Genomic DNA, 121896 nt, shown 5'->3' on the forward strand with positions numbered 1-121896 from the left:
AGATGATCCAGGACCTTGGAAAAAGAATGGAGACAAAGATTGAGAAGATGTAAGAAATGTTTAACAAAGACCTAGTAGAATTAAAGAACAAACACCTAGAAGAATTAAAGAACAAACAAACAGAGATGAACAATACAATAACTGAAATGAAAAATACACTAGAAGGAATCAATAGCAGAGTAACTGAAGCAAAAGAACGGATAAGTGACCTGGAAGACAGAATGGTGGAATTCACTGCTGCAGAACAGAATAAAGAAAAAAGAATGAAAAGAAATGAAGACAGCCTAAGAGACCTCTGGGACAACATTAAATGCAACAACATTCTCATTATTGGGATCCCAGAAGGAGAAGAGAGAGAGAAAGGACCTGAGAAAATATGTGAAGAGATTAGAGTTGAAAACGTCCCTAACATGGGAAAGGAAATAGCCACCCAAGTCCAGAAAGTGCAGAGTCCCAGGTAGGATAAACCCAATGAGAAATATGCCAAGACTCATAGTAATCAAATTGGCAAAAATTAAAGACAAAGAAAAATTATTGAAAGCAACAAGGGAAAAGTGACAAATAACATACAAGGGAACTCCCATAGGGTTAACAGCTGACTTTTCAGCAGAAACTCTAAAAGCCAAAAAGGAGTGGCATGATATATTTAAAGTGATGAAAGGGAAGAACCTACAACCAAGATTACTCTACCCAACTAGTATCTCATTCAGATTCGACAGAGAAACCAAAAGCTTTACAGACAAACAAAAGCTAAGAGAATTCAGCACCACCAAACCAGCTCTGCAACAAATGCTAAAGGAACTTCTCTAAGCAGCAAACACAAGAGAAGAAAAGGACTTACAAAAACAAACCCATTACAATAAAGAAAATGGTAATAGGAATATACATATCGATAATTACCTTAAGTATGGATGGGTTAAATGCTCCAACCAAAAGACACAGACTCACTGAATGGATACAAAAACAAGACCCATATATATGCTGTCTACAACAGACCCACTTCACACCTAGGGACACATACAGACTGAAAGTGAGGGTATGGAAAAAGATATTCCATGCAAATGGAAATCAAAAGAAAGCTGGAATAGCAATACTGATATCAGATAAAATAGACTTTAAAATAAAGACTGTTACAAGAGACAAAGAGGACACTACATAATGTTCAAGGGATCAATCCAAGAAGAAGATATAACAATTATAATTATATATGCACCCAACATAGGAGCACCTCAATACATAAGGCAACTGCTAACAGATATAAAAGAGGAAATCAACAGTAACACAATTATAGTAGGGGACTTTAACACCTCACTTACACCCATGGACAGATTATCCAGAGAGAAAATTAAATAGGAAACATAAGCTTTAAATGACACAATAGAGCAGATAAATTTAATTCATATTTATAGGACATTCCATCCAAAAACAACAGATTACACTTTCTTCTCAAGGGCGCATGGAACACTTTGCAGGACAGATCACATCTTGGGTCACAAATCAAGCCGCAGTAAATTTAAGAAAATTGAAATAATATCAAGCATCTTTTGTGACCACAATGCTATGAAATTAGAAATCAATTACAGGGGGAAAAAAGTAAAAAAAAAAAAAAAAAACACATGGAGGCTAAACAATATGTTACTAAATAACTAAGAGATCACTGAAGAAATCAAAGAGGAAATCAAAAAATACCTAGAGACAAATGACAATGAAAACATGATGATACAAAACCTATGGGATGCAGCAAAAGCAGTTCTAAGAGAGAAGTTTATAGCAATACAAACTTACCTCAAGGAACAACAAACATCTCAAATAACCAATCTAACCTTACACTTAAAGGAACTAGAGAAAGAAGAACAAACAAAGCCCAAAGTTAGCAGAAGGAATGAAATCATAAAGATCAGAGCAGAAATAAATGAAATAGAAACAAAGAAAACAATAGCAAAGATCAAGAAACTAAAAGCTGGTTCTTTGAGAAGATAAACAAAATTGACAAACCATTAGCCAGACTCATGAAGAAAAAGAGGGAGAGGACTCAAATCAATAAAATTAGAAATGAAAAGGAGAAGTTACAACAGACATAGCAGAAATACAAAGGATCCTAAGAGACTACTACAAGCAACTCTATGCCAATAAAATAGACAACCTGCAAGAAATGGACAAATTCTTAGAAAGGTATAAGCTTCCAAGACTGAACCAGGAAGAAAGTGAAAATATGAACAGACCAATCACAAGTAATGAAATTGGAAGCTGTGTTTAAATATCTTCCAACAAACAATAGTCCAGGACCAGATGGCTTCACAGGTTAATTCTATCAAATATTTAGAGAAGAGCAAACACCCATCCTTCTCAAACTCTTACAAAAAATTGCAGAGGAGGGAACACTCCCAAACTCATTCTATGAGGCCACCATCACCCTGATACCAAAAGCAGACAAAGATACTACGAAAAAAGAAAATTACAGACCAATGTCACTGATGAATATAGATGCAAAAATCCTCAGCAAAATACTAGCAAACAGAATCCAACACATAAAAAAGATCATGCACCATGATCAAGTGGGGTTTACCCCAGGGATGCAAGGATTCTTCAATATACAGAAATCAATCAATGTGATACACCATATTAACAAATTGAAGAATATAAACCATATGGTCATCTCAATAGATGCAGAAAAAGCTTTTGACAAAATTCAACATCGATTTATGATAAAAACTCTCTAGATAGTGGGCATAGAGGGAACCTACTTCATCATAATAAAGGCGATATATGACAAACCCACAGCAAACATCATTCTCAATGGTGAAAAACTGAAAATATTTCCTCTAAGATCAGAAACAAGACAAGGATGTCCACTCTCACCACTATTATTCAACATAGTGTTGGAAGTCCTAGCCATGGAAATCAGAGGAAAAAAAGAAATAAAAGTAATACAAATTGGAAAAGAAGAAGTAAAACTGTCACCGTTTGCAGATGACATGATACTATAACAGAGAGAATCCTAAAGATGCCACCAGAAAACTACTAGAGTTAATCAATGATTGGTAAAGTTGCAGGATAAAAAATTAATGCACAGAAATCTCTTGCATTCTTATACACTAATGATGAAAAATCTGAAAGTGAAATTAAGGAAACACTCCCATTTACGATTGCAACAGAAAGAATAAAATACCTAGGAATAAACGTACCTAGAGAGACAAAAGACCTGTATGCAGAAAACTATAAGACACTGATGAAAGAAATTAAAGATGATACCAACAGATGGAGAGATATACCATGTTCTTGGATTGGAAGAACCAATATTGTGAAAATGACTATACTACTCAAAGCAACCTACAGATTCAATGCAATCTCTATCAAATTACCAATGACATTTTTTTTTACAGAACTAGAACAAAAAATCTTAAAATTTATATGGAAACACAGAGGACCCCAAATAGCCAAAACAGTCTTGAGGGAGAAAAATGGAGCTGGAGGAATTAGACTCCCGGACTTCAGACTATACTACAAAGCTACAGTAAACAAGACAATATGGTACTGGCACAAAAACAGAAATATACATCAATGGAACAGGATATAAAGTCCAGAGAAAAACCCACTCACCTATGGTCAACTAATCTATGCCAAAAGAGGCAAGGATATATATAATGGAGAGAAAAGACAGTCTCTTCAATAAGTGGTGCTGGGAAAACTGGACAGCTACAGGTAAAAGAATGAACTTAGAACACTCCCTAACATCATACAGAAAAATAAACTCAAAATGGATTAAAGACCTAAATGTAAGACTGGATACTATAATACTCTTAGATGAAAATATAGGAAGAACACTCTTTGACATAAATCACAGCAAGATCTTTTTGATCCACTTCCTAGAGTAATGGTAATAAAAACAAAAAGAAAGAAATGGGACCTAATGAAACTGAAAAGCTTTTTCAAATCGAAGGAAACCACAAGCAAGACAAAAAGTCAACCCTCAGAATGGGAGAAAATATTTGTAAATGAATGAACAGACAAAGGATTAACTTCCAAAATATATAAACAGCTCATGCAGTTCAATATTAAAAAAACAAACAACCCAATCCAAAAATGGGCAGAAGACCTAAATAGACATTTCGCCAAAGAAGACATAGAGATTGCCAAGAAGCACATGAAAAGCTGCTCAACATCACTAATTACTAGAGAAATGCAAATCAAACCTACAATGAGGCATCACCTTACACCAGTTGGAATGGGCATCATCAGAAAATCTACTGATGAAAGTAGATGATGCTGGAGAGGGTGTGGAGAAAAGGGAACCCTCTTGCACTGTTGGTGGGAATGTAAATTGATACAGCCCCTATGGAGAACAGTATGAAATTTCCTTAAAAACCTAAAAATAGAATTACCATTTGACCCAGCAATCCCACTACTAGGCATATACTCAGAGAAAACCATAATTCAAAAAGACACATGCACCCCAATGTTCATTTCAGCACTATTTACAATAGCCAAGTCATGGAAGCAACCTAAATGTCCATCGACAGACGAATGGATACAGAAGATGTGATACATATATACAATGGAATATTACTCAGCTATAAAAAGTAACAAAATTGGGTCATTTGTAGAGATGTGGATGAATCTAGAGACTGTCATATAGAGTGAAGTAAGTCAGAAAGAGAAAAGCAAATATCGTATATTAATGCATATATGTGAAACCTAGAAAAATGGTACAGATGAACCAGTTTGCAGGGCAGAAATTGAGACACAGATGTAGAGACCAAACGTATGGACACCAACGGGGGAAAGTGGTGGGGGGTGTTGGTGTTGGTGTGATGAACTGGAAGATTGGGATTGACATACATACACTAGTATGTATAAAATGGATAACTAATAAGAACCTGCTGTGTAAAAAAATCAATAAAATAAAATTCCAAAAAAACCCTTCCCAAATCAAATTATAATGAAGTTCCTTTGACCTCTAGCTAACTTTGGGATGCTTCAAAGGGCCCCTAAAACACCCCAAAGTGAGAGATTAACTAATTGGTTTCACTTGGTATGTTGAAGTACCTGGGAAGTGTTGTCAAATAAGTAATAAATCTTCTTAGGTTATATTGTATGGCAAATGATACAGGTATTCTAGAGATTATACAGAGTTCCTAAAATTTTATATGTCCTGGTAAAATGTTATCAGTCATGATTCTAGCTATTATCTGAAAGTGTTGCATGTCACAGCAGTAAACAAGTTACTTTGTCAGTTGCATTGTAATCAGATTTAAACGTGCCTTCTTAAGTCTTTCATCATTATAGACAGTTATGGTTTAACTCTGATGCCTTTGCAAAAATGCTTCCTCTTCAAGAAGATTTATAGAAAGGACCTTTGGATAAATGCAAATTTCTGGCTTTCAGACCATAATGCTGAACTGGGTAACAAACTGAAGAATTCTAATGAGAAACTTGATGGATTCATAAAGCTGTTAACAAGGATTAGTTACATAGGACTGAGTAAACTGGTGAATATGGTTATAATTTTTATGGTTTCTGTCTGAAAAATGACTGGTTTAAATCTGTGTTTTCCAGGTGTAAGGAAAACCTTTCCCTTAAACTAATTATGACTTAACAGTAATTTGGTGTATTATACCTTTGTAAGCCAAATTGTTTGTGCTTTGTGTCTCCCTGCAGGACTATCTTTTTTTCAATGTTACCAGCTGCATTACTTATATCCTGTCTATTTTATAAGATTGTTATCTCTTACAGTACCCAGTGTGTAACCAAGCTTCCAACAAAACTTCTATGGCTAAACATCTTGAGGAAATAGATCACATTTATAACATAAAATAATTGTAATAGTGTGATTCTAGGTATGGAGAGAAGCAACAAGGAAAAATATCTCCTGTATCATAATTAGATAGAGGATCCAGAGAATCTTTAATTATCAATAGGGCTTAATTGAAAAACGAGTACTTGGAGTGGCATATCAAGAATTTCGCCTGATCTGGGATGAGTCTCCCAGCACCATGGGACAAAATTTGATCATGAAATATTGGATTGGACGAAATATTGGTCAAAATCCTGACCAAGAGGAGAGGATATGAGAAATGGAATATTTCCTGCCACATCAGTCATTAGCGATTGCAGCCCTCCAACGTGAGCCTGTGAACGCTGAGGAAACTCAGAATATGAGAATACAGGATACAGGCCCCAGATAGCTGAGGTGCATATCAAGGGATTGATTTCAGTGAGCCCAGACTCTCGCATTTTCCCATACATAGAAAAGTGTTAAATAATTCCTTAACTCTCTTGAGATGCTGCCTCCTGGGCTTGAAACCCTCAAAATTCCTGCTGACTAGATCATAACTCTCAACCTTTAGGTTGTGAATATTTTTTTAAGGCTACTGGTGTAAAGGAGACACTTTCCAGAGAGGAATAAAAGAAGCAACTTTTGGAACACTGGCACCAATGGCAGACACTCCCAGAAAGATCCATCTGACGAACCAATTAGAACGGTCATCACCCCTTTTTTCCACAAGATTGTGGAATGGAGATTGACAGTGGGGAAATGTAACAAAGAGGAGCCAAATCTGACTACATGTTGGATCTGTTTCTTTTAATTTAACCTTTGCTTGCTCCTTTTGTTCACTAAAAGGATACTGTCTATACATAATAGCCTGCCTTGGGGAACTCTGCCCCTCTGCCTGAATGTTAAACTAAAGTGCACTTTGGTTTAACATCAACATCAAAAGTGGCCCAGATTAGGACAGCTGAAACACAGTAGGAAGCTCAATAACTATTTGTCCAATAAATGAATGATCCAATGAATCAGAGAAGGCTCTGGTTCTATCTCCTCAGGTCCAGACGGGGGCTCAGGGCACTGAAGGGACTTGTCCAAAATCTCCACAAGTCAGTGGCTAAGTTGAAACAAGAACCCAGTCTCTTCTACAGACTCTTTCTACCTTGCACCACTCTGAGCAGTTAACTGTTTCTTACAGATGTGGGGTGAATGTACAACTTATCATCCAAACCAGGGTGCTTTCAGAGGGAGATGGAGTATTAGTAATATTTATGCAAGAATAATAAGTGAAAGCTAGGGTGGTCCTGGGCAAACTGGGGTGTGTGGTCATCCTACCTGTAGGTCTTGGCTCATTGGACGGAGACTTTGAAGACAGGACTCCCATGTTGCACTTCTCCACGCTCTGTGCAGTACAGAGGCCCAGCTGTCACACTCCACACTGCATTGCGCAGGGATGACCCTGCACACGGGACAGCTGGGATTCTGCTGGGGCTTTTGAGGGGACATTACAGAGCTCAGCTGTGCCACACGTTTGCAATTAGAACATGTGTATTCACTGAGTGCACTTATTGAGGCTATGAGGAGTGGAGGAATGGCATCTAAAACAGAAACTCTGTAGCATCTGGTCAAGAAATTCTGACCATGAAAACCGTGGAGCGTGCACAATAAAAATGCACAGGTTGCTGATGACCCTGCATGACCTTCCACGTGTGGCACTCCACTAGTAAGGGAAAACAGCTCTTAGAGTGCATGTACAGTTGTTTCAGGGGACAGATGCGCAGGACCAGAAGCTGATGCAACCTGGTGCAATCCAGGCCACACCTCAACCTTCCCCTCAATGAACATTCCACCCTTAATCAAAAAGACTCCCACCCATTAAAAGGGCTAAAAATAAGATAAAGGGGGATCAACAACCTTTCGTGACACTCCTCACTCTCCAGGATGCCCGCACTCTTCTCTTTCGAGTGTATAACTTTCACTTCTGCCCTGAATAAACTGCTTCTTTGTTCTCTTTGCTTCTCATTCTCAGTGTGTGTGTGTGTGTGTGTGTGTTTATTTTTTCTTGGTGTGTTGTGTTCCTTGCTCAAATTCTTTTGGACAAGTTGAACAAGAGCCTGGACTTTTGCTAAAGCTTTTCTGGTATCAATTTCAGGAGGACTTCATTGAAATTAGGACATGCATTGCAGCCCACAGTTTCCATGCAGGGTGACCCATGGAGATGGGTCAGATCTTGTCTATCTCAGCACTGCCTGTAGGAAGTGGTGAGGGTGCATTTGTAAGTAAATTAGGGGATCTTTTCTTTTGGCTTTCAGCTCACTCCAGAGCCCCAGAATTCAGGAGGCTTATGGTTCTCCCAGTCTGTAAAATCAAACCAAAGTTATTCACAAGCACAAAAAAACTCTAAGCAGTGGTACGTCAATAAATATTTAGCAATTGGCTCCCTGAAGAAAAAAAACAAAGCCTGACAGGTACCTTCTACTATGATCTCTTTCTACCCATAGAGTACTTCTGACACCAAATGTGTGGGTTTTCCACACCAAGCAATCCTCCAGTTCTCTCTGGACACCAACTGGGCATTCCACAATTTAATTCAATTCTGACACTATCTACCCAAAGTTAGTAACGACCCTAGAGGTTAAGGGCTCAGTCCCATGAGATTGTCTCCCATTTCAGATGACAATTACAAGTAGTGGGTCCCCAGGACCCACATTTTGTCCAACTTAGCTACAGCTGGGTTGTTCTCACTTCCCTCTCCATAGTTTTGATAATTTGCTATAACAACTCACAGAACTCAGGGGAAAACTTTACTTATTATTGCCAGTTTATTAAAGATATACCATAAATGATACAAATGAATAGCCAGAGGAAGAGGTTTGGAAGGGTCTTAAGTACAGGAGCTTCTGCAGAGTTTGGGGTCCACCACTCTCCTGGAATTCACCAACCCAGAAGCTCTCTAAACCCCATCATTTAGGGTTTGTAGAGAGGTTCCACTTTGTAGGCATTGTTGATTAAATCATTGGCCACTGGTGATTAACTCAATCCCTATCTTCCTCCCCTCTTTGGAGATTGGGGGTGGAGCTGAATATTCCAACCCTCTAATCACATAGTTGGTTCCTTTGGCAACCAGCCCCCATCCTGAAGCTCTTTAGGGGCCTATGAAGAGTCACCTCATTGACATAAACTGAGGTATGATTGAAAGGGACTTATTATGAATAACAAAAGATGCTCACCCCTATCACTCAGGAAATTCCAAGGGTTTTAGAAGCTCTGTGCCAGGAACCAGGGACAAAGTCCAAATATATATTTTTTTATTATATCACAGCAACATTTTCCAATTTCCATGGTGTAAATACTTTTGGCATGGACGATTTCAAGCTACCAACTTGACGTCTCTAAACATGGAGTGGGGGAGAGATGCACACAATTGGCTGTCCCCAGCTGGCAGGGGCCATCTCCACTGAGTCTAAAGCAACCCTAAAAAGTCAAGTTTTAAGGAAGGAGATGAGAACTAAGCCTCTTCCCATTATTCTGAGATGGAAAGGTAGTCTTGCATTCAACAACTTTCTGTTTTTCTATGTTGTGATATTTATGTCATTCTGTTTGTATCAGATCCACAAAAACTGTGATGGGAGAATGCAAAAGTCATAAGGGACATCGTCCCTGCTTTATATATACTCAGTCCCTCTGTATGGTCACATACCTGAACTCACCTGGTCCTCATAGCAACTCTGTAAGGGGAGGAGGAGGCATAATAATTAGCATTTTAGAGATGAGGAAACAAAAGCTTCATGCCATCTTCCCAAGGTCACACAGATGTAGGGGAGAACAGTGTCTTGAACCTGTCTCCTTCTCCCAGTCCAAGCACTCTCATCTGTGACACATTATTACTCCTCATTGGAGAGCAATCCCAGGGCAATGTCAATGCTGGTTCCTAAACTTGGGTATCTCAGGGCTGTGTTCAAGTACTTGCACAGACTACTTAACCCAGTGTCTGTCACTAAAATAGAGGTTTGCAGCCTTTGGAGTTGCTTTGCTGTACTAGCTATACTCCGTCCCGAAGAATGATTTTGCTTTTCTTATAGGTCAAGTTGTGTCTCCTTTCAATAGCATATTTTCAGAAGAAAGAATGCAATGACTCCAAGCTGCTGGTCCACTGCATAAATGTGGCAGAGGCTGAACAATAATTGAATTAAGAACCACAAAAGTTGAATATTTTCTCCCAGGTGATGTACTTAAAATTCAGATAAACTACCCACATGTAACTAGCAGAGACTTATGGAAAACAAGCTGAGTTTCCATTAAGCAAATTTCATGGAGCCAAAGGAAAATTGTACACTTTGTTGCACTTTAAAAATAGGAACTGCAGGGCCTCCCTGGTGGCGCAGTGGTTGGGAGTCCGCCTGCCGATGCAGGGGATACGGGTTCGTGCCCCGGTCCGGGAGGATCCCATATGCCGCGGAGCGGCTGGGCCCGTGAGCCATGGCCGCTGAGCCTGCGCGTCCGGAGCCTGTGCTCCGCAACGGGAGAGGCCACAACAGTGAGAGGCCCGCATACCGCAAAAAAAAAAAAAAAAAATAAAAAAAAAAAAAAAAAAAAAAAAAAAAAAAAAAATAGGAACTGCAAGTATTAAGAGAGCAAAGTATCACAGTTAATAATCATGGTGTGAGGCTTAATCACAAATTATTACACCTATATACTCACATCATGCATTGTGAAAATAATGAACTATTAGAGCAGAATTTAAGGAAACATAAATGCTAAAGTATAATTAGCTAGTTTTATCTGCAACAGCTACATGTGCTTAATTACCTTTTATTTTTTTAAGTTTCCCTTTCAAATGTAGGTTCTTTTTTAAAACTTTATTTATTTAATTTATTTATTTTTAGCTGCAGTGGGTCTTTGTTGCTGCATGCGGGCTTTCTCTAGTTGCGGTGAGTGGGGGTTACTCTACCTTTCTGTGCGTGTGCTTCTCATTGCGGTGGCTTCTCTTGCTGCAGAGCACGGGCTCTAGGTTCATGGGCTTCAGTAGTCATGGCATGTGGGCTCAGTAGTTGTGGCTTGCAGGCTCTAGAGCACAGGCTCAGTAGTTGTGGTGCACGGGCTTAGTTTCTTGGCGGCATGTGGGATCTTCCCGGACGAGGGCTTGAACCCGTGTCCCCTGCATTGGCAGGCGGATTCTTAACCACTGTACCACCAGGGAAGCCCAGGAAGCCCTTTTAATCAACCTACTTTTCCCTGAGTTCCCAGAAGAACAGGATATTCAAATTTATCTTAAACTCATTTAAACAAAAATCATTCAAGGACATATACCCAATACAAATGCTTTGGGGCTACAGAACATCCAAAGCCATTTCGGTTTAATTCTGTTTAGTGATCCTCTCCCTATTTTAAAAAATATGCTGTAAAAGAGCCTGTTTCCAACATAATCAGAGAGAAAGTATTATATTGCTTTCTAAGATTCTCATTTAGTCCTCAAAAACCCCCTTCTGACTTTCTTACTTCTTTATTTCTTGACAAAAGGGAGAAAAGTGTCACTTTGTAGCATAAGCTCTCTGATATGAGTAGAAATACTTTACTTATTGATGGAAAGATGTTGCTTCCTTGGCAGTCAAACTGCCTTCCTCAGGAAATTCCCCCTGGTTGCATCTCTGGGAATCGGCCCACAGTTAAGCAGGCAGCATCCTATTTATTTCTGTATCCACACCTGACCTTTGACACAAACTTCTTTTAAAGAGATCTGGAGTAGGTAATTTTAACCCTATTCTAGAACTGACTTTATATTTCTTTTGTTTAGCAAGGGGGAGAGAAAGAATGCTAGGATTTGCAGGAAAAAAAAGTTGTTACAAGAAAACGTTGCTGTGAAAATTAGCAATGAAGTGAGAAGATAGTTTAGAGATAAACTGCACAACAGCTGCTATTACAACCAGTGTTTGGCTGATGAAAATCTTCTTGAGCCGCTTTATTGGAACAAAACCATATTAGGAAGTCCCAATTCTATTTATAGCCAAGATGTATACAAAATCAGTAGCACCTGGGGTGGGGTGGGGGGATTCCACTATTTCTCTTTGTTGTTCTGTAACTAAATATGTTATAAAAGTTAAGCATTCTGTATCTCAGCCTCCACACAGAAATTTGAGTTAAACACAAAAGAAAAGCAATTTCTGGTTTGTTCATGGGTCTGTTAGTTTTGCAGAGTCTGATGAGGAAAGGATAATTTGGTGGTAAATAAATAATCTACCTTCCCACCTCTCAAAGAGAAACACCCCAAGTACACGTGAAAACTCTCCATATCAGAAGACAACCAAAACAGCAGCTCCTCCTTAACCAGCAGACTGCCCTCGTCAGGGAGAAGCCCCCACCTCCAGCCGGGACAACTTTACCAGCTTCCAGGATCCCAAAGTGGTGATGGCCCCAGGCCCAAGAAAGAGCCCAGGGCACAGTGGGGACCATATTCCAGTCTTTGCCCAATGCCTGTCCCTACCTTCTCCCCCCTTCCTAATGGTCCATCCCTCAGTCGCAGAGCTCTCCAGCTACAGGGGAGAAAACAGAGTGCTCCCCTCTTCCACCAACTACCACCCCACACAGTCCATAGGACGACACTCAGCCCCTCAGAGAGCACAGGCTCCATACAGAGCCACTGTGCACATTTTCTTATAGAAGTTTCCTGGATTCCTCCTCTGGACCCTGTCCCAGGCCTCAGGACTCTCTCCCAAGCATCCTACTTCCCTTCCCAATGAAGAACCACCTCCCGTACCAAGCGATGGGCTCGCTGCCCCAAGAGCATAGAAGCCAATACTATGGCACCAGCTTTTGAGAAAAGAAAAAGCTTTATTGTGAGGTCAACAGGCAAAGAGAAAGGAGACACAGCTTCAGCTCAAAGCAGTCTCCCCAGTCTGGGGTTTGGTCAAGTTTTTATGAGTTAGGGAGGAGGGTTGGTTTGCAGAAGTGCTGGTGAGCAGGTTTTGATTGCAGGGCTTTGGAGTATGGCCATTTATGGTGAGTAGGTAGAGGGACTGCGGCACCGGGTCTTCCAGGACATTGGACCCTCTACTTCTGAAAGGGCTCTGGCATTCAAGTTCTGGTCACATCAGGGTCCTTGCTTGCATGGGGGAGAACTTGATTCCGGGTGTTATTTGAGGTCAGAATCTTCTCCTCTACATGCTTCAGCTGCATGACTTGCAGTTTTGTTCTGTTGTCTCTGAAGAACAACTCAGTACCTTGTTAGAAAGAGGATAGGGCCAGTTTGGGCCCTTATTGCTTCCCACCTTTACTTTTCTAGCCAGGTGTGTGCTCTTGGTTATTCAACAATTCCATTATGAATGTAGTAGAACTTTAATATATGCTACTTTATTAATACACATACAACCTTACCTGATGACTGATATCTTCATTCCCATCTAATGGATGAAGAAGCTGAGGCTCAGAGTCTCCAGGACAGCCCAGCTCATACCAGTCACTGGTCAAGACTGTCTCCAACAGTCTTTGCTTTATGGGCTGATGATTTTATGACTTGCAAGAGCTCTGGACAATGAGGCCTGTGAGTGGAGCCCTTTTAGATGCATGAAATGCAGTTTCTCACACACTGTGAGTGATATCATCCTCTGAACACACCACCACCAGTCACTGGAAAGGGGGTGTTATGGACTGAATGTGTCCCCGCCAAGAAAATTCATATGTTGAAGTCAAATCCCCAATGTAATGGTATTTTGAGGTGGACCCTTTGGGAGGTAATAAAATCATGAGGGTGGAGCCTTCATAAATGAGATTAGTGCCCTAACAGGCCAGAGAGCTAGCTTGCTCTATTTCTGCCATGTGAGGATTGAGAAGTCAGCAGTCTGCAAACTAGAAGACACCTCTCACCAGGAACTGAGGCTGCTGGCACCCTGGCCTCAGACTTCCAGCCTCCAGAGTTGTGAGAAATAAATTTCTGTTGTTTATAAGCTGCCCAGTTTATGGTATTTTGTCAAGCAGCCAGAGGGGTTAAGTGCAGGGTAGACACTTTCTTCAAGGCCACCCTATGAGCTGGACATCATGCCCATTTTACAGATGGGAATTAAAGGCTCAGGGAAGTTAAGTAACCAGTCAAGACACAGAGCTAGGATTTGAACCCCACCTCCCCTAGCCCACCTTCCGCCATGCCACTTCCTCATCTCACTTTAGGGATCCAAGGGAAACAAGGGCCCTCTATGCAAGGCCACTGTCCCAGTCCATGGGCTGGTCTCTGGTGCTGCCCATAGGCCAAATAGCCAAGCTCTTGGCTAGAATAGAGGGGTCCAGAGTTTGTTGCCATCCTCTGAGCCCTGCAAGAATGTGCCTGCCCTCCTGCTCAGAGCCCTGACCACTCTCTCCAATGGGCTTGGGTGGCCAAGCCTTGGAGGGGACAGCAGAGGAGGCTGTGCTTCTAGTTTGCCTTGGGTGGAACTGTACCAGGATTCCTGCCATCCCACAATTATCCTATATCCACCACTCTGATTAAGATACAAACAGAAGCCACTGTCTGCTATATCGGGCCTCAGCTGGTACATACAGCTTTTGGGTGTTATGCCCGAGCGTTGTCTCGCTGTTGGCAGCCCACATTTATCTGCAATGGGCCTCTCTAATACAAGGGCAGGCTGTGCTGGAGGCCAAGGAAACATAGAATAGAAATTAGACTTGTGCCTCCTTCCCTGATTTTCCAACATGCTTTTACAGAGTCCTCAACCTCCTGACACTTGCTGACTATCAAAATGCTTCTCTTTCCCATAATTGTATTTAAAAACATCAGGTAAATGTAGGACAGTTCGAGGAGCTTGCGAAAGGGTCCCTGATAGCTGTGTGTGGAAGAGGCCACCCATTGTGTGTGACCTGGGTTCTCCTGAGCAAGGCAGGCCAGGTTCCACTTGCTGGAATGAGGAGGAGACACATCTTGCTGAAGGTGAAAGAGACAAGTCTCAGTGGACTTCATGAGACTCTCATCCTCCTCTCTTTGTACTCACCTGGCTCAGAATATGTACGATGATATACTGGCCTAGAAAAAATAGACCAGGTGCTAAGAGGCTTACCGCTCTCACCTGGGTCATCATGTTATACATTGAAACGCTGAAGGTAGAGGCTTCCAACAGAGCCCTCTCTCTGGCTTTGCCAGGTTCCCCTCCCCACTGCTGCTCCCACCAGGCCTCTCACCCCTGCCAGCTCATCCCCCATGTGACTATCCAGAAAAGCGTGAGGAAAGCACTTGGCACTTCTGGTAGGGGAAGATGTCAGGGGCCTCATCCTCCATCCTCTGTACCAGTGGCTTAGTGACCCACTGCCAACCATGCCCCATTCCATTGTCTTCTCTTCATCACTGCTGCCAACTGTCTGCTGCCAAAGGAAGTAACAATAACAGCAGAATGAACTTTACATCCTATATCTTCCAGCATTTTCCCTTTGAACAAAGTGGAGGAAGAGCAACAGCCAAAGGAAGACTCAAAGGGGAGACAATGGAGATAATGACGAGGTCTGATGACGTGGGGCAGTCAGACCCAAGGAAATGCAGCACCGGCCACATAAAGCCTCCTCTTGTATCCAACGCTGAGGAAACAAAACATGGAGCCCAGAGCTGGAGCCTTGGGATTCCTTCCCATATTACACTGTAACAGTCACAGGAGTAGGGCCCATGTTTCTTCTATAATTGTAGAATTTAAGGCACAATTTATTGGTTGCTTTCATCTTCCTCAGGTCTTGCTATGCTTTATTAAGTTTGGAAATTGTTGACTTTACCTTAAAAGGTGTACATCAAAATTTTTAAATTAAGTTTCTTAAGGCAAAAAGTTAATGATACCATCTTGGTCTCATTTGCTAGACCGAGTCTTCCTTGGTCAAAGATTGTATCTTGGGAGTGTGTGTGTTAGGATAAGCAGGTCCTTGGAAATGTTATCATATCTCAATCTGAATTTCACTCATACTAAGAATAACCAATGGTGAGAAGTCCTTGTCCTCATGGAAAAAAAAGTATTTTTCTCCAAATTCTTTTTATGAGAAGTCAGTGCCTTGGACATAATGTTCACTTCCATTGAAGAACATCTCTTGATAAGTAGAAATAGTTTTTCAGTCAAGAACCTGATAGTCTTCGTTCAATAACCTGTTTCAACACTATGTCAGATTCTAGTATGGAGAAAATTTTTACTGACATGTTAATTTTTTTGCACATTTTATGAGAACTTAAAATCACAAATCTACAGAATGTCCAATAGTCAACAGTCTCTGATTTCAAATTTCTGCCAGAAAAATAGTCTACAAATCAACTTCTCTAAAAACAAAAGTCATCATTTTCAGCTGTTAATGTTGGTGTGTATGGCATAGGGTTAAGACTATGGGTGCAGGATTCATACTTCCCAAGTACAAAACTTTGTTCACGACTTAGTAGTTGTCTAAACTTGGACAATACATTAAACATCACTAAACCACAGTTTCCTCATCTTAAAATGGGGATATTAATAGCACACTACTCATAGAGTTGTTGTGAGGATTTATAGATATAAGGTGATTATTGTAATCCTGAAAAAAATTATCAATTATTCTTATGGTTTTTAAACTGAGTAGATTATACTTGGAGAATGAAAAGTTTTTAAGCTAGTCGATTGTAAAACTTTTCAGAAAATTAAATACTTTTGCTACTAATGAGGCAAATCGATGTTAATGATATTCTTCCTGTGTACTTCCATAGCCTTGGCTTTGCATCTAGCCTATAGCCCACCCTACTTTTGTTTGATTAAAAAAAAAAAAAACAGACTTTATTTTTCAGAAAAGTTTTAGCCTTACAGAAAAATGGAGAAGATAGTACAGAGAGTTCCCACATACCCTGTTACCCAGCTGCCCTCTATGGCTGACATCTTGCATTACAATTGTATGTTTCTTACAGCGAATGAACCAATAGTGATATGTTATTATTAGCTAAAGTCCATGCTTTATTAAGATTTCCTTAGTAATGTCCTTTATCTGTTACACAATCCCATCCAGAACACCACATTACATTTAGTCATCATGTCTCCTTAGGCTCCTCTTGGCTGTGACCGTTTCTCAGACGTTCCTTGTTTTTGATGACCCTGGCAGTTTTCAAGAGCACTGGTCAGGTATTTTGTAGGATGCCTCTCTATAGGAATTCTGCTTGTGTTTTTCTCATGATTAGACTGGGGTTATGGGTTTTGTGAGGGAAAACTTGGAGGCACAGTACAATTTTCAACACAGCATATAAAGGAAACATACTATCAACATGACCTTTCACAGTTGACGTTGACCTTGATCACGTGCCTGATCAGATTTCTCCACTGTAAAGTTATTCTCCCTGCCCCCGTCTTCTTCCATACTGAGTTCTTTGGAAGGAAGTCACTATGTGTAGCCTTACACTTAAGGAGTGGTGATTTGTGCTCCCCTCCTTGAGGCAAAGTATCTACATGAATTATGTGGAATTCTTCTGCATTGCCTCTTCTCCCTCATTTATTTATTTATTCAGTAATTTATTTATATAAGTATGGACCCATGGATAATTATGTTACACTTTGGGTTACAATCCAATACTACTTTATTTATTTTGTTGCTCACATTGTTCCAGCTTTGAATTGGAGACCTTCCAGTTGGTTCCTATGAACCTTCAAAGTATGCCCATCAACTTGTTATTGTTGTTGTTCTTATTTTGTTTTGTCTTTTTTAAGCACTTCCTTACCTTCAGGTATTACAAGGTGTTCCAGACTCATCTTGTGTATTTCCTGCCCCAGTCCTAAAATCAGTCATTTCTCCAAGAAGCCCTATTTCCTTTATTGGAGAACAGCTATGGAAACCAAGATTTGGGAGCTAGGTGTGTTAGCTGCTACTGGGTGTTCTTTCTCTTAGGTACTTTCACCTCACAGAACAAGGAAATATATGTGTTTATACTAACCCACATATATACACATATCTATAAATATTTCTACATGTAACTATCTGTATCTATATTAAGCTAAACATGAGTTCATACTGATATCTCCAACTCTAATTGTACTTATGAATCATTCTATCTTCCTAACACCCTTGTTTCCCTGTAATTTTCACTCCTAAAGTGAGAAGTCTGGCTCCCACCATTTGCCATCCATTTTCTTAATTGTTCAGTTCCAATATACGTGTATAGCAGTGTCAGAATTGTTAACCTGTACTGCCAGGAAACAACTACCACTGGAGTACACTGCTTGTGTGCAGTTTCTTTCACTTTTAATGTTGCAGACTCTACTCATTTCCAAGGTTACTTAGGTCAGCATCTTTTCCCCCACCTGTTTTAATGAGGTTGGACATTGTAAATTTTTAACTAATAAACAAATAATTGGATAATATATCAATAATAAAGGAACTTCGTATAATTAAACATGTGAATACATGTGTATATACATACATATAGACACACACACATTTCACTTGCTTAGAAAAAAATAAGTTATAGAAAAAGATTAAATTTTTTTATAAATTAAAGTTGTGATATAAATTATCAATAAACTTTCCATAACCCACATATTTTCCCAACCTATTTTTAACAAGGTTGTCCAATACTGTACCATGCAGTCTAGCAACTGTTAATTTACGTTGGCTTCGGCCATCTAGGAAAATTTTCTCCTTTCTATCACTGTTTTTGATGCTCCACATAATTTTCTCCCGAGAAACGAACTTAAGGCACTTGAACTGCACTAAGCCTTGACACCAGCCTGGAACAAACTATGCTAATTTACTGAACTCAGGCTCAATCCTCTCTTTGTTTGTGTATGTATATTGCTTTTTTAATTTACAAATTAAACTACATTTCTCCTACCTTTTCATTCCTATCTCTATCTCCATACCTATAAGCCCCGCTTATGCAAATACTATTGAACCCCAAAAGGTAAGAGACTATTGTCTAAACTAAAACAAAATTATTTTGAGGATTTAGGGCATATATCATGGCAACAAGAAGGTCAGACTTCAGGAATCTTAAGCTCCTAGTACTTTAAATAAAGATACACATTAAATACATCAACTTTATAACACCATCCCTCTGGTTTCCTTGATTAAGTAGCACTTTGCCTGAAAACATAGGGAATTTGAGGTAAAATAAAGGTATTGTTGAAAATAACTCTTGCATTTCTAAAATGCAAACTATGCAGGAGCTGAGAATTGACAGCTACCTGTGTCATTTAAAAAGCAATGTCCGGAGCTGGAAACAACCTAAGTGTCCATCATCGGATGAATGGATAAAGAAGATGTGGCACATATATACAATGGAATATTACTCAGCCATAAAAAGAAATGAAACTGAGCTATTTGTAATGAGGTGGATAGACCTAGAGTCTGTCATACAGAGTGAAGTAAGTCAGAAAGAGAAAGACAAATACTGTATGCTAATACATATATATGGAATTTTTAAAAAAAAATGTCATGAAGAACCTAGGGGTAAAACAGGAATAAAGACACAGACCTACTTGAGAATGGACTTGAGAATATGGGGAGGGGGAAGGGTAAGCTGTGACAAAGCGAAAGAGAGGCATGGACATATATACACTACCAAACGTAAGGTAGATAGATAGTGGGAAGCAACCGCAGAGCACAGGGAGAACAGCTTGGTGCTTTGTGACCGCCTGGAGGGGTGGGATGGGGAGGGTGGGAGGGAGGGAGATGCATGAGGGAAGGGATGTGGGAACAGATGTATATGTATGACTGATTCACTTTGTTATAAAGCAGAAACTAATAAAAAAAAAAAGCAATGTCATCAGAGCAAGATCCTTTTTGACCCACCTCCTAGACAAATGGAAATAAAAATAAACAAATGGGACCTAATGAAACTTAAAAGCTTTTGCACAGCAAAGGAAATCATAAACAAGACCAAAAGACAACCCTCAGAATGGGAGAAAATATTTGCAAATGAAGCAACTGACAAAGGATTAATCTCCAAAATTTACAAGCAGCTCATGCAGCTCAATATCAAAAAAAACAAACAATCCAGGGCTTCCCTGGTGGCGCGGTGGTTGAGAGTCCGCCTGCCAATGCGGGAGACGCGGGTTCGTGCCCCGGTCTGGAAGGATCCCACATGCCATGGAGCGGCTGGGCCCGTGAGCCATGGCCGCTGAGCCTGCGCGACTAGAGCCTGTGCTCTGCAACGGGAGAGGCCACAGCAGTGAGAGGCCCGCATACCACAAAAAAAAACAAAAAACAAAAAAAGGCAACCCAATCCAAAAATGGGCAGAAGACCTAAATAGACGTTTCTCCAAAGAAGATATACAGATTGCCAAGAAACACATGAAAGGATGCTCAACATCATTAATCATTAGAGAAATGCAAATCAAAACTAAAATGAGATATCATCTCACACCAGTCAGAATTGCCATCATCAAAAAATCTAGAAACAATAAATGCTGAAGAGGGTGTGGAGCAAAGAGAACACTCTTGCACTGCTGGTGGGAATGTGAATTGATACAGCCACTATGGAGAACAGTATGGAGGTTCCTTAAAAAACTACAAATAGAACTACCATATGACCCAGCAATCCCACAACTGGGCATATGCCCTGAGAAAGCCATAATTCAAAAAGAGTCATGTGCCAAAATGTTCATTGCAGCTCTACTTACAATAGCCAGGACATGGAAGCAACCTAAGTGTCCATCATCGGATGAATGGATAAAGAAGATGTGGCGCATATATACAATGGAATATTACTCAGCCATAAAAAGAAACGAAATTGAGTTATTTGTAGTGAGGTGGATGAACCTAGAGTCTGTCATACAAAGTGAAGTAAGTCAGAAAGAGAAAAAGAAATACCATATGCTAACACATATATATGGAATCTAAGAAAAAAAGAAAAAAAAGGTCATGAAGAACCTAGGGGTAAGATGGGAATAAAGATACAGACCTACTAGAGAATGGACTTGAGGATATGGGGAAGGGGAAGGGGAAGCTGTGACAAAGTGAGAGAGTGGCACGGACATATATACACTACCAAACGTAAAATAGATAGCTAGTGGGAAGCAGCCACATAGCACAGGGAGATCAGCTCGGCGCTTTGTGACCACCTAGAGGGGCGGGATAGGGAGGGTGGGAGGGAGGGAGATGCAAGAGGGAAGAGATATGGGAACATATGTATATGTATAACTGATTCACTTTGTTATAAAGCAGAAACTAACACACCATTGTAAAGCAATTATACTCCAATTAAGATGTTTAAATAAATAAATAAATAAATAAAAATTTAAAAAGCAATGTCTGAGGCAGTTTTAATGAAGTGGCAATTTTGTAGACAATGTAGAATTCAAAAACACTCAGGAAATGTTAGGCACCAACATGCTGAGCACATAAAACAGCATCTGGCAATTTCCCTTTGGAGGCCCCCTGTGCCAGCATTTCACTTAGAAAAGAAAAAAAATATTTTTCAGCAATCTTCTTAAATGCTCTAATTTCACACTATCTGAAAGTGATATTTAAGTTTTGGTGGATCACATTTAATTGCAGCAGTCTGCTTGCTATTATTTAACTATTGCTTCTATTTCTCTCTAAGCTCTCAAAGACCACATGGAAAATAAAATATCCCTTAGCTGAAGTGCTTCCATACTTAATGACTTTTTGTCCATCTAGGTCAATTATTTTGGCATATGCTAAAGCAGTAGCAGTCATAATATAAGGTCAAGGAGAACTAAAAATTACAACTCAGTTCTAAGAACTCAGCATTTATTTGTCTGTGTTTTTATCTCAGACTTCCTTGAGGGTGTAAATCTCGTCTGAGCCCCTATATATACACAGTACCAGTTTTTCTTCCTCAGTAATGTTGGGGTAATGAATTCACAGAGTAGCCACGAGGCTCTGGGCTAGGGGCTTGGGGTACAGATAGAGAAGACACAGACCCTGCCCTCCTAGGAGGTTGAAGGAAAGGAGAACACGTGAATCAGTGATCATACGACAAAGTGGCCAGGCTACAGAGGTGTCTGTTTACTGAGGAACTTTGTGCTGGATACTGGCTGGTCCTCCATATTCATTACCACTCTTTCTCACAGCAACTCCATGATACAGGGAGAGAGGAAAAGACTAAGGTTCAGAGAAGTTAATGAATTTGCTCAGGTTTTCACAGCTAGTTGGTGGTTGAGTTGGGACTGAAAGCTGGATCTCTCCAGACCATTGCAGAGGTTGCCATGGAGGTGCAGAGAAGGGAATGGAATACCCTGTGAATGGAGGTAGGAGGGGGAGTTGGTAAGGTAGAAAAAATGAGAAATCAGAAGATTTTATTTATAGTGATTAGTGCTGGAAGGAATCTTCAAAGTTATCTGAACCAAGTTCCTTGATTCACAAGACTGGGTAGAGGGTCACTCAGACCCTCCTTGAAAACCTCCAGGGAGAGAGAACTTATCCCTTTATGGGGTTAGGAGCCCTTAGCAAATTCTGACCACATCATCTGCTCCACAGGGGAATCACTAATCAAAATTGCTTTATAAAGTGAAAGTAGGAAGTGCATAGTTGCCAATGTATGTAAGAATATAAAACTCAACAAAGGCACAGAGAAATAAGATATTCTTATGGTACTACTCAAAACTATGCCATGATGAGCCAGCAGGGTCAGAATGAAGACCTTTTGTGGAAGCCTACCTGGAAGAAAGCAGTGGATGTTGCAATTAGGGTTGAAAAAGAAAAGTAAAGTGATACTGGAAATGATGTCAAATTGAGGTTTTCAGTTTGGGTGGTCCAATATTAACTTGTTGAGAAAGAAGTGCCTGCTGGCCTGTAAAATTCAGAGCATCAATATCGTGAGAGTAAGGTAGAAATGGAATTTGACAAAATCCACCTGGGAAGAGGGATGTAAGGAAGGGCCACCCACAATGTGGGTTAGCAGGTTAGGACTCACTTTCTTCTCTCCTGGTTCTTAATTTCCACATCTATATAATGAGGGACTTGTTGTAAATCTTGCCACTATCTTATAGTGAGCTTTAATTTTATTTTTACATTATTTAATGCAAAAATTACCATTGTTTTTTCCCCTAAATCTGATATAGCACTTCCAAGTCTTCACCCTCCTGGATGGAGGAATATTTCCTTTAGTCCTGTTTTCTAGAAGTCTCTGGGTCTCATGCAGTCTAGAACATCCAGGTAAGGATGCCTGGTCTTCTGAACATTTTGGTTTCTTTCATATGTTCATGGTTTGGGCCACTTTGAAGAGGCAACTTTGCCATTCTTTAGCTAGCCTTGGAGATGGGATTTTTCAGATAAAGGAGAATCTGGGTTCCAGGAGTCCCTGGCTACCCCAGTTGAGATTCAGCTACGCTCTGGAGAACAGCAAGGAGAGGGCTTTGCTCTCTGCCATTCCCAGAGCTCAGTCCCAGCAATGGAAGCCTCTTTCCTCTTTCATTAGGTCCATTTATACCCCTCCCAACTTCTGGTTTGTCCCTCCCCACCATACTCTGAATCCACTGCCATCATAAATGCTTAGTTTTTCTATCACATGAGCCTTGGTGAAGGATGTCTTCTGAGCAGCTAAAAATTTCTGCTTTTGACCATGTGTCAGTATATCTCTGGCTGAGTGCTGGACATGGTATTTGTAAAATATTTTTTGAAATAATTTGAGGTCAAGGATAATGTTACTTTCCTCTTAAGAGGATTTGATTTGCCTTTGCAAAGGACCTTGGGGAATTAGCAATCCAAGATCACATTAATTCAAGTGCAGGGCTCTTTACAAGGCAACATAGAAATAGTTAAATTTTTAAACAATTGATATAGCTGTACAGGCATCTCCCAAATGAATACTTAGAAAGGTTCCGTTCTTGATAATATGGCTATGTAAGGTTTTGCCCCCCAAGTTTAGGGTTTAAAAACAACAGCAATTATTTATTATCTCTCATGGTTTCAGTAAGTGAGTCAGTAATTCAGAAACAGCTTAGCCAGGTGGTTCAAACTCAAGGTCTCTCATGATGTTGCAGTCAGATGTCAGCTGGGGCTGGCAAGTTGATGCTGGTCTTTGCAGGAGGCCTTGCTTCTTCTCCATGTTTGTCCCTCTACAGAGTGGCTTGAGTGATGCCACAGGGTGGTGGCTGGCTTCCCCAGAAAGAATAATCCAAGAGGAAGCTGCAATGCCTTTTGTGACCTAGCCTCAGAATTCATATACTGTCACTTCTACCATATTCTATTGGTCAGCCAGGGCCAGCCCTGATTAGATAGGAGGGAAATAGTAAGGCTGTGAATATCAGGGAGTAGGGACCACTGTGGGCTGTTGTGGAGAGTGACTACCACATATAAAAATTAGGACTCAAACTCGGGTCTGTCTGCGGTAAAGCCCTTGTACCTCATCGTGCTGCCCTCCCCAAGCAGTCTTTTTGAATTTTGGGGTCCTTCTGAAAGGAATATCACCTTAAGCCTGCAACATCATGGAGCAGATAAATGGATTGTATTAAGAATGTTGTGACAGAGGCAGAAAAGCCAGGTACTTGGGCATGGTATAAAGCAAGAGAAATGGGGGGAACTGAGCAGAGGATGGGTCCAAGAAGAAAAGTTGGGAGGGTCCCGTTAACTGCTGCCCACTGTACATTTTGTTTTTTGCTTCTGGCGTCAGCAACCAGAAAGTCTCTGTGGGTGAATCTTAGAGCACTCTTTTATACCAGTAACAATCCTCCTGCAAATCTTCCATTTACGGGTTTGGATTTCTTTAGGTAGTGCCAAGTTTTCAGAATAGAAACTGACTTGTCCCTGACTAGAAATTCTTCAACCTATTGGGTTTAACCAGAGCCTCAAGAAACCATCCAGGGCCTCCCTGGTGGCGCAGTGGTTGAGAGTCCGCCTGCCGATGCAGGGGATACGGGTTCGTGCCCCGGTCTGGGAGGATCCCATATGCCGCGGAGCGGCTGGGCCCGTGAGCCATGGCCGCTGGGCCTGCGCATCCGGAGCCTGTGCTCCGCAACGGGGGAGGCCACAACAGTGAGAGGCCCGCATACCGCAAAAAAAAAAAAAAAGAAACCATCCAATCCACGTTGATCCCCCAGGGTCTGCAAAACAGAATCTCAGTTGGAAACACTGCAGGGAGCAGCTTGGTGTCTTTCTCTTTTTCTTTCGGTTTATTCTATATTGATATCTACTAAGTGTCTCTTTGGTGGTTTCTCAATGCTCACTAGTTACACTCTGAAAATTGAAGCCTTTTGGCTTTCATGGGAGATAACCGCTGACTCACTGTGGTGAGATATATAAATATTGTTCTAAGTTCTAATGACAATGACCACTGAGATCATTTTTCACAACGTTTAATTTCCATTATTTTGAAAAGCAGGGCTCAAATCGGGATCTTGGAAGAGCAGCTATTTCCTTGGAGGTCTTAGCTTTCATCAGTAAGTTTTTCTTCTTCATACTTCCTTCCCTTCATACTCGTTTATACATCCTCTCTTCATTTCTTCCTCTGTTGTTGATGCTAATGTTACCAGTAAGTGAGACCTTGGGATGCATTGCTTGACAAGTAAATAATTATTGTTTACCTGCTTGTGTCATTATTTTCAAGGTGTTTTCACAAATATTTAATGCACATTATACCTTAATAAAGTAGATAGGACAGGTTTCATCCTCATTTTACAGGTGAGGAAGACAAATCCTCATAGATGTGAGGCACTGTAGGGCTGCTCAGACTCAGCGGGTCCTCCACTCCCCACAGTATGCCTCCCTCATTTAGGATTATCCTGCCTAACCTGGACCTGGGAAATGTCTCTATCTATGGAAAGTCGTGCTAGGAAAAAAAAAACTACCCTAGACCAAGATGTGCTCTGAGGGGCTAGTGGGCTCTCTGTTATTATGTTATCTTAAAAATCACTTTAGGGAGTTCCCTGGTGGTCTGGTGGTTAGGATTCAGCACTTTCACTGCTCTGGTCGGGGAACTGAGATCCTGCAAGCCCCGTGGCACAGAAAAAGCAACAAAAAAAATTACTTTAAATAATTTTTCCTTTTTAGTTAAAAAAAGGGTCAAAATAGAGAGGATTACAGAAAACAATTTAAGAACCAAGCATACTTACTGGAGTTGACATTTTGCTATAGCTGCTTGAAGTCCATCCATCTGTATGTTTCTTATGAAATAAAATGTACAGAAACAGCTCATTCTCCCCCTCCTCATCCTTCCTCTCTCCCAAGGCTGCCCCCATCCTGAACGGTGTCTCTTTCCGTTGCATCTTGCCCTCCCATTATACACAAAAATGAATCATACATCCTATGCCATTGTTTTTGTATTCTGGAAGAATTTAAACAGTTTCTTACTTCATAAACCCATTTTAGGCTCCCTTCTGAACAGTGCCCGGGCTGGTTTTGTTTTTCTGAATCTCTCACTCCTCTGGTGTGATGGGTCATCTCAGGTAGCACGTGGAAACTGTCCAGATTATTAGCCATTCCAACTGCAGCAAGTGCTTGTTTCCACGACTGTCCTTCCCCGAGAGAGGCAGAAAGCAGTGTACTCGGCTTCCATGTGGACTGAATTGCACGGCCAATGCCTACGAGGGTGGTAAGAGGCCCACATCCCAGCACAGACTGGAACTGGAGCCCAGCAATTTTACAGAGTGAATCAGGCCCAGAGGACAGAATGATTTCCTTCATGTCACACTTGGAGAGATCGGTAAAGCAAGGACCAGCTCAGGGCTCACGGCACGTTTACACTAACCAAATTGCCTTTTTCCAGTCTTACTCTTTATCCAGCATACAACAGGTCATCAATTTGGTGATTTTGTTGCTTCTGATCCCCCGGGGAAAATGCCAGCAAGCTGTAAACACCCATGTCCTGAGACCTTGGCAAGCTTCCCGGGGACTTAGGTGTACCTGTCTATGGAGGACAGCCCTGATTCCAGAGTTTGGAGGAAGTGAAGAGAGCGGCCTCAAGATCTTCTTGCTCGCAGCGCCCTCTGGTGGCCTACCAGATAGCAACCATTTTCATTCGCCATCTGAACGCAAAGTCTTTGCAGCCAAAGTGTTTTTCGCTGCTCCTCTTGGGACTTTGCTCCTCCCTCATTAATGCGCTCTGCTGCCTACTCTGCACAAGACACATTTCCTTCTTCCTGCATCCCTGGACTAATTGACTCCCGGCCGATATTGTTTTTGTGTGACCAGAGCTAAGGGAACCCGAAAGAAGGCATTTTTGTTGCGGCTCAGAAACGGGCACGCTGATCAGACTCCGAAGCCAGAGTGACCAAGACGCACGGAAGCGGGCAAAGGGCTGGGGATGCAGAGCAAGGAGGAACGAGTGTCAGCCACAGAGATCCAGGAGGTCTTTCTGGGGAAGACTAGTTCCGAGTTTTCAAGGAGAAACTGGATTTCCGATCGTGGCGGGGGGGCGGGGGGGAGCGGTGGGCGGGGACAGGGCGTGGCCAATTCCTCCCACCCCCACCCCCACCCCCGGTTTCCCCTCCTCCGGGCCTTACTCTCTTTCCCTCCCTCCTCACTCACCCAGACCCAATAACTCTCCAAATCACCACTACCCAAAATGTCCACTTTCCAGGAGAGGGTTGGGCCGGTCCCTAGGCCTCTTCCAACAGCCCTCTCCTTTCTTGCCCTCCATGTCTTCTATGGCTCCTTCCCGCTGCCCGCTGCTCATGTCCTCCACTCGGCCGTTGAACAGCAGGATGCTTGAATCCTGCATTGGCCTGTGTACAGATTGGGCACTGTGTGGACCAATAGGGACAAACGGTTCTTGAACAGGAGCTGAAGGAAATTAGAAAAATCTAAGGCAGCCTGACAGAAAAGTCCTAGAAAGGAGACAAAAAAGGGCCTTTCCTCTGGATCAAATCAGGCCTATAGACAGGGTTACTCTTGGAGAATCTTCTTGCATCTAGGCAAGAAGGATGGTGGGGAGAAGCTGGGAGCAAAGACTGGAATGCTTGGGGGAAGTTCAAAGGAGGATATGGCTTATTTTACCTGGATTTGAGGGCTTAGGCATATTTGTCTTTTATGAGACCTAAAGATGGTTTTCTTAAAGCACAGGGGAGCCACTGAGGGTTAGGGAGCCAGAGAGTGGCATGATGAAAAGTATCTTTGCAAAGATTCCATAAACAAATACTTCCTTTCCACACTGGTTTCTGTGACAAGGCACCAGCTCTTCTGGTACTGTGGTTCCTTCAGGAGCCCCATGTGCCTGGCTGGGGGGCACCACCCCGCCCCCCATCCTCCCACAGACATGAGCTGCCCCTCACGCCCTCAGTGTCTGCCTGCAGTTTTCAGACTTTCTGCTCCCCCAGGTGAGTGAGGAAGCCAGCCATGGGTGTCAGTCAGAGGGAATGAACTTGAGGCCAGCTGGGTTCTAGAGGGAAGGAGACCAGCAATGGAACACAGATGTGGATCCCAGGCTTCCAGGGTTTTACCTGAATCTGCCACCTGCCAGCTGAGGGGTCTGTAAGCAAGCTCTGTGTCCTCTCAGTTTCAGGGATCCTCTGGCAGCCATGCCACCCTCTCCCTGTCACCCAACCAGCTTGACCTCTCTGCTGGTTTCCAGCTGAAAACGCAGATCTGATGAGACTTGGCATTCTCTGAGAACTCTAAGGTGGTCTATCAGGGCTCTGATTTCCAGGTCAGTCTGTTTTCATAATTTAGAAACAATGATAAAGGAGATTCAAGATGGCGAGAGAGTAAGACGCGGAGATCACCTTCCTCCCCACAAATATATCAGAAATACATCTACATGTGGAACAACTCCTACAGAACACCTACTGAATGCTGGCAGAAACCTCAGACCTCCCCAAAGTAAAGAAACTCCCCACGTACCTGGGTAGGGCAAAAGAAAAAAGAATAAACAGAGACAAAAGAATAGGGACGGGACCTGCACCAGTGGGAGGGTGCTGTGAAGGAGGAAAGGTTTCCACACACTAGGAAGCCACTTCGCGGGTGGTGACGGGGGGTGGCGGGGGGGAAGCTTCAGAGGAGAGTGCAGTAACGAGGTGCAGAGGGCAAAGTGGAGAGATTCCTGCACAGAGGATCGGTGCCGACAAGCACTCACCAGCCCGAGAGGCTTGTCTACTCACCGACCGGGACAGGTGGGGGATGGAAGCTGAGGCTCCGGTTTCAGAGGTCAGATCCCAGGGAGAGGAATGGGGTTGGCTGCGTGAACACAGCCTGAGGGGGGCTAGTGCGCCACGGCTAGCAGGGAGGGACTCCGGGAAAAGGTCTGGAACTGCCGAAGAGGCAAGAGACTTTTTCTTGCCTCTTTGTTTCCTGGTGCGCGAGGAGAGGGGATTAAGAGCACTGCTTAAAGGAGCTCCAGAGACAGGCGCGAGCTGCAGCTATCAGCGCGGACCCCAGAGACAGGCATGAGATGCTAAGGCTGCTGCTGCCGCCACCAAGAAGCCTGTGTGCAAGCACAGGTCACTCTCCACATCTCCCCTCCCAGGAGCCTGTGCAGCGCGCCACTGCCAGGGTCCCGTGATCCAGGGACAACTTCCCCGGGAGAACACACAGCGCGCCTCAGGCTGGTGCAACGTCACGTTGGCCTCTGCCGCCGCAGGCTCGCCCTGCATCCGTACCCCTCCCTCCCCCCGGCCTGAGTGAGCCACAGCCCCTGAATCAGCTGCTCCTTTAACCCCATCCTGTCTGAGCGAAGAACAGACGACCTCAGGTGACCTACACGCAGAGGCGGGGCCAAATCCAAAGCTGAACCCCAGGAGCTGTGCGAACAAAGAAGAGAAAGAGAAATTTCTCACAGCAGCCTCAGGAGCAGCGGATTAAATCTCCACAATCAACTTGATGTACCTTGCATCTGTGGAATACCTGAACAGACAATGAATCATCCCAAATTGAGGAGGTGGACTTTGGGAGCAATGATATATATATATATATATTTTTTTTTTTCCCCTTTTTCTCTTTTTGTGAGTGTGTATGTGTATGATTCTGTGTGTGATGTTGTCTGTATAGCTTTGCATTTACCATTTATCCTAGGGTTCCGTATGTCCTTTTTACTTTTCTTTTCTTTTTTTTTACTTTAAAAACATTTTTTCTACCAAAAAAATTTTTTTGGTTAATAATTATTTTTTATTTTAATAACTTTATTTTATTTTATTTTATCTCTTTCTTTCTTTCTTTCTCTTTTTTCTCCCTTTTATTCTGAGCCGTGTGGATGACAGGCTCTTGGTACTCCACCAAGGCATCAAGCCTGTGCCTCTGAGGTGGCAGAGCCAAGTTCAGGACACTGGTCCACAAGAGACCTCCCAGCTCCATGTAATATAAAATGGCAAAAATCTCCAAGAGATCTCCATCTCAACGCCAAGACCCAGTTCCACTCAACAACCAGCAAGCTACAGTGCTGGACACCCTATGCCAAACAACTAGCAAGACAGGAACAAAACCCCATCCATTCGCAGAGAGGCTGCCTAAAAACATAATAAGGCCACAGACACCCCAAAACACATCACCAAATATGGACCTGCCCAACAGAAAGACAACATCCAGCCTCATCCACCAGAACAGGCACTACTCCCCTCAACCAGGAGGCCTTCACAACCCACTAAACAAACATTTGCCACTGGAAACAGAAACCAAAAACAACGGGAACTATGAACCTGCAGCCTGTGAACAGGAGACCCCAATCACAGTAAGTTAAGAAAACGAGAAGACAGAGAAACACACAGCAGATGAAGGAGCAAGGCAAAAACCCACCAGACCAAACAAATGAAGAGGAAATAGGCAGTCTACCTGAAAAAGAATTCAGAGTAATGATAGTAAAGATGATCCAAAATCATGGAAATAGAATGGAGAAAATAGAAGAAACGTTTAACAAGGACCTAGAAGAACTAAAGAGCAAACAAACAATGATGAACAACACAATAAATGAAATTAAAAATTCTCTAGAAGGGATCAATAGCAGAATAACTGAGGCAGAAGAATGGATAAGTGACCTGTAAAATAAAATAGTGGAAATAACTACTGCAGAGCAGAATAATGAAAAAAGAATGAAAGAATTGAGGACAGGCTCAGAGACCTCTGGGACAACATTAAATGCACTAACATTTGAATTATAGGGGTCGCAGAAGAAGAAGAGAAAAAGAAAGGGACTGAGAAAATATTTAAAGAGATTATAGTTGAAAACTTCCCTAATATGGGAAAGGAAATAGTGAATCAAGTCCAGGAAGCACAGAAAGCCCCATACAGGATGAATCCAAGTAGAGACATGGCAGGACACATATTAATCAAACTATCAAAAATTAAATACAATGAAAAAATATTAAAAGCTGCAGGGGAAAAACAACAAATAACACACAAGGGAATCCCCATAAGGTTAATAGCTGATCTTTCAGCAGAAACTCTGCAAGCCAGAAGGGACTGGCAGGACATACTTAAAGTGACGAAGGAGAAAAACCTGCAACCAAGATTACTCTACCCAGCAAGGATCTCATTCAGAGTTGATGGAGAAATTAAAGCCTTTACAGACAAGCAAAAGCTGAGAGAGTTCAGCACCACCAAACCAGCTTTACAACAAATGCTAAAGCAACTTCTCTAGGCAAGAAACACAACAGAAGGAAAAGACCTACAATAACGAACCCAAACCAATTAAGAAAATGGGAATAGGAACATACATATCGATAATTACCTTAAATGTAAATAGATTAAATGCTCCAACCAAAAGACATAGACTGGCTGAATGGCTACAAAAACAAGACCTGTACATATGCTGTCTAAAAGAGACCCACTTCAGACCTAGGGACACATACAGAATGAAAGTGAGGGGATAGAAAAAAATTCCATGCAAATGGAAATCAAAAGAAAGCTGGAGTAACAATTCTCATATCAAACAAAATAGACTTCAAAACAAAGACTATTACAAGTGACAAAGAAGGACACTACATAATTATCAAGGGATCAATCCAAGAAGAAGATACAACAATTGTAAATATTTATGCACCCAACATAAGAGCACCTCAATACATATGGCAAATACTAACAGCCATAAACGGGGAAATACACAGTAACACAATCATAGTAGGGGACTTTAACACCCCACTTTCACCAAGGGACAGATCATCCAAAATGAAAATAAAAAAGGAAACACAAGTTTTAAATGATACATTAAACAAGATGGACTTAATTGATATTTATTGGACATTCCATCCAAAAACAACAGAATACACTTTCTTCACAAGTGCTCATGGAACATTCTCCAGGATAGATCATACCTTGCGTCACAAATCAGGCCTTGGTAAATTTATGAAAATCCAAATCATATCAAGTATCTTTTCTGACCACAACGTTATGAGACTAGATATCCATTACAGGAAAAAATCTGTAAAAAAAATACAAACACATGGAGCCTAAACAATACACTACTTAATAGCTGAGAGATCACTGAAGAAATCAAAGAGGAAATCAAAAAATACCTAAAAACAAATGACAATGAAAACACGACGACCCCAAACCTATGGGATGCAGCAAAAGCAGTTCTAAAAGGGAAGTTTGTAGCAATACAATCCTACCTTAACAGATAAGAAACATTTCAAATAAACAAGCTAACCTTACACCTAAAGCTATTAGAGAAAGAAGAACAAAAAAAAAACCAAAATTAACAGATGGAAAGAAATCATAAAGATCACATCAAAAAATAAATGAAAAAGAAATGAAGGAAACGATAGCAAAGATCAATAAAACTGAAAGCTGGTTGTTTGAGAAGATAAACAATTTGATAAACCATTAGTCAGACTCATCAGGAAAAAAAGGGAGAAGACTCAAATCAACAGAATTAGAAATGAAGAAGGAGAGGTAACAACTGACACTGCAAAAATACAAAGGATCATGAGACATTACTACAAGTAACTATATGCCAATAAATTGGACAACCTGGAAGAAATGGACAAATTCTTAGAAATACACAACTTTCTGAGACTGAACCAGGAAGAAATAGAAAATATGGACAGACCAATCACAAGCACTGAAATTGAAACTGTGATTAAAAATCTTCCAACAAGGGCTTCCCTGGTGGCGCAGTGGTTGAGAGTCTGCCTGCCGATGCAGGGGACACAGGTTCGTGCCCCGGTCTGGGAAGATCCCACATGCCGCGGAGCAGCTGGGCCCGTGAGCCATGGCCGCTGAGCCTGCGCGTCCAGAGGCTGTGCTCCGCAACGGGAGAGGCCACAACAGTGAGAGACCCGCGTACCACAAAAAAAAAAAAAAAAAATCTTCCAACAAAAAAAAAGCTCAGGACCAGATTGTTTCACAGGCGAAATCTATCATACATTTAGAGAAGAGCTAACACCTATCCTTCTCAAACTCTTCCTAAATATAGCAGAGGGAAGAACACTCCCAAACTCATTTTACGAGGCCACCATCACCCTGATACCAAAACCAGACAAAGATGTCACAAAAAACTACAGACAAATATCACTGATGAACATAGATGCAAAAATCCTCAACAAAATGCTAGCAAACAGAATCCAACAGCACATTAAAAGGATCATACACCATGATCAAGTGGGGTTTATCCCAGGAATGCAAGGATTCTTCAATGTGTGCAAATCAATCAATGTGATACACCATATTAACAAATTGAAGGAGAAAACCCATATGATCATCTCAATAGATGCAGAGAAAGCTTTCGACAAAATTCAACACGCATTTATGATAAAAACTCTCCAGAAAGTAGGCATAGAGGGAACTTACTTCAACATAATAAAGGACGTATATGACACACCCACAGCCAACATCATCCTCAGCCGTAAAAAACTGAAACCATTTCCTCTAAGGTCAGAAAAAAGACAAGGTTGCCCACTCTCACCCCTATTATTCAGCATAGTTTTGGAAGTTTTAACCACAGAAATCAGAGAATAAAAAGAAATAAAAGGAATCCAAATCGGAAAAGAAGTAAAGCTGTCACTGTTTGCAGATGACATGATACTATACATAGAGAATCCTAAAGATGCTACCAGAAAACTACTACAGCTAATCAGTGAATTTGGTAAAGTAACAGGATACAAAATTGATGCACAGAAATCTCTTGCATTTCTATACACTAATGATGAAATACGTGAAAGTGAAATTAAGGAAACAGTCCCATTTACCATTGCAACAAAAGCACTCCCATTTACCATCTCTAACATTATTCCTTAGGTAGGAATGAACCTAACTAAGGAGACAAAAGACCTGTAGGCAGAAAATTATAAGACACTGATGAAAGAAATTAAAGACGATACAAATAGATGGAGAGATATACCATGTTCTTGGATTGGAAGAATGAACATTGTGAAAATGACTCTATTACCCAAAGCAATCTACAGATTCAATGCAATCCCTATCAAATACCACTGGCATTTTTCACAGAACTAGAACAAAAAAAATTCACAATTTGTATGGAAACAGAAAAGACCCTGAATAGCCAAAGCAATCTTGGGAAAGAAAAATGGAGTTGGAGGAATCAGGTTCCTGGACTTCAGACTATACTACAAAGCTACAGTCATCAAGACAGTATGGTACTGGCACAAAAACAGAAATATAGATCAATGGAACAGGATAGAAAGCCCAGAGATAAACCCATGCATATATGGTCACCTTATCTTTGATAAAGGAGGCAAGAATATACAGTGGAGAAAAGACAGCCTCTTCAATAAGTGGTGCTGGGAAAACTGGACAGCTACACATAAAAGAATGAAATTAGAACACTCCCTAACACCATACACATAAATAAACTCAAAATGGATTAAAGACCTAAATGCAAGGCCAGACACTATCAAACTCTTAGAGGAAAACATAGGCAGAACACTCTATGACTTAAATCACAGCAAGATCCTTTTGAACCCACCTCCTAGAGAAATGGAAATAAAAACAAAAATAAACAAATGGGACCTAATGAAACTTCAAAGCTTTTGCACAGCAAAGGAGACCATAAACAAGACGAAAAGACAGCCCTCAGAATGGGAAAAGATATTTGCCAATGAAGCAACTGACAAAGGACTAATCTCAAAAATATACAAGCAGCTCATGCAGCTCAATAACAAAAAAAACAAACAAGCCTATCCAAAAATGGGCAGAAGACTTAAACAGACATTTCTCCAAGGAAGATATACAGATTGCCAACAAAGACATGAAAAAATGCTCAACATCGTTAATCATTAGAGATATGCCAATCAAAGCTATAATGCGATATCATCTCCACTGGTGAGAATGGCCATCATCAAAAAATCTACAAAAAATAAATGCTGGAGAGGATGTGGAGAAAAGGGAACCCTCTTGCACTGTTGGTGGGAATGTAAATTGATATAGCCACTCTGGAGAGCAGTATGAAGATTCCTTAAAAAACTAAAAATAAAACTACTGTATGACCCAGGAATCCCACTACTGGGCATATACCCTGAGAAAACTATAATTCAAGAAGAGTCATGTGCCACACTGTTCATTACAGCTCTATTTACAATAGCCAGGACATGGAAGCAACCTAAGTATCCATCGACAGATGAATGATTAAAGAAGATGTGGCACATATATACAGTGCAATGTTACTCAGCCATAAAAAGAAAAGAAATTGAGTTATTTGTAGTGAGGTGGATGGACCTAGAGTCTGTCATACAGAGTGAAGTAAGTCAGAAAGAGAAAAACAAATACCATATGCTAACACATATACATGGAATCTAAGAAAGAAAAAAATGGTCATGAAGAACCTGGGGCAAGGCGGGAATAAAGACACAGACCTACTAGAGAATGGACTTGAGGACACGGGGAGGGGGACAGGTAAGCTGGGACAAAGTGAGAGTCGTAGTTTATATATGGACATATATACAATACCAAATGTAAAATAGATAGCTAGTGGGATGCAGTCACCTAGGACAGGGAGATGAGCTCGGTGGTGACCAAGTAGAAAGGTGAGATAAGGAGGCTGGTAGGGAGACGCAAGAGGGAAGAGATATGGGGATATATGTATATGTATAACTGATTCACTTTGTTATACAGCAGAAACTAACACACCATTGTAAAACAATTATACTCCAATAAAAATGTAAAAAAAATTAAAATAATGATAACAGTAATACCATCTATTGAGCTCTTACTACATACAGGGCACTCCAATAAGCCCTTTAAATACACAAGCTATATTAATCATTAAACTAAACCTACAACATAGGTATTAGGATGCCTACTTTGCAGATAAGGAGGCTAACGAAGGTGAAGTGACTTGTCTAGGAAAGTCCCCAAAGTGGGATTTGACTCCAGAGTCCAAGTCTTCAACCCCTATGACAGTGATTCTTAAGGTTCATCCACATTAGAATCCATTGTAAAAGTACACGTTCCCAGTCCCCAAGCCGTTGACTGAATCAGGCTGTCGAGTCTTTGGCCTGAGACCTGCACTCCTACCCTCTGGCATGGGGATTCACTACACAACTGGGGCAGATAGTATTTTTCAAAAATGGCCACATCTATACTTTTATTCCAGGTCACCTGCTTTTCTTGTGATGTGACTGACACTCTTCCCTCATGAGATGGTGTTCTTGATCCCTTCCCCTTGAATATGGATGAGGTCTACGGTTTCTCCAAGCTGTGAAGTGCAGTGGAAGTGATCCTATGTGACTTCCAAGGTTAGCTCATCAAGCAGATACAGCTTCTGCCTGGTGCGTTCTGGTGCGCTTGTGCTCTCCCTCTCTCTGTGCTCACCTTTGAAACCCAGCCACCATGTTGTGAGGGAGCCCAGACTACATAGAGAGGCCCCGTGTGAGTGTTCCAGCTAAGAGACACAGCTAAGGTGTCAGCCAGAATGTTGATTCAGCCTTCAGCTGATCCCAGAGCCCAACCTTCAACCCTTCTGGCTGAGGCCTCAGACATTGTGGAACAGAGGCAAACTGCCCTCATTGTGCCCTGACCCACAGGTTTGGCTTCTGACCCAAGAAACTGTGAGAGATAACACATGGCAGTTGTTTTAAACCACAAAGTTTGAGATAATTTGTTACAAAGCAAACAATAGCTAATAAGGCACCCAAGTTTGAGAGCACTGTGCTGGGTTCTACAATTCCCCAAGGCTTGCAGGTCCCTTGGGCAATACCCTACTGTGGTCTGCAACCTTCCACCCTTCATCCAGGCTGAGCTGTGTATGTGTCCACATGTAGAGCCTGCCAGGCTGTGTACAAAGATCCACTGACTCTTCTCCTGCTGCAGCCTGTGTTCACACCTTCCTGGATAAATAATGCCACAGCTGTAGCAAGATCAGAAAAAGAACTAAGGGCCAGGGACTTCCCTGGTGGTGCAGTGGCTAAGAATCTACCTGCCAATGCAGGGGACACGGATTCAAGCCCTGGTCCGGGAAGATCCCACATGCCGCAGAGCAACTAAGCCCATGTGCCACAACTACTGAGCCTGCGCTCTAGAGCCCGTGTGCCACAACTATGGAAGCCCACGTGCCTAGAGCCCGTGCTCTGCAACAAGGGAAGCCACTGCAAATGAGAAGCCCATGCAGCACAACAAAGAGTAGCCCCCTCTCGCTGCAACTAGAGATAGCCCCCACACAGCAAAGAAGACCCAATGCAGCCAAAAATAAATACAAATAAATAAAATTTATAAAAACAAAAAGAACTAAGGGCCAAGTTCAACTCTAGGTTGAACTCGAGATAGAGTTCAAGCACTTTATCCCAAGTTTTTCAGGTGGGTGTGGGGAGCTGGGAGAAAGCTGAAACAGAATGTGTTTGGTAAGGAATACCAGTCTCTCTCCTTGGAGGGATTCATTTGCTCAGGGAGCAAGTCACAGTCGTTTGCAATTGACATCTAGTTTCTATGCAAAAAGAGAGGCAGAGTATAGCAGAGTCTTTGAAGCCAACAGTCTTGAATCTTATCTTGGCTCTAGTTCTTCCTAACTGGATCAACTTGGGAAAAATCACTTCACCTCTCTGAAACTCAGTTTCCTCATCTGTTAAATGGGTATACCACTTCATAGGGTGATTGTAAAGACTGAGCAAGATAAGCCTTACTAAATCCTTAACAGAGCCTCAGCAAATGAGAGCTATTATTAATAAAATAGATGCTCCCAAGTTATTTGAAACATCTTAAATCTATTTGGATTAATTACTGAAATCCACAATGCCTAATCAAAACTAATTGGTTGCTAAACGTAACAGTTATAGGGCATTGGGGGAAAGAAATGCAGTTCCCTAACTTTCAGCACACATAGGGAAAAAGGTGTTTTAGTCTGCTCATGCCGCTATAGCAAAATACCATAGGCTGAATGGTTTAAACAGTATAGATTTATTTCTCACAGTTCTAGAGGCTGGAAAGTCTAAGATCAAGGTTCAGTAGGGTTCAGTTTCTGGTGAGGAATTTCTTCCTGTCTTGAAGATAGCCACCTCCTTCTCATTGTATACTCATGATGGAGACAGAGAGAGAGAGAGGAAGCTGTCTTTTCTTAAAAGGATACTAATTCCATCATGAGGGCTCCACCATCATGACTTCATCTAAACCTAATCCCCTCCCAAAGGCTCTCCAAATACCATAACAGTTAGGGTCAGAGCTTCCACATATGAATGGTGGCGGGAGCACAAGTCATCTTAACCCTTGTCATTCCCAAGGGCAGCATCACCCTAAGGTACCTCCATGCCACCTTGGGCTTCTGGGAACAAAATGGAATTTGGTGAGCTTTTATTCTGACATCTTCCTGACCTTCTTGATAGGTTGCCTTGGAGAGGTGGCTATTGACTTCTTTAAGGTCTAAGATGGTCATCTTTGAGAGCTAGATAATTACAATGCATCCTCTCCTCACACAAGGGTGCGTGTATTTCCAGGGACTTTTTGGGATCATTGGACCACATATTAAGAAGGCTTGCAGAGGCAGATTTGATTCTGAGCACTGCAGGGCCATGCAGAGTTGTGCCAGATAGGGCCTTGTCTAGAGTGCGGCTGAGGCTGCTGATGAGCCCCCAGGCATTATTTTTGAGGTCTTCTGTGTGCCACCAACAATCATATCTCCTTCAACCTACAGGTAATCACTATCCTGAATTTTGTTTAGTGATCATTTGCTTTTCTTTATAGATTTTTTTTTACAATTTTTTGTATGCTCAAAAAATTTATTAAGTAGTTTTACATGTTCTTGAAAATATTTGTGTTTTTACACCATGTGTCTGTTGTACTTAACTATTGCCCAGTTGTATTGTATAACTAATAATCCCAAAATTCAGTAGCATACAACTATCAGCAGTTATTTCTCACCATACATCTAGGGGTTGGTTGGGTTTTGAGCCAGGTCAGCTGGTTTGTGGTTTCGGTCCAGGCCTGCTTCATGTGTCTCCCATTCTCCTAGGACCAGTGTCTTTCTGAAGCATCCTCTTCACAAGGCAAAATGCAGGAGCATGAGAGCAAGCCCAACCATGCAAACACTTTTATTTATTTTTAATTTAATTTTATTATTATTTTAATACAGCAGGTTCGTATTAATCTATTTTATACATGTTAGTGTATACATGTCAATCCCAATCTCCCAATTCATCCCACCACCACCACAACCACCCCAACCCTGCTTTCCCCCCTTAGGGTCCATACATTTGTTCTCTACATCTGTGTCTTTGCCTTGCAGACTGGTTCATCTGTACCATTTTTCTAGATTCCACATATATGCATTAATATATGATATTTGTTTTTCTCTTTCTGACTTACTTCACTCTGTATGACAGTCTCTAGGTACATCCACGTCTCTACAAATGACCCAATTTTGTTTCTTTTTATGGCTGAGTAATATTCCATTGTATATATGTACCACATCTTCTTTATCCATTCATCTGTTGATGGGTATTTAGGCTGCATTCATGTCTTGGCTATTGTAAATAGTGCTGCAATGAACATTGGGGTGCAAGTGTCGTTTTGAATTCCAGTTTTCACTCGGTATATGCCCAGTAGTGGGATTACTAGGTCATATGGTAATTCGATTTTTAGCTTTTTAAGGAACTTCCATACTGTTCTCCAGAGTGGCTGTATCAATTTACATTCAAATCAACAGTGCAAGAGGATTCCCTTTTCTCCACACCCTCTCCAGCATTTGTTGTTTGTAGATTTTCTGATGATGCCCATTCTAACTGGTGTGAGGTGATACCTCATTGTGGTTTTGACTTGTATTTCTCTAATGATTAGTGATGTTGAGCAGCTTTTCATGTGCTTCTTTGCCATCTGTATGTCTTTTTTGGAGAAATTGTTATTTAGGTCTTCTGTCCATTTTTTTTTATTGGGTTGTTTGTTTTTTTAATATTGAGCTGCATGAGCTGTTTATATATTTTTGGAGATTAATCCTTTATCCGTTGATTCATTTGCAAATATTTTCTCCCATTCTGAGGGTTGCCTTTTCATCTTGCTTATAGTTTCCTTTGCTGTGAAAAAGTTTTAAGCTTCATTAGGTTCCATTTCTTTATTTTTATTTCCATTACTCTAGGAGCTGGGTCAAAAAAGATCTTGCTGTGATTTATGTCAAAGAATGTTCTTCCTATATTTTCCTCTGAGAGTTTTATAGTGTACAGTCTTACATGTAGGTCTTTAATCCATTTTGAGTTTATTTTTGTGTATGGTGCTAGGGAGTGTTCTAAATTCATTCTTTTACCTGTAGCTGTCCAGATTTCCCAGCAGCACTTATTGAAGAGACTGTCTTTTCTCCATTGTATATACTTGCCTTCTTTGGCATAGATTAGTTGGCCATAGGTGAGTGGGTTTATCCCTGGGCTTTCTATCCTGTTCCATTGATCTATATTTCTGTTTTTGTGCCAGTACCATATTGTCTTGATTACTGTAGCTTTGTAGTATAGTCTGAAGTCAGGGAGCCTGATTCTTACAGCTCCATTTTTTTGCCCTGAAGATTGATTTGGCTATTCGGGGTCTTTTGTGTCTCCATACAGATTTTAAGATTTTTTGTTCTAGTTCTGTAAAAAATGCCATTGGTATCTATCCCTAGATAGGGATTGCATTGAATCTGTAGATTGCTTTGGGTAATATAGTCATTTTGACAATATTGCTTCTTCCAGTCCAAGAACATGATATATTTCTCCATTTGTTTGTGTCATCTTTGATTTCTTTCATCAGTGTCCTAGGGTTTTCTGAGTACAGGTCTTTTACCTCCTTAGGTAGTTTTATTCCTAGGTATTTTATACTTTTTGTTGCAATGGTGAATGAGATTGTTTCCTTAATTTCTCTTTCTGATTTTCATTGTTAGTGTATAGGAATACAAGAGTTTTCTGTGCATTAATTTTATATCCTGCAACCTTACCAAATTCATTGATTAGCTCTAGTAGTTTTCTGGTGGCATCTTGAGGATTCTCTATGTATAGTATCAGGTCATCTGCAAAGAGTGACAGTTTTACTTCTTCTTTTCCAGTTTGTATTCCTTTTATTTATTTATTTGTTTGTTTGTTTGTTTTATTTTATTTTATTTTTTTACTGTATGTGGGCCTCTCACTGTTGTGGCCTCTCCCGTTGCAGAGCACAGGCTCTGGATGTGCAGGCTCAATGGCCATGGCTTATGGGCCCAGCCGCTCCACGGCATTTGGGATCTTCCCAGACCGCGGCACGAACCCATGTCCCCTGCATCGGCAGGCAGACTCTCAACCACTGTGCCACCAGGGAAGCCCCCTTTTATTTCTTTTTCATCTCTGATTGCCGTGGCTAGGACTTCCAGAACTATGTTGAATAATAGTGGCAAGGAGTGGATATCCTTGTCCTGTTCCTGATCTTAGAGGAAATGCTTTCAGTTTTTCACCATTGAGAATGATATTGGCTGTGGATTTGTTGTATATGGCCTTTATTATGTTGAGGTAGTTTCCCTCTATGCCCACTTTCTGGAGAGTTCTATCATAAATTGGTGTTGAATTTTGTCAAAAGCTTTTTCTGCATCTATTGAGATGATCATATGGATTTTATTCTTCAATTTGTTAATATGGTGTACCACATTGATCGCTTTGCATATATTGAAGAATCCTTCCATCCCTGGGATAAATTTCACTTGATCATGGTGTATGATCCGTTTAATGTGTTGTTGGATTCTGTTTGCTAGTATTTTGTTGAGGATTTTTGCATCCATATTCATCAGTGATATTGGTCTGTAATTTTCTTTTTTTTTTGTAGTACCTTTGTCTGGTTTTGGTATCAGGGCAATGGTGGCCTTGTAGAATGAGTTTGGGAGTCTTCTTCCCTCTGCAATTTTTTGTAAGAGTTTGAGAAGGTTGGGTGTTAGCTCTTCTCTAAATGTTTGATAGAATTCACCTGTGAAGCCATCTCGTCTTGGACTATTGTTTGTTGGAAAATTTTTAATCACAGTTTCAATTTCATTACTTGTGATTGGTCTGTTCATATTTTCTATTTCTTCCTGATTCAGTCTTGGAAGCTTATACCTTTCTCAGAATTTGTCCATTTCTTCTAGGTTGTCCATTGTATTTGCATAGAGTTGCTTGTAGTAGTCTCATGATGGTTTGTGTTTCTGTGGTGACTGTTGTAACCTCTCCTTTTTCATTTCTAATTTTATTGATTTGAGTCCTCTCCCTCTTTTACTTGATGAGTCTGGCTAAAAGTTTATCAATTTTGTTTGTCTTCTCAAACAACCAGCTTTTAGTTTTATTGATCTTTGCTATTGTTTTCTTTGTTTCTATTTCATTTATTTCTGCTCTGATGTTTATGATTTCTTTCCTTCTACTAACTTTGGGTCTTATTGTTATTGTTGTTCGTCCTCTAGTTCCTTTAGGTGTAAGTTTAGATTGTTTATTTGAGATTTTTCTTGTTTCTTGAGGTAGGATTGTACTGCTGTAAACTTCCCTCTTAAAACTGCTTTTGCTGCATCCCACAGGTTTCGGATCGTCGTGTTTTCATTGTCATTTGTCTCTAGGTATTTTTTGATTTCCTCTTTGATTTCTTCAGTGATCTCTTGGTTATTTAGTAACGTATTGTTTAGCCTCCATGTGTTTGTATTTTTTACATTTTTTCCCCTGTAATTCATTTCTAATCTCATAGTGTTGTGGTCAGAAAAGATGCCTGATATGATTTCAATTTTCTTAAATTTACCAAGGCTTGATTTGTGACCCAAGATGAGATCTATCCTGGAGAATGTTCCATGTGCACTTGAGAAGAAAGTGTAATCTGCTGTTTTCAGATGGAATGTCCTACAAATATCAATTAAATCTATCTGGTCTATTGTCTCATTTAAAGCTTGTGTTTCCTTATTAATTTCCTCTCTGGATGATCTGTCCATTGGTTTACGTGTGGTTTTAAAATCTGTCACTATTACTGTGTTACTGTCAATTTCCGCTTTTAGAGCTGTTAGCATTTGTCTTATGTATTGAGGTACTCCTATGTTGGGTGCATATATATTTATAATTGTTATATCTTCTTCTTGGATTAATCCCTTGATCATTATGTAGTGTCCTTCCTTGTCTCTTGTAACATTCTTTATCTTAAAGTCTATTTTATCTGATATGAGTGTTGCTCCACCAGCTTTCTTTTGATTTCCATTTGCATGAAATATCTTTTTCCATCCTGTCACTTTCAGTCTGTATGTGTCCCTAGGTCTGAAGTGGGTCTCTTGTAGACAGCATATAGATGGGTCTTGTTTTTTTTATCTATTCAGCAAGCCTGTGTCTTTTGGTTGGAGGATTTAATCCATTCATGTTTAAGGTAATTATCAATATGTATATTCCTATTAGTGTTTTCTTAATTGTTTTGGGCTTGTTTATGTAGGTCCTTTTCTTTTATTGTGTTTCCCACTTAGAGAAGTTCCTTTTGCATTTGTTGTAGAGCTGGTTTGGTGATGCTGAATTCTCTTAGCTTTTGGTTATCTGTAAAGCTTTTGATTTCTCCATTGAATCTGAATGAGACCCTTGCTGGGTACAGTAATTTTGGTTTTAGGGTTCTCCCGTTCATATCTTTAAATATATCGTGCCACTCCCTTCTGGGTTGTATAGTTTGTGCTGAGAAATCAGCTGTTAACCTTATGGGAGTTCCCTTGTATATTATTTGTCGTTTTTCCCTTGTTGATTTCTGTAATTTTTCTTTGTCTTTAATTTTTGCCACTTTGATTACTGTGTGTCTAGGCATGTTTCTCTTTGGGTTTATCCTGCCTGGAACTCTCTGCCCTTCCTGTACTTGGGTGGCTATTTCCTTTCCCATGTTAGGGAAGTTTTCAACTATAATCTCTTCACATATTTTCTTGAGTCCTTTCTTTCTCTCTTCTCCTTCTGGGACCCCTATAATGCGAATGCTGGTGCATTTAATGTTGTCCCAGAGGTCTCTTAGGCTGTCTTCATTTCTTTTCATTCTTTTTTCTTTATTCTGTTCCATGACAGTGAATTCCCCCATTCTGTCTTCCAGGTCACTTATCTATTCTTCTGCCTCAGTTAATCTGCTATTGATTCCTTCTAGTGTATTTTTCATTTCAGTTATTGTATTGTTCATCTCTATTTTTTTGTTCTTTAATTCTTCTTGGTCTTCGTTAAACATTTCTTGCGTCTCCTCAAACTTTGCCTCCATTCTTTTTCCGAAATCCTGGATCATTTTCACTATCATTAATCTGAACTCTTTTCCTGGAAGGTTGCCTATCTCCACTTCATTTAGTTGTTTTTCTGGGGTTTTATCTTGTTCCTTCATCTGGTACATAGCCCTCTGCCTTTTCATTTTGTCTGTCTTTCTGTGAATGTGGTTTTTGTTCCATGGGTTGCAGGATTGTGTAGTTCTTCTTGCTTCTGCTGTCTGCCCTCTGGTGGATGAGTCTATCTAAGAGGCTTGTGCAAGTTTCCTGATGGGAGGGACTGGTGATGGGTAGAGCTTGGTGTTGCTTTGGTAGGCAGGGCTCAGTAAAACTTTAATCTGCTTTCTGCTAATTGGTGGGGCTGAGTTCTCTCCCTGTTTGTTTTTTACCTGAGACGATTCAACACTGGAAGCTAGAAGCTCTTTGGTGGGGCTAATGGTGGACTCTGGGAGGGCTCATTCTAAGAATACTTCCCAGGGCTTCTGCTGCCAGTGTCCTTGTCCCCACAGTGAAGCACAGCCACCCCCACCTTTGCTGGAGTCCCTCCAATACTAGTTGGTAGGTCTGGTTCAGCCTCCTATTGGGTCACTGCTCCTTCCCACTGCTTCCTGATGTGCACACTACTTTGTGTGTCCCCTCCAAAAGTGGAGTCTCTGTTTTCCCCAGTCTTGTCAAAGTCCTGCAATCAAATCCCGCTAGCCTTCAAAGAATGATCCTCTGGGGATTCCTCCTCCCATTTCCAGACCCCTAGGTTGGGAAGCCTCATGTGGGGCTCAGAACCTTCACTCCAGTGGGTGGACTTCTGCGGTATAATTGTTCTCCAGTTTGTGAGTGACCTACCCAGTGGTTATGGGATTTGATTTTATTGTGATTGTGCCCTTCCTACCATCTCATTGTGGCTTCTCCTTTGTATTTGGATGTGGGGTATCTTTTTTGGTGAGTTCCAGTGTCTTCCTATCGATGATTTTTCAGCATTTACTTGTGATTCTAGTGCTCTTGCAAGAGGGAGTGAGCACACATCCTTCTATTTCACCATCTTGAACCAATTTCCCATCCATTCAAACACTTTTAGCATTAGCTTGTGTCTCGCCCACCAACGTCTCAGTGGCCAAAGCAATCATATGACTTAGTTTAAAATTTAGAAGTGAGGAATTCCTGTCTGACTACCCTGAGGAATTGGGAAAGTTGTGGCTCTGAAACACAACAGAAGGAAGCCATAAATGGAGGCTGTAACTCAATCTACCACACTGATACAATTATGTTTGTTATATAATTCCATCTAAGAACATGTAGGTGTACTTTTCATCCTTTTTGTTTTATTTTATTTAATTTAATGATTTATTATTTATTTTTTAACATTTTTATTGGAATATAATTGCTTTAAAATGGTGTATTTATTTTTTTTTACATCTTTATTGGAGTATAATTGCTTTACAATGGTGTGTTAGTTTCTGCTTTATAACAAAGTGAATCAGTTTTACATATACATATGTCCTCATATCTCTTCCCTCTTGCATCTCCCTCCCTCCCACCATCCCTATCCCACCCCTCTAGGTGGTCACAAACCACCGAGCTGATCTCCCTGTGCTATGCAGCTGCTTCTCACTAACTATCTATTTTACGTTTGGTAGTGTATATATGTCCATGCCACTCTCTTACTTTGTCCCAGCTTACCCTTCTCCCTCCCTGTATCCTCAAGTCCATTCTCTAGTAGGTCTGAATCTTTATTCCCATCTTGCCCCTAGGTTCTTCATGACCATTTTTGTTTGTTTGTTTTTAGACTCCATATATTTGTGTTAGCATATGGTATTTCTTTTTCTCTTTCTGACTTACTTCACTCTGTATGACAGACTGTAAGTCCATCCACCTCACTACAAATAACTACTTTTTCATCTTAACTGAGGTAGTACTCATTGTAACGATTGTAATGATGTTTCCATGATGCTCTTTATGGATATTTGAGTTTTGTTAATACAAACAATGCTGCTTTGAATGCTTGTACATGTCTCCTGGGGCAGGTGTGTGAGAATTGCTCAATATTAAACTACTGTATAGCAAAATTACCCCAAACTTTGAAATAAAGCAAAAAGATGATTATATGACCTTTAAATAACATTCTAAGAGCGTTTTTATTAAGCATCCTAGAGATTATCTAACTCTCTCAGGGATGTAACTTTGTTGACTTATTAATAATTAATTTTATAATGAAGTTCTATAATTTAGTACAGGTAGAGGTGAACTTGTAGGAGAATGATAAGTTGTGATGATTTTTGTATTTGGTAAAGATGATAACCCTGAAGTTTGCAGCTTTATTGTCCTTTGGCACAATAACATTTTGTATTCTATTCGGCAATTTTTCCTCTATATAAATCCCAGTTTCTCATATCCTCATGAAATTAGTTTTATCACTCTTCTGCTTCCTTAATTAAGCAGTTAAATAAAACTTTGACATATGCTCATCATCTATTTGTATGAGAATAGTTTTTTTTTCCCCTACTGAAGCCTTTTATTCTGAATTTGTTTGTGCTTAAGGAAAGCAGCTAAGCACATACTCATGTGCCCCAGTCTTATGACACCAACTTGTATTTGGCTAATTAGTAACGAAGCAAAACTGCATTCTTCTTAGGTCTATTCAGTTGATAAATGTCATTTAACTGATTTCTTTGATATAATCTTTAACAAGAACTTGTAAGTCACATTAATTATGCCCCAAGAGATGAGGGACCAGTGGTAATTCAGGTGGGCACTTCTGAAAAGACTTGTCAGTTTTCTGTCCTGTTATAGCCAGACTTTTTGGAAAACCTTGGGGAAAGATTGAAGTTTCCCACCAATCTGAGACTACATGGGAGTTTTTACAACATTAACTGGGATAACAAGATTCCCAACATGGCACCCAATAGACCTCCACAGACAAAGTCATGACCAAATGAGCCCTGTGAGTCATAGTAGTAAGCAGATACTCCTTTTTTTTTTTTTAAGAACCAATAACAAAGACCATTTATTATGGTATGTTTATAGTAATTGCATGGAGGTATTAATTTCAAGAAGTTTCCAGTTCAAAGAACTCAGACCCTCACCCAATATAACAAATTCATACAATATTTAGTGTACAAAAGCTCCTTTTGGTTAAGAGACAATACTAGGAAACTCATTAATGACACCAAAAGTGCCTGTCTCAGAAGAAGCTTGCCAAATCAATTTCTTCACTCTCTCATTGGTAAGAATGTCCTCTCTGATACTCAGCACAAGATGAGAGTGTTTCTACATCAGATGTTGAAGCCTAGATTCAGAGTCCAAGCTGACGGCGGCCACTGGTCCTCAGGGCTTCAAATTCTGCTCCTGCTTCAGCATAACCTCTTCTTGGGCTGGCTGGGTTACTGCTGCTGCCGCTAGCTTTAAAACTCTGCACTGCTGATCGCCATTCTTCAGCATTCAAAACCTCCTAACAGGACAGCTGCCGGGGAGCACAATGCATCACTCTGTGTCCTGCCGCATCTGTCCCCTCGGGTTGCCGCCCACCATTGCCATGCCATGACCACCCTGCAAATAGTCCTCCAGGGCCAGGGACCCTGGAGCTTCCACCTTGTGGGGGGCAAGGATTTCAAGCAGCCTCTCGCTAGTTCCTGGGTCACTCCCAGAAGCAAGGCTGCTATAACTAATTCTGTGTGTAATCACAGCCATTGATAGGGAAAATACCAGCAATATGATGCACTTGGAAGCTCAGAACAAAATCAAGGGCTGCACAGACAAGATGACTCTCATAGTAGCCAGATCTGAAAGAAAATCTGTCTGCTCTGGTGACAGAGGAAGGAAAACATCACCCATACAAGATGAATTTGGTCTCTGAACCCCAAGAGGTCCTACACATAGGAAGCACCCACAACAAAAGTACCATGCCCTTTACCATCTCACCTGCCTCCAGCTCTGCCCCCAGGGTCATCACAAACCAGTACAACAACCCAGCTGACCTCTACTCCTCTGAAAACATCTCCAACTTCAACAACGCCTTGGAGTCAAAGAAGGCAGCCAGAGAGCAGGAGACGAATGGCAGAACCTTAGACCATTCTCAGCTTCCAAGCGGACTCGTCATTGACAAAGATTCTGAAGTCTTCTTCAGAGAAACAGGAGTTAAATGAGGCTCTGAAACAGTCCTCTTCATTCCTGGTTTTGCAGGAAATCCTGGAGTCTGAGAAGAAAGGGGATCCCAACAAGCCATCAGGATTCAGAAGTGTTAAGGCTTCAGTCACCAAAGTGGCTGCATGGGTTGGAAATGCCCAGAAGTTGCTCATGTGTGATAAATGTGGCATTGGCATTGCTGGCGTGTTTTATGAAGCTGCGGGACCGTCCCCACAACCCTGAGTGTTATGTGTGCACCGACTGTGGCACCAACCTGAAACAGAAAGTCCATTTCTTTGTGGAGGATCAGATCTACTGTGAAAAGCATACCCGGGAGTGGGTCACTCCACCCGAGGGCTCCTATGACGTGATCACTGTGTTCCCCAAGTGAGCTGGCAGCTCTGCACCCAACATTGTTCTCCAACGAGCCCCTTCTGCATCTTGTCCTCTAAAAGCTCTGGCCTCTCTTTTCTTGAAAGTTGTTAATTACTTTGGTTTTATCCCTGCTCATTAAACGTCATGTCTCCCTTTGCTAGCTGACTCACGCTGGCTGCATGATGCCTGCTTTTATAATCAGCAGAGAACGGTTGAGAATGGTTTTGTTCGGTGTCCCCTTGCCAGCGTCACTGTGTCTTCTCTTCACCTCCATTCATCTCTGCTGCAAATGAACATCAGCCAAATTTGAACCAAACTGAATTTAATGTCTGACAATGATTTCATTTTTACTCAATTAATTAATAGACTTCAAAAACAAACAAAAGGGCTTCTCTGGTGGCGCAGTGGTTGAAAGTCTGCCTGCCGATGCAGCGGACACGGGTTCGTGCCCCGGACCGGGAAGATCCCGCATGCCGTGGAGCGGCTAGGCCCGTGAGCCATGGCCACTGAGCCTGTGCGTCCAGAGCCTGTGCTCCGCAACGGGAGAGGCCACAGTAGTGAGAGGCCCGCGTATCACAAAAAAAAACAAAACAAACAAACAAAAAAACCGCCCCAACCCGCCCCCCCAAAAAAAAACCTCCGAGCAGGCCATTGTGCCTGTCCCATACTCAGCTGTTGGTGATCTCACGCTGGCAACCCTTCACTAGTCTGCAGCACCGGTGGGGGGAGTTGAGGGGATGCTGCTCCCGCCTCCAGTACCTTGCAGTGAGTCTGCCATCCAGTTCTCTGAGTTGCTCACTCCCAGCGGCGAGCCTGGACAGGGAAAGGAGTCCCGGCCTTCAAGGCCCTCAGTCTCCCGAGATGGTGGCAGCCCTGTTGGACAGACACACGTGGTCCTTCAACCTCAGCCACGCTGCCCCAAGACTCGGACACCAGGCCACGACGCCTGCCCGGAGGCCCGTGTGGATGCAGCCGTCGGCCTCCCACCCAACCCCCCACCCCAGCTTCACTTCCTGAGAACATCGTTCAGAGATTAGAAAGGACCTGTCTGGTTCCCTCTCGTCACCGGCCGAGAGGCCTAGAAGGACATACCACCCACCTTCATGATACCTACAGTGGAGACAGATGCTCCTTAATGGGAACTCGAAGGTCAAAAAAAAGAAAGAAAAGACATTGCTGAATCCATTACAGAAAAGAATGGGCACCAAACCTTGATAAATACTAATTCCATGGCATTTCAGTGCCTTGAAAGTCTTGTCGTGATGCTTGTGGTCTTGAAGCAATGTTTGAACTCTTTCCAATGGAGTGAAAATTTCTTCTGTTGACCCCGCAAGTACTGCTGCTGGGCTCAGGGTTGCAAACTCCGGGGAACTGATAGGCTTACAGGGAAGGCAAGATAAATCCTCATAGAGGCAAAACATAAGTGCCAGCGTAGCTGTCTTCTGCATTAATGGGAGAAGGATTCTGGGATACAAGTTTCGAAATCCATCCCTCCTCAAGTGAAATACTGCATCCCGGGTTTTGATTCCATACAGCTCTCACTGGAAAGAGGACTTTCCGAATGGGAAATGTGGCTGCTACATTGTTGAAAGCTCACAGCAGCTACACAGGTAATGCTTCATTTCGCCACCATTTGCAATATGAGGTGATATATCTCGTTTTGAAGACGTTAGGATTGGAGGCCTCTTTTCATAAGCTTCTGAATTGATATTGCTTAAGATCTTTCTTCTTCAAGATGGATTTTTTTAAACCTATTACCACGGCGCTGGACTCCATGCCTGATGGCCGCCCACTCACAAGTAGGGGAGCCCAGGAGCCCTCAACCCAGCACTGGTGCAGAGAATTATGTTTTTTCTGTTTGTTTTGTTTTGTTGGCTGTGCTGCCTGGCTAGTGGGGTCTTAGTTTCCCAAATGGGGATCAAACCCGGGCCCCAGCTGTGAAAGTGCAGAGTCCTAACCACTGGATCACAAGGGAATTCCCGAGAATGATGTTTTTAACAACTTGAGAATGTCACTTTGCAGTACCTGTGCCTGACACTGCCACCTGGTATACTCCATTTGAGAGACTGTCAGTGCTTGTTATTGGGTTCTAGTGGACACTGAAAAGCTAAAAAAGTAACAGCAGGTGGTACTACACCCTGACATCCTTATCCTGAGATGGGTCAGAAGTAAGAACACCAACAAAGTGGGTATTGCCAAACAAGCCTCCATTACTAACGGAAATGGTATATCCAGGAAATTAAACCAGGCATTAATGACGTCTTACAGGTACATGAAAAAGTGCCCACTCATTGGCCGAACATGCCTATCTCAGATGCAGGGTCTGTGCCAGCCACTCAGGCTTCTTCCAGGCTTTGTTACGCCCAGTTTCCTGAGGCTACCTGGGCCTGGTTCACAGACAGACTGGCTAATTAAAGGATGATGGGGTATACCCAAATAAAACTGCTTAAAACTGTGCATGGTAAAGGGAACTCTGCTCAGTGGAGGGAGCTGCGCTTGCCTGGAAACACCCCCCCACCCCCCGCCCAAGTTCACCTTATTATATTTTCACTGACTCTGAGGGAACTGAGGCAATCACCGTGGTGGGACAACTGGATGAAAAAGTTTCATTTTCTATGGGGACAAACTTTATGGCAGCTCATTGCACAAGACCCAAACCCCCTGTTTTTGACCCATGTGGATGCCAAAGAGAAAGGATCCTTCGATGATGAACATCATTGGAATACACAAGCTTGTCAAACCTGTACTGCCAGGTAGCAGGTGCCCTTAAAGGATGGAATGGGCCCCTCTGAAAGGAAAAACAGACCAAGATAACTGACAAAGTAGGCTCAGCTCCCAGTGGAGCATACTCTTCATAAAGACACTTTGGAGTCTAAATGTAGCAATTCCTAGAAATAGTACCACCTATTTAAATAGAATTTTGGTCATGCTGGGGGATGGAGGAGACCTAGACTGCTTGTAAGATTCCCATACTGCATAATTAACCCTTCTTGCTGTACCTCCCATGCTTACCCCTTGGGAAACTGGGCTACTGGAGTTTCAGAGTAGCAAAAAAGAACGGGGGGTGGGTGACTCTAATCTGGTGTTTCTTTTGCCATCTGGCTATATTTGTTGAATTGAGGGAATTATGCCTACTATAATGATCAGGAATATGAGGTTGTCATATTCCACCACAACTCCTAAGGTGGTCCTGTTGCGACCACACATCAGGGGGTGAGATAAATTTTCAAGAGTAGTACAAAGTATATATACTGCTGAGCCACATTGGAATGAGTCTGAGTTTATGGTGTGGTTAAGACACAGGAAGGATTCTTCAAACATGATGGAGTGACAGGTGCAGGAACTGGTCATTCTGATTATCTGGCTGTGGAAGGACCCTGGCTGATGGGAAAAAAAACACTTTAGAGCCTGGGATGTCAGGGGTAAAGGGAGGTACCTAATCTCACTCTGAGCTATTTGTATGCAGGGAATTTGGCCAATTTAACCCAGACTGCCACTGCCACCCTCCAATATGCTGGCCAGCATTGAATCTTCATCAGAAACCTCCCAATAGCCACTGATACCAGAAAGGAATAGCCTCCACTTGAAACAACAGAACAAAATTGACTTTGTGGACACTGATATTATTGTTAGATGTTTTTGTACATTTCTCATTGACTACTGATTCTTCTAAATTCTATAGCAGAAGTGCACTGATAGAGGCTTAGACCGAATCTGTTTCATGTCTTGGGCAACACTGGACTATGCTAGTATGGGTCTATGCTAGTATGACTCTCCATCTGGGCCAAGTCAGTTAACTATGTCATAAACCCAGGTGCAGCATGAAGTGTTGGCAACCACACACACACACCACTGTAACTGGCCAGCAGAAGGTCCAGGACAATGTGATTGTCCATTATAAGTTACTTAGATCATGTGATGTGATAGCCTTTGCTACCAAGAATTCTTGGTTGAATATGTAAAAGGCCAAAGGGTGTGGACATGTAGGGGAATGGCTCCACCTGGGCACCCTAGCAACCTTGCATATAACAACATAAGCCTCATAGGCAAAGGTATGAATCACAGGTAATCTGACTTTTGGCAGAACACCTTGTGACCCCCCCTGGAACAAGAGGATGGAAGATCTGTGAGAGCTGCTCTGGGCCATTTCCTACTCACTTCCCTATGTTCCCTGAAGGCTGCCACTGCCTCTTGGGTTCTGAGGAGGTATGAGGCTTCCTGTCCCATCCACCACCACCCCTCAGAATATAGTTGCAGAATATAAAACTGCTTAGCTGCAGTCTAGAATTGGCTCCTCAGCAGTGGGTATACCCCAGCCTGTGCCTTGCCTTTTTTGGTGTGTAAGCTTGACAAATGAAAGACCCTGCAACTTCCACTCCCTACTAAGAAGTAAAACAGAAAACCAGAAGAAAAACAGCATCACCCAGGGAACTCTATGGATTAATGTTGCAGTCCAAGACTTGAAAGAAGCAGGGATGGTGATATCTATCATATTTAAACTCACCAGTTTGGCCTGTGCAGAACTCAAATGAATTTTGGAGATTGACTGTGGGTTATTATTAACTGAGGCAGGGACTCTAATTATGATTGCAAGCTCAGATTTAAAAATTTTACTGGAGGGACTTCCCTGGTGGTCCAGTGGTTAAGACTCTGTGTTCCCAATGCAGGGGGCCCGGGTTCAATCCCTGGTCGGGGAACTAGATCCTGCATGCATGCCGCAACTAAGAGTTCACATGCCGCAACTAAAAAGACCCACATGCCACAAGGAAGATCCTGCATGCCGTAACTAAGACCCGGCACAGCCAAATAAATAAGTAAATATTTTTAAAAATAATAAAATATAAAAAAATAAAAATGTTCCTGGAGCAAATCAACATGGCCCCTGAAACTTTGTACATAGCTACTGACACAGCTAATGCCTTTTTCTTCATATCAACTTGCAAGGACCACCAGAAAGTTGCTTTTACCTATCAGTGGTCATCGCATACCTTCACAGCACCATGGGGCCAGGTCTATTCTTTTCTCTGCCATAATATAGTCTACAGAGATATTGACTTGACATTCCACAAAACATAACACTTGTTCACTATATTAAAATTATGCTGATTGGATTTGATGAGCAGTAAGAAGAACTTTAGATGCCTTTATTAAGACATATGTGGGCCTCCCTGGTGGCGCAGTGGTTGAGAGTCCGCCTGCCGATGCAGGGGATACGGGTTCGTGCCCCGGTCTGGGAGGATCCCATATGCCGCGGAGCGGCTGGGCCCGTGAGCCATGGCCGCTGGGCCTGCGCATCCGGAGCCTGTGCTCCGCAGCGGGAGAGGCCACAACAGTGAGAGGCCCGCATACCGCAAAAAGAAAAAAAAAAAAAAAAAAAAAAGACATATGTGAACCACATTATGGGAGATACAGCCAATGAAAATCCAGGGAGTTGTCACCTGAGTGTAATTTCCAAGGTTTCAGTAGTCTGTGGCAAAAGACCAGGTTCCACACCTTGTACCACCTACCATGAACAAAGATACATAACTCTTGGTAGACCTTTTTGGAATTGAGAGGCAACATATATCACAGGTGAGTAAACTGTCTTGACTCATCTACAGAGTTGCTCATGAGAAGGCCAGTTTCAAGGTAAACCAGAGAAAGATGAGGCTCTGTGATAAGTCCAGGCTGTAGTACAAGCTGCTCTACAACCTGGTGCTTATGCTCCAGCAGGTCCAATGATACTCAAAGTGTGGCAAATACAGTTGATGTATGGAGCTTCTCACAAACATGAACAGGAGAACGACAGCTTGATTTCTGGGGTTTTTTAGAAAATATCCACTTCTGGAGATAACTATTCTCTTTTTGAGAGTAGCTTCTGGTTTGCTACTGGGTCTTGGTAGATACTGAACTCCTAACTCCAGAACATGAGGTAGTCCTGTGTCCTGAGCTTCCCATCATGAACACACTTGGCCATAAGTTTGAGCATGTGCAGAAGCAATTTATCATCAAATGTAAATGGTATGTAAGAGATCAGATTTGAGTAAGTTGGGAAAACCTGAGTAGGTTGCATGAGCAGGGGGCTCAGACTCCTTTGACATGAATTCCTTTTGCATTGTCTGCTCTCTTTCGATCCATGCCTATGGCCTCATGAAATGTTCCTGATGACCAACTGACTGAGGAAAACACTTGAAACTGGTTTACATCTGGGTCTGCACAATTAGTTGGTAATACAGAAAAGTGGCCAGCTATTAGCACTGCAGGGGTGACCCTGAAGTACAAAGGATTTTCCTTCTTTGCCTGTAACGCTTCTGCCACAACAGCATCTGTGGACTCACAGGATGCCTTATGCACTTTCATGGTAATTCACCCATTGTTGTATTGAATCAAGGAGCTCATTTCACAGCAAAGAATGTTCAGCAATGGACTCATGCCCATGACATTAAGTGCTCTTACCACGCACCCCATCACCTGGAAGTGGCTGGCCTAATTGTAAAGGTGGAAGGGCTTAGATTCAGTGTGGCATCTGTTGGGAGAGGTTCGGCTGTGTTTAACAGTTTAAACAGTATATACTTTGTGTCAGAGACAATTATATGGTGTTGTCTCCCCCACGGCCGGAATACATTGCTCTGTGAGTGAGGAATAGAATTGGGTGTGGCTCCTGTGACAATTACATCTAGTAACCCGTTTGCAAAATTTTTGCATTTTGTCCCAGCAAATTAGAGTTATGATAGTTCAGAGGGTTAGTCTTCAAGGAATTAATATCAGAGGACATAGCAATTATGAGACTTCTATCTGAATATTTTACACTCTTTATTCCATTGAACCAACAAACAGAGAGTACTGTCCAGTGTGATTGATCCTGATTTCCAAGGGGTAAGGGAGGTTGCTGTTACCCAGTGGGGGCAATGAGGGCTATGTTAGGAACCCAGGGGATTCTTGGAGTGCCTCTTTGTGCTTCCGTGCTCAATTGTAAAGATTAATGGAAAACTACTACAACTAAAAGGTGGCAGGATTGAGGACTCAGACCCTTTGGGAATATAGTTTTGGATCACTCCACTTGATACAGAACTGAGACTAATTGAGGTTCTGAGTGAGGGCAGGGGAAATACAGAATAAGTAGTGAAAGAAAGAAGCTACAGATTTTAATCAGGGCCCCCTGACAAATTATAGGAACAAGTATGACAATAGCTTTGCATATTTTTTTCTTTGCTTATAATATGTATGTGTTGATAGTACATATTCACCGTTTTGATCTTTTCTCTCCTATCACTGTTTTACATATACAAATTAGTAGATTTAATTTTTTTCTTTTTTTAATTTTTAATTAAAATTTTTTTTTAATTTTATATTGGAGTATAGCTGATTAACAACGTTGTGTTAGATTCAGGTGTACAGCAGAGTGATTCAGTTATACATATACATGTATCGATTCTTTTTCAAATTCCTTTCTCATTTTGGTTATTACAGAGAATTGAGCAGAGTTCCCTGTGCTATACAGTAGGCCCTTGTTGGTTATCTTTTTTTTTTTTTTAATATAATAGTGTTTATTTTTTTTTACTTGTTGACAGTTTTGCTTTATTTATTTATTTATTTTTGGCTGTGTTGGGTCTTCGTTTCTGTGCGAGGGCTTTCTCCAGTTGTGGAGAGCGGGGGCCACTCTTCATCGCGGTGCGCGGGCCTCTCACTATCGCGGCCTCTCTTGTTGCGGAGCACAGGCTCCAGACGCGCAGGCTCAGTAATTTTGGCTCACGGGCCCAGTCGCTCCGCGGCATGTGGGATCCTCCCAGACCAGGGCACGAACCCGTGTCCCCTGCATCGGCAGGCAGACCCCCAACCACTGTGCCACCAGGGAAGCCCCTGGTTATCTATTTTAAATATAGCAGTGTGTACATGTCAATCCCAAACTCCCAATCTATCCCTCCCCCCCAACCTGGTAACCATAAGTTTGTTCTCTAAGTCTGTGAGTCTGTTTCTGTTTTATAAATAGGTTCATTTGTATCATTGTTTTTAAGATTCCGCATATAAGCAATATCATATATTTGTATTTCTCTGTCTTACTTAGTATGATAATCTCCAGGTCCATCCATGTTGCTGCAAATGGCATTATTTCATTCTTTTTCATGGGTGAGTAATATTCCATTGTATATATGTACCACATCTTCTTTATCCATTGATCTATCGACAGACATTTAGGTTGCTTCTATGTCTTGGATATTGTAAACAGCACTGTAATGAACATTGGGATGCATGTCTTTTCGAACCGTGTTTTTCTCCAGATTTACGCTCAGGAGTGGGATTACTGTATCATACAGTAGCTCTATTTTTAGTTTCTTAAGGAACCTCCATACTGTTCTCCATAGTGGTGGAACCAATGCACATTTCCACCAGAAGTGTAAAAGGGTTCCCTTTTCTCCACATCCTTTCCAGCATTTATTGTTTGTAGACTTTTTGATGATGGCCTTTCTGATTGGTGTGAGTTGATATCTCATTGTAATTTTGATTTTCATTTCTCTAATAATTAGTGATGTTGAGCATCTTTTCATGTGCTTGTTGTCCATCAGTATGTCTTCTTTGGAAAAATGTCTGTTTCAGTCTTCTGCCCATTTTTTGGTCGGGTTGTTTGGTTTATTTTTTATATTGAGCCACATGAGCTGTTTGCAAATATTGAAGACTAATCCCTTGTCGGTCACATGGTTTGCAAATATTTTCTCCCATTCTTTGGGTTGTCTTTTAGTTTTGTTTATGGTTTCCTTTGCTGTGCAAAAGCTTTTGAGTTTAATTAGGTCCCATTTGTTTTTATTTCCATTATGCTAGGAGATGGATCAAAAAATATATTGCTGCAATTTATGTTAAAGAGAGTTCTGTCTATACTTTTCTCTAAGAGTTTTATAGTATCCAGTCTTACATTTACGTCTTTAATTGATTTTGAGTTTATTTTTGTGCATGGTGTTAAAGAATGTTCTAATTTAATTTTTTTACATGTAGCTGTCCAGTTTTCCCAGCACCATTTATTGCAGAGCCTGTCTTTTCTCCATTGTGTAGTCTTACCTCCTTTGCAGTAGATTCATTGACCATAGGTAAATGAGTTCATTTCTGGGCTTTCTATCCTGTTCCATTAATCTATATTTCTGTTTTTCTGCCAGTACCATACTGTTTTGTTGACTGTACCTTTGTAGTATAGTCTGAAGTCAGGGAGTCTGACTCCTCCAGCTCTGTTTTTTCTTTCTCAAAATTGCTTTGGCTTGGAATTTAATTTTATAATGTAGTTTTCAGGTAACAGAATATTCAGTGGAACCATGATGAATTCTGAAGAATAATTAATATAGTCAGCAATGTATATAATGACTGTTGGAACTGTGCATTTCCTTATTTTGGAGAGAGGGTGAAAATGTCTTCAGATATACAGAAGAAAGCTGTATTTTTTTGGTGGAAATACACAGTTACATTGTTTTATGTAAGTTCTAACATATGTTGAAGGGTGCATAAGGACACTCAGCAGCCAAAAGAGTGGGCAGTTGTCCCTTTCCTTTCTCCTTGTAAGTGAATTTACATCCTAAGGAACAGAGTCTGCTTTAGACTTAATCTCTCGTAGCAAATTTTGATAAATATGTTCACCATGTTGACTCAGAAAATATTCAAGTCATACACAAGCAAAGGTGGGATTCAGGAGTGTAATTTTCTACCTGCTGTCTTGGGAGTGTGGAGGTTGGGTAGGTGGGAAGAGCACAAGAGACAGGAAAGAACAAAGAAGGGAGGTCGAGTCAGAAGAAGCAGAGTCACCAACCATGATGTTCTTTGAAGAAGTGGGAGTTTTGAGCACTGTGATTGGAAGAGTCACTGTGGCTGTGCTGAGCAAGGAGAGAGTTGAGAAGGGAATGGCTGCAGAGATGAAGGGGACCAAGGAAGAAGGGCATTGGCCACACAATACCTCTCCCTGGAACGCTCTTCTTCCCACACCCCTTAAAAATCTCATTCTTCCTCCAAAGCTCATGTCTCTCCCAGGAAGGCTGCACTGATTTCAGTGGTCTGTGCCAGCCCTCTTCTCTGGACTCCCTACCTGTGTGCTCACTCCTCTCCCCCACTGTGGCCACACTCTGTCTCTGATTAGAGTCAATTATTGTTTCTTCTCTGGCTCATCCAATGAACGGCGAGCCCCTAAAGGAAAGGAACAGAGTCTTACTTTTGCCTTTTATCTTCAATATCTGCCACATAGGAAGCCACACACAGAAGACAGGTCAATTTATACATGTTTTGTTTGTGAATGATTTCAGAGGTGCAGAGTGGGCATTTGATTGTACCTTTGCAGAGTGGTTCTTGGGGATTCCCCAGGTGGGCCCCAGTGATGGAAGTGAAGGTCTCCAGGTAGAAGAAGCCCATAAACCTGCCATCCTGCCAACTGAGGAGCTGTGGTGCAATCTTGGAAGCTGTTATGGGGGCCAGGAGATGTGGTCATGCTTTTGAGGCCTCTCTCCCAAACTGCGGCAAACTGTCTGCTAGAATTTGCAAGGAGTATGATCTTTGTGGGGCTCTCATAGACTGAATTTAAGGAACATGTGTACTCTGAGCCCCATCTTCAAAATGACGCTGTTATGAGACCATTCTTTTTTGCTCTGATAGGGTGCATTTCTCACCTGCACTGTGGTCCAGGACATTCAAGGAACCATCTCCACCAGGTTTCTCTCATTTTGAAGCAGGTCTGATGACCCCAGGCTGGCACGGACATGCAGGGACAGATCACCAGGAAAGTCAAAGGGGAGCCTGGAGGCAGGGGGGAGGGGTTTAAGGAAACCTAAGAGCAGGACTCAAACAAGGAGAGAAGCTGGAGGTGGGTGGGCCACAAGTGGAAACAGGAGGAGGACGTGGGATGGCTGGGGCATCCTCAATGCAGCCCCTGCATCGGGCTCCTCTCGGCAGGTCTCATTAGCATGGTACAGCCAGCCCCACCCTGCCACTGACCCGCAGTGAGAGAAGCCTGTGATCTGCTTCTGCTGGGCTCAGAAGTGTCAGCGGGCACCTGCCCTGAGCCCTACTGAGGAGAGAGAGAGGGGAGGAAGTCAGAGTTCTCATTAGAGGAGGTGTGAAGGGGTCAAAGAAGTCAGGAGTGCCATCCCTCTGAGCCCGTCTCCCTGTTGGGCTCAGGTCCTGGCAACCAACCTCTGATTTATGCCCCCCCCTTCCATTTTCTTAGCCAATCCCCACTTCACTGGGCAAGGAGTGTGTCACAATGGGACCCTCATGGCATCCCTACAGCCCAGCCCCCCATTCCTAACTGTGAAATGCTTCTAGTTGCTGCCCTGGAGGGACCCAACCAGTCATAATCCTTTCTTCTAGCTCTTGCCTTGCTCTCACCCCATTCCACCTCCATCTGTCCAGTGTCCGGATATGTCAGGTGAGCCAAAGAAAAATGATTGGGGCTCAAAAATGGTGACATTCTCACTTCACACCATCATGTTGAAGCCCACAAGCCCTTGAACCTGGAGCTTTCAGAGAGTCAGGACACCACCTGGACCAGCTGCTTCCAGGATGATGGACAGCTGAAGAACCCAGCACTAGGGCTGCCCAGAAACACTGGGGGTGGGGTGGAAAATTTACCCTGCCCTTCTCTTCTGATCCTGCCCCTTGAGTGTCTGGCTGGCAGTTTTCCTTTCTTTTCTTTTCTTTTCTTTTCTTTTTTCTTTCTTTCTTTCTTTCTTTCTTTCTTTCCTTTCTTTCTTTCTTTCCTTCTTTCTTTTTCTCTCCTTCTCTCCTTCTCTCCTCCTCTCTTTCTTTCTTATTTGTTGAAGTATAGTTATTTCAAAATGTTATAGAAGTCTCAGGTGTACAACATAGTGACTTACAATTTTTAAAGATTATACTCCATTTATAGTTATTGTAAAATATTGGTTATATTCCCTGTGTTTTACAATATATCCTTGTAGCTTATTTTATACATAATAGTTTATACCTCTTAATCCCCTACTCTTATGTTGCCCCTCCTCCCTTTCTTCTCCCCACTGGTAACCACTAGTTTGTTCTCTATATCTCTGAGTCTGTTTCTTTATTGTTATATTCACTAGTTTGTTTTATTTTTTAGATTCCACATATAAATGATATCATACAATATTTGTCTTTCTCTGTCTGACTTTGAAATAAGCATAATGCCCTCTAAGTCCATTCTTGTTGCTGCAAATGGCAAAATTTCATTCTTTTTTATGACTGAGTAGTATTCCTTTGTGTGTGTGTGTGTGTGTGTGTGTGTATACACACATATATATGTATATATGTATAGGTATATGTATATATACCTATACATATATATATACATATATATGTATATGTATATATATACACATATATATATACATATATATATCCCATCTTCTTTATCCATTCATCTATTGATGGATACTTAGGTTACTTTTATATCTTGGCAATTGTAAATACTGCTGTTATGAACATTGGGGTGCATGTATCTTTTCAAATTAGTGTTTTCAGTTTTTTAAGGATATATATACCCAGGAGTGCAATTGCCAGATCTGTGGTAGTTCTACTTTTAATTTTTTGAGAAACCTCCATACCGTTTTCCATAGTGGCTGCACCAATTTACATTCCCACCAAAAGTGTACAAGGGTTCCCTTTTCTCCACATCCTCCCCAACGTTTGTTATTTGTGTTCTTTTTGATCATAGCCCTTCTGACAGGTGTGAGGTGATATCGCACTGTAGTTTTAATTTGCATTTCTCTGATGATTAGTGATGTTGAACATCTTTTCATGTGCCTGTTGGCCATATGTATGTCTTCTTTGGAAAAATGTCTATTCACGTCTTCTGACCATTTTTAATTGGGTGTTTGGTTTTTTTTTTGATGTTGAATTGTATGAACTGTTTATATATTTTGGATATTAACCCCTTAACAGTCATATCATTTGCAAACATTTTTTCCCATTCAGTAGGTTGTCTTTTTGTTTTGTCGATGGTATCCTTTGCTGTGTAAAAGATTTTGTTTAATTATGTCCCATTTGTTTATTTTTGCTTTTGTTTCCCTTGCCTTAGGAGGCAGATCCAAGAAAATATTGCTATGATTTATTGCAAACAGTGTTCTGCCTATGTTTTCCTCTATGGGTTTTATTGTCCCATCTTACATTTAGATCTTTAATCCATTTTGAGTTTATATTTGTATATGGTGTTAGAGAATGTTCTAATTTCATTCTTTTACATTTAGCTGTCCAGTTTTTCCAGTGCCACTTGAAGAAACTATCTTTTCTCCATTATATATTCTTGCCTCCTTTGTCATAGATTAATTGACAATAAATTGGGCTTATCAGAGCTCTCTATTCTGTTCCATTGATCTATGTGTCTGTTTTTGTGCCAGTACCATACTATTTTGATTATTGTAGCTTTGTAGTAGAGTCTGAAGTCAGGGAGTGTGGTACCTCCAGCTCTGTTCTTCTTAAGATTGTTTTGGCAATTCAAGGTCTTTTGTGTTTCCATACAAATTTTAAAACTATTTGTGCTAGTTCTGTGAAAAATGCTATCAGTATTTTGATAGGAAATTTCATTGAATCTGTAGAATGCTTTTGGTAGTATTGTCCTGCCATTTTAAAACACCTTCCAAAGCTGAATGCCTGGGGTTTCCATAGTGATGGAAAACAAGCCTCCATTGCCTGGTCCACCCCTGCCAAGATGCTGGTCACCCCAAATCTTATTTTGTCATCAAGAATGATAGTCCAGACGTGTAGATGTTATGTGCAGGGAGGTAGAGAAGTTCAGCCCTAATGTGGGGGCCTGGCCTTGGGAAGGGGAGAGATGTGGCTCTGTGGTTGGTGACTCTCAACCAGGACACTGGGCAGCACTGATTGAGAGAACAGGGGGTTGGGGGGGTCTCTGTTCTCCAGCTCCTGTGAGAAGCAGATGCCAAGAACAGACTAAACTTGCAAGGATTTTGATTAGAGGACACAACTGTATGAAAAGAAAATGATATGGGAGCTGCAAAAGGCTAGGAGAGCTGTCAAACCACGATGAGGTCTTATCCCCAACAGGCACAGAAGGGAAGACAATGGGAGTGCCCCAGCCCCCGGGTCAATCAAAGGAAAGTTTGGCAGAGCTTTTGGGAGTCTTTGAAACTAAGCCAGTCAACAAAGAATTTTCCTGGCAGGGAGTTGGATTTGGGATCCCCCCACACTCTGGAAGAGAGCTGGCCAGGTGGTGTGGCTTGATGCAAATCCCCGGGTGGATTCAGAGCGCAGTCAATTCTACTCCAACAGTGGGAGGTGGGCCACAGGGTCTCAGGTATGGAAACTGGAAACTGCAGAAGAAAGTGAGGCTGAGAGAGCCCAGAGGTTCCTAGGCCTCCAGAGTCCAAAGCTAAGACCAGCCAAGAGAACACCCACTGCAGTTCTGGGAAGTTCCAGTTCTAGGAAGAACTAGAAGACCTTGCTGGTGGGATAGTCTTAAAAGGGAGCCGGCAGGTGGGGCCTGAGCTGAGTGATAGTCAAGAAAGAGGTTTTTTTTATTTAATTAAAAAAAATCAGTTATACATTCACTTGGAACCAAAGAATGATGTGTCAAATATCTAAGGGGCTTTGTTTCAGAAAATAGCAACTCTGTACCTCTTTCCTCATTTCCAGTCCCCGCGGAAGCCATTTTCTTCTCTGTGAGCTGAGCCACAGAAGTCTTCTCCTACACTGTCTACCTGGAGGGTGGGAGGAAAGCGCTGGCTACCCCTTATTCTGCGAACCCTTAGGTCCATGAATGATTGCTGCATTGGTCATTTGTTGCAACAATTTATTGACCACAGTCTTGACACTTAATCCAGTTTTCTGTGTGTATACCTTTTCATAGCGAATTAAGTGAGACTAATTTTCACTTATATTGCTAATTTTCTTTTTTTAATTTATTTATTTATTTATTTATTTATGGCTACATTGGATCTTCGTTGTTGTGAGTGGGCTTTCTCTAGTTGCAGTGAACGGGGTCTACTCTTCATTGTGGTGCACAGGCTTCTCATTGCGGTGGCTTCTCTTGTTGTGGAGCACGGGCTCTAGGCGTGGTCTTCAGTAGTTGTGGCACGCGGGCTCTAGAGCACAGGCTCAGCACTTGTGGTGCACAACTACTTAGTTGTGGGCTTAGTTGCTCCACGGCATGTGGGGCCTTCCTGGACCAGGGCTCGAACCCATGTCCCCTGCATTGGCAGGCAGATTCTTAACTACTGTGTCACCAGAAAATCCTGCTGATTTTCTTAGGAATTGATATTTCTTATGGTAAAACACTGATAAGATACATCTCAACCTTGGAAAGTTGGAATGGTTGACTTGCTTTATTTTATTGAAAAGTATGAAATTCTTCTTCCTTTAGAATAAGGAGAAAAAAAGAAGGGGAGGTCAGATTGTAGTTCTCATTTTTCCACTCTCTGCACGGTCTGACTGTAATTTACATTCTTTCACTTTCTTTGAGTTTTGCCCTGTAGCCATATCACTGTTCTAAGCCGCTGTCTGTTTAGGCTGATACTAGAAGACTTAGAACAGTGTTTGTTTGTCACTCTCCAGTATGGGAAAGACCCATATTATTTCTGAATAAGTTTTATTTCATGGTACCTCATTTGTTTCAAATTGAGAAAATAGACTTCTGATACCCAAAAAATCCAATTTAGTAGAAGCACACATAAGTGGGGTTTGCTCTAACTATACTTTTTAACACTATGAAATTTAATAAAAGGGATGGTTTTATACTGAAGCCACTATATTTCAGCTCAAGACATGAAAGAAGCTTGTTATAATGTCCTATCACTTGTGAATAATTCGGGAACTTTAATTTTAAGGACAAGAGGTAAAGAAGTGCTAAGAGGCATGGTGAGAGTCTTTCTCTCTGGTTTCCCTCTCTACAGTGCCTGGCTCAGATTGGTTTCTCCTCTCTCCTCAGTACGGTGTAGAGAACATCCCAGACACCCAGCGTGTAATTGTGGAATTATTTCAGATGTAAATTAAGGTTGTAGTCATGTTTTGGAAAAACTTATATTTCATTCTTTTGTGACCTCATCTTTTCTAGTCTCAGATTTTAAAAATTATATGTGACTACTGAGGATATTTCCTTTTTTCTGCCTATGCATTATGTCTCTCTTCTTACCTTCTCAAGATGGTTGTGAATCCTTAAGGACAAGAACAAAACATTATCTCTATGTCTCTTCCAGCAGCACGGAGTGTTACACACTGAGTATTTGCTGATGGGTCAATGATGATTTATTCTTTATATGTGCATGTATTAAGGTGAAAGAAGCCAATTCTTTTTAAGAAGGGAAAATCTCTGTTGCTTACCGGGCAAGTCTGTTGTCTATCTTAATTTATTGTTATACCCATAGCTCCAGGGATGGTATCTTATGGGTGGGAGGTAATAAAATATTTTCTAAATAAATCATAAATGAATAAAAGTTGATATTTCAAATAAACACCAGTAAAAAAAATTGATAATTGCATAATTAAGTCCTAAATGGACTGTCATCAGAGCTAATAAAATATTTTGAATGTCATTTGCTCTACAAAATAATAAGGATGCTCTGGGCCAGGTCAAAGGCTTGTCCATCCACCTAAGGCCCCATAAGAGTAAGAGTATGAGGTGACTTGTCGACCACAACTGGAACATTCTGGAAGCTCTGGTGTTGTGGACCCCTTCTTGTCTCGCGACCTTAAAGTTTCATGTCTTTGCCTACTCAGTTGTGTCTGAGGGGGTTTCTAACTCTCACTTTGCATTGTTGCCATCAGCTGTGATGGATTTGAGCTCTATCCTCATTGATGCGCAACTGGCAGACTCTTAAGAACCTGGAAGCTTTGAGCCAGTACTCAGTTGTGGGCCAGGAGTGGCAATATGAAGGCAGCTATCATTCGTTGGCAGAGATACAGAATAAGATATTGTCCTTCCCCTTAAAATTAATATCCCACATCAGAAAGTGAATATTTATTGAGCCTTTTGCCAGTTATCAATATATTGCCTCTCAGTTCCCAATTCACACTTCCATACCTGCTGTGTGATAGTGGTTGGGATTCATTTCAGCAATTCTCATATAGGAAGCACAATGTTAGGTTTATTAATAGAGGGTGCTGGATGAGCGTTGCAGGAAGAAGGGACTTCTCATGCTGGTTCTGGCAGTAACTGGTCACTGGTGTGGGTGTGTCCTTCCTTGGGTACAGTCCCTCAGCTCTACCCTATAGAGTTTTCTTTCATCTTATCATTTATCATAGCTTAATTATTCTCTCTTCCCTTATTAAATAAAGGAAGTTCCTATATTAAACTTCCCTTATTTAAATCATTCTGTGGTTTCTGTCTGATTGGACCCAGACTGCCATAAACATTTATTATGTGCTTAGCCCCTTTGTAAGTATGTTACAGGCATTTCCTTATTTGTCCCTCTAACCCTATGATGTAGGTGGTTCTGTGGGTCTCATTTTTGAATGAGAAAACTGATGTCCATTGACATCTAGTAACTTGATGAAGGATAAACTGAAAAATGTGAGATACATATTTGACAACCAAGTGGAGCTCTCAAGTAGACAGTTGGCTCAAGTAGGATTAAGAGAGAAGTCAGGGCTGGAAGTAGAAATCTGGGAGCCATTAGTGTGTAGGTAAGGATCCTCATCTATGATTCTAAATCTATACATTAATCCAAAGTCTCTTTTATGCCACCATTGAGCAGCCAAGATGGAGGAAGACCCCACTTTATATTTTTAATACTTTTTAAAATATATATCTTCTTAATATTTCATTGAACTTGATATTATTATGCCAACTTGAACACCATACCAACTGTAAGAGGAATGGTACCTGGATGTTTGCTGGGTGATCAAAATCCAAGCTGGAATGTCCTACATTTTCAACCAGGAAAAGGATGAGAACTACTAAAGAATCCTCCTTCCTACTATCACATCTCTAGTTCCATTTTCTGCACATATTCTTGGATACAAGTTGGCACAATGTTCAGTGCTCAGAGAGCCAGTACGGCCATATAGGTGGAAGGGGACTAAGGGCAGAAGGATTAATGACCAGATGGAGAGTAGGAATCATGATCTTATTGATCAAACTTCTGGCTTCAAGCATCCTTTGCCAACAGCAAGAATTTTAGGGCTGGTTTATACTCTGACTAAAGGCAAAGGAGCCATGGATGGTGTTTGAGGTGGTGAGGGTCCAGTGGAGCTGAGCCTGAGGGAAGGCTGGATATGGGTTGGGTTGGAGGCATGGAGCAGGAATGGGAGGCCACATCACCTCCAGGGAGTGGGAGGTTGCTGAGGGCAGGACTCAGAGCTCACTCACAACTGGAGTTTGGTTAATGCCCTCTAAATATTTGCTGATGTGTCTTGGATAGAATAGAATGGGAAAAGAACAGGATAAGACAAGATGGAATAGAAGTGAACTAAAAATCTAAGGAAGAGGACAACACAGGGCAGGTCTTGGGGCACGGGAGTGGAGAGGAATGCAGCAGCCTGTGGCAAGTGGACTGGGGAATGTCAAAGGCAGAAAGCACACAAGTGAATCAGAAACCTCTTCCATTCACCCCACCCCACCCCAAACAACAGCCAGCCCACAGGTGTGACTCTGTGCCTTGTCACTGAAGATACCAGCCAAGGGCTCTGATCCACCTACTCTTCCATTTTCAAATGGAAATGCTGAACCATAGAATAAGTGGAAGAGGAGCCAAAACTGTAGAACTGAGCACTGAAGATGCTCAAGGATGCAGGAGCTTGCAAGGTGTATCCCTCCAAGACGAGGGAGGCATCCTGAGCTGTAAAACCAAACCGCTTCCTTGTAAGATGGGGCATGGGGTACACAGGTCCTGTAGGTACTTCCCTCCACTTGGCACCCAGCAGCAGAGGAGAGAGCCCCATGAGGCTCCAGAGACAGTGATATTTGTGGGAAGTAGTTTGCTTGATGGAGAAAAGGGAGTCAGCTTATTCTTGTGAACAGGCCTACAGCTAGCTGCCTGTCACTATTAGCAAGGTCTGTTACTCTGGGGTTGGGGGTGTAAAATTAAATGTGGATCTTTCCTGTGAACCAGCAATTCTGTCCCTAGATATATAAAGGGTCATTCTCAAATTGCTAAAAACAATTCTCATATAAATAAATGGTAAGTATATGTCATAATGTTATTTAACCCATTAATGAAGGAAGCAGCATAATGCAAAATTAATTCAACAAGGACATGAGAACTAGTATTTATATAATCTATTGAAAAAGAACTGCTGAAATAAAATTGCTAAATTCTATACCAAATTGATTACTGGCCTACAAGGCAATAATATTTTAACGCTTTGTGTTATTATCTCCTTTGTTAAATATTTTAAAAATCAATACACCTAACCAGTTTTCTACAAAGTTCACCTTTAACATTAGAGCCCTAACCAACTGCAAAAGTAAGTCAACAAAGTTTCATTCCATGAGAGTCAGATGACCTACGAAGAGACTTAATTAAATGTCACACAATCATCTTCTTATTTTACTTCAAATTTTTGGATAGTTATGCTAAATAGTCACATAATCCATAGCAATTCTTGCACACCTGCCTTATTTGGACACATTTGGATACATTTGCAAGATTGTTCAAAACAGCATTATCTTCATTAGCAAAATCTAGAAACTACTGAAATGTTAAGAGAGCAATACATCAATGAAAAGGAATAAATACATCTACATATTCCAATATGGCATAATTCCTCAATGTAATTTTGACATTATTTGACTTTTTATTATGCAATATGTCTTGCTTTGTCCAATGTAATTAGTGGATATGACACAAACATAAGCTAAAATGACCTTGCATGTTTGGTCTTGTTCTCTTGTGCCACCCAAAGAGCTTGCCTTGAGGAGCCATAGATTCAAATAGATCAGAGACATGTGGACCAACTCTGGACACAACCTGGATCCTGAACCCCAGCCCAGATGAGCCCCCTGACCTCTCAGTTACACAGCCATTGAATAAATTTACTTTGTTCATTGTGGCATCCCACTGGGATTTGGGATGGTTTGTTATGCAGCATTATTGAACTAACTACCTAAGACAGACATACAGACTAAAATCATTGATATGTAATGTTCTAGGACATGCAAACACAGTTAACGAATTCTGTGAATATACCAAAAAATGTAGCAAAACTACAAAGCAAAGCAAATGATTAATAAACATAAAGTTCTAGATAGTGGTTACCCTACATGTGAGGGAGCTATGATGTGTGGGGGCACAGAGGATCTCAAGGATAATGGTGGCTTCTTTCTTAATCTGAGAGGTGGGCACACAGTTTGACTTATTAGTCACTGTAGCTTACTATATATATTATAAGACCTCTCATATATACTATATATTTCATTTTCCTTCGCATGGAAACCACACACAAAACCTTGAATTACAGTGAAGTATATTAGAACCTGAGACAGCCCACATGAAATTTTTAAAAAATTTAGCACAGGTAAACTCAATTCATTCAAATATGAGATATCACAAAAGGTTGAGCCCAAAATTTAATAAGACCTGAAAAAGGAGGACAGGAAAATCATTTTTTTAAAAAAATGTTGCCACAAGGCAAGAAAATATGACCAAATACTTTCAAATTACAGAGTTTATGAAGCAATTAATACTAAAAGAGGCAAATGTAGAGATATTTGAGACTAGGGAAGAAATATTAGGGGTAAAGGATGAGATGAAAAGAGAGCTGAAGGAGTTTTTTTTTTTAATAGGAAAAGATCAAATTACTAACAATACTTTAGTCTAAAAGCAGACAGTTGGGGGAAAAGAGGAAGTTCTTTGTGTGCCATGTAGAGCTATTTGCATCTTAAAAGCATGGGAATTTGTCACTTGGGTTTTGGAAAATGATAAAATGCACCTTTCCTACCCCCACCCCATGTTTGAGTCCCCTTGGCACTATCCCTGCAACAGTGTTTGGGCCCCCATGCCTGGGAAGACCCCACACTGATCCAGGTGTCTGCCTTGTTCTCAGACAACCTTCTAGCTCCCTGTCTTTCCTCCAGCCAGTCCTAGCTCTGCATGCCCAGGCCACAGGAACATCAGGGTTCTCCAAACCATGCCTGTATTCTTCTTTCCCAGTATAAACTTGGTTCCCCTGGGCACTGCTGTTCTGCTCCCAAGGTTTGAAGCCCCAGAACTCAGAGGCCCCAGCTCCTGTTCTGACTCCAGTGCCACCACCCCGGGTCTGCCCTGTAACCTCAAGGCTCCATTCTCCCTTGGTTCTGTTGCTCATATCTGGACATTCAACATGGACCAGGATGAGAGGGGACATGGCAGTAATGGAAGAGGCAGTAGGTGACGTTTGTTTACCATCACCATGGAAGCTTCAGGCCATGGGCACTGGGTGTGGCTTAGGTGGCAGCGTTAGACAGCCCTCCTCAAGCCCCGTGCTCATCCCAGCTCACTGGGAGTACTCTTGGACATTAGGAATCCCTGGGAGAAAGCCCCCTGTGTTATTGAGCCCTGGTTTCAAGGGCTTACCGCACTAACTCCATGTGATCTTGAGAAGGCCATCCTCTCTGAGTCCAATTGTTTTTTACCTCTAAAGCATGGGACATTTCCTGACTCCATAGGAAACAGTGGGCAGGTGGGATGGAGTGAGAGACAGGCCCAGGTGGAAGAAACAAGGAACATTGTCGGGATGTTTCATTCGGCAGCACGGACTTAGAGAGCAAGCAGATCCAGGGAGATGTCTGTGGATGAGTCACAGAGGGAGGAATGGGTGCAAAGGTCTCAGTGAGACCCAATCAGAGCAGGAGCTGCCTGTGGCCAGGCAGTCATTAAGAGGAGATAAAAGGCTCATGCCAGACCCTGGGACAAGGCAGAGAGAAGTCTGGGCACAGAGATTCTCTCCAGCCTTTACACTCCTTCTAACACATTTCTTCCCAACACCCTACAAATGTGACTCTGCTGTTGAGTCCACCTGGGGTGACCAGGGTGCTGGGAGGCCTGGGTAGCCAGGGTGAGAACGGCTGCTTCAAGAAGATGAGAAGCCATGGGGATGAGTAGGGCAGCAGGAGGCGCCTCAGTGTGAAGCTCAATACAGCAGGTCCATGCCCTCTTCAGGGTGTCTTGTTCCCCTGGCCACGCCTTGGACCTTGGATGACAACTACTTAGTGACACTCCCTAATCACCAAGACATGGAGAAGAAAGGATGGAAACATCAGTAAGTGAACTAAATGAGGTCTCTCACTCATGGAGAAATATGAGAGGACACGAGAACATGAGTCTTCAGGGGGAAGTGCCTAGAGCTCAGACGTATTTGATCACATTAGAGCCCAAAACACCAAAGCTTCACCTTAAACCTGGAAGGCCTCTCATTGGAAAGCTGCAGATGGAGACGGTAAGATTGGGTGGCTGTTGGCTCACAGACCTGGGCCAACTTTGTTTGAAGTCTCAGGAGAGCCTACAGTGACCATTTTTTTCTTTTGGTAAATTCCATAAATGGACAATAATAGCAGGGAATCAACAATGGATTTAGTAGAAGCTCAAAAATGTCACCACAAAATACAAAAAGGGATTAAGATCTTATCAGATTATGAAAAAAAGACAAACCAGTAAGGAACTTTTTGAAAAGATCACCATGGCTCATGCGAAAAAGCAGATTCCAGAAAAGAATGGTAGGAGGTGAGCATAAGCTCTCCAGGGAGGTGAGCCACTGGAAAATAATTATTCTGTAAGACCCTGTGGACAACCAGCAAATGAGCTCCGAAGACAATGGGAATGGAAGAGGGCAGAGAATGAAAGTCGTGGTCCAGCAAGAGAAATATTTCAAAGACCAAAACCTGTGATAACATCTCCAGGACGATCTGGTCATGAAACCCTTCCAGAGAGGTCCTCAAACCCAAAGTCACCGTTTGGGCCAAAGACAGACACTGGCAAGGTCCCCTGCTCCATCCTGTGCCACCTGCAATGACCTTCTCCCCTTTTAATGAGAGAGATGGGCTTAGAAGGTAACTTCGGTTTGAAGGTGGGCGTCACTTCATGTCCAGGTGATTATAACTCGATTACAACGTAATTGTACGTCAAATACATTCACATATTTTGTTTCGTGTAATTAAAACAAACCTGAACAAGCACACCAATAACTTTGCCTGGTGATTCTCACTTGGGAAATGGACCCACTGGTTACATCAAAAGTACTCTGACTTGGAGAGTCTGGAGGAATAACACTTGCCCGGCTGGGTGGCTGTTGAAGAAGGTACTTGACCTTTACCTCATTTGACCTCACAAGCTGTACAACTGTGGCCAAGCTCTGAAAAGTCATCCTGCCCCAAGTCCCTACTGGCAGCAAGGTGCAATGAGGAGTAAAGCTCACCCAGAGCCCCCGGTGTTGCTCAGGGTCTTTGCATGGAGATCAGTAGAGACCCCCCAGCACATCAGTGGAGTCAGTTCTCTTATTATCACCCTTCTGGGGAGGAGAATAAAGGTACAATGAGGTTAGTTAAACTTGCCCAAGGGCACACAGCCAGCGGGTGGCCCAGCCAGCCTTTGAAGTCAGCATCTGATGAGCAGCATCTGGAAAATGCTGGTTCTTCAGACTCCTTGCCCTGCCAGCTCTCTGTCCCACTCTCAGACTGTCCCTGGGCTCATGACTCAGAGAAGGAGGAGGAGGAGAAGGCTGAGGTCTGAGAGCTCAGAAATGGACCCAGCAGGCCCAGCAGGGGCTGCATCCAAAATCCAGATTTCTCTCTGAGTCCAGGTCCTTTCCTTATGGACATGAGGGCTAAGGCCAGGGTGGCAGCAGAGGGGAGTCCTGCTGGGCAGAAATTTCCAGGGGAAGCCAGAAGGTGCAGAATCTCCCCGGGGTCAGCCAAACCCAGGTGGGAGGCAGCATCTGGGGACCCACGGCCTCCCTCAGCGTGGGAGCCTGAACCTGAGGCCCCAGGAGGGGCATGGATCCCCCTTCTGGGAGGAGGGAGCCAGCCATGCAACCACCATCAGCTGCCTCAGCATCCAAACTGGTTCAACACCTGTGAATTGGCAAGAGGAGAGTGTGAAAGGCCCGAGTCTGCCCCTACCAAGTCTCTGCTGGTTCCATCCATGGGTCTTTCCCTGCCTTCCTCATTTTCTGTCAAAATGAGAGGCTAAGATGAACAGGGCAGGTAGTGGAGAGAGCAGATCTCAGGACCAGCCCTGTGTTCCCTCCTCTCCCAGGCAGAGTGGCCAGAGTCACTTGCTCAGGCAGGAGTCACCTGGGTCCAGTGTCTGGGACACCCCTCTCTGACAGTCCCTCTTGGAGTCTGACCACCTGATGCATGCAACACCATCGAGCACCAGCCGGAGCAGAATCAGCAAGAACAAGGTCAGTCTGAGGCCTGCCTGCTGACTGTTACATTTGCAAATCCTTCCCTGTTTCCTGAGCATTAGGTTTTTCAGACATATGAGGATTCTAAAAAAATAACATCACAACCAGCAGGTGAACAAAAGTTTCATTTTGTTTCCATGACTCTGGTCCCCTAAGGGTCAGGAAAGCAGTGACCATATTCCCGTTTTCTAAACTGCAGGGCCCAGGCCCAGGTGGGTGGCGGGGAGGCTTGCATCCTATGGCCACCTGGGATGGCAGAAATCAGGTATTTCATGTGGGAAAATGGGCCCCTAGATGGCAGGAGTGGCCTTTCAGCAGATGTGGAGTTGCACCTCTGTCCCAGTCTATGCAGATCTGAGAGGTTCTTGGGGAGGGCACTGGTCCCCTGTCCTCATCCCAGGGGAACACATCAGCCATTCCAGTGGCCTCCTTCTGCTCTTGGGCTGCAGGGAGGAGAGCAGGGGTGTGCCTGACTGTGGCCATGTCTGTGTGTGTCTGCTATCGGCATGCACGTGTGCACGTTTCTGTGGTTTGTGGGTACAGGCTCAGCAAACCACCTCTTAGCTGAGTGCCCAGCTGATTCTTCTCATCAGCTCAGGAAACCATCCTTGCGGGCCCTTTAAGTTCTGTGGCCCTGGACTGTGCCTACCTTGCCCACTGTCCCAGGGCCCTACCAGCCTGCCTGTGGCTGTGCTCTCTCTGCTCACCTTCTGCCCCAAGTCATTCCACACAGCATCTTTCCACACAGAGTACAGAGGCTAGTAGCTCCATGTCCAGGGATGGCTCCCACATCACCTCTGAGCAACATGCATCTGTCCTGCCCACAGGATGCTCTGTGCCTGCTTCCTTCCTTTACATCATCTGCTGACATGCGTGGGGTGCTTCCCAGGGCCCGGTAGTGCTCTAAGCCCGTTCCATTGACTAACTCCAGATCCTCGACTCACTCCCACGCAGAAACACTGTCATCGCTCCCACTTTACAGATGAGGAAATGGAAGCACAGAGAAGTGATATGAATGCTCCAGGCCCGGGGGCCTCTAATGGGGGAGCTGGTGTTGAAACCCAGCAGTCTAATGCAGAGCTGGTTCCCTTCCCCTCTGTGCGGACCATGGAAGCCATTCCAAGTGCCGGGCCAGCTCATTCGGGCCCTGTCTTTACCTCAGATCAGTTGGGTGACTGGGACGAGGGGACAAAGGCATCTAGGATGCAGATCTTGGCCCCAATGTCACCTTCATCTCCTTCCTGCATTTTCAGACCTAATTCTTAACCTAGAGATTCTGCAATCCGGCCTCTCTGGTCACTGGAGTTCCTGGAGTTGGAAAAACCAACTGGGTCTGTTTTTCTTTCAGTTGAAAGAAACGACCAAAGTGACAGTGTTTTCTATATTATGTGTCTTTCTCTGGCAAAAACAAACCGGAATCAGGTGTCTGGCTGACAGCCAGGAGAGGAGCAGGAAGCAGCCCTGGGTGACCTGCCTGAGGGTCCACCCACTTGTCTTACCAGACTCCCGGGGCTGCAGTGACGCGGTGTCTCGGGTTCTCAGGGAAGAGGCGGTGTCATCCTGGGCACCACACACCAGCCCTGGGACCCCAAGGGTGTCCCTGCCCTGGGGCAGCCCCTACAGGAGGATGAGGCTTGGCTGCTCAGAATGGGACTGTCCTGACTGCATGTGATCCCCCGAGGGAGGGGCTGTTCCTGGCATTTAAATATGAGGAAACAGAAGCACAAAGAGGTGACATCACTTGCACAGGTTGGCCTTGTGGTCATGACAGAACTCAGATGCAATCCAGGTGTACTCAGGTCCCTGCAGCCCACTCTCCAAGGAGGACAACAGGATGGGCACTTAAGGCTGAACTTGCACTCAGCACCAGGGGTCCCGCCTCATTCAGGCCACGGTTCCTGTGGCACCTTTACCTGTGTCCACCAGGAGGAATCTGGTAAAACCAAAATCAAGGTTCAGACCGTGATCCCCAACAGCAACGGTGGGTGCTCTTCTCATTCCCCAGGGGCCAGGCAGCCCCCTCTCAACCGCAACAGCTCAGATCCCAGGATCCTGTCCTAATCCCCGTGCCCAGAACTCCTCCTCCCACTTCTTCCCAGGTCCCAGCCTGTCCCCAGCCTGCTCCAAAGGAGGCCTGTCCTCCTTCAGGTTACAGGAGGGAGTCCAGCCCTGGGAGACAGCCTGCTCTGGGAGGGGCACGCATCCTGCCCCATCCCTGCTGTGTGCTGTCACCTCCTACCAGGCAGATGGGGACTCTCCTTCCTGGAAGCTCCTCTGCCTGCCCACACGCAGCCGGGTGTCTGCCCTTCTCTGGGCCCAGGGTATGCTCCCACTCTGTCCCTGCACTGCCTCACCTTCCACTGCCTCTCTGGCCACAGACATTCCTCAACTACACTCCTGACTGAGCCTAGACCAACAAATAGTCCTGACTCACTGAGGAGTCTGATGGAGGCTTTGTCACTTTAACTGATTCTGTCTCTAAGGAACTAAATGCTGGATGATCCTGATTGGCTGAGCCATGCAGCCCACCTGACCAACTGAATGGCCAACTGCTGCCTGTCAGTGTTACCAGCTGCCTGTCAGATGGATGGACCCTGGGATCCTGGAGGGGCTGACAGACAGATGGACATCAGGCAGGAGAGGGGGCCTGGATGGGGAATGCCTAGGGGTCATCCATAGCCTCTTTGGTCACTTTTCTTTCTTCTTCTCTTTTTTGTATTTTTACAGATTTATTGAGATATAATTCACATACCATATAATCATCCATTTAAAATGTACACTGGTTTTTAGTATATTCACAGAGTTGTGCATCCATCACAATATAATTTTCAAACTTCTTTACCACTCCGAAGAAAAACTGTACCCCTTAGCAGTCATTTCTATTCACCAAGATGCCCCCAGTCCTAAACAACTACTATCAAGGTAATCTACTGTCTCTATAGATTTGCCAACTTGAACATTTCTTATAAATGGAATCATACATGTGGTCTCTTCTATACTATCTTCTCTTCTAGATTAACTTCTTTCATTTAGTATGTTTTCAAAGTTTGTTCTTATTGAATCGTATCAGAACTTCATTCCTTTATTGCTGAAAAATAGTCCATCTTATGTATAAACCACATTTTATTTATCCATAAATAAATGGATGGGCATTTGGACTGTTTCCACCCTTTGTCTATTATGAAAGCTGCTATGAGCATTCATGTAAAGTTTATGTGTGGATGTAGGTTTTCATTTCTCTTGAGTATACGTTTAGAAGTGGAATTTCTCGGTCAAAGTGTAACTCTATGTTCAACATTTTGAGGAAACACCCAACAGTTTTATAAAGTGCCTGCACCATTTTAGATTCTCACCAGCAATCTACAAGCATTCCTTTTCCCCCTATCCTGACACTTTCTGTCTGTCTTTTTAGCTACAGCCATCCTAGTGTAGCGGTATCATTCATCTTAGTGGAGTGGAATCTTATTGTGCTCTCAATTTGCATTTCCCTAGAGACTAACGGTGTTGAGCATGTTTTCATGTGCTTATTGGCTATTGGAGAAATGTCTATCCAAATTTTTTACTCATATTTTAGTTGGAGTTTGGGATTTTTAAGTCGAGTTGTAAGAGTCATTTATGTATTCTAGATAAATTATCTTATGAGATATATAATTTGCAAATATTTACTCCCATTTTGTGAGCTGTCTTTTCACTTTTCACTTTCTCGGTGGTGTCCCTTGAAGCACAGAATTTTTAATTTTGATGAAGTCCATTATTTTTTCTTTAGTCGCTTGTGCTTTTAGCATCATAGCTAAGAAATCATAGCCTGATCCAAGGTCACAGAATTTTATTCCAATTTTTCTTCTAAAAGTTTTATAGTTAAGTCTTTGATTCATTTTGAATTAATTCTTGTATATGGTATGAAATAGGGGTACAAATTTATATTTTGCTGGTGGCTATCCGGTGGTCCCAGCACGATTTGTTGACAAGACTATTGTAATAGCAGCCTCCCCAGCCTGAACCTGAAGCATGATGGGCCCTTCTCTCCTCCCACCCTGGTGCCGGCCCGTGCACGGTTAAGGCAGGGGTCGCTCGCCTCTCCTCTCCCTGCTTGGCCGCACCTAGCCCACCAGACTGGCCCGGTGCCTGCCGCCCACCCACTGAAGCTCTGCTCTGGGACACCAGCTCCCAGGCCACCTCATGGGTCACGAACTGACCAGTGAAGCCAGGGACAGGCTGATCCCAGGGAGCCCCTGCCTCAGATGGTGATCCCAGTAACGCACGCATCAACTGCCTCCACGTGGCCACTGCAGTTACTGCCGCTTGCGGGCCTTGCTCCACCGCAAGCTGGAGGACTATGTTGCTGGCAGCCTGGTACTTCTTCAGACCTGGCTGCTTTCTGGTGTCGCACCTTTCTACTCAGGGTGCAATAGCAGCGAGGCAGGCGTGAGCTATAGCAGCCCTGCTCAGCCATTGGTCGGTGCCACAGCGGCCCCTCCCCATCTTGTATATAGAAGGAGCCCAAATTCAGACTGAGGTAAGATGGTTCTTTGAGAGGCTAGTCGGCCATCTTCTTGGTCTGCTAAGCTTCCTGATTAAAAGCATTATTCCTGTTCCAACAGCTCATCTCCTGATTTATTGGCCTGTCCTGTGGCAAACAGAACAAGTTTGGGCTCAGCAACACTATCTGTTCCCTATTGAATTGTTTTGGCATCTTTCTCAAAAACAAATTCATCATAAATATAAAGGTTTACTTCTGGACTCTCAATTCTGTTCCATTGATCTGTATGTCCAAATGCTAGTACCACACTGTTTTCATTACTGTAGCTTTACATTAAGTTTTGAAAGCAGGAAGTATGAGTCTTCCAACTTTTTCTTCCCCAAGGTTGTTTTAGCTATTCTGGATCCCTTGAATTTTCACATGAATTTTAGGATCAGCATGTCAACTTCTCTGAAGAATCCAGCTGGAGTTTTGATAGGTATTGTGTTGAATCTGTAGATCAATTTGGAGAGTTGCTGAGAAGTTATGTCTGTTGTAGACCAGAAACCACACATTGTGATTTGTTTTTTTTCTTAGAAAACATTTCTATTTACAGTAGAGTTAATATGTAAATAATGTACATATATAATATGACTTCTGGAGTGTTATTCAGTGTATATACTCCAACTTGCATGAAGAAATACCCTATATCTATTGATAATTTGTTGTAAAGTGGATGGTGAAGTTGGAGAGTGTATGGCTGTCAAATTGCAAATACTGTGTTGGTTAAATAAAAAACGCACCGTTAAAACAAGATTGCCCGTGACTGGGTCCTTTAAAGTAGGGAGACTGTCAGGTCCAGCAGCCCACACCTGACTCTCCCTCACCCATTTGGGGTCTGCACCTCTCAGTCTGGGACTGAGAGCCCGTGGCTTGAGCTTTAGAGGTTTTAGGAAAGTGAATGCAAAGAGAAAGAAGTCCATGAGAAGTGTCTGTAAGCAAATGGGGAAAACAGGAGTAAAAAATAACACACAAAAGGTTTAATTTGCTGCCATTTATATACTATATAAATTTTACATGCTGTATATTTACAGTGGGGCAAGTGCTTTTTTAATCTTTAAAAAAACAAAGATCAAACTTTAGACGTCTCTGAACAACACAAACTGTATAAACCATACAGATTATTCAGATACAAACTGTATTAAATACAGTTTTCCCCACTCCAACTCCTGATGCAGGACCAGTGAATTATAAGTGTATCACAGTTTGATAGCATATCCATATTAAAAATAAAATCACAGTATGATTTTTGTCTGTAACTAGAAACTTTAAGGGACCAAGCTGACAACTCAGACTCCAATATCATAGTCAAGACAAGAGACACTGTATAAAAAAGTGTTATGTAATAAAAACATACTGTAGGCCTTACAAATAATGTTCGGATTATACATTCATAATGTAAATACTCATCATAACTGGTAAATTGATTGGAATAGTTCCACAAAGTTCAAAAACAGAACTTGTCTATAAAATCTTCAAATCTTGAATACAACTAAAATATGAAGCAAATTAGTTTCTAGTATCAGACATTACAGAAAACAGACTGCTCTCAAAAGTCTAGTTGAGAGCTTGTGAATCTTTAAATAAGTTTTTAAATTAAATATACACGCTGTCAGTTTGTACTTTTAATAATTCCATGGTTTCCCGGTCGGTCTTGCACCGGATGTCTAACTTGGAGGAGCATTACATGGAATACGAGTGATCAACCTGAGTCTGTGATTAAGCAGCATTTGAGATGTTCTAGTCCAGGGCGTTATTTTCAATGTGATTTATATACACAGTATTTTACAATGGTCAGCAGTTGTAGAAAGTGTCCATCCATTTGGAATAAGGGTAATTAAGAAAAGGTAAAAACTAAAAAAAAAAGTCCTCCATGGTAAAATCTGTACAGTATTTACTAAAGAAGCACCACGCAGATTTGAACAGTTATTTTCTCTATATTTATAATTTAATCAGGATTTCATCTGGGTTGGGGATGGCTTCTGTTGAACACGTTGAACCTGAAAGACAAGAGGCAGCGGGCGTTAGTTGGTCCAGAGGCAGGAAGTGGGAGCCCAGAGCCCTGTGAGCCCCGGGCGGGGCTTCTCTTCTTCATTCATGCCCTCCCCTTAGCAGGCGCCCCCAGGTCTCTGCGGGGAGCCCGCCTGCTTCCCCGCGGGCGGTGAAGGAGCCGGCGGTGGCGCGGAGGCCCGTGGGGAGGGCGCCCTCTGCTGGGCGCGGTCCCGCCAGCCCGGCCGCCGTGGAGCCACCGCAACCCGGTGATTCCCTTGCTCTAGGTAGGAAGAGGCTAATTCCTTAATGCAGCTCCGGTCTTCCCATTTGAGGACACGCTGTAAAGCGTGTTAATCAACTGCAAGTTAATCTCCTGCAGACAGTTCTCTTAAACCCCCCTTGCCGACTACCAGAAGTTACACGTTTGGACGAAATTCCCTCCGGAGAGCAACCCCGCAGGTGCAGCACGCCCAGGACACCAACCCCACCTCCCGGGGCCACTGAGTACAAGGCCAGGAGGAAATGACACTCCAGGTTTTGATTTGCTGTAAAAAAGCACCCAAAACCCATTCCGATCAAACCAAGCCCGAGCCCTTTCGGTGTGCGGGGCGGGCGGCGGGCACGGGAAGGGCTCCCCTCTCTCGGCCCCTCAGGTGGGGCTGCGAGAGGACATGGCTTCTCCATCTTTCAAATGTTTACCAAATGACTTGATTCTGAAGGTTCTGACCTGGCCTCACTTTCTTATGAGGGAGGGAGGGAGCAGAGCAACTCTCTGACTTAAGGGGCCCAAATCCCCCCCCAAGGACTGACTCCCCACCTGCTACCCCCGAAGCCGAGGCCCAAAGCTCCCTCCTCAGGGCCCCTCAGCGGCTCTACAAACAGGAAGAACATACAGAGACGAAAAGAGCTTACCGTAACTAGTGAATTTTTTGTTTTGAGGCCACATTTTCAATCACCTAGAAAGCAAAGGTTAGGAAACATTTTAATGATGGTTTTGCAAAAATTTTAGTGCCTGTGCTCTGTGTGCGTTACGTGATTACACTCAAAAGCAGCCCTCAGTAGCTTAATGTCTGCTGCCTGAAATCAGTCCTACACAAGCTGTGCCTCCAAGTGTTTTTCACTGAAAACAAGAGTTGAGGTGATAACTGAGGGTCACGTCCCCTCGGCAACAGTCCACTCTGACCCCAGTAAACCCATCAGCATTTCAACATTAGGTGAGAACAGATCTTAGGCCAAAGAAATCAAGAGCTTGATGGCGCCAGAGGACAGGAGTCTGGAAGAGAGGTCAGTGGTCAAGGCACCAGGAAAGACACACGCAGGGCAAGAGGTCCGGCCTCCACCAGCCAACAGTGATGCTTGGCCTGGACCCGAGCAGGTGGCCCTTCCCAGGAGGTCAGGACGGGATGGGCACCCAAGCCAGGAGCACACCAGTCATTGGGTGCCATCAGATCAAGGACAGGAAAGGGGCCACACCGCGCCCCCACCCCGCCTGCAGCCTCTGGAGACGCGCGTCTGGGCCACCACATGCCCACTACTGGGCTTTGCACACCACCTACTGTCCCCCGAGCCAGCTCTGCGGGTGCACTGGCGGCCTCCAGCTGTGGAGGTGGAGACCTGCAGCCGGAAGGGGAAGATTCTGGCAAAAACGTAGAATCCCTGCGGACCTCCGCAGAATGCACACGAACAGCCCGTCTCCACTTCACCCCAAGCACCAAGCAGACATCAGAAGGGACTCATCCCCACCAAGCGCCTTCCCCGAATCACTGTTCATGGGAAACCAATGCGGAAATGCAAATAATTCCCCTTAACACACACACAGAGCAAACCCACCGGTAGCTTCCCTTTCCTGCCGTCCCTACGACTCCTCACCCACTCCGCACGCCCCATCATTCCCCCCGCCACTCAGGAACACCCCCCCTTCTGCCCTCGGCCCCTCCCAGACGCCAGTGCACTGTGCGGCCATCTGTCCCTCCTCCCCCATCATGGGACTGGGCCACTGGAAGGGACAGGGCTGCCCCCAAACAAACGATACCTCACCCGGGTCCAGGATGCAGTCGAGAACCCTGTGGCCCCTGGGCATCTAGGACAGCGGGCAGGGTCGCGAGGGTGAGCCTCAGGGGTCCAGGGCGAGGCCAACAAACCTGTCCCCATGGACGAGCAGACGGGCGGGCTGGGCTGGGTTCCTTGCGGCTCTACTGACACCTCAATTTCACACGATTTTCATGTGAAATGAAATATTCTTCTTTTAACTCTTCCAACCATTTAAAAACGTTAAATCCTTCCTTACCGTCAGGCCGCGCAAAGGCGGCGGCCAGTCCAGCCCTGTCCTAGGCCCCCGGCCCCCTCAAAAACGCTCAGCACTCCTTCCAGGGTCGAAGGTCATCGGAACAGATGAGGAAGCAAGGGGGGCTCTGCTTTCAGAACAATCAGAGTAGAAAAGGCTGGGAAGTTACAAGGGAAGGCAGAACTGTGCAAAGCAGATAAGAATCCCAGAGCCCAGAGGCCTGCAGTGACCCAGGGAACCCCGTCAGGAGCCTGAGCTTCACCAACCCAGGCCTGAAGTATGACGTCCAGCGAGCCAGTCACCAAACTGAGTTCTAGGTTCTACTCACAATGCCAAAGGCTTAAGGATTCTGGAGAGAAAGAATGTACCACAACATTTCTATCAAAAATGGCTTAAAAACAGAAGTTCTGGTCCACAATCAGACACTCAGAGACATCAATTCCAGAGGTTCCCGGTTCCACATGACTCAGGTCTCCAGTAAGCGCTGCGGCAGCACGGTTAACCGTCGAGACCGGCCACAGCAGCCTCGGGCCAGCCGTCGGGCAGAGGACACAGGGCGGGGAGCTCAGAGGGGACTTACACCTTCTACGCCCTTTGAGGCTCCTTCCCTGTGTTAACCACCCTTTCCAAAGAAAAGAGTTTCTATATTCGCAGTTCCAAGTATGTCCTCTTACCCTGGTCACACTCAGACAGATGACACTTGTCATCCCTGGTTTCCATCCAGAAATGTTTTGTTTTCTCACGGCAAGGTCCCACACTGTCCAGAGGCTGGCTGTCTGTGAGGGGGAAAGCGCTGACCGCTCTCTGGAAATGGTCCACAGTCTCACAGCTGGCAGCCTTGGGCAAGTGTGGCTCTGAATCTCTAACCAAGTCCTCTGATTTCCTTGAGTGCCTCTTCTTCTTCTTCTTTTTCTTCTTGTGTCTGTGGAGGTCACCATTAGAGTGCGCTACCGAAAGGTCTGAGTCCTGCTGATGCCTGCGGAAGAAAAAGCCAGAACTCAAACCACCGGAAAAGCAAACCACCCCAAAGAGAACTGGTCTTTGACTTTGATTTATACTCACTACTGTTGACACTCATTACGTAAACACAGGTAAACCCTTATATAATGAAAAATGCGTTGTCTTCACTGTAGTAATTTTTTAAGTCTGGGGTCATAAGTTCACCAATTTCAACCTTTCCCCACCGATGCCCTTCAGCTTTGTTTGGGAGGGGAGCTATGGCCAAAACACCAGAGGAAGGATTTCGTCAATTTTTCCTGAAACTAGCGGCTGAAGGAAAAAATATTTTTGCCAGGTGTCTCAGGCACATAGGAGGGAAGGAGGTTTGATTTCCTTTACCTTCAAGTAACCACTATTTACCTATGCCTTCTGGTAACCTTTTCCCAGGGTTTCGATTGTAAGAGACACCAATGTGTAGTACACAATGCGCAGTAACTGTGTTTGTGCTCATCCCTCTCATCGTGGAGAAGTCATTTTCAAGAAAACTACTGACCAATTTAGCTTTTTAAAAATACAAATGTCCCAATGAGATTTCAAACGGAAACAGAAAACCAGACAGAGGCAAATGCAACAAATGATGTGTCTCAGCCCTTTGGGTCACAGGCACATTCAACTGGATGGCGGCCTCCCATTTCCTGCCACGCGGCAGCAGTCTCTAAGGTTGAAGGAAATATCAGCAAATGTGAAAATATATAACTACGTCTGTGAAAAAACATATTAACAATCACTGTGAAGTCAAAGAATCCCAAGCTTTATCTATCTACCAAACACTGCACACTTACTCCTAGAAGTTAAAAAGCACTAACTGAAAACGGCAACATCATCTTAAAAGATGGTTTTCGGGCATTTTAAAATACCATGAAGTAAGATTCAGCTTAACACAGAGCTAAGTTTTAGGAATCTAGAAAAACAGGGAAGTCCAAAACCCACAGAGATAAAAAGTACAAATCAGAGTCACATACACAGGACACAGCCCTTCACCTGTCACCAAGCACACACACCCTCACCTGGAATCCCGGTCTCGGTGTTTGCCTTTGGATTTCTTTTTCTTCTTTGATTTTTTGTGCCTCTTCACTTTAGGCTCCTCTAAAGGAGCCTTTTGTAAGCTTCTCCAGGCTTTCTTTTCTACATGGCTGTCATTATCCTCTGCACCACTGTACCTCCGTTTTCGTGACTTGACGTTTTTGTGTTCTTGAAACTGACCGGCAAGGTCGCAGCTTCTGGCTTCAGCCCCTAGTGCAGCCTTGTCGTGGGCGTACTTGTCAGCAGGGTGCAGAGGGGGCGCGTGGGCCAGGCCCGTCCGGGGGCTGCTGACGCGGTGCCGGTCCCTCTCTTTGGCCGCCGGCTCGTAGCCCTTCCGGCCTCTGTAGTGGTCCTTGTGGGGCCGGCCACCGTAGGGCCCGGCTCGGTCGTACTCTCGCTCGGCATGGAAAGGCCTCCACTCCCACGGCTCGCGGGCCGGGTACAGGGCGTACCTGTTGTGGTGGTACCCGCACCGCCCCCAGCGCATCCCATCCGGGTAGTACTTCTCCCGGGTCCAGGCGTGCTCGGCCTCAGCGTGGTGGTAGCGGCCCCACTCCTGGTCGAGGGCCCCCATGCTCCGGGAGTGCAGGTGGCCAGACCTGGCCAAGGATCCGGGGCAGGGGGCATGCGGGGCCGCAGCACAGGGCTCAGGCTGGGGCCGCTCGGACCGGGACTGCTCCCACTCGTGGTGGGGCCGCTTCCGGCGAGGCTTCTCCTCCGTCCTGCTCCTGCTGTCCTGCGCGTGCTCGCTGCTGGACGATCGGTCTCTTCGGCTGCGGTAATGTCCTCGGTCAACCTTTCTGAGGCTGCTGATTTTTTCCTGCACTGAACAAGCCTCCTGGACCTTCTGCCCGGCCTTACTGTCTTCACCTCTCTCACCGTTACTTTGCTCGGGGACCCCCTCTGGACGGTTTTCTGCAATCCAGCCTAATTGTGGAGAGGGCACCCCATCTGCGGACACCCCTGTGCTTTTAGGGGGACCCTCCACATCCGTGCCTCTGTCCCGACTGCTGTGACCCAAGGGCTCAGGCTCACAGTCGCCCTCGGTACGTGATAAGGGACTCGGGCTCAGCCTCCCCGCTGCTTCTGCTGCCGCCGGGTCTTGGGGACGCTCTGGTAATGCCCCTTTCACGTCCTGGGACGGTTTGCTCTGATCGTTCCCAGGGTCACACGGTTTAGGAAGCTGATCATCCCCCAGGGTATCCTTGTTGGTGTTATAAAAGGTGTTCATGCTCGGCAAAGCCTCCTCGGGTTTTGCCAAAATGTTTTCAGAGACGACTTCTTGGGTAGGTTTGATGCTGGGGTCCGAGGGTAACAAAAGCTTCTTGAATTTGCTCGTGATCAGCTCCAGGTTCTCAAGGGAATCGGGAGCGCAGCTGCCAGCCTCCAGCTCAGCCTCGGGGTCCTGCGGAGGCCTCTCCTCTGTCCCAGTGGTACTGCGGCCCCACCGAAAGAAAGAAAGAAATCAGCCGTGTACTTGTTTGCTTTCTGCTTACAGGGACAAACACTTCAAATCGTTTGTTTACTAAATATTTTATGGCTTTACTACATCTGGTTTAAACCTAAAACTGGGCTTATCATTTTTGGAAACTTCAAATTTTCTCATTAAATAAAAATGTAAAAATTTGTATCAAGCCTACCCCATTTTTCAGCAGTAATAATTCCGCAATTCTAGGCGCCTTCTGTTTTCAGATATACTTCTAATTCTTCTTCATAACTAAGTCCGGGCCATCAAAAAAGTCAAATAACGATGGGGCTCTTACTTTTCCTCTGGATCCCTTTTCTCTGAATTTTCCTGGAGGCTTGGAGCTGAAGCAGCTACCTCCAGACAGAGCCAAGAGCTCCCTGAATTACCAACAAATTGTGAGGAATCACTGAGGCATTAGAAACACTTTCTGTAGTAAAAGAACTCTGCCTTGCTTTTGATGGAGTCTCGAAGTTAATGAAAGCTGCCAGAAAGCAAGAAAAACCCTAAAGCGGGCCGGCTTTGCAGCGGGAAAATATCTGGGAGAGAGAAGACACGTGTGATCTACAGCGTGGCAGTGACGTGTTCAAGGCCGCACGTGAGGTTAGGAAACGTGCGTAGCTGGGCACTGACTGCTTATACAATCACCTGTCGTAATTCTCACGCATGTTACATTTGAAGACCAACTAAGCCGGACAAGGATAGAGAAAGGAGGACAGCCATCCTGCCAGGGACTGAGTGTTCAAGTGCCCCCTTTTTTCTAAGTGAGCATTCCTAACAGTGGTTCTTGGTGAGGGCATGCCCCCCGCAGGGCCCTTCTGAAACGTGGGGTGCATTTTTGGGTTAGTCCCACGATGGGGGAGCCTCAGAAGCACCAGTGGGCAGGGGCGAGGCAGGCGGTCCTACAGAACAGCCCATGTCCCAACGTTCATGTGGGTGAAAACCCCGGCTCTATTACTGGCTGTTTGACAGACACCACTAGGGTGTTGATCTCAGGTTGGTCGGAGCTTGGCCATAAGTCATCTACCAGGAGGATGTCACGGCGCTGACATGAGTGATGTGACCTGTGCGTGGCGCCGAGCTGCTGGCCCACCCCGTGTCCTGCGGTGGCACCGTCTCCCGGGCTGTTCACATGGCGACACGCCACTGCCTTCTGACCCTTCCTTCTACTCCCATTACATGACGCTGAGGTCAACGCACTGACTTTTTTTTTTTTTTAAGTGTGGAGACAGACTATCTTAACTAGGAATTTAATTTCAGAATACTAAAGGGAGCAAAACAAAGTCTTCGCTACTGGACAGTCGAGAAGCCCTGCGCCACCCCTTCACACCTCCTCAGGTGCCTGTCATGCGGGGGGCTGAGTGGGATGGTGCCGGCCCAGCCGGGGGCTGAGGAGGAGCCCCAGAGAGGAGGGGTCCCAGAGAGGAGGGGCGCTGCAGGAGGGGGGGCGTCAGCTGGACTAACAGACCCTGTATGTGTTTACTTTCTTAAAAGGAACATGAACGAGTTCGACAGATCGTTATTCAAATCATTCCAGGGTCCAAAAGGTTCACCCTGAGACTTCCACGAGCAGCCGTACCCACAGGCCCTGCTGTGACTCCCCAGCCCACGTCCCACGGCCTTGGGACAGTATCTTACCTCATCTCATCTGTGGAGCCTTTCCCTTTGCGGCCGAGTTTGAAGGTGTCTAAGATTTTGTCTTCTGGGAGAGGTGGCAAAGGAGCAGGCATCAACTACCAAAAAAAAACAGAGAGATTTCAGCTCCAGGGGCCACCTGAAACCCAGCCACGTGACCCTCCGGACACGAGGGTGGAAGCAAAGGCCGCCCCAGCCCCGCCTGAGGCACGCTCACCTTCCCAGGGAGACCGTTTGCCTTAGAAAAGGGGTTTTCTGAGAGTAGACCAGGCTGGACTTGGCAGGGGGCAGCACCCGAGGGCAGGCCGTTTTCTTTCGGGTCGCCGTCCGTACTGTTAGCACTGTTTAGAGCCACAGGCTCTCGGAGCTCGTGCGGAGAGGCCCCGACATCTTCGGCAACTGGAGCAGGGGCGCGTGCGCTCTCGGCGGGGCCGAGACCATTCTCCTTGCCGAGGCCCTTCGCCTCCTCGTCGGACTCTTCGGACGACTCGGCGCCGTAGGGGACCAGCACGCCGGAGCTAAGCCTGGACCTGCTGTTCATCACAGGCTGAGGGCCGGACGCCCTCAGGGTGATCTTCTTTGTTATCTTACCCGACGCGGGCATGATGGGGGCACTCGAGGTAGACTGTGCTGAAGTGGTGATGGTAGACGAGGGGGCAGGCTTGTTAGGGCTCTCCAGGGAATTGCTGTGACGGGCAGGCTGAGACTGAACTTGGCGCACAGGTAACTTGTGAATATTGATGGTGATTTTCTCTTTCTTGCGATGTTCTGGAATAAATGAGGGCCTGTTAACCGACCAGTTCTGAACTGGCGTTAGAACTGTTGAGGCGTTAACAGGGCCAGTCCTACCGACACTGGAATTCCCGTTAGAACTTGACATGGAGCTGCTCGGCGTTTCCTTCAAGGGTCCCGTCCCGTTTAGATGAGGTGGGTTCTGGAAACAAGCAGACCACAGCCAGGTGAGAGCTCCAGAAATAGTCGCAGACTCAGAAACCTGAGGCCATAGGCCTCTCCCATTTTGGTTATCTTTTTCTTTTGTGAATAACAAGTTTCACGCACCTAGAAAGCCCTCCCCCTCTCCTGTGGGCCTGCCCACCACAGACCTTTCACAGGGCACAGTTTTCTGAGAATGAATTTCTGGTGAACAGGGACCACTCTTTTTGTCAGAGAACAATACCCAGACCAAATTCTTCCTGCTCCAATTTGACAGAAAGAAGCGGGTCCCTGTGGGCATAGAGTCACACAGGTTCTCCTTGGATGGTTTCCTGGGAGCCCACCGCAGTCCGGGCAGAAGGGAGTGCCAGCCACAGGGAACTCCCATGGGCCAAGGGAGTGAGGGAGACACGCACGTGGACAGACACACTAAGCCATCCCTGCCCCCATCATCTCTGACTCCTACTCGAGCAGTTATTTTGCTCCAGATCCCAACTTTTGCTGCTATAACCCAGAAGTTGCAAACTGGTAGTCATGGGTGAATTCTGACTCACAGATAAATTGTTTGGTCTTCAAAATGTTTTCTTAAATATCTGAATTAGGTGCTATCTTAACACTGGAAGGCTTCATAGTTAAAAAAACAAAAACAAAAACAAAAAAACCTCTTGAAAAAGCAACAGCAGTGGCCCCTCCACACAGGGCATGTGCTCTCCAGTTGGCTGTGTCCTGAGGTCTCACTCAGGCAGAGCCCAGTGCAGGACCTGCTGCCTGTCCAGCTCCCTAAGGCACTGAATCTGTGACTCCCTATCAAACTGAAGGCTGTTATGACACTATGGCACAGGTGAAAGGATTATTCCAAGGTGTATACAGGCTATTCCAACAAGTCCAGCATGTCCACAATCTCAACACCTACATCAAGCAAAAGCCAGGCCTCCACTGAGGACTCGGAGCTTCACACGAACCAGGCATACCTTCCATTCCCCTTGAGAAGCCATGAGGGAGCGTGATCAGACCTGGCCGGACGGCAGAGAGAAAATGCCACACTCCTGAAAGGGCTAAACGGATATGACTAAAGTGTTCTTTTTGTAAAAGCATCACTTTCTTGGAGGCCAGCATTAATCAAGAATCCCCAAATATTTAATCCATTAAGTGAATGGAAGTCCAAGGTGGGAGCTAAAATCTCTAGCATTTAAATAGACTTACACCAGACTTTCTTCTTGATCATTATGTTCATACTCAGAGATTTTCTGTATATTTGAAATATAATAAACAGCTTGAATAAACTTTTTGGACAAGAAATTCAGTTGTAGATGAGGTCATGACAACTACTGCAATGTTGACTAGAGGGCTGGAAAGATGAACATCAGGATGACATTCTACCCGTGGAACGTTACCTTCACCAGGTGAGAAGGAAGCTGTGGTCCGATAAACCCGGATGCTGCCTGTGTGTTGCTGACAACCCGCTGGCTGATCACCGGTTGGGGAGAGGACTGGCCAGGGCTATGGGCGGAATGAGTAAGTTCACCTCCATTTTTCACATCGTGGGACCTGGGGACAGAGAGTGACAGTGCTCAAGGTGATATGGGACATCTCCCCAGAAGAGATTCATGTACACCCCACCCTCAGGTAACAGGTGACACGATGCGCAGAGCTACACGCAGGGTCCCCATCCAGTCCAGGCCAACGCCGGGTGCTCAGATCGGGAGATGATAACAGGGTCACTGGGCAAACGGTATTTTGAACTGTGTATTCTGAGGATGCCACTATCTGAAAGCTACTGTTCTTTACTTTTTAATTTTTTGAAAGCTATTTTTCTTTTCTTTTTTATTTCTATTTTTCTAATTATAAATACATACCATTGTAGAAAAATCTGTAATATCCTGAAAAGTTAGAAACAAACAAAAACACTGTGCTTCCCCTCACTGCTTCGAGGCGTCTACTATTCAGATTTAGTGGATTTTCCTCCAGGCTTTAGCCTATACTGAGTTCTTCAGTATCAGTGTGTACAACTTCAAACTGCTTTTCCTCCATATATGGAGCACTCTCTCATATCATTTTAAAAAGCTTTATAAAAATCACTTTTAACAGCTGCATTGTATTTCATCATATGGATATGCTACAATTTACATGATCTTCTGTCATTGATGGAAATTTCATGATGTTCTTAATTTCCAGCTACTACAAATGAATACACTGGAGCACACATCAGATTGCTCCAAGGCCCTACATTTCCAGAAATGGAATTAGCGAGTCAGAATATGCAGCAGCAGCAGGGGTGCTGGTGCTGGCCCAGGCTGGCCCAGGGAGGTGGCTGGCTGCCTGTGCTCAGTGGTTGAGAGGTGATCACACCCAGGTACTCAAAGAGTCCCCTTCTCCAGGCCTCCGCTCACTGCCTCCCAGGCCCCCGGCCCACCCGGTTTGCCACCAGCAGCAGCAGCCCACCCTCTGAGACTACGGCCTTCCCCTTCTTCTGCACGTTTCTTTATTAACCTGCCGAAGAGCTGGGAGCTAAAGCAAACTCATGATCCGCACTGAACACCACCACCGAGATGCTGCTTAAACAGACAATACTCAATTTAAATATGTTGATGAGAGGAAGAGAGATGACATAACAGAAAAGATGAAAATTTGCTTTCCTGACAATACCTGATATAAAAGAGAACATAAGCTTGTTGACTGAGTACCGATCTAATATCACTGATAGATACGATGGAGTCATTCATTTGGTACCAGAAGCCATTGCTAGCCTGCAAAACAGCCAATAAAAGAGATATTAGATACAATTAGGTAAATAGGGAACACCAATCCAGAGACGTAAGAAAAATGGGCTTTCATATTTTAACCGTAAAAGCCCCACCTTTCCTCCCAAAAATGCCAGGGCTATCTTACAGTGTATTGTAAAAATAGCTACTAGCAAAATCCACAGAGCTTACTTTTATGTAGCAGAAGTAATGTCCAGCATGGCAATTAAAACCAGTGTGTACCAGTACTGCATACAAATCATAAATGATCGGTTCTCCGTTTGGCTGAGACATATATGGTCGAATGTCAAGATATTCAGGATATTTCACATCCTACAAAGGAATGGAAAGAGGAAAAAGGAACGTCATTTCTGAAGGTGCAGGTCATCCCATGTGCACGGGCACAGGAGACCCCAGAGCACTGCACCCTATGTTCTGGCAGAAAACCAGCACACTGAACCTCGTTTCAAAAGACAGAATCAACCTGGAGCACACCTGAACCTAAGTGTGTTTAATGCAATCCCACTGTATTCTTTATTTCCTTTAAACAAATAAGGATCCACAGTAAGTGAATTCTCCAAATCCATCAAAGGAGACAGTAACAATCACAACTCTGGATTTGAGAGTCCAGACAGTCTTTTTTTTTTTTTTTTTTTTGCGGTACACGGGCCTCTCACTGTTGTGGCCTCTCCCGTTGCGGAGCACAGGCTCCGGACACGCAGGCTCAGCGGCCATGGCTCACGGGCCCAGCCGCTCCGTGGCATGTGGCATCTTCCCGGACCGGGGCATGAACCCATGTCCCCTGCATCGGCAGGTGGACTCTCAACCACTGCACCACCAGGGAAGCCCCCAGACAGTCTTATTTTTATTTTCAACAATTCAGGAACAGATTTCTTTTGCATGTTACTGGATTTCTGACCACTTTCAATCTCCAGAAAGTGGGAAGAAAATGGGAAAATTCAGTACACTACCAGTCAGAAAACAAATGAATAAACAAAATAAGCTCTGATGAAAGAATGGCAAGATCTGACTGGGAACCCTCTTTGGATTCAAATGACACAAGCTCACTCCCTGTAGCCACTCGTCACCTGCACTGACTATGAAGCCCAAATGAAGATAATTTATCTTCAGAAAGTCTAGCCAGATAAAGGATATAGAAAAACACACACACACTCATAAACACACATACCAAACTACTAGCTCAATTCTTTGACTTTTTTTCTACTACCAAGTGCTGGAAGAACTTAGAAAATCAGATAATAAAACTGTTCAATTTAGTTGCTGACACTTAAGCCTTGAAAGGCTCAGCATAAACGGTTATTAATAATATTATCTACATACCTTAGCAATTTTTCCACCAGTAAAATTTGCAAAACGTTTCAGAGAAAGTGTAAGAACGTTAGAAGATCTGTGTATAGTGAACCTCTTCGAAGCTGGAACCATCTTTTTACACCTTGGAAAAAAACAGAAACAGATGTTTAAGAAGATTAACATGGGTTTTTCTTCATCTTTCCCTTGTTATTCCTCTGAAACATTCTAAATTAAGTTTCCAAAAGAAGGCTATGAGATGAGAAATACCACCCTTTTCAACCAACAGTGAAAATATTAAAATTTAAAGTACGGGGGAAACTGCTTAATTAGCATGAAAGAAAAAGGACAGTTCTGAAATGTCAGGTATGACAGGTCACTGATATTTTCATAATTAGATTAATATAAGTTTCTCTCAATGGAAAACAAACTGAAAAACTCGCTGGTATAATACTGTGAAAACTAAGCCCAGATACCCCACAAAATGAACCCAGGCACACCTCATGTTAATTATTACCCTTTGCAGATATTCCATTTTTCACAAATTGAAGGTCAGTGGCAACCCTGCATGGAGCAAGTCTACTGGCACCGTTTTTCCAAAAGCATTTGCTTCCTTCGTGTCCCTGTGTCACATTTCGGTAATTCTCGAAATATTTCAAGCTTTTTCATTATTATTATATTTGTTATGGTGACCTGTGATCAGTGATTTTTTTTTTTTTTTTTTTTTGCGGTACACAGGCCTCTCACTGTTGTGGCCTCTCCCGTTGCGGAGCACAGGCTCCGGACACGCAGGCTCAGCAGCCATGGCTCACGGGCCCAGCTGCTCCGCGGCATGTGGGATCTTCCCGGACCGGGGCACGAACCCGTGTCCCCTGCATCGGCAGGTGGACTCGCAACCACTGCGCCACCAGGGAAGCCTGATCAGTGATCTTTGATGTTCCTATTCTAGTTATTTTGGCATATTTTAACAGTATTTTTAAGTGAAGGTCTGTACATTGTTTTTTAGACATAATGTTATTGCACACTTAAGACTACAGTATAGCATAGACATCACTTTTCTATGCACTGGGAAACGAAAAAATTCATGTGATTCACTTTATTGTAAGATTTGCTTTATTGTGGTGGTCTGGAACCAAACCCGCGATATCCCTGAAGTCTGCCTATATTCAATAACAACGCTTAGCTGTATTACCTGACTTAAAATGAAAATCTACTTAAAACATATGAAACAGAGCTTTCTTAAAATAGGCTCTCTTGGGACTTCCCTGGTGGTCCAGTGGTAAAGAATCCGCCTTACAATGCAGGGGACGCGGGTTCGATCCCTGGCCAGGGAACTAAGATCCCACATGCCGCAGGGCAACTAAGCCCGTGCGCCACAACTACTGAGCTCGCACGTCTCAACTAGAAAGCCCGCGTGCCACAAACTACAGAGTCCATACACTCTGGAACCTGCACGCCACAACTACGGAGCCCACGTGCCCTGGAGCCTGTGTGCCACAGCTAGAGAAAACCCACACGCCACAACTAGAGAGAAGCCTGTGAGCCGCAATGAAAGATCCTGCATGCCACAACTAAGACCCAACACAGCCAAAAATAAATTAAATAAATAAATAATGAATAAATCTTGAAAGAAAGAAAGAAGGAAAACAAGGGAGGAAGGGAGGAAAGAAAGAAGGAAAGAAAGAAGGGAGGAAGGAAGGGAGGGAGGAAGGAAGGGAGGGAGGAAGGAAGGGAGGAAGGGAGGGAGGGAGGAAGGAAGGAAGGAAGGAAAGAAGGAAGGAAGGAAGGAAGAAAGACACTGCCCCCCTTTAAAAAAAAAATAGGCTCTTTTGACTCGATGGGGAAACATTAAAGAATAACTTAAATTCGAGGTTTCTAGCAGATACTGCCCCTAATCCTGGGAGACAGCCAGCAGTTAAGAGAGACCCTGAACTGCTCTGGGAGAAAGTCACTCCCCACCCACCCCAACCCTTTCACACAGGGGAGTCCATGTAAGTGCTGCTCTGACACACACGCCGCCACAGCCAAGCTTCACACGCAGCAGCGCTAGCCTGTGGTGAGTGGATGACCTTACCTCTCCATTCCCACCCACCTCCCCAGGAGCGAGGCCCCATCTCCCATTCTTCAGTGCACTTCTCTGAAGAGTGTAAACACGGAGACACAGCGTGCCCTGGCCCTTGGGGAAGAGTGACCCAGAGTCTTCCCTGACGGTAACGGGAATCTAGCCCTGGGTTACGCAGACACACCGAACCCTTTCAAACCAAGCCTCCCCGCCCCCCCATGCGGCCTCCAGCATCACCCATCATACTTGCTGCACTTGTACGAGTTTTCTCCATCGAGCTGTTCCGGCTTCACAAACTGCTCCAATGCCTTGTTAACGCTCTGAGCAGCCTGGGAACAGAGCAGCACCAACACCACATTACCACTCATTGCCGCTTGTTAGGAAAAAGAAAAAAGACGACTCGAAAGTATAAAAGCAAATGTGAATTTTTATGTAAAAAGAAAATCTTCTTTCATTATGATGTTCAGTTTTATATTAATACATGTACCCAACAAGCTATTTCCCCTCCCATTAAAAAAAAGAGCAGATTAACGTCAGCAAAAATATGTGAAGAGGTTGCTTGCTGCAGCATTATTTAAAATAGTATAAAACTGGAAACAAATGAAGTATCTACCAGCAAGGAATCAGGCATGTACATTGGCTGAAGCACAACACACAGAAGACCCAAGCAAAATGCAATGAAGATAGGAAGTGGCCAAACAGACTGAAGGTATAAACTCATTTTTATAAACAGTAAACGAATACTCTGGAAGCAGTTTATATCAAACTGTTAACAAGAGTACATCCTGAGGGACAGGATCCCACGCGTCTCTGCAATGTTTTTTTTTTTTTTTGCGGTACGCGGGCCTCTCACCGTTGTGGCCTCTCCCATTGCGGAGCACAGGCTCCGGGCGCGCAGGCTCAGCGGCCATGGCTCACAGGCCCAGCCGCTCGCGGCATGTGGGATCCTCCCGGACCGGGGCACGAACCCGCGTCCCCTGCATCGGCAGGCGGACTCTCAACCACTGCGCCACCAGGGAAGCCCAATGTTTCTCATTTTTATCATTAGTATGTATTACACTTGTAATCAGAAAAACAAAAGCTTAAGACAACAAAAAAATAGGAGTTTAGAAAATGCAAGAAGCAAAACAGTATCTAAAGAATAACAACCACCTAAATTTGGCTAATATAGGCATCAGAATCTGGTTTTATTAAGATTAAGTCAAAGGGTAATAAAATTATTAAACGTTTTAAGTTTTTTATGATGCCTAATACAAAGCTTAAATAATCTCCTCTAAATAAAGTCCTAGCATATTAAATTTTTCAATTTATATTCTCTAACAAGTGTAGTCTAAATTATAAGTGAACTATAAATACATAAAGTATGACTGACTTTTTTTAACTTCACCACCACAACAACTATCAAACTTACCTTTATCTCCAATGTTATATCGAGATATGGATCAAAAGTATCTGACACACCTTTGCAATTTAAACATTTGACTGAAATAAAAAGAAAACGCAAAGGATAATCAGTATAATCAGTATAGTATAAGTATAGTAAAGTATAATCAGTATGGCAATACCAACTACTGAAATGACAGAACATATAAATACTATCACAAAATAAAAAACACAAGGTACTTTTTTCTTCTATCACATTGGGCAAACAATTTTACTACTACACAGTGAGAGGCACGAATGTGATGCATGTTCACCGCTGGCTGGAGTGTAAACTGGCATCAGCTCTTGGAAGAGCGACATGGCAGAGTCAAAGTTTAAAATAAACACACCCTTTGATAAGGAGATTCTAACAAATTATCCTGTGTATGTACACTTTTACATGGACGTAAAGGCATGTGTATACAAGGATGTTCAATGAAGCACTGATGGTAACAACAACAAAAATTAGAAACAATCTAAAAATTCCCTGATAGGGAACTAAAATAAATGGAATACTGCTGCGACTGTGAAAGACTCTGTTAGACCTATATGTGCTGAAATGTAAAAAGGTTTCCAATGTGAAAAGAAGCCAGTCTGCTCATGCACAGGAAACTATTGGAAGGATAACCACAAACTGGACAGGGGCTGCCTTTGAGGATGGGGGATGGGAGTCTGGGCTGGAAGGGAGATACACTTGCCATTATTAACCCTATCCTTTGCATTTTTTAAACCACATACTGTATCACACTTATCAAACTTTAAACAGAGTTTACCTCTAGATCTTAGGTATCCTCCAAATATCTGACAAACCAGTGTGGTAGCCTGGGTGTGTCTGTCTAATCTGAAAAAGTCAAACAGTAAAATGAGAGAAGAGTTCTACAAAAATGACAGAGGCTATAACCAGATTTTAAAAGCATGTACATCTATAAAAGAATGAGAATTCAAACAGCAGAGCTGCACAGTATGTGTGACAGCCAGAGAATAGCCTTGCCTCATCAGAACACAGTGAGGGTTTGGGGTGAGGCAGGAAAAGAGGTAGCATGGTATTAAGAAGGGACTTCAAAATTAAGTCAGGAATCTGGCCCTGAAGCAAGTAGTAAGAGGAAGTCACCCTAAAGCAGGACTGTGACACCGAGTGTGAGGACTTGCCAGTGAAGGCAGGGAACACAGAGCATTTCCCCCTGTTCTGCAGCCTACTGTCATCCAGACAAGGAAAGCCTGGCCAAGGCAGTGCTGGTGGCAGTGGGAAGGGAATGGGAGACTTGCTGGGTGTGTTGAGGCAATAGCAAGTGGGTTAGGACTTGTTATCTAATTGTTTCTCCAATCTTCCTCTTGAGCCCACATTTAGATTTTAAAGAAGAAACTGCAGAAACTGGTAACTGACCAGAGTGAGAAAGACACAGGGAACAAATACAGATTTCAAAGCCTAGACATCAACTCAGAAAACGTTGGCACACAAGAAAGGAGAAGTGGTTAGTTTTGACCTGCAGAGGGATGATGATACTCAGAAATTAAATGATGTCAAGACCAATATTCATGTCCTGACATCTGTTATTAAATCCAAATTATTATAGTAAGCACACCTTTTAAAATTTCAACCATTTGAAAATAATGCCAATCACCTGAGGAAGAGGCAGCGCAAAGTCAAAAGTTGAGGCCAAAAGAGAGCTCTGCACACCCATCGTAAAAGGCTAGACTGAGTTCTGGTGAGCCAGCGAGGTGGGCAGGGGGTGGGAATGGGGGTTTACCGATGCTGTGTTGTACTCACTTGTTGCTGCCATTCAAGCATGCTTTTTGCATAGCATCAACAGTGTGCTGAAGGAATTCATGGGCATCTTCTTGGCTTCCAAAGCGGAAGTGCCTAGCTATGCCTATAAAGTTCGAGTAAAGACAAAGCTTTATCATCACGTGACAGGCCAGGCTGTACTCCCCCCAAAGTTACATCTTATGTCAATACGTTGGTTAGAAAATACCCGATAATTATTTTATGAGGAAACAGCATTAATAAGCTCCCCTGAGAAGAGCTAGGACAGGCCCTTTAGACCATTAAAAGTCCACATGGGCTAGAGTTTCTGAGAGCCCAGAGACTCTATGTCTTCAGCAATAAAATGATACCTGAGTAAATTCAACCTTGGCTTCACTGTTTCAAAATTTTGTCCCAAATGTTATGTCAGTGCACACATCTTAAATCTGGCCCTAGATCTCCCTGAGAGAATCCATGTAAAACATAAACGTGTGAACCTATCTAAATTCTATCCCAATAACCTAGAGAACATACTATATTCTCCACTGAGTATCATCTTGGTCCTATTTCTAATTGACTAAACAGCCGCAAGACAAAATTACGTAATAATGAAAAACAACACAAAAGTATAAACAATATACATAGAATTTTAATGTGTATGAATATATATAAATATATATTAACTTGAATCATATGAAATTGCCAATATTCTACCAGTTCTGACCTACAAAAATGACAATTTCATTATTCAACCATATATGTTTGGAGTTAGCAGGCGGTGTATGTTCATGGATGTATGTATATACACACAGTGACATTCTCTTAAAGACTAAGTTTAAAAATATTAGACATGCCTGCCATATGTGTGTGTGTGTGTGTGTGTGTGTGTGTGTGTGTGTGTAATATATACACGTAATTAAACAAACAAAATCACCCCTGGCTAAAATTGTGCCAGGATCCTACAATGTTTAAAAAATTTTTGCATTGTCTAATCTGGCCTGTTAATAGTACCAAGGGCCAATATAATACCTCTTTATCTTCAGCAGCTTTTTAGGCAAAAAGATTATAAATTGTCAGTGTGTAATTATCCACCCCTATAATTACCCAGCTAGATACCAGATTAAGAGTTAGGTTTTTGTTTTATTTGCAAGCATTTTTTATTCCAGCTCAGCTAATTAAGATGATGTAAAAGCTTACTGCAAAAAACATACAGAAAGTACATACATAAAAATATTTCATGCGACCTATCAGGATCATTACAATTCAAGAGGAAATTTTAAAGTCATTTAAAAATTGTATAGAAAAACTGAAATCTATCCACAAATTTGCTAAGTTATGAGTATAAAATTTTCTTTAAAAGTATAATTAACTTTATTTTGATAATTCCCATCAGCTATGTATAGTGTAATACTCATTCACTGAATTAAAACTAATTGAAAACTAAAGAAACCTGTGGGACAATATTAGAGTTAGTATTAGCATAGAAATCCAAATATCTGAGAAAAACACTGTAAAACTTATCAATGATTTTATTAATAAATTGAATTTTAAAAAATTTTTAATGTGTTTATATATTAAACTGAATACCACCTTCTTTACTATATTGTCATCTTTTACTTTAGGTTTCAAAATGTGTTTATATAGTAAATAGTTTACTAAAAACCTGTTATTCATTAAGTACATATACATATACAATAAACTGTTTGTTGTAATACACAAGGAGCTCATCATTTACCAGTTAGACCATTAAGACCAATTAGCTAACAAATACTAATATAAACTACTATAGAGGATACTTACGCCGCATCTCATTAATGACAAACATCGGTTTAATAACATCCCCAGGATTACTGAGCGCCTGGGTAATATGAGCTTGCATTGTACACATCATACAAAATCCTTCTGCATGACCTGAAAGATAACAGATGATAATCCTCCAAATTAGCAAAATATGACTCTATATATACATCAAGGGGTATTATAAATAACGGGCACACTCCTGAAATAAGAATAACAGTTACAGGACTTCCCTGGTGGCGCAGTGGTTAAGACTCCACACTCCCAATACAGGGGGCCTGGGTTTGATCCCTGGTCAGGGAACTAGATCCCACCTGCATGCCGCAACTAAGAGTTCGCATGTCACAACTAAGAGGTCGCATGCCACAACTAAGGAGCCCGCTGGCCGCAACTAAGGAGCCCTCAATCCTCAACTAAAGAGCCTTCAAGCTGCAACTAAGGAGCTGGCAAGCTGCAACTAAGACCCAGCGCAACCAAATAAATAAATATTAAAAAAAAAGAATAACAGTTACTATGTGTCATGTATTGAGCTATATACTTTTATTCATTTTCATTTAATTCTCCAACAAACCTAAGTGATAAGTATATACTGGCTCTACTTTACAAGAAAGGAAAATAAGGCTCAGAGAGTTAAAAATTTGCCCAAAGTCAAATAGTTATTAAGGGGCAGACACATAATTGGACTCAAATCATACCCTTCTAATTTCAAAGCTGGTGCTCTTAACTATTGTCTATACTGAAAAAATAAGATTTTTTTTTCTTATACTACCATTTGTCTCAAACAGTAAAGGAATGTCTCCTGTACAAGGGGTTCAAAATCTCTGTAAGTATTCTGACTTTCTTGGCCACATACAGTGGTCTCTGTTGCATTTTTTTTAACAACTTTTAAAAAAAATGAAAACCACTCTTAGCTCATGACTAAACGGTGCTCCTGCCATCTTGTGGGTAGAGCCCACAAATGCTGCTCAACATCCTACAATAAACACAGGACAGCCCCTACAATAAAGAATTACCTGGTCCTAAATGTCAATTACACCGAAGTCAAGAAACTGCCTAAAACTAAAGGCTGCTCAGACCTGCCTAACAAAGCTTTAAAAGCCTCAAGAGGTCCAGACTATTTCCTTTTTTAAAATTTTATTTATTTATTTTATTTTTACTTATTTTTGGCTATGTCGGGTGTTTGCTGCTGCACACGGGCTTTCACTAGTTGTGGCGAACCGGGGCTACTCTTCATTGCAGTGTACAGGCTTCTCATTGCGGTGGCTTCTCTTGTTGCAGAGCATGGGCTCCAGATGTGTGGGTTTCAGTAGTTGTGGCTCACAGGCTCTAGAGCGCAGGCTCAGTAGCTGTGGCTCATGGGCTTAGTTGCTCCGCAGCATGTGGGATCTTCCCAGACCAGGGCTTGAACCCGTGTCCCCTGCATTGGCAGGCAGATTCTTAACCACTGCGCCACCAGGGAAGCCCTCATTTTAAAAAAAAAAAAAAATGTATTTATTTATTAGGCTGAGTTGAGTCTTCGTTACTGCGCGTGGGCTTTCTCTAGTTGCGGCGAGTGGGGACTGCTCTTTTTTGCAGTGCACGGGCTTCTCATTGTGGTGGCTTCTCTTGTTGTGGAGCACAAGCTCTAGGAACGCGGGCTTCAGTAGTTGCAACATGTGGGCTCAGTAGTTGTGGCTCGCAGGCTCTAGAGCGCAGGCCCAGTAGTTGTGGCGCACAGGCTTAGTTGTTCTATGGCATGTGGGATCTTCCTGGACCAGGGTTCAAACCCATGTCCCCTGCATTGGCAGGTGGATTCTTAACCACTGCACCACCAGGAAAGTTCTAGACTATTTCCCATTAACATAACTGTGCCCCAGAATAAAGCTCAAAAATATTTATAGGAGTAAAAAGAAAATCCAGTACGCAACAACATAAAATTCTAATTGAAGAGTACAACTGAGTTATATACTCAAAGATGAGGCACGGAAAGATCAGAAATGACCAATAACAAGGAGCAAATAAACAGAAACAGACCTGAAAATAACACAGATATAAGACTCAAAAATAAGGACATTAAAAAAGACATTTTTTAAATATATATATAATTTCTATGCTCGAGGTAGAAAAAAGAGCATGTTAAGGAGAGATATGGAAATAGAGCCAAATCTACTTTACAGAGGAAAAGTAGAATCTCTGAGATGAAAAACACACCAGGTGAAATTAATAACAGATTAGAAACAAAAGAAAAGATTAGTGAACTTGAAGACTTAGCAACAGAAGTTATCTGTAATGAAACACACACACACAAACCTAAAAAAAAAAAAAAAAACCTCTCAAAATAACAACAAAAATTAAGCATATCAGTGACCTGTGGGACTACGTCCAGTTGTCCCTAATGTACATGTAATTGGAGTCTGAAGGTGAAGAGACAGAACAAATATTTTAAGAAATAATGATTGTATACAAAGGGACAGCACAAGGAAGTTTTTTTAGAGTGACGAAACAGTTGTGTATTCTGACTGAGATGGTGGTTTATATGAACCTATACCTGTATTAAAATTCGTAAAACTGACCCCCCAAAAATTAATAGGACTGTACACTAAAGAAATTAACTTTATGTTAATTATAACAATAGAAGTTTTTTTAAATGACTGAAAGGTATACAAATCTGAAACAGTAAATTTACAGATCTAACAACCTCAACAAACCCCAAACAAAAGACTACTTAAAACAGTGATAAAAAGAAAAATTTTAAAGCAGTTAGAAATAAAACATTATGTATATAGGAACAAAGGTAAAACTGACAACAGACGTCTTGTCAGAAACAATGCAAGACAGAAGACAGTGGAGTAACATCTGTCAAGTATTAAAAGAAAACTGTCAACAGAGAATTCCATACCCCATGAAAACATCTTTCAAAACCAAAGATGAGACCTTCCACTTCTTGGAAGATGGATTAGTGGTACTTTTCCCTACTCCTCCCACTAAGTACAACAAAAAATCCTGGACATTGTATATGAAGCAAACATAAGCTGTGAAAGACAAGCTAGCAATTTCAGAACCCAAGGAATGACATGGCAGTGAGTTCCCTGGGATTTCTTTCTGCTTCATATATTCCAGGACTTGGAGCTGAAGAAGCCACCGACCTGGAAACACCAACAAATGGAGGGAACAAAGCCACAATGAAAGCCTGCTATCTCTAGCCAAAGGACCAGGAAAGGGGCAGCCTAGCAAGGCAGAAAACTTACAAAAACTGCTTTACCCTAGTCAAACACACAGAAAAACTGTGGTGCCACACCTACCCATGGCCAAGTGAGGAGCCTAGTCTTCCACTTATATCCCAACCTACCCACTGGGGTAGTGTTAGAAAAGGTAAATTAGGAATGGGAACTTTCATCCATGCTGAGTGATAACAAACCACACCCCCGTCCCACAATGTCAGTGAAGATCAAATGAAGAGCCTGGATTTCCACCCACAAACTCAGTAATAAAGAAGCATCCCTCCTTATTATGCTAAGTTAAATAAATCAAACAGAGAAAGACAAATGCTGTATGATAACACTTACACGTGAAATCTAAAAAATACAACAAACTAGTGAATATAACAAAAAAGTAACAGATTCACAGATGCAGAGAACAAGTTGGTGGTTATCAGTGGGGATAGAGAAGGGGGAGGGGCATGACAGGAGTAGGGGATTAAGAAGCACAAACTATTATGTATAAAATAAGCTACAAGGATATAGTATACAACACAGGGAATTATAGCCAGTATTTTATAATAATCATAAATGAAGCATAACCTTTAAAAATTGTGAATCACTATACTGTACACCTGTAACATATCATATTGTAAATCAATTATACCTCGAGAGAGAGAGAGCAAGAAAAAGAAAGAAAGGAAAAAAGAAAGAGAAAAGAAAGAAAGAAGCAACCCTCGAACTCCCCAGTGGGTAGCGTCAGAATCAGGACTTTCACTATCACCCAGTGGTAAAAAGCCACTGCTGTGTCAGTGGACATCATGTGGGGAGAAGAAACTCCTACCCCCACCCAGGAAGAACATGGAGCCCCAAACCCAACCCTGGGTGTCAACAGACTGCGTGGGGAACGTGGACTTCTATCTCCACCTAATATTTCTTCCTTTGCCAGAATGGTGTCAGAGAAAGCCAGCTAAAACACATATTAGATAAGATCCAATACCTTATAACATAACACAAAAATGTCCAGGTTTCAACTGAACATCACTCATCATACTAAGAACCAAGAATTTCTCACTCAGTGAAAAAAGACAATGAATGAATAGATGCCAACACTAAGATAGGAGGTAAGTTAGAATTACCTAACAGAAGTTTTAAAGCAGCCATGATAAAAATGCCTCAACAGGTAGTTATGAACATACTAGAAACAAATAAAACAATATAGAAAAACTCAACAAATAGAAGATATAAAGAACCAAATGGAAATTTTAGAAATGAAAAACACAGTAACTGAAGTAAGCAGCTCAGTGGATAAGCTAAGTAGAAGAATGGAACTGACAGAGGAAAGAATCAGTAAACATGAACACAGAACAACAGAAATTACCTACTCTGAACAATACAGAAAGATCAGACTGGGAAAGAAAAATGAACAGAGCCTCAGGGACCTTTAGGACTTTAACAAAATATCTAACACATGCTATCAGAATCCCAGAAGGAGAGGAGAGAGAAGGCTGGGTTGAAAGTATTATAAGAAATTAAGGCTGAAATTTTCCCAAATTTGGCAAAAGATATGATTCTATAGATTCAGGAAGCACAGCAAACATCAAACAGGAAAAAGAACAAAGATATTTATGCCAAGACACATCACAATTAAACTTATGAAAACTAAAGACATCGAAAAAATCTTGGAAGTAGTGAAAAAAAAAAACAACACCTTACCTATAAGAGAAAAACTATTTGAATGGCAATGGATTTCACATCAAAAACTATGGAAGACAAAGGAAGTAGCAGAATAATTTTCAACTGCTGAAAGAAAAGGACTGTCAACCTGGAATCCTATACCCAGTGAAAATGTCCTTCAGGAATCAAGGTGAAATTAAGACATTCTCAGATGAAGCAAAACAAGGAGAATTTGTTGCCAGTAGACTTACCCTAAAAGAATGACTTAAGGAAGTTCTCTAAACAAAAAGGAAGTAATTTTTTTAAAAAAGGAACCCTGGAACATCAAGAAGGAAGAAGAAAACATGGTAATCAAAAATACAGACAAATACAATAGGCTTTCCTTCTCTTGAGTTTTCTAAATTATGTGAAAGTTGAAATAAAAATCATAACACTGTCTGATGTGGTTCCAAATGTATGTGAGGAAATATTTAATTACATGATAACTTTTCCCTTCTACACTTCCCTTGAATTGGTTTCTACACTTCCCTTGAATTGGTAAAATAACAACATCAGTAGACTGTGAAAAGTTATGTATAAATAATGCAAACCTAGAGCAACCTCTAAAAACACTGTATAAAGAGATACACTCAAAAACATTAAAAAAAAACAAATTTTTAAATATTCAAATAACCCACAGGAAGGCAGAGATAAGAAAACAGAAATGAAAAACAGAACAGAAAACAAAAACAAAATGACAAACTTAAGTCGTAATATATCAACAACCACCTTAAATATCAATAAACATTACACCAATTAAAAGACTTAAATTAACAAAGCAGCTTTAAAAACATGATTCAACTATATGCTGCCTATAAGAAACTCACTTCAAATGTAATGATACAAGCAGGCTGAAAGAAAAATGATGGAAAAACATATGTCATGCAAACATTAACCCAAAGAAAGCAGGAATGGTTATATTAGTAGCAGATAAAGTAGACTTCAGAGCAAAGAAAACTACCAGAGAAAGTGAGATTATATAAAGGATCAGTCCATCAAAAAGACAAAGCAATCTCAAATGTGTTTGTACCAAACAACAAAGCTGCAAAATACATGAATTGAACTCTGATAGGACTGAAAACAGACATAGAGAAATCCACAACTAGAGTTGGAAACCTCAACATCCTTCTGTCAACAATTGATTGAACAATTAAACAGAAAATCAGCAAGGATACAGAAGAAGTCAACAACACCAACAGCCAATGAGATCTGATCAACATTTATAGAACACTCCACCCAACAACACATTTGTTTCAAGTGCTCACAGCACATATACCAAAATAGACTATATCCTGGGCCACAAACAAACCTCAAAAAATAAGACAACTGAAATCATAATAAGTGTGTTCTCTGACCACAATGGAAAATACCAGAAATCAGTGAGAGAGAGATAACAAGAAAGTCTATAAATACCTGGAAACTAAGTAGCACACTTCTAAATAACCCATGGGTCAAAGGGTAAGTCTCAAGGGAAACTAAAAAATATACTGAACTGAATGAAAATAAAAAGACAATATATCAAAAGTTTGGAGACACAGGGACTTCCCTGGTGGTGCAGCAGTTAAGACTCCGCCTGCCAATGCAGGGGACATGGGTTTGAGCCCTGGTCCGGGAAGATCCCACATGCTGTGGAACAACTAAGCCTGTGTGCCACAACTACTGAGCTTGCGCTCTAGAGCCCACGAGCCACAACTACTGAGCCTGCATGCTACAACTACTGAAGCCCATGTGCCTAGAGCCTGTGATCTGCAAAAAACACAAGCCACTGCGCAATGAGAAGTCCGCACACCACAACAAAGAGTAGCCCCCACTCACCACAACTAGAGAAAGCCCGTGTGCAGCAACGAAGAACCAACACAGCCATAAATAAATAACTAAATTAATTAATTAAAAAAAAGTTTTGGGACACAGCTAAAGCAGTGTTGAAAGGGAAATTTACAGTAATACCAATATCAGAAGCAAAAACAAGGATATCAACCCTGAAGACATCAAAAGGATAACAAGGGAATACTATAAATAACTTCACACACATAAATTTGACAACTTTGGAAAAATGGACCAATTCCTCAAAAGAAGTGAACTACTACAACCCACCCAATATAAAATAATTGGAATAGCGCTATACTTATTAAGGGAATTAAATTTTCAATTTTAAAACTCCCAGAAAAGAAATCTCCAGGCCAAGATAGTTTCACTGATGGATTCTACACTAAATAAGAATTTACATCAATTCTACACAATCTCTTCCGAAAAACAGGAGTTAACATATCCCAAATTCATTTTATAAAGCTAGTATTACCCTGATAGCAAAACCAAACAAAGGTGGTACAAAAACAGAAGATTACAGACCGACATATCTCATGAACACATGTAAAAATCCTTAACAAAAATTCAGCAAAATATAAAAATAAACATCATGACCAAACGGAGTTTATTCCAGAGATACAAAGATGACTCAGTATTGGAAAATCTACCAGTATAATCCACTATATTAATAAGCTGAAGAAGAAATTCACATGATCATATCAATTTGACACAGAAAAACCTACTGACAAAAATCAACACTCATTCAAGATAAAAAGCGGGAATCAGTAAAACAGAAAAACAAGAGGAAAAAAAAAAGAAAGAAAGAAATAGAGGGGAACTTCCTTGACTTGATAAAAAGGATATACCAAAAACCTACAGCTAACATCAAACTGAATGCTTTTCCCCTAAGATCAGAAATGAGACAAGGATGTCAGCTCTGATCACTCTTATTCAACATATTGCTAGAAGTTCTAGCCAGTGAAATAAGGCAAGAAAAGGGAATAAAGGATACACATCAGTAAGGAGTAAGTAAAAATGTCCCTATCTGCATATGACATGATTCTCTACGTAGAAAAATACAAGGACTCCCAAAAGAAAAAAAAAGCCTAGAAATATTAAGTGAAGTCAGTAAGGTCAATATACAAAAATCAAATGTACTTTTATATACCAGCAATAAAAATGTGAACACCAAAATTAAAAATATAATGATGCTTATAATTCCTCAAAAAATAAAAGGATTAGGTGTATATCTCACAAAACAAACATGTTGATAACTACACAACACTGATGAAACAAAGTAAAGAAGATCTAAGTAAATGCAGAGACATACCACATCCACAGACTGGAAATGTCAGCATAGTAAAGACATCAATTCTCCCCAAACTGAGATACAGGTTTAACAAAATTTCTATCAAAATCCCAAAAATATTTTTTGTACATATAGACAAGATTATTCTGTAATTTATATGGAAAGACAAAGGAACCAGAATAGAAAAAAACAATTTTGAAAAAGAATAAGTGGATGGACTCACTCTACCTGATATCAAGATTTATTATATAGCTACAATAACAAAGACCAACCATGTTGTGGGACAGTTACACACCTTAACAGAACAGAATAGGGGACCCAGAGATAGACCCACACAAATACACCCGAGTGATTTTTTACAAAAGTGCAAAAGCAATTAATGAAGGAAAGACAGCCTTTGAAACAAATGGTGCTAGAGCAACTGGACATCCAGACAGAAAAACTAAACCTCACGCTATACAAAAATTAACGTAAAATGGATCACATACCTAAATGTAAAACTATAAAACTCGTAGGAAAAAAAAATAGGAGAAAATCTTTAGGATCAAGGGCTATGCAAAGAGATCTTATACTTGACAGCAAAAGCACAATCCATAAAAGGAAAAAGTGGACTTCACCAAAATTTAAAACTTTTGCTCTGTGAAAGACCCTGTTAAGGGGATGAAAAGACAAGCTTCAAACTGGCAGGAAATGTTGGAAATACACATCCGAAAAAGACCTAATATCTAGAATATATAAAGAACAAAACAACAATATAAAAACAAAGAACACAATAGAAAATGAACAAAAGACACAAAGAGATATTTTCCAAAGGGGATATATACAGATGGTAAATAAACACATGGAGAGAAGTTCAAGACCTTTAGGCATTAGGGAAATGCAAATTAAAACTACAATGAGATATCATTATACTCATCATTACCGTATGGCTAAAATGAAAAATAGTGAAACACCAAATGCTGGCAACAATGCAGAGCAACTGGAACTCAATACACTGCTGGTGGAAATGTAAACTGGTCAGCCACTCTGGAAAACTATTTGGCAGTTTCTTACAAAACTAAACATGCAACTACCTTATGACCCAGCAACTGTAGTTCTGGGCATTTATTCCAGAGAAATAAAGACTTGTGTTCACACACATGCTCTACACACTAATGTTTACAGCAGCTCTATTCATAATATCCAGAAACTGGAAACAACCCAGATGTCCTTTAATGGATGAGTGGTTAAACAAACTGTGGTCCATCCATACCATGGAATACTAATCAGCAATAAAAAGGAACAAATTATTAATATACACAACAAAGTGAATGAATATCCAGAGACTTATGCTGAGTGAAAAAGCCAATCCCTACTATATAATTCAATATATGTAACATTCTTGAAATGACAAAATAATAGAAGTGATAACTAGTAGTTGCCAGGGATTAAGGAGGAGGTGGGGGCACGAGGGAAGTGGGCTTGGCTATAAAAGGGAAACATGATCCTTAGTGATGGAAACGTTCTGTACCTTGACTGTATCAAAATCAATATCCTGGCTGTGAGACTGAACTACAGTGTCACCACTGGGGGAAACTGGGTAAGGGTACATAGCATGCCTCTGTGTGATTTCTTACAACTGCAAGTAAATCTAAAATTACCTCAAAATAAAGTTTAGCTTCAAAAAAGGCAAAATAAAGATATTCCAGACCAAGAATAAAAAACAAACAAATAAATAAAACAAAAAACAGAGTTTGGGGGCTTCCCTGTTGGCGCAGTGGTTAAGAATCCACCTGCCAACGCAGGGGACACAGGTTCGATCCCTGGTACAGGAAGATCCCACATGCTGTGGAGCAACTAAGCCCGGGCGCCACAACTACTGAGCCTGCACTCTAGAGCCCATGAGCCACAACTACTGAGCCTGCGTGCCACAACTACTGAAGCCCACACACCTAGAGCCCGTGCTCCGTAACAAGAGAGGCCACCACAATGAGAAGCCTGTGCACCACAAGGAAGAGTAGCCCCTGCTCGCCGCAACTAAAGCCCGCACCCAGCAATGAAGACCCGACGCAGCCAAAAATAAATAAATAAATAAATTTATTTTAAAAACCAACCAAACAAACAAACAAAAAAACAGTTTGTCACCAGCAAGAAAAGTTAAGGGAATTCCTCCAGGCATATGAAAAAATACCAGATGGATGTCTGGATCTACACAAAGGCATTAAAAGCAGTGGAAATGATAAAAGAGTAAGTAAATATAAAAGACTGGTAAAGAAACCTTAACAAACTACTTAAAATAAAACTTTTAAATTTTATTTAAAGCAAAATAATACAATATATTATGTGGATACAAATTAAGTAAAAATAAAATGTTTGACAACAATAGCACAAATGTCTAGAGAGAGACCATGAAAGTATATTGTCACAAAGTCCTTATACTACACAAGAAATGGAATAGTATCTCAATGTAAGCTATGGTAAGTTAAAAATGTATGCTAAACCCTAAAGCAACCACTAAAAAGAGAAACCAAAGTTAGAGAAAATATGCCAATAAAGGAGAAGAAATATAAAATTACTCATTCCAAAAGAAGGCAGAAAACAATGAAAAAGGGAACAAAGAATACGGGACAATTAGAAAACAAATAGCAAGATGGTAAATGTAAAACCAATCATATCAATACTCTCATTAAATATAAATGATTTATATTTTAAAAGGCAGAGACTGTAAGACTGGATTAAAAAACAAGAACAAATTATAGGCTGTTTACAAGAAATCCACTTTAAATATAAACACAAATAGGTTAAAAGTTAAAAGATGGAAAAAGATATACCATGCTAACATTAATAAGAAAACTGGAGTGGCTCTATTTCAGACAAAACAGATTTCAGAGTAAAGCATATTATTTGGGATAAAGAGGGTCATTTCATAAGTTATAAATAGGTCAGCTCACCAAGAGGTCATAATAACCTTAAGTGACAGAGTTTCACAGTACATGAAGCAAAACTGATAGAACAGAATGAAGAAACAAATTCAAAAATTTATTTTATTTCAACACACCTCTCTCAAAATTCGATAGAACAAGTAGACAGAAAAGCAGTAAAAGGACATAAAAGACAACCTCAACAACATTATCAAGTAACTAAACATAATCAGCATTTATAGAAACTCCAACCAACACAGCAGAATACACATCCTTATTAAGTACACGTGGAATATTTAACAAGCCAGACCACGTTCTGGTGCATAAAACAAGTCTCAAGTTTCAAAGGATTCAAACAATAAAAGTATCTTCTCTGACCACAATGGAATTAAAGTAGTAACAGGACAATTTCCGAAAACTCCCCAATCATCTCGCAACTAAAAACATGCCTCTAAATAATCATAAGGTAACTGTATTAAAAAAACTACTAGAATTAAGGAGCTTAGCAAAGTTGTAGGATACAAGATCAATAAACAAAGTTCAACTGCGTTTCTATATTCTAGCAATGAACAACCAAAAATCGAAATTCAAAAACTAATACCATTTACAATAGCTTTCAAAAATATGAAATGCTTAGGGATAAATCAGATTAAAAAATGTACAAATTGTACTTGTATACTGAAAACTATGCAACACAGCTAAGAAAAACTGAAGATAACCTAAATAAATACCTAGTTTGTGGGTCAGAAAAGGATACTGTTTGGATGTCATTCGTTCCAAACTGATTTACAGATTCAACACAATCCTAATCAAAATCTCAGGAAGCTTTTTTGTAGAAATTGACAAACTGATTTCAAAATTAATTTGGAAATGCAAAGGACCAAGAATGGCCAAAACAACTTTGAAAAAGGAGAACAAAGTTGGAAAAGTTACCTGACTTCCAAACTTTTAAATATATAGTAACAAGGCACTGTGTTATGGTGTCAAGACAGATAGTGGATCAGTGTAACAAAACAGAGTCCAGAAATAGATCCATATGTATATGAGCAATTGATTTTTTTTTTTTTTTTTGGTTTTTCTTCTTGCGGCACGCGGGCCTCTCACTGCTGCGCCTCTCCCGTTGCGGAGCACAGGCTCCGGACGCGCAGGCCCAGCGGTCATGGCTCACAGGCCCAGCCGCTCCGCAGCACGTGGGAGCCTCCCGGACCGGGGCACGAACCTGCGTCCCCTGCATCGGCAGGTGGACCCCCAACCACTGCGCCACCAGGGAAGCCCAGATCAATTGATTTTTGACAAAGGTACAAAAATAATTCAGTAGAGAAAGGGCTATGTTTTGAACAAATAGTGCTGGAACAACTGGATATCCATATTGAAAAACATGAACTTTAATCCATTCTTCACACCACAAATAAAAATTAACTCAAAATGTATCACTGACCTAAATATAAAAACTAAAAGTACAAAACTGCTAAAAAGTAAAGGGAAAAGCTTTGCAACCTCTGGTTAGGCAGATTTCTTAAATACAACACCTAAAGCACAGATGATAAAAATGGAAAAATAATGAAGCAGTATTCTTCAAAACTAAAAACATGCTCTTTGAAAGACAGTGTGAGGAGACTATTTTCTCCAGATTGGGAAACATTTGCAAATTACATATCTGATAAAGGGCTTCTATCCAGAATACATAAAGAACTCTCAAAACTCAACGATAAGAAAACTACCCAATTTTAAATCAGGCAAAAGATATGAGCAGGCGCTTGAGCAAAGCAAACACACAGATGGCAAAGAACCATATGGAGAGATGTTCAACATCCTTATTCATTATGGAAATGCAAATTAAAACCACAGTAACATACTATTATACTACACACCTATTAGAGTGGCTAAAATTGGAAAGACTGACCACGCCAAGTATTAGGGGAGATAGGGAGCAAATGGAAGTTTCATTCACTGCTGGTGGGAATGTAAAATATCACAATCCCTTTGGGAGACAGTTTGGAAGTAACTTAAAGTGAAGCACACACATACTATAGGACCAAGCCATTCCTCTCCTAGATATTTACCCACAAGAAATGAAAACATGTCCTTACAAAGACTTCAAGGTAGCTTAATTTGTTGTTTTGTTTTGTTTTGTTTTTTGGCTGTGTTGGGTCTCCATTGCTGCGTGCAGGCTTTCTCTCGTTGCGGCGAGCGGGGGCTACTCGTCGTTGCGGTGCACGGGCTTCTCATTGTGGTGGCTTCTCTTGTTGCGGAGCACTAGGCACGCGGGCTTCAGCAGTTGCAGCACGTGGGCTCAGTAGTTGTGGCTCATGGACTCTAGAGCGCAGACTCAGTAGTTGTGACGCACAGGCTTAGCTGTTCCGTGGCATGTGGGATCTTCCCAGACCAGGGATTGAACCGGTGTCCCCTGCATTGGCAGGTGGATTCTTAACCACTGTGCCACCAGGGAAGTCCTCATAGTAGCTTAATTTGTGATGGCCCAAAATGGGAAATCACCCAAATGTCCATCAATAGGTGAATGGAGAATCAAACTGTCGTACATCTATCCATACAATGGAATACCACTCAGCAATAAAAATTAACTATTGATACATGCAACAACATAGAATAATGCTGAAATAATCGTGCTGAGTGAAAGAAGCCAGGCAATATAAAAATATATACTGTGTAATTCCACATATAAGACATTCTAGAAAATACAAACTAATCTGTAGCAAACAGAAAGCATATCAGTGGTTGCCTGGGGTGGAGGGGATGAGGGACAGGAAAGGGTGGGAGGGACTGATTTCAAAGGAGCACTGAGACTCTTTAGAGGGGTGATGAATATGTCCATATGTAGACTGTGGTGATCGTTTCACAGGTATACACAAATGTCAAAATGCATCAAATTGTGTATTTTAAACGTGCAATTTATTGTTTATCAACAACACCTCAATAAAGCTGAGAAAACAGAGAGAAAGAGAAAACTACCAATGGCCTATAAAAGACAGGCACCTTTGGGGCTTCCTTGGTGGTGCAGTGGTTGAGAGTCCGCCTGCCAATGCAGGGGATACGGGTTCGTGCCCGGGTCCGGGAAGATCCCACATGCCACGGAGCGGCTGGGCCCGTGACCCATGGCCACTGAGCCTGTGCGTCCGGAGCCTGTGCTCCGCAACGTGAGAGGCCACGGAGGTGAGAGGCCCGCGTACCGCAAAAAAAAAAAAAAAAAAAGACAGACACCTAATTCTGGACACCCCGAGCATCTGCATTTTCGTCTCCATCCTCTCTCTCTCTGTCCAGGTGCCAGTGCTGGGTTTTCATCCACATCCTACTTTCATTAAGTGCAAAAGTGATAAGAAAGCTGTCTGTGGGGAATGAATTATGGACTTAAAAAGGAAGAAAATGAGGGCAAACAGAATCTTCCTTCTGTAATTTGAAGCCCTGGCATAAGAAACACCTCTTGATGGTGAGATTCTAGGTGATTTTCTTTCGGTTACCTTAAAATTTTCTGTACTTTCCAAATTCTTTAAAACCATTATTTTGCTCTTTGGGGGAATAAAGTTTTAAAAGAGTGGGTCTAAATTCTCCATTAAGTAAAAAACTATTCGGGAATTCCCTGGTGGTCCAGTGGTTAGGACACGGCACCTTCACTGCCGAGGGCCCAGGTTCAATCCCCGGTCGGGGGACTTCCCTGGTGGTCCAGTGGCTAAGGCTCCACGCTGCCAATGCAGGGGGCCCCATTTGATCCCGGGTCAGGGAACTAGATCCCACATGCATGCTGCAACTAAGAGTTCGCATGCTACAACTTAAGATCCCTCATGCCACAACTAAAGAACCCGCACGCCGCAATGAAGATCAAAGATCCCGCGTGCTGCAACGAAGACCCGGCACAGCCAAATCAATCAATCAATCAATCAATCAATCCCTGGTGGGGGAACTTAGATCCCACAAGCCGCAAAAAAAAAACAAAAAAGTAAAGAGCTATGCAAAAATAAACCAAGGGGCTTTTTTTTTCACCCTAATAATGAAGGACTAGCACCCTAACATACACACACACACATTAATGTAGATCAAAGAAGAGGGAGATTTCACTTCTAAGGGTGAAGAGTATGTACAATACTATATGCAGAAGGTCAAGACCTCAAAAAACGGGTATGTTCTAAATTCTGAATTTCACTAGTTGACCATGGAGTTGGCTCTCACCTAATTAAAGACATAACGTGTGTTAACTAACTTCCTGCCCTCTGGGTTGAAAACCGAGCTCTCACACACTAAAGGGAAAGTCCTGCATGAATTTCCAGGAGGTGAGGACCAGTGACAAGAGGCTCCTCTCCGCTAATGCTTAAAGCCTGTAAATGAATCAAGCGTTCAACAAAGGATGGATGCCAGGAGAAGTGGGATTCTTAGCCCTGCTTGTCCCAAGCTGTTGGCAGTAGACATTTATGTCACATTTTTTAGCAAGTGTAGAAAGCCAGCAGGGGCTCCAGAAATGCCAAATGCTGATAAAATATGTTTCTTTTTAAATAATTCTACAGGTCAAATTATGTGCAAAATGTTTTTTATGCAACCTGAATGTAAATCTTTAAGAGTCTTCCTCCATGATTTCTAAAAGAAGAAACCAACTCCTTAGTGATGATCAAATTCTTGGCTTAAATCTTCACTTTCATTTCAGAGAAAAAAAATGAAAGTAGGTTAGCATACCATAACACTACACACATAACACAATAGAGAACACTTACATGTCTTGGAGTGTTCGTGTGATAGCATGTAGTTGGCAAGAGGTGGCGTGTAAGTTAAACACTGCAGCGCTGCGTTGGCAAAACAGGTATTGCCCAAATTCTGGAGCCCAGCTCCTACTCTATGAGTTTGCTGCCACTTAAGACAAATCTTCTCAGATGGGAAAAGAATTTTTTGTGGAGGAGCAATGCCATCACCTAGGGCTAGGAAAATAAACAAATATTTAAAAAGAAAGCTTTGTATACTTCCGAAGCTGAATAACTAGCAACACATCAAACCTGAATCTGATCAAGATTCTTATGACCAGCTAACCAGAAATACAGGGGAGAAAGGGACATTTCAAAAGAAAGAGCCCAGAATGTGGGAAACTCTATGATTTGGTTTCTTTGATAAACAAATTGCAAGGACAAAAAAAGGTGGGGGGGGAGCAGCATTTAACAGATTAAAAAAAACTTAAAAGATATTCACCAAATGCAAAGCATAGACCTTGTTTGGAGGTTGATTTCAACAGCCAACTGTTAAAAAAAAATTATACAACTACCAGGGAAATCTGTACATTGACTGGACTTTTAATATAAAAAGCTTTTAATTTTCAGACATGAATTCTTTAAATATACACACTGAACTATTTATAGATGGAGTATAAAGTCCTGGATTTGCTTTAAAATGATGGGGAGTGGGGAGAGGAGTAAGTGGGTGGAGGTATAATTGGCCAGGAGCTGATAAACATCAAAGCTGGCTGAGGGGCACGTGAGACTTCATTATAATTATTCTCTCTTCTGCACCTACTTAAAATTTTTCATTAAAATAGTTTTAAAAATAAATAAACTACATCACAATAAAAGTGCAGGAAAGTTGATTCCCTGTAATATGTGCTACGGATGCTCATATTCTGTACCCCCACCAGCACGTCATCCTCACCATCATCTCACCTACTCAGTCCCCACTAGCTGTCGGATACTTTCAATTCTAAAGGTTGGTAGTGATGTCATCCCAAATTTACCAGCAGGGAAACAGGCTGTTAGGCATCACTATACATACTCATAAGTATAGTCTACAGGGTCTAAAAATTTCTTATCTATTTTTAAAACTTAGAAACAGATTGCTAATGATACTCCGGTGAGGCTCAAAAACAATTTATTTAGGAAAGGTCAAAAATCATCCACAGCAAGACTGTGTTTTCAAAAGTTTGGCAGTTCCTCAGTACTACCAAAGACTGAGATGCCCAATAGATGGTTCTCTATTTTAATAGCAATATTGAGTGTTGAAGCATGCAAAAAGGCAGGCTTCAGCTTCCTGAAGAAGGGAGAGCAAAATCAGCAAAGGAGAAATGGATGTTCAAAGAGCGTGACAAGGGCCCCCAAAAGAGCCAGGTGGGGTGATACAAACTAAATCTTAAGGAAGAGAGAAGAGCCCCAGCAAGGTGACAGGAGGCTGGAGTCTGTGAGAGGATGTCCTGTGGGAATGCCCTGCTTATAAAGGTCTTTAAACCTCTCTGTATAACATTCAGTTACGTTGTTTGATTTGTGATGTAAATGTCCCCTCACCCAAAACACCTTCAGCAAATCATACCACCCACCTCCACATCACAATATCACACGCACTAGGAAGACTCAAAACAACATGAGAGCCAAATTATTCTAAACCAAACAACGTTCTGAGTGGGAACTAATCTCTTAAGGTTTCAAAGCTTCCAAATCCGAAAGTCTCAGGAGTACCAACTAAAGTGTCAGTGTCTTAGTTATCAGGATGGGTTTTAACAAATAAACCACATTAACCTGGCTTTATACATAATGTAACATTTACATGATCTGCTCGCTTTCAAAGAGCTTTATTTCTACAGATGACTCTAACTGGCAAAAACTAAACAAACAAAAACAAAGTTGGGTGGAGCTCATTTGTCAAAAGGCAACCATTTTTAAAAACATCTTAGGGGCTTCCCTGGTGGCGCAGTGGTTGAGAGTCCGCCTGCCGATGCAGGGGACACGGGTTTGTGCCCCGGTCTGGGAGGATCCCACATGCCGCCGAGCGGCTGGGCCCGTGAGCCATGGCCGCTGGGCCTGCACGTCCAGAGCCTGTGCTCCGCAACGGGAGAGGCCACAACAGTGAGAGGCCCACGTACCGCAAAAAAAAAAAAAAAAAAAAAAAAATCTTTAAATTTTTAAAAAGTAGACATTTACTTAGGGCACTATAGTTAACTGACAAGTTAATGAAATGCTTGCCCATCTCAATTCTCACCAAGACAAAGTTTATCCTTCAAAAAATTAGGAATTCAACTACAAATAAATTCATAGTAACTAAAAATAATCTTACCTTGCTATGATACATATGTTAATCATGAACAAGCAGCAGAGGAAAATGAAGCCTGTCAAATAATGTAACTCTGCTGGCCATTCAGGTGGCAGTGTATCTTGCTAAATAAGCCCCTCTCTGAAACTACCAACCCACTAACAGCATTTATACAGGAGTTTCTTGTAGTGATTCTTTTAGAAAGTAGTACCTTGATCCTTTTGTGGTGATGGTTTTGATTTTTCAGGTACAGATGAACTTGAATAAACTACAGCACCAGGTACTGGTCCTAAAGAAAGCGTGTGATTTGAAACATCATTTAATGAAGACACAGCACCCCAGCTGGCAGAACCTGCATCCATGTCTCCAGGTGGGACTGCCTCAGAACTGCCAGGCTGGTTCTGACAGGTTGATGAGTCTGAAGATTCAGAAGCTTTGTCAACTAGGGTCATTGTTCACCTCTGTAAAAGATGAGAAAAGCATACATTTGTTTCATAAGGTAAGAAAAGTAATCTACTTATTCTACCATTAGATCTTTGAAAACAATTAAAAACGGCTAGGTTAATTTTCCAACAAATCACCCCAATACAAAAGCAACACTATTTTTTAACTTTGTAATAATTTCCTTGGGATATTTACTGTTGTGCTAATCTGAACATGCCAACAATTTTTAATTATAAAATCTTCAATGAAGTATTTGATTAGATCTTATCATTCTATTTCATGCCCTCTGAAAATCTGATATTTCGTTTCATAATCAGGTACCTCAATTTCCAACTCTATACATTCACCAAGTGCCTATATTTTTTCTCTCCCTTGCTTAAACCTAGAATGTGAAATGCACTAACACATTTGGCTCAATTTTCAATTCATATATAATTCCTCAAGGAAAAGTCTCAACTACATGAAAAGAAAATCTAGCTTTAATTTGAAGCTTAAAGTCCAAAATGACATTGTTTGAAATACATTACTTTTTTTTAATATAGGAAGTCTCACTTTTGAAACACATTTTGAAGAGGCTCATTTATTTCGCATATATGATTTTTTAAAATGAAGTCCATAAGGCATTACTGACATCAAACTGGAACACAAATACATGTTATAAAAGTACTTAATTATCATTTTCTCTCTGAACCCTATTAAAATCTTAGGGCCCCCACTAACTGAGCACTTTCTATATGCTAGGCATTGTGTCACTCACTGAACACACACTAACTTACTTAATTTTCATAATGACCTATGAGAGACTGGACAGAATCCACTGGGTCTACGAAATGGAGCAACTATTACCCAAACTAGTCACTACTGGGAAAAGGTCCCAAGCCCAACATTCCCGGCTGGGGCCCCTTCGGGCTCTACCAAACTCCACAACACAGCACTTTAGGAATGTTTCCCATATTGCCCAGCGGCAACCAAATCTAGCAGGCCACTGCTCTGCAGATGATCTTCCAGGCGTGCCCCGACTGCCTCCGGCCCAGCATCCCGACACCTGGACTCTGGACACTGCCCGCCCTAGGAGCCTCTCCGCGCCCCGTGGTCCTGTCCTGCCTTCTCTCTCCAGGCTCTGCACATGCTGTTCTTCTTTCCCCAAACCTCCTCCACCCTTCCACCTCCAGCCAGTGAACACCCACCCCACTTCTCCGTTTAGAATTCATTTCCTCTGGGACACTTTCCTTGATAGTCCCCCTCCCCCAAGACAGTCTGAGAACCCCTCCTGGAAGCTCTGGCGGCGCCCTGGGCACCCTCGGGCTGATTTCCACCATAGCGCTGGGGCATGGACTCCACAGCCGTCCTGCCTGTGCCTCTCCATCATGTTCTTGTTTACATGCCCTGACCTGGCACAAGGAAAGCTCTCCACACACGTGTTGAACAAATGAATGAGCTGTGAAGACAGGACGTAACCAGTGTTTGCTCCTAGCACCAATTTTTGCTGACCGTTTTATATAAAGTATCTCATTTAATCCTTAAAAATTCTGAAGTAGGAATAGCCTTTAAAACTTTTAAAAAATATTCAACACAGTAATTAATTACCCATGTATGTGACACTTCAACAAATGTTATGATGCACTGTCTACTCACAATAAGGTTTTTTTAAAAGCCTCAATTCTGTTGTGATTTTAAAGATTTAAATTAAGATTATCACCCTCCAAAAAAGTACAAACTTAAATATTTTTGGAACCTTACGTAGAAATAGAGAAGAAGATGTTAATTAGAGCTTAACAAAAAGAAAAACTGAACTGAAATTTTAAGTCAATCTAGGTAAAACACAGGACCTTTATCAGGAAGAAAGCTTGAGCCCTATTATCCAAATAAAGTTTATACTTTCCTCATCTGACAGTCAAAAGAAATTACAAAACAGTGTGGAGGTAAAAATAAGACAACAAGGGAAAAAGAAGTTGAGGAGGAGGAAAAGGAAGAAGAAAGCCAAAACAGTGAAGATTAAGCCAGCCTTATTTACAGTAATGTTAAATAGCAAAAAGCTTGATTTTCTGGGATAAACATCCCTTCAGGACAATCATTAACAAATGACCAAATAAAATCATTTTACTTGCTCCAGTTGCCTTTGGGGGGGGGGGGTCACAACTCTTAAATTAAGAAAAAAAAAAACCCCAAGGAAAACATACAACGCAGTCGTTGATAACCATATAGCATTATAATTTGGGAAAACCAAAAACATCCATTCTCCTTCAGATGTATATTCAGCCAATGACTTCTTACCCTGAAACCATCAGGTGTTAAACTGGAGAAAACCTTTCTGGAAGCCAAACAATGTTGCATAGGGCTCAGGATTCAGATGTTACATGTTCTTTACTCTCAGTAAAGCTTCTAAACATTACTGAAATAAATCTCAGGACTTTTAAGCAACTACTTCAATGAAAAGTTTAAATTTCTCTCAACACCTCCTGATGATAGACAAACAAAAAGTTACAAAAGCATGTTTGAAAAAAACTGAGTACAAAAATCAAGGTTGGATGTGTGTGGAGGAATGAGACAAAGTAACTTCTCAATTGTTTCCATTAAGTGTACCTGCTTTAAATACAATGTTTTACTTGAAAGTCTTAAAATGCTGTCCCTTATATGGTATTTCTCCCTTGTGGTGACCAAATGCTAGAATACATTATTCTTTTTCATTTTTAAAAGAATAAGCATATGGCTATTTGAACATTATGGCACTCCATATACATTGTGATAAAAATATCAATACATGCAAAAAGAAACTGTTATACCTGGGCTTCTTAATAAACAATGTAATCCACATTCTTGTTGCATTTCCATTTGAAAACTCACAAGCTTTAAAAAGACAACCTGGATTTTACTTATTTGTAAGGAAACAAATCACTTCGCTTTAAACTTTTACAAAAAAAAAAACTCTGTAGACTTAATTCAATGATACAGAAAAGAAGTGAAACTGACCCTAAATACAAATAAGTGAAACCGATTATTCACAACACCGATGCACTTTGAATGAATAATACAGTCAGAAGAGAATTATGTTTCAAACGTACAAGTTAAAATTTGAGACTCCACTAAAACGTACGAGAACCTAAAATACTGCTGTTTTAGGGGCTAACTAGTTTTTCAACCAGTTTTACTGTTATTTGAGTGTATTTACTTTAAATAGCCAACGTGTTTTCCCATAAACAAGTAAGTCCTAAGGCCTCCCGTAATATAAAAGAGCTATTCCACAAAAGTAATCTCAATTGCATTCATTATAGCGAGGTTAAAGTCCTAAATGGTAAAACTTCTGTCCCATCAAATCTTCATCTCAAGCATCTGAAACTGACCGCCCTCTCCCCCCACACACTCCCCCACCCCCACCCCAGGTAAGTTGGGTCTTCCTGGCCCGAAGATAAAGAACAGGACTAGGGCACACGCGCTTTGGGGGACGCGACGTCGGGCCGGCCGGCCCCTCCTCTCCTCCCGAGGGTGCCCGCTCCGCCCGGCGGCAGGCGTGGGGAGCTCGGACACCCGGTGGACTAGCCAGATGGACGGCCCCGCGAGGACGGACCGGCGCGGCGGGCGGGCCGGCGGGACGCCCGGGTGGGAAAGTTTGTCTCTTTGGGGGGCGCAGGGGGGGCGGGGAGGCGAGCCCGGGGCTCCGAGGGGTGCTCGGGGGCGGGAGGCGGCAGCCACGCGGGGGGCGGCGGGCGGCCCGGGGACTCCGGGCGGCTCAGCGGTCGGCGGCCGGCACACGCCCACCCCGGGCAGACCCATGCGGGCCTGGCCGCCCCGGAGCAGCCAGCCGGGCCCAGCCCCCGGGGCCGAGAGGGGCGGGCTGGGCTGGGTGGGGGTGGGAGGGCAGTGTCCATGGCAACCAGGGGGGTCCGGCCTCCCCGCGCAGCCCGGCGCTCTGGGAGCCCGGCCGCCGGGGCCGTCGCGGCCGCCGCCCCCTCCCCAGCGGCCAGGCCCAGCCGGCGGTGGCGGCACTGCCACCGGCGCGGCGGGGTCCCGGGCGGCCCGCCGCTGCGGAGGGGGCGGCGGGCGAGGGGCCGCGCCAGCCCCCGGCGGGCCGCGCCGGCAGAGGGGCGGCCAGGCCAGCTGCGGCCGAGGCGAGCGGGGCGCTCCGCGGGCCCCACGCCGGCCAGCGGCGGGCAGGTAGGAGGCGGGAGCTTACCTGACCCGGCTCGGCGATCGCTCCATCCCCCTCGGCGGCCGCCGCCGCCGCCGCCGCCGCCGCCGCACACAGCCCAGCCGCCCGGCGGGGGACAATGACGTGCCTCCATCCGGGCACCGCCGCCGCCGCCTCCGGGTCAGCGCCGCGCCCGCAGCGCCCCGCCGGGCCGCCAGGGGGCGCGCCAAGGCCGCGCCCGCACGCGCCGCTGCCCAGGGGCCGTCGCACAAGAGGCGCAGCGCACAGCTAACTAGCCGGGCTAGCGCGGGAGGGGCCATCTCCAAAGCGCCGCGGGCGCAGGCTGGCCCGCGCGTCACTGGAGCGCTGGTCGGCCGCGGAAGGAGGTCGCTGATTGGTGGAGCCGAGCCGTACGGCGTGGGCGGGTGAGGTCTTTCCCCAGCGGCCCTCGGCGGTCGCGACCGGAGGGCCGAGACAGCCCTGCGGCGTGTGCGCTCAGTCCGGCCAGCGCGGGTGCACGGCCCACGCGGGACACCTGGCCCCCCAAATGGACACGGCTCCGGGAGACGCCCCTTGGCCTAGAGACCCGGCATTGAA

The 121896-nt window shown here is 42.7% G+C and overlaps 1 protein-coding gene and 2 pseudogenes across 5 annotated transcripts; 1 reads left to right on the forward strand and 2 right to left on the reverse strand.

Annotated features, from left to right (window-relative positions):
• Positions 1 to 46781: 46781 nt before the first annotated feature.
• Positions 46782 to 71852, reverse strand: LOC309816724 (mitochondrial nicotinamide adenine dinucleotide transporter SLC25A51-like; annotated as a pseudogene). Its single transcript has 4 exons — positions 71711 to 71852; positions 58789 to 59032; positions 49741 to 50354; positions 46782 to 47080 (listed from the first exon to the last, which is right to left on the reverse strand). The product of its transcript is annotated as a mitochondrial nicotinamide adenine dinucleotide transporter SLC25A51-like (transcript).
• On the forward strand, positions 47667 to 48642 carry LOC309816672 (PDZ and LIM domain protein 1-like; annotated as a pseudogene). Its single transcript has one exon. The product of its transcript is annotated as a PDZ and LIM domain protein 1-like (transcript).
• A 6554-nt stretch (positions 71853 to 78406) lies between the features above and the next one.
• On the reverse strand, positions 78407 to 121436 carry USP42 (ubiquitin specific peptidase 42). 3 transcript variants are annotated; one of them, XR_014291519.1, is made up of 19 exons: positions 121345 to 121436; positions 116941 to 117190; positions 114443 to 114643; positions 98821 to 98931; positions 97045 to 97147; positions 96050 to 96117; positions 95266 to 95336; positions 94101 to 94183; positions 91826 to 91937; positions 90677 to 90817; positions 90390 to 90490; positions 89138 to 89291; positions 87660 to 87744; positions 87028 to 87578; positions 86814 to 86908; positions 83695 to 85146; positions 81442 to 82664; positions 80317 to 80360; positions 78407 to 79412 (listed from the first exon to the last, which is right to left on the reverse strand). XR_014291519.1 is itself a non-coding variant. In XM_082600363.1 (18 exons), exons 2-17 carry the CDS (start codon positions 117179 to 117181, stop codon positions 80353 to 80355), a joined length of 3960 nt encoding a protein of 1319 aa, XP_082456489.1. In that variant the 5' UTR covers positions 117182 to 117190; positions 121345 to 121436; the 3' UTR covers positions 78407 to 79412; positions 80317 to 80352. The 3 variants fall into 3 exon arrangements, 1 of the variants encoding a protein (XP_082456489.1); XR_014291520.1 differs by having other exon boundaries at positions 87028 to 87744; XM_082600363.1 differs by having other exon boundaries at positions 82363 to 82664; positions 87028 to 87744.
• Positions 121437 to 121896: the final 460 nt, after the last annotated feature.

The sequence above is a fragment of the Mesoplodon mirus genome, assembly GCF_964341445.2.
Source record: "Mesoplodon mirus genome assembly, chromosome: 15".
NCBI lineage: Eukaryota > Metazoa > Chordata > Mammalia > Artiodactyla > Ziphiidae > Mesoplodon > Mesoplodon mirus.

Bases quoted from the DNA above. Each gene is read 5' to 3' on its own strand.
- USP42 (XM_082600363.1), bottom strand. From the start codon at position 117,181: ATGACCCTAGTTGACAAAGCTTCTGAATCTTCAGACTCATCAACCTGT. The intron at 89,292-90,389 runs GTATTGTCAGGA...CTCTGTCCCCAG, and splicing joins TATGTTCTCTTTTATATCAG to GTCCCACGATGTGAAAAATG. The intron at 87,745-89,137 runs GTAACGTTCCAC...GCTTGTTTCCAG, and splicing joins TTCCTTCTCACCTGGTGAAG to AACCCACCTCATCTAAACGG.